Source organism: Strix uralensis, chromosome 3, assembly GCF_047716275.1.
Source record: "Strix uralensis isolate ZFMK-TIS-50842 chromosome 3, bStrUra1, whole genome shotgun sequence".
NCBI classification, from domain to species: Eukaryota; Metazoa; Chordata; class Aves; order Strigiformes; family Strigidae; genus Strix; species Strix uralensis.
This window is the reverse complement of record NC_133974.1, coordinates 62,871,479-63,012,341: the sequence shown is the minus strand read 5'-3', so window position 1 is coordinate 63,012,341 and position 140,863 is coordinate 62,871,479. Positions and strand designations below refer to the sequence as shown.

The 140,863-nt window shown below is 38.9% G+C and overlaps 2 protein-coding genes across 8 annotated transcripts; one reads left to right on the top strand and one right to left on the bottom strand.

Moving 5' to 3' along the window:
• Positions 1–19,833: 19,833 nt before the first annotated feature.
• On the bottom strand, positions 19,834–62,814 carry ENPP3 (ectonucleotide pyrophosphatase/phosphodiesterase 3). The gene is made up of 25 exons (XM_074862528.1): positions 62,486–62,814; positions 58,964–59,042; positions 55,653–55,775; positions 54,513–54,638; positions 53,019–53,079; positions 50,581–50,678; positions 47,925–48,004; positions 47,234–47,353; positions 45,683–45,792; positions 44,201–44,266; positions 43,244–43,316; positions 42,336–42,444; positions 42,047–42,175; positions 40,674–40,705; positions 37,893–38,020; positions 35,999–36,065; positions 33,999–34,086; positions 33,069–33,238; positions 32,907–32,958; positions 32,029–32,183; positions 27,351–27,486; positions 26,767–26,844; positions 25,164–25,296; positions 23,342–23,498; positions 19,834–21,784 (listed from the first exon to the last, which is right to left on the bottom strand). Exons 1-25 carry the CDS (start codon positions 62,600–62,602, stop codon positions 21,611–21,613), a joined length of 2,661 nt encoding a protein of 886 aa, XP_074718629.1. The 5' UTR covers positions 62,603–62,814; the 3' UTR covers positions 19,834–21,610.
• A 6,304-nt stretch (positions 62,815–69,118) lies between these two features.
• MED23 (mediator complex subunit 23) lies at positions 69,119–111,941 on the top strand. Of its 7 annotated transcripts, none has more exons than XM_074862521.1 (30): positions 69,119–69,255; positions 72,957–72,988; positions 73,098–73,185; positions 73,938–74,062; positions 74,208–74,319; positions 75,022–75,120; positions 76,033–76,134; positions 77,087–77,156; positions 78,761–78,873; positions 80,048–80,143; positions 80,731–80,748; positions 87,342–87,542; positions 89,010–89,153; positions 92,583–92,728; positions 93,292–93,537; positions 93,720–93,862; positions 94,412–94,586; positions 96,270–96,433; positions 97,549–97,673; positions 98,119–98,324; positions 99,341–99,521; positions 100,472–100,642; positions 101,775–101,991; positions 102,818–103,054; positions 104,450–104,615; positions 105,588–105,660; positions 106,775–106,989; positions 107,854–107,974; positions 109,984–110,115; positions 110,826–111,941. In XM_074862521.1, exons 1-30 carry the CDS (start codon positions 69,196–69,198, stop codon positions 110,997–110,999), a joined length of 4,152 nt encoding a protein of 1,383 aa, XP_074718622.1. In that variant the 5' UTR covers positions 69,119–69,195; the 3' UTR covers positions 111,000–111,941. The 7 variants fall into 7 exon arrangements, with proteins under 7 accessions (XP_074718622.1, XP_074718623.1, XP_074718625.1 ...); XM_074862523.1 differs by lacking the exon at positions 69,119–69,255 and adding an exon at positions 70,255–71,686; XM_074862522.1 differs by lacking the exon at positions 80,731–80,748.
• The last annotated feature ends 28,922 nt before the right edge of the window (positions 111,942–140,863 follow it).

Here is a 140,863-nt window from a genome sequence, read left to right as displayed (position 1 = left end):
ACATAAATGATGTAGTAGGAAAGGTAAACATAGGGAGTTTTCCACACTGCTGCATCTCAGAGCTTGTGACACTTGTCACTTGCATTTTTTTACCTGGATAAAATCTCCACCAAATGTCTGGCTTTTAGGAAGACTGGAGCAAACACCAAGTACCCACATAACCCTCATCTGACTCCAGTTTGTGAGGTGGCTATGGCACAAATTGGAACTATGGGCTTGCAACAGAGGGTGTAAATTGCACCTCGTTGCATGAGGGGGCTATCTGCTCACTCCAGCCAGAGTGTGAAGAGCCTTGCTGCTCTCGCAGCAGGAGGACAGACCAAACTTGCAGGCAGAGGAAGGAGTACTGACCTACAAGGTTGCCTCTGATAATCAGCTCCAGGCTGGCAGGGTCTTGACCCTTAAATTGCAGCATAAACCTTCTCCCGGTGGTTGGTGGTTGTGGGAACTATTTCATGTTGCATTGTCTCTAATCCTCAGCAAAATTTCTGTAGCTGTAAAAAAGATCAGGAGCTCCAGACTAAAAGCCCGAAGCTGCTTGTTAAAGAACACTGGCTGCTCAGCATAACACTGGACTCTCCACCTTATGGGAGCTAAAGAAGTTCTGTTTCTCAGCTCCTGCTCTGAGGTCTTCGCTGGTGCTGTTGCACAAGAGCTGCATTGTAAACTATTCTAAAACTGAGTGAAAAATTAGCAATTGCCTTAGTTTCTGAAATATCCTTATGGGGAATTTTATTTAACACTCAAAGTATGTTTAAAACTTTACAAAAACAGAAGAAATCCTTAATAAAAGGGACAAATGAGAGTGGAGGTATATCTGAAACTGTTTTATTGTGTCCGGCAGTAATGTCCTAGATGAAGTCAGAAATCCCATGGAATTTATGGGCACATCAGACCATGTAGACTGAACTGTGTTTTTCAGGTTTGTATCTGTATTTTGTATTTGCGTGTTACCAGTGTCCAGGGATGGTACATAGCCGAGCAATGAGCCAAGGCACAAGGTCAAGGTAAAGTTTCAGAACACACGTTGCAAGACACAGGTTCTGAACTTTCCATCATGATGTCTCTTTGTCAGGAAAAAAAGACTTAGTCCCTCATAACTACTTGTTTCAGAATCTGTTAATTTTACTCTCCAACATGCCCCCTTTTTGATAAGTACACAAAATTAGTTTTGCAAAGAATTACCAATTTTTTTGCTGTTTTACTGGTCTTCAAGAAAAATATGATCTAAGGATAATAAACTGATCATGTACTATTTCCTGTATCATTGAAAAATGGCATAATCCTGCCTGCTTTTAGTCTTAGTTTGGCATATATTATTGTAACTTTAATAACTGTTACTCTAACAGTGGTTAGATTGCTGGCAACAATACAAGCAAACTATGAAAAACTTTTATTTTAGCAATAGAAAATACTTGCTTGACAGTGATTGCCTGTCACAAGCACATTGTAAGATGTTTGAATACTTTAATGCCACACAAGCAGACATTCATTATGCTGCTATCAGTGTAATCTCTCTAGCAAACAGTTTTAATACCTAATCTGGCAATCATATCTAAGTGGTCTGCACAAGCAAGCCTATTACCAGGAAGAGCACTTTTGTACCTATGGTGGAAAACTTGTAGGATGTTCACCAACAAGAGGAAAGAAAAAGGGAAAATACTGTATTAGAGTAACCAGTCCTGTGGTTTCTTGCAGACCTGAAGGATTAATACAGTGCTGCTTCTAGCGAGGTTAAAAGCAGTGCATATCAGCCTGAGACGAGTCCAGAACAAAGCAATAGTGTAGGTACTGTAACATCCACTGCAGCTAGCTAGTGATTTAAAGAAGATAAAACATTCTTTCATAAGTTAAATGTGTTACAGTTGAAACTAAATAAATAAACAGAAGGCATACTTGTGTTCTCATCCATATTGATCTCTGCATGATATAGACGTGCTACAACCAACTCCTCTTTCAGTTCCTGCCTTAAAACCCATTTCTTCTAAGACATCTATAACAACTTGGTAATCCAAAAGGTAACATATAGAAAGGCTGCTGTGAAATTACATCGACTAACTGTCCTCTGAATCTTCAAGATGTATTCCTAAGAACCAGCCTCACCACTTTAAATCACACTGGGAAAACTCCTTACGTCTCATTCATTTTTGACAACTCAAAGTGAACAAAGGGATGGGAAAAAAAAGCCTTTCAAACTAGATGGTCGACTGGGGGAAGAGATTTGAAAAAATGCCCAAGGAATTTAGGAATGCACATTCTCCATCTCCAGACAGATTTTTATTCCTAAATCATATAAACAGTTTTGAAATCCACCTTTATTTCATGCCTAAGAGTAAAACAACTGCTGTATTAAATCAGGTTAAACAGTGATCAAAGATCTGCAGCTGAGAAGATTTTTGAGCCAGAGGGAAGATCTCCTGCTAAATACTGTTTGAGATAATTTTTCATCATGTCTAACCACTTTTTGAACACATGAACGCTTTTACCATCTACCCCATTCTGCGGTAGAAAGTTCTGGAGTTTAATTCCTGGTGTCTGAAGAAATGCCTCTTTATATCTTAGTGTTTATTGTCATCATGTAAAATATGTAGGTCAATGTATTCTGAGAAAGTCCTGTGCCCTGTATAGTAGCATTGCCATTCACATGCTTCATGTCTCCTTTTCAAAAGCTGCAGGCACTGGCATTCACTACTTTTTTACTGGAAGCAAGTACATGGAATGCCAAGTTTGCATTTCACTGCTGGAACAACATCTTTTTCATATGAACATACTAAAATGTCATCAAAACAAAATTCTGGAAAATACCTTTATTTTTGAAAAGTACCCAGAATTATGCTTTAAGACTGGCTGCACTGAATTATCATTAAAAAAAAAAAAGTTCATAATTTTCACAATGCAAGTTTTTCCAGTGTTTTAACAGACCACAAATGATCCAGGAACTTGTTGCACATTTAAGGAAACATCTGGTATTGTAAAATAGGATATTACTCAATAAAATCCACACAAAATTAAAATACTATGTGCAGGGATAATGAGAGAAGCAGCATTTGTTATTCCTTTCAGAAAAAAACTAATGAAGGCATAAGACAGGAGTTTAAACATTATTAACATTAATATAAACATTATTAATATTAATATTATACTTGACAAGTATAGTGTTAAAATTAACGAGAAAACTCAAGAGAAAAAACTCAAAGATCTCCAGAAGGGAGGGAAAGGGGAGGAGCACCTGGGAGGAAAGAGAGGGGAAGCTATATCTTTTGTTTTTTAATGCTGCAGATGCTGTTTCTCATTCATCTGAATTTCAGTGCGGTATATGCAAGCATTGCAAGTTTAGGAGATGATCAGATTCAACAGAACAAAACACCTAATGAAAACATTTTGTTGTTTGGATCAAATTTCCTCTCCATAAAAGGACATCCATAAAGCCTCTAAGTAGTTTGAATAGCTGTGGCATTTCTGTACTTCAGATTAACAACAACAACAAATACTCCACGTTTCTGGAGTCCTGACCATTACAGCCTTCACTGGACATCTGGTTTTGCAATCCTGACAGGTCTGTGCCCAAACACTTTTGAAAGCTTAAACGCTGTTTAAGAACAACATCTGTATATAAATTTGAATCAGCCATGAATTGTAGAGCTCTCTAATAATCTCTAAGTAAACTGACTAGATTAATTTTTTCTCAGGAATACTATAACTCTTTTCCAATGGAAACAACTACCTAATGTTAGGGTCTAACATGTTGCTACAGTCAGGAATAAATACCTGTCCTTGCACTGCCATGTCAGCCTGTGCCCGAGTTCCTCGCTGGCGCACATCTCCTGCTCAACTGTTCTGCTTCTGTGCTTCCTCTGGCTTGATGTGATCATGCACACACAGAAAAATTCACCAAGCAGGGAAACCCTGTCTCCTGGTAGGAAATATTCACACTCTTGTCTCCAAACAGGTTGAGTGGATGTGACCAGCACCTGAGCTCACCCCAATCCTCCTTCAACTCTAGAGTCTTCAACTCTGCCCTGCACCCAGGTAACCCATCCCACTTCTTCTTAGACTCCCACAACAAAAAACTACCCAGGGAAATTCCTGGAGAACATTTTAGTATTAGTCTTCTGGGCTTTATAGTTCGCTTCCTCTGCATTTATGAAAACAGATCTTTAGAAATATAAAAGTACAAGAGGATGCACAACATTTCTTCTGGTAAAACTGCTTCAGACTGATAAAATGCAACCATTTTCTGGAACATGGCCCAGGCGAGAAGCCGTCTAGGAAAGGGAAACAATGCATGTTTAAATAATTGTTAAAAAAAAATCCTTCAGGATGATATCTCAAGTATACAGTAGGTGTTCTGGTGCAGGGCACTGCACCTACCCCTTTTTTTGAGAACCAGCATGAAGTCTCTAGCAGGGTGCCTACTGCTGAACCCCTGCTACTTTATGGCCTGGGCATATTATGCCTGACCTGGGCATCGTCAAAAGACTGTCCAGAGATTCACCAGAGCTAGGTGTCAGGAACAATAGCTAATTCAGGCTTCAGGGAATGCCAGGAAGCACATACTTCCAAGTCTGATTCAAGGTCTATACCAGGTGCTCTAGGCATGATCTTCAGGAGCCCAGAAGATCACAAGGGATATCTTGTCATCCAAACTCAACCCACTGCCCTACTTTCAGAGCAGAATTTGAGTATGTTGATATGAGTCATAATTTTGTCAGTGGACAAAGAGAACTGGTGTCTGCAGGTGAGGCTGACAGACTAGGGAACACGTGCTACACCAGCCCTAAAGGGACACGGGGCAAGTTGACTCAGTACTGGCTTCACAATCAGGATAAAGGAGTAGTAAAAACATAAGTCTTCCAGGTTTTACCATTCTCCTTTCATATTCTTGTAGCCCATAAAAGAAGTGGAAGTCAATACTCCTGAATCTATTCATGAAGTAGAATAACAAAAAGCAGGTGTTTTACAAACAGAGCAGCCACTCCTGGGCTGACTCCAAGCCTGCACTGGGTATTTCAGGCAGCAGACTCTCAGCCTGTTCACTACTCAATCCACTCTTTCTTCCAGCTTAATTTGCAAAAGAATCTGAGGAGTAGAGTTAAATATCCTTTATAAATTTCCCAAGTCATCTATGTCATTTGTTAACAAACTTTTTTTTTTTTTCAGATGTTTACATTAAACTAATTCAGCAATTCCCTTATATGGACATGCCACAGCCAGATTATCTTCAGATGTCAGAAACAGATTTGCTCATTCCATATTTGTTTCCCTTGCCTAAACTTGTTTGTCCCCAGTTTCTCGGTAGTCCATCACTTATGAGAAAGTCTGTATTACTCAGCAAATCTTGGCTAAGCATCACTTGTTGTAGGATATGTAATACAGAGACTGTACAAGTCTTGTCTTCTCATATGAGCTCTTCCTACTAGGATGAAGACGCTGGAAAAAAAGGAAAATATCTCAAAAGACAGGTATATGAAATTTACATGGCAACTCCTCCAGAGAAAAGCTTAACAGCTCTTTTTTTCTATTAATTTTTCTATTCATTCTCTTTTTGTAAAACGATATGAAGAAAATAAACGTCACTTTTATTGCCAGCTCTTGTAGGGATGTTTCTTTAGTCTGTTACCATTAAAAAACTAATATGTTCAACCAAACCCAACTATGTATTTCAAGGGGGGTTGAACTGACTCAACCAGGATGTTAGTGGTGTCTAAAAGTCATTTTACCCTCACCCCAGAAAGAAACATGGTGTATTTTTAGTGAATGTTTATTTTTGTCTGGGGTTCCTTTTTCATGGAAAGTTCCAAGAGCTCTGCGTACCAGATACCTTGGCCACATAGTGGCCACATAGTTTACAAGTTATTGGTAAACCATTTTGTCTCAGACTAGTCATTTAAGTTTCTGAAGAATAGCTTGTCTTTGGAAGGTATCTTCCTATAACTCTTCCAGGGTGTTAACTCACCACAGGATCATTGCACTTAGTCACCCTAGTACTTATTCTTATCTCCCGAATTGCGACATAATTCGCAGAGAAAGCATATGAACAGTAGTGATAGCTGACATTTTGGAGATGGCAAATCATTTGTGCTAAGGTACTTCTTTGGTAGTTACCCCTTTAGATGTGTTAAGTGTCAATAATCATGATAGTGTTCATTGACAGCAAGTTGACTCATCGTGATGTCCTGTGACACATGGTTAGAACCATTGATAAAACAATTAGACAAGATCTTATATTTTTAATTTCAAATCATGTTTTTAATCTAGCCTATTTGGAAAAAGGTCCAGAGTTTACTTAATTACTCTCATGAGGAGAGGGCTAGGGCAAGCAATTCATTAAGGTGAAGTAATAATGTGCTTTGACAGTCAGAAGTCACTGCCTGTATTCTTCTGGTTTAGCAATCCACATGCCCCATGGGCTTTCAAAGCATGTACAAAAAATTATGAAATAAGGAAAACTTTGGACATAGCTCTGTGTTCTTGGCATTCTTAGACAGCAATGGGAGTGTCTAAGAGGATTCTGTAAATGCAGATTAGCTTTTCTACAGAAACAACACAGACAATTTCCACATGTAGATAAGCCATAGTTTTTGTGCCTGATGCCTCACAGAGACATGTCCTCTGGTTTTTGTCACAGCCCTCTTTACTAGAACAGTTTATAGTACAGGAGCCCCAAGCCTATCTCTTTCCATGACTCACATCTCTCTAACATGAGGAAATCCAACTCAAAAACTCTGAGACTGATCAGGAAGCAAACCTGATAAGGAAGCCTACTTACACAGGATGAACACCTGGGGCTCCCACCATGACCTGGTCTCTCACCACCACCATCATTCCCAAAATCAAACTAGTCAGTTGGCACCAGGTAATAAGGTGGGATGAATCCCCAACACCGATGGCCAGTCCCAGCAGTGCCACTGCCTTTGAACTCCCTTCAGTCTGCACTTTGTTTACAAACAAAAGCCAAATGCTAGCAAATATTATTATTGTTTAACTTCTCCACTAATTATTGGAAGATAGATATTAATGGAATGGGTTTTGAGGGTGAAAGGAAAATATTACTGTACTCCTTTCTGCGTGTGAGTTTAAAGTCTCAAAGTACATGCCAGACATCTATCTTTTTAGAAGTTCTATGTGAAGAGCAGAGATAAGTAAGCATTAATTGTACCCTATAAGCTACGTAAATACTGAATCCTTGCAAGTCTTACATGAAAAGTATTTGGAATAACTTTTTTTACAAAAGCTACAAGGCAGTAAATCTGCTCATTCTTCCCCTTTATGGTATAAAAATCCAAAGCTTCAGCATATCAGTTTTAGCTCACGCATCAGCTCAAACATATAAACCAACGTCTCTCTGATCTTCTTTCTGAGGTTATTTCTCAGTCATTAGTGTTTGTCTTATACATTGTGTGTCCCCTAAATAATTGAAAAGTGTCCAGAAAGGTAGATTTTTTTTCAGCTACTCTGAAAGTCTGCAAACAATAAAACAGGCAGGTCTTTCCACTGTCCAGCATCCTAGGATAACAGCTGAGTAGTCTTCCCTCACTAACCAAATAATGTTACTGATGAATAGTGCTCAAGAGCTGCATCGTGTACCCAAAACAATAAAGAGGCAGGGACTCAGCTATTAGGATAGTCATGTAATAGTCACTCAGTCAATCAGCTCTCACATCTAGATAATTTAATATATTTAATTGCCTTTGGCCTCCTTCATTTCTTCTCCATCTTCTGATTGACTGCTCTCAGTGGATATAAACAGGAATGACCTGCAAGGCAGCTTCTCTGCAATGAAATCTTCTGAGCAGATGCAGTAACTACCTCATCCTCCATCACATGTCTGGGCTCTTTTCAGCCAGGCTGCTTTTCCCCGGTATCTGTATATGTTCTAACTAAAATTCACATATCTTTTTCTTATGAAGAGTTGGAATAGGATTTTGGCAAAGAAAGCAAGGACAACATGAGTTTTGGATGTGATGAAGATGAGAGTCATGGTAGAAATGTTGTGCTGGAAAAAATTTCCTGTCCTCAGGGAATTTTTAGGACTTCAGAAACTCTCACAGTCTGCACCAGGTCAGAGCCATCTCTCAGATGGGGACAGCAGTCAGACAGAAAGGCAACAAAACAAGTAGCACATTGGTTGTTGAGATACTAACTCAAGCTGTACAAAATCCAGCTTAAAGCTTGTGCCTGCAAGCTGCTCCAACTATGGATTTTGTCAGCTCAGCTGGCCATGGAGAGATATGGCTCTCAGCCAGGACTCAATGAGTTCAGGTTGTTTGTCAGCTCAGAAGAAGCCTGAAAAAAAAAGTCATGGAGATGATATGTTGGCCTCTAATCTTGTTCTGAAAATTGTTTGGCTGACAAAGTTTGCTGGGACACCACTGAAAGCAAATTCAGACTCTGCAAAATTATTTCATTTCAGTGAGCTGACTAATTCATACCAAAAAAGAAAAAAAAACCACCCAAACAAACCTCAGCTAAGTTTTATTAATCTTTTTCTAACCAACTCTATCCTTGTCCTTTTTTCCCTAACTAGTCAAAGGTACTTTGTACAGACATTTTCTGGCTCAGCATGACAACTCCTGTCGTTACATTTCAGAGACGCTCTCTCTCACACATTCTTGCAGATGCTGTGCAAAACAGTCAATAAAGTCAATACAGGAAGGACCTATTGATGATTTGCATTACAACTCCACCCTTGAAATAAAGGACCCCTCACCCTGCCACCGCCTTTTCCTTTGGTCATACACACACATACTTCCCAACCTCATAAACAGATCTGGAAGTAAGGCAATTAGGGAACAGTTTTCCTTTCCAAGTGTTCGGGAAGATGATTCACAAGCAGTGAAAGCAGAGCGGGAGCTAGGACTGCTGAAATGGCAGCACGAGCAGTACTCATACAAATCCTGGCAGCACAGATCCTTTTTATTTAAATTGCTATAAAGCCAGGTAAGTTTCTCAAGTTCCTGGCCATTAGGACTTTTGGTGTTAATCTCCGTTAAATATCCTTGAGCACCGTCTCAATCGAACAGATTTTGCATTACCTTTCTACAGTAAAAATGCCTTTTTTTGTCTTTCATTTAATTGTTATTCATTGAGGCAAAGAACACAGATCCAATTGAGTCATTGAGGCAGTTCCCTGTTATCATGGGTTACTGTGTAATTCAGGCTGATTCATAGGCTGACCGAGCTCTTTCTTAAAAGTATTTTTGTTTATCCCTTGCAATTTCCATTGAGTAGCTGTTCCAGAAGCTTACTGGTGAGAATCTGTCTTCTGATTTCCAGCCGCAATCTACTGCTAGCAGATTTATATATCATTCTAAATATTTGGTGCCAACATTGTTCTGTACCATAGATAGCTTGTTTTGTTTTTTCTCTGCTGTTCATTACTACTATCACTCTAGCAATACAGCTAGAAAGAGTGGTTTATCTCCTCTCAGGTTCTGGGTTTGCTCTGCTAAACAAGACAAGCTTTTAAAATCTCTTCTTGTTTGGGAAGAGATTAAAGTAGGTAAGAATATACGGGCTTAATTTTCCATATCATAGCAGGAGCCTTCCTTCGCTCCTGCTCCAAATCAAAATCACCTCTTCAGTAACTGGAATTACAATGTTCCCTTACAGTTTGAAGCCCCCTTCACATACTAAACAGCAACAAAAAAGTGTCATCAACGTGCATTAGGCAACCTTACATCAGCTGTACTCTGTAGCTACAGCAATCACCTCTGGAGACCATGTGGACAACTATTTGACAAGCTGCTTAGCTACTGACAACTAGCAATCCAAGACAAGGAGGTGTCACCAGTCACAGTCACACCCATGTTCACTTCGAGCAAGCTTTTGGTTAGGTAACAGACTGCTGCAGCTCTGTGTGAACTCTGTACAGGCTTCAGGATGACTAAGTCCACTTTCTTGGAAGTTTCACTTCCACTGATGGTCATTCCAGGTCTACAACACAATCCTCATGCCATCTAGTCTGATCTTGACAAATCTGTAAGTAGCTATATGTGAAACCACTCAGAATTAATATTTAAAGAAGAAATTATGCAATTCTTCGTTTTCTCTCCTCTACTTGGCCATTAGGGCATTACTGCAGTCGTCACTTAGTCCAGCCAAGTCCATATGGCTATATAAACACCAATACACATGGAATACCTCATTTGTATTCAAAGTGATACCTAGAAGTTGACAGCAGTTCACAAATGACATCAAGTAGTTAAAAAGCAGATGGATTATCAGAGACCAGGAGGAAATAATTGTTTTCTTCAGTTTAACCTCAAACCTCAGTAAACAATCCAAGATGTCACACAAAAAAATCCCTGAGCACAAACACCACAATGGTGTGTCATGTCCCATATATCATTATCGCATGCTATAGCTGTCCAGAATACTGTGCAGCTTTTTTGGACAAGAAGTAGACTGTGGATTCAGTGATTCATAAAGAAGAAGCTTTAGCCAGAGCATACAAAGTTTGTCAGTGCTATTTTTCTCTTCAGTTATTCTGCATTAATCACAGTGTAGAAACATATTCTAGAAAATAAAAAATCAACTCCCATGAAGAAATACAGTCTTCCTTACAGTGGATTTCATAAAGTTCCTGAGATATTCCAGAAATCAATTAGACAACTTCCCTTTTGACTTTGTCATTCATCAGTTGTGTTTCACCAGGACCTGTTTTTTACAGCAGTCAATCAACAAATTTGTCAAGCAACATTACAGCAGTTTGTTCATGGTTGTATTAGCTTGTTCACAACTGGAAAAGAAGGAGCTTTCTATAACTGCACTAACAGCAAGTATCAATTTCTGCCTGCTGCTTCAAAATATACACTGTGTGCCTTTGTGTGAGATAAAATATCTTTGACTCTATTTTTATTTCTATTTCTAGAAAGCTTTCACATTGTTTTTATGCACATCTTTTAACTTTTGGTAGCTTTTAATAACTAGAGCATTTGGTAGGACCACTGACAACATTTCCGCTGTATTATTTCTCTTAAACATTTAGCATGTGAGGAAGATATTGAAAGAAAGATTATATATACTTCTGTAACCCATACAGTTTTACAACATTTCTCTTACACTGATGTTTACTTAGAAGTTCTCACCCACAAGTCATTCAGAACAATGGAAATTTTCTATCTAGGGGTCTTTACACCAGTACATTAAATGAAATCAGTACCTCAGGGAACAGTTATAATGAAATACACGTTATCATAAAATGTTAAAGCCTTTTGTTATTGGAAATGCTTATTTCTGGACTTCTCATAGCTCATCCTATTTCTTTGGCAGAAGACATGTGATTTTAATGACTAAATTAATCATTTTTACACTAAGCTTTCTGATAGTCCGGAGTTGCAGAAGCAGCATGATTTCTGGCCTGAGAAAGCATGGGTGGCAGTGATGACAATCCCAAAGACTGAGCAGGGAGCTAGTTTTGGTTTTATTCCAAATCAATTGTTTAGGGAGTATGGTTGGCACATGAACAGTCGGGCCAAATGCTAAGGGCCAAGGTGGAGAAAGGAATGGGGACTCCTTTCATTGCAAGTGGCAACAGCTAGAGAAGCCAAAGATCACACTGAGCCACAGATGTTGGGGAGAAAAAAGACACACATTGGAGTAAGAGAAATTATAAGCAGGAACCATGGGAAAAGGAAGATGCTGGGCAGCAGATACAGCCAGAGACACCCTGCACAAAAAGTAGAATCTGATGTGATTGCTTCTTATACCCGATGTTGTGGGTCAACTACAAAGAGGGGTCACTGGCCAGACCTTGTGCCCTCCACAGCGCACAGTCTCCTAGGGAAATGTTACAAGTCCTTTTTGAAACATGCTTCACTGCCATCTCTTTCTCTTTTCTCATTCCTCTGCTTTCCCATCAGACAGTGTCTTGTTTGTTGTCACTCCATCTGACTGTGCCTTTAGGAGCCAGGATTATAAGGAATTATTTGCTGTCAGACCACCAGAAACACGTTTGGTATGCCAAACAGCCTGAAAGTTGTTGGCAATGTTCATAAATAAAAATTTACTAAAACAATAGATCATATCATGTGTGTTTCGTAAGCCTATGCAGATAAACTGATTCAAAAATTATGTACTACTCATAAGATTAAGTCTCATACCACATAAAATGTGATCTAACTCATAACTGAGGAAAGGAAATGAGGCAAGATTTGTGGAAAGAATTAGAGTAAACAACAGTTTGAACTCACCTTTCCCATGGGTCTGCAGTTAGGCTTTCAAAAATGCCAAGGAACAAAAACTTGAATATTCTATTTTTTTTCTTCATTCAGACAGTGCTTTTCTTCTGCCCTTCTTCCTCCTTGAAACTGAAGACAGATCTAAAATGCTTAACAGTGCTAGGGAGATATCCAGCATCTGTAATCTGAACAAAAATTTAGAAGAATATAAACCGGTGAGATGAAAAGATGTGGACAATGCCCCTTAGGGAAGACTGGAAAGGAGGGCTGCAAATTAATCTCTTTGGAATCTGCTGCTGCATGAAAATGTGCTCTCAGATACATTAAAGGCATGCTTTTGCCTAAAATGGAGGAGACATTCACAAGGAGAAATTAAAACCAACTATCATTTCTGAAGCATATTTTGCATTCTTGGCTGATCAGAATATCCTTCAAATGTTCTAGAGATGATACAAATGGTATTCACAGTTGTAGTTTTGGTAGTTAGACACAAATCTATCAGCTTTTCTCCTGAAAACAAATAGTAATGGTAAAAAAAAATCCAAACCTGAATAGATGGAAATTACATTGACTGGCTCGCCTGCAAAACAAAAGGAGCATTCCTTTCCAAAATGCTTTTTCTCAGCCATTCCCCATAGTCCTTTTTTTCTCTGGAGAGCTGGCTACCCCTGAGATTCAAGAGAGAATTCTGTGGCATGTCCTGCATAAGATAATAAGAGAAGGACAGAAAGTTTGTTAGTTCCCATAATAAATATGTAAATTTTTTTTGGTTGATCAAATTGAGTGTTTTGTAATTTCAGCTGACTGATACAGCTTCCATCTGTGCTGATGAGTGTTAAGCTGCTCATACAAAAAAGTCTGGCATATCTGAAATGCAGGACTTGGAGAAAACTCTTTTATCCTGCCTACAGAATAACAGGCTTGTATTCTGCCACTAAGAAAATTTCATAACAATAAATAAACCCACAGGCTTCAAAAAGCATTCCAGAAAAAGCACAGTGATTAGCCTTGCAATCTTTGAGGCATTCCCATTGCTGAGTAGTTAACAGAGGTCTATAGTGGGACCAATAGTGTTCAACATATTTATTAATCATCTGGATGATTGAGCCAGAGTGTAGCCTCAACAAGGGTGCTGATGACATAAAACTGGGAAGAGTGGCTGATACACCAGAAGGTTGTGCTGCCGTTCAGAGGGACCTCAATGGGCTGAAAAAATGGGCTGGCAGGAACTTCATGAAGTTCAGTAAGGGGAAGTGCAAAGTCCTGCACCTGGGTAGGACCAACCCCAGGCACCACCATATGCTGGGGGCCACCCAGCTGGAAAGCAGCTTGGCAGAAAAGGATCTGGGGGTCCTGGTGGACACCAAGTTGAACCAGCAATGTGCCCTTGTGAAAAAGAAGGCAAATGGTATCCTGGGCTGCACTAGAAGTGTTGCCAGCAGGTCAAGGAAGATGATCCTTCCCCTTTACTGGTGAGTCCACACCTGGAGTTCTGGGTCCAGTTCTTGGCTCCTCAGTACAGGAAAGAAACACAGAATCATCTAGGTTGGAAAAGACCTTGAAGATCATCCAGTCCAACCATTAACCTAACATTGACAGCTCCCAACTACATCATATCCCTCAGCGCTAAGTCGACCCTACTCTTAAACACCTCCAGGGATAGGGACTCCACCACCTCCCTGGGCAGCCCATTCCAATGCCTAACAACCCGTTCTGTAAAGAAATGCTTCCTAATATCTAGTCTAAACCTTCCCTGGCGCAATTTGATGCCATTCCCTCCTGTCCTATCGCTTGTTACTTGGTTAAAGAGACTCATCCCCATCTCCCTGCAACCTCTTTCAGGTAGCTGTAGAGGCCGATGAGGTCTCCCCTCAGCCTCCTCTTCTCCAGACTAAGCAATCCCAGTTCCCTCAGCCACTCCTCATAAGACCTGTGCTCCAGACCCTTCACCAGATGCATTGCCCTTCTCTGGACATGCTCGAGTAATTCAATGTCCTTTTTGTAGTGAGGGGCCCAAAACTGAACACAGGAATCGAGGTGCAGCCTCACCAGTGCCAAGTACAGGGCAAGATCACCTCCCTGTCCCTGCTGGCCACACTATTTCTGATGCAAGCCAGGATACCACTGGCCTTCTTGGCCACCTGGGCACACTGCTGGCTCATGTTCAGTCAGCTGTCAATCAACACCCCCAAGTCCCTCTCTGACTGGCAGCTCTCCAGCCACTCCTCCCCAAGCCTGTAGTGCTGCTGGGGTTTGTTGTTGCCCAAGTGCAGCACCCGGCATTTGGCCTTATTGAAACTCATCCAGTTGGCCTTAGCCCATCGCTCCAGCCTGTCCAGATCTCTCTGCAGAGCCTCCCTACCCTCGAGCAGATCAACACTCCCACCCAACTTGGTGTCATCTGCAAACTTAGTGAGGGTGCACTCAGTCCCCTCATCTAGATCATCGATAAAGATGTTCAACAGGAGCAGCCCCAAAACCGAGCCCTGGGGGACACCACTCGTGACCGGCCGCCAACCAGATTTAACTCCATTCACCACAACTCTTTGGGCCCGGCCATCCAGCCAGTTTTTTACCCGGTAAAGCATTTGCCCATCCAAGCCGCGAGCAGCCAGATTTGCCAGGAGAATGCTGTGGGAAACAGTGTCAAAAGCCTTACTGAAGTCAAGGTAAACAACATCCACAGCCTTTCCCTCATCCAATAAGCAGGTCGCCCTGTCGTAGAAGGAGATCAGGTTTGTCAAGCAGGACCTGCCTTTCATAAACCCATGCTGACTGGGCCTGATCCCCTGGTTGTCCTGCATGTGTTGTGTGATGGTACTCTGGATGATCTGCTCCATCAGCTTCCCAGGCACCGAAGTCAAGGTGACAGGCCTGTAATTTTCCGGATCATCCTTCTGACCCTTCTTATATATGGGTGTCACACTGGCCAATTTCCAATCTGTTGGGACCTCCCCAGTCAGCCAGGACTGCTGGTAAATCATGGAAAGTGGTTTGGCGAGCACCCCAGCCAGCTCCTTCAGCACCCTTGGATGTAACCCATCTGGTCCCACAGGCTTGTGTGCATCCAAGGGGCGTAGCAGGTCTCTGACCACCTCCTCTTCAGCTGTGCTGACCTCAGTCTGCTTCCCCTCCACATCTCCCAGCTCATGAGGCTGGGTGTCCAGGGAACAGCCAGTTCCACTGCTAAAGACTGAGGCAAAGTAGGCATTGAGCACCTCAGCCTTTTCCTCATCCTTAGTTACCATGTTTCCCTCTGCATCCAATAAAGGAGGGAGATTTTCCCTAATCCTCCTTTTGCTGTTAACGAATTTATGCAAACATTTTTTATTATCCTTAACAGCTGTAGCCAAGTTGAGCTCTAGCTGTGCTTTGGCTCTCCTAATGTTCTCCCTGCATAACTTCACTACATCTTTATAGTCTTCATGAGAGACCTGGCCCCTCTTCCAAAGGCAATAGATTCTCCTTTTGTCCTTGAGATCCAGCCAAAGATCCCTGTTTAGCCAGGCCGGTCTCCTTCCCTGACTGCTTGTTTTTCGGCACACGGGAACAGCCTGCTCCTGTGCCTTTAAGACTTTGCTCTTGAAGTATGTCCAGCCTTCCTGGACTCCCATATCCTTCAAGGCACCTCCCAATGGATTTTGTTAATCAGTCTTTTGAACAAGTTAAAGTTAGCCCTCCGGAAGTCTAAGGTGGCAGATTTACTAACCCCTCTCTTTGTTTCTCCAAGGATCGAAAACTCATGATCACTGCACCCTAGACAGCCTCCAACCTTTACTTCCCCCACAAGCTCTTCCCTGTTCACAAGAAGCAGGTCCAGGAGACATGGACATACTGGAGAAATTCCAGCGAAGGGCTACTATAGTGATTAAGAGACTGGAGCATCTCTTCTACAAGGAAAATCTGAGAGAGCTGGGACTGTTCAGCCTGATGAAGAGCAGGCTTAGGGTGATCTTATCAATATGTACAAATATCTGAAGGGAGGGTGCAAAAAGGGTGGAGCCAGGCTTTTTTCAGTGGTGCTCAGTGACAGGACGAGAGGCAATGGACACAAACTAAAACACAGGAAATTCAACTTAAACAGAAAAATCTTCTTTGGTGCATTAAGATCCATTGTGTTTGCAATGTTCGAGAAAATGCATCTAGACTAACCTTCAAGTTACAGGTCTTTTCAGGTTTTTCCTGCATCTTACCCTGAGTGGTCCTTGCAGGCACTCAGAGATCCTCCTGAATTACTGTGGATATTCTGCCTGAGGCCTACTTAGAAGAACACAGGTTGCTGAGCAGAATTACAGAAAAAAAGCTGGAAGTTTTGTTTTTATGGAAATGAAAGAGTTTAACTGGCTTACTATGCCCTCATCAAAGTGTGGAGCCTAACCAATAGCTCATTTCTCTTTCAGCTACACGGCATTACAGACAGTTATAAAAAGCCCTCAGTTGCCTTTTTTGTATGCCTTGCAAGCACAGCTGGAGTTGATATGGTTGGCATATCTGTGAACTGTTGATCTTGTTGAAGTCACAATGTGGTCAAAATTCCTTCTGAAGACACTCCTGTTCTTTTGTTCTTGCTACAGGGACTGGGAAGGATTCAAATTTCCTGTTACTTCCAGACTATGGGAAGGAAAGTCATTCCAGTAGTCTTCACTTCCCTCTCCCCAGGGAAAATGTGATGGGGCAGGGAAGTGCTGTTTGATGAAGAGGACACTTTTGAACCTCCACTTTTGCCAAGACATCATGTCCAGAGGCATGACAGCTTTGCCTGCCTCCTTATTGACAGCTCTTCACCCAGGGGCAGGAACTCCTTGCACTGCACAGGAACAGTGCAGTTAGGTTAGAAGAAGCCTGTACTTATAAACACAGTTGCACATTTTACATATGAAAAATCCCATCATCCTATGTACAAACATTGCAGGAGCAGTGTGGGAGGCAATGTGAAAAAACAGCCCTTTCTATATCCATTAGTAATATTTTCCTTAAGGAAGAATGTCCAAGGTAGGAGTCAAGGGTATTCTGTGCCATTTAAATGTCTGCACTCAACTTTGAAGGTAGCCTTCAGTGAGGTACTGACAAAAAGCCAGCAGTCTCTATAATAAATATTAAGCAAAAAAAAAAGTTTGTTTTATATGGTGACAGTCTCACAGAGCCAGGGTGTGCTGTTAGGGAAACAGTAGCACTTGCTGAAAAAAAAAGGATCAGTTAAGCCTTTCCTTGCTCTGGCTGTAAGATTTTCTGGAGCAGGGCAGGCTGTGTTTCTCTTGCCTGCTCTCTTTTGTTATTACTCTGCCTTGCTACAGAGACAAGACTAGCTATAGGTAGTGAAAAATGTCTATATTTGCTTACAGGTTTGATTCTAATACTCTAAAACTCAAAAAAAAAAAACCCAAGCAGAGGAGAGGGAAACAGCCAGATCCTCCTGAGTTCAGATTTTCAATGGCTAAGGAAGTGCTCGGTTTCTCGGCTTGAATAGTTGGTCTATGGAAAACCATGTTTGACAGAATTTGCATTTTTAATTCTCACACATAAGGTGGCTATGAGAGCTGGGACTCGGCAACATCTGCTTTTACAGTCAGCAGATTGATTTACACCTATCCCAATCCAGCTTCATACTTAGGGGTCCCAAAACTGGCTAAAACCCACAGAAACAAAGGGCTTGCCATTTTTGGGAAGTTATACCCAGATCCTCTAGGAAATAAAAGTTTGAAACTTTCAGAAACAGCATCATTTCCTAGTTCTCTGGACAAAGCAGGGTGGTTATCAAAGAAAGAGTACGCTTTTAAATTAAATATTTGCCATATTTTGGGTTTACTATGTGTTATTGTCTATTTGTTGTTACTTTTACTGTTCCTTTATTTTAACTTCTGAATTTCTCAGCATTTCTGAGTAAAAAAAAATAATCAATTTTATACATTCAGTTGACTGTTCTTTTGTCCTGCTTTTCTATAGCAAGGAACGTGTCACAGGTAGGCTTCTTACAATGTCACATACTATTTCACTGCCTTTGAACTGCAGGATAGAACTTATTCCCTTCCTACTCTCCTCTACATACCAGAACTTTCATATAGTTGATAACTTTAATGCAGAAAAGTATTCTTTGCTTTTGAAATGCAAACCAGGATCAGTTGAGGGTCCTGAAATATAAGTGACTGAAATGTTCCAGGTCAGTGTTAAAATAAAATAAAAATTATTAAAAAAATATATAAAATATTTTTTTTAGATTCTCAGAATGACTGTGCTGTAGTTTGTAGCTTTGGTGGCGCACAAATTCTGTTTGAGACAGCTGTTCATTTCTATCTCCACACAAATTGGAGAAGTTACTCTATTTCAAAAAGGAAAAGATCCATACAAATGTCTTAGGGAACTGCATAAGTTTCAGGCTATATCTCTACTGGCAGTGCAACCATATGTACACAGTATTGAGTGTTTTCTTACGAATTGGCAAGATTTTTTTATTTTTTATTTCTATAAATGGATAAGGCATTGCATTTATTTTCAAATTTAAACAAAAATGCCTATGCAAACCTATGAACCTGTTAAAAATTTTAGATAAGGTCACCAAAGTCCAAACAGTGATGCATATCCCTTGCATAAATCCCCAGGGTTCAAGAGCTGTACTTCTTCCCATGGGCAGCTTTAATTATGTGACACAAAGGTGGTACACAGAGCCAAATCTGTCCCTTAATCATCATTCTATCAACTTCACTGCTAGTTCTCCCAATCTCCAATACAGCCACTGGCTCATGTAACTAGGGAAAGGAAAGCAAGACAATAGTCAGAAATCCTGATGTGTTCTAAAGCAGTCAATGACTAGGCTCCCTGGCTGAACGTAGTAGTGATGGGGGAAAGAAAACTTCCCATGATAGTTCCTGTAAGTAACAAAAAATCCAGCAGGTTTAAGGAGGCCTCTGAACCCACAAGATCAACTAACAGGTAGTCATTACAGCCTCTGGGGAGAAGGAGAGGGAACACAGTGCTCCCAGAAGCAGTTTATAGCAGAGTTTGTCACGGGCTGTGACAGAAGCTCTATGACACTGCACAGAGAATTGGCACCGAGAAAGCTGGAGATTCTGCAACAGAAAGAGAGTACCCAGGCATCGGTGCCAAGGGAAGAATAAAGGGCTAAGAACCAAGTCTTCTACTCACAGAAAATTTTCAGTTAGATATCCCTATGCAATCTCCATACTTTTATTTGTAAATGACCCACTACACTTTTGAATGCTAGATATTATGACAGCTGAATGGATAGTAGGGGAAATAAATATGACTATAGCAAAACCACTTTCATATTTGCTTTCTTAGAGTAACTGCAACTTCAGACTTCATAACCACAAAAGTTTGTGTGAAATCCAAATATGTGACCAAGATCCTCTTGTGTTAGATGCTATACAGATACAGAATGAGAAATAGTTTTTGTCAGCTTCATAGGCAGGGATCTTTATGCAGAAGGGGCCAATTTTTATCAGCAGGGTGGGGTGCTTTTCTGGGAGGAGGCTAGACATTTTATCAGAAGAATATTAAAGAATCTTGTAAAGGAGGACAGCAAATTAATTTTGCTGCTATTTAAGTCCAGTACCTGTCATGTGTGAGAGCATGGATGAAATTAATTTTCAGAAGTCTGGGCAAACCTCAGAGACATTATTTCATCATGCAGGTACCCACAGATATACATAATTCAAACATGAGTGTAACTGTTCTCAAAGGCATATCTACACCAGAAATTTGCTTTCATAGTTGAACTAGAGTATTGGTCTGAAGCTTGTATTGCTGCCATGGTTGATGATACAGGGGTTAACTCAAATTTAAATATATCAAGTCACAACAATGTCACATCAGTCAAGCTAGTTCTACTTTAAATTGCTAATGTAGACATACTCTTAAGAAACTGTTTGTTTCTTCTTATCTCTGAAATTAATTTTATGATTCTAGACTAGTTAATTTACATGTCTAAATTAGTACATGTTATGTAGATTCATTGACTAGAGTTAGGGTATGATTTTTTATGCTGTGAAAAATCAGTTGTATTCTTAATTGAGGCAGTATAGCAGAAGTCTCTGATTTAGAAGGACAGACTTTGATGTCACAGTGTTGCAGGGTGAAATACAACTACATATTCAAGGCAATCATGTAATGTTTTAACCAAAGATACATATCTCGACATTCAGCTTGGTACCACATCTTGATGTAAGATAAATATTGTTAAGCTACGTTTGGAGTGTATGTGCACACACTGATCCTCTGAGACATCGAAAACAAAATGTCCTGTAGTTGTTTTGGGTTTTTTTGCATAGGCTTTTAAAGATTCATTTTTTAAACAGGCATATGTCCTTCAGTCCACAATTAGTTACAGACTGAAACACTCTTTGACATTTTTTTTAAAACTCCCCACTGTGCCTATAAATCAGACAAACGGTCAATTGTCTGTTGTTATTCACACCTGTGCTTAGCAGCATTTTCAGTGGAGAAAATCAGCTCAACCGTCAATTAACACGTGACATTTCTGTAATAGCAGAATCTGGGAATTTCCACTGCCTTGTCCCACTTACCTGCCCTCAGTAGTAATTTGTGAACAGCACAGTGTGAGTTAGAGTCTCTGTGTATAAAGTCATTACAAAAAGGAACACTGACTATTTTTCGGATATCACCACTAATTTTGTGCTCTAATCTCAGGTTTAACTATTTAAAACCAGACACAAACATTTAGGTATTGAGAGGCATTTGGAAATCGTTGCAAATCCAGGTAAATATCCTGACAAAATTCTTCTGGCTAGAGCATTTCTTCTACCTCTTCATGTTCAGAAAGCTTTGAGATTTCTGAAGGGTACACAATAAAGCTCATTAACTTCACTTCACTTGTTACTAGTGTAATGATGAATTAGCCCAAGTGGAAAACACAGGGGATGATCATAGAAGACACTTCCACTATATACAAACTTTTTGTGAGTCTGAATATGTTTTTTAAATACATAGCAGTTTTCCATGTGAATTAGTAGGTGAGAAAGAGAAATTCAGAACATACTAGTATTACATAACCATAATCTCTCTGATAAACAAAGGGAAAAAGCACACACACTCCTCTCAAACTTTCCAACTCCATCATAGAAATATTTTCTATATAGTTTACAATTCTGGGATCTCTCTACTATGAAACATGTTCCTTTTGAAGATCTTTATCAAACTACTACCAACAAAATATTCCCTGTTTTGAAAGCCTGGCTCAGCAATGACGATTTAATTTACTTTAAGTAATTTTTATTCAGTTGGCACAAAACACTTGACTGAAGAACACGAATTTGAATAAAGAAATTAGCTCCTCTAAGTGTGTTTTCCTGTAGAAGAGCTGTAGTCATGCTTCCTACATACTTTAGCAAGAAAAAAAGTTAAATCATTTAAATTTGCTTTCTTCCAAGCACTGACACTTTTTTAACAGATACTCAGTTAATTTCAGTCTCAAATACTGGCAAAAATGTTTTTAGCTGTAAGATCTCGGAGATGGGTTCCTTTCTTTCTTGGTAAAAGTCAAGCCCAGTTAGCAGCTCCACATCCCGAACACGTGCAGAATGAGCCTGAACTCTTTCTTCAACCCATTCGGAAAGTGTCTTATTTTCCTGCCAAAATAAACAAGAACAATGCTCAAACACATAAAAGGCACTTTGTTGTTTGGTGGTGGTGTTAGACAATAACCAGTGTTTGAACTGGTTTTGACAGACTAAAGGCTTCCAGTTGGTAAAATTTCTTTCAGGTTTTCCTAGACATCTTTACAGCCCTGCATTTAGGGATCTCATTTAGACAGAATCAAATGGATGTCCCCTCTCCCCACCTCCAAAGCAACAGAGAAGTAAAATTATGCTGAAATGGCAAGTATGACTTTTAACTACAAAGTACAGTTGAGTCATGTTTTAAACACTACAAGTAAGGATATTTTTAGTTACAGTATAAATTAACTACGGTGCTCAGGCTAGCCAAACAACAGGCGCCTGACAACCTGAACAAAGTCCTTACATCAGCTCAGTCTTGATTGCTGGACAGCCATAATAATTGCTACATAGACACAGAAAACAATGGAAATGTAAGCACTAATCAATTAAAAATTGTTTGATTCTCTTACTACAAAGTTTTTTTTGTAAACAGATGGTAATTTGCTTTTTTGTTAACAGTACCTGCTTCTGACACAAATGGTTCACTAAATTTACATCACTGCGAGACACAATGAATATAAAGTGAAACGATATTTGGGGTTTGTTGCTAAACTTTAGAAATAACAGATGTTAATTTATGAAGTATAAAGACTAATTCATTCAAATTATTTATTTTGTATATTTAGTCAGCTTTCAGCTACCAAAAAGATCAGTGGGCAGTTATGGGTTAGCCACACCACAAATGAGGACACACCCAAGTTGTTTCTAAGCAGCACAAGCTTGCACCTGTCTGGAGTTATGAGTTCAAAGTTATAAATAAGCTAAATAAACACAACTGTGTTGCTTTGAGGAGCAGTTTAATCTGTGCAGCCATATTTGTGTGTTGGGAGACTCTGTAATACATACACTGAACTAAGGAACCTTCTGCATCCCAGAGTTTATGGAATAGACACTCATCTGGCCCAACAATACGTATTACACTCAGCTAATTTATTTTGTTTGCTACAAGACATGAGATTTACACTGTTAGAGGTAAGCATAGATTTTATCTAATTCAAGTATGAATTTCAACTGCAGAACCATCCATCTAAATGCCTGCTGTCTAATTTCTGATAAAGGTGGAACAAAGGATTGAAGGAATTCTTCTATCTACACTGAATGGAGTAACACTCAAAGTCTTCTGATACCTCCGGCATAAGTTTATCCTGCAGCCTTCCATAAAGCTGTCTCATCACCCTGTTGGCTATGCTGCAGTTCTCAGTCCTTCTCAGGTGACAGCATTGCCATGTCCTGTTATCAGACCCTCCTTTCTTCTTCCTTGCTTTCTATCAGCTCATTAGTTTCCAGCTGCCTCTCCTGGAGCTTCTTGCTTTCCTAGTCATTGCTTCAGCTCTCAACTCACTTTCAACTCATGGGGAATGAATTAATTAAACACTTAGACTTGTAAAGATTCTCCAAATGATGGGATGCCACTGGGAATCAGTTCACAAAGCTCATTGGCACACAGGAGCATAGAACTTTACTTACAGCACAGCTTTCCGTGTTGTCAGGTCGATGAGGAATGATAAAAGACAAAGCATCCAAGGAGCCTGAACAGTTCGATGGAGTATAGGAGCTGTTCTTGCAGCTAGTCAGAACCACAAAGTAATGGGTAGGGACAGGGATTTCTGTATTGTTTACATGCCTACAAAACAAACATTAGTTAAGGGATTTATCTAGATATCAAGTATTAAAACTACTGATGCCACTAGTAATTTATAGAACTTATCTCAGCATAGATCTTTCACTACCATATGACTTTAATTTATTTTAGAATTGAAATAATTACCTGATAGGATAGACAGCCTCATTGTCTGTTTCATGAACAGCCAAACACGCATGGATTAATTCTTTTGCTACAAGAAGTCCCACTGAAACCAAGAGGATTGCTTACATGGTCAACACTCTGTTTTGCCAGATCTCTCTACATCTGGAATAGGCAGGATAGAGCATCGTATTTGCCTGTCATTGCATTAATAATTTCAACCACATGAAACTGAATTGGAGAAGAGTGATGAGAAAATTAGCTTCTGGTTCCTTGCCAGCAAGAAATGCTGGAATGATGACTTATGGCTATGTGCTATAGAAATCAGTTGAGGATACCTGATTGAAAATGTCTTTGCCTCCCTTTTGAGTATTCTGTGAATATGGTCACCTTTGTGCATAAAATTATGAGGAGCCGAATGCTTCCCAAATTTCCTGTACATCTTCAGTATTCCACAAAACACCATCACTGAAATCATTATACTGCTTCATATGACTGACTAACGATGCTGAATAAAAAAGGCTTATTCCAAACTGTAGACATTATGTGGTCAACTGGGTATTACAGCATTCTGCTTGGAAGGAAGTTCTAGTCTCTCCTCCCTTCCACCCTCCTAGTTCGTGGCAGAGATGATTTTACCATTCTCAAACCATTTTTGACAGATGTGGTATTAAGTCTAGCCTTGACTAAAACATCTCCAGTGACAGATTCAGCTGCGCAGATTTCCCAGCACTTTTCTACTACATAAGTGTTCTTACTGTCAGAAGGCATTTTTCCTATATTTGGAACAATCTAAGTTGTTTGTTCTTATTCTGTTTTTTCCTCCTGTCCTCATTCACTAACATAAATAATTGGTCTTTTATATTTCTCTTTCATAGATTTTTTTTAAATATGTCTTCCCTTATTCCTGTTTCTACACACAGATTAACTTTTAAATGTTTCTGTTATGCTACCAGAGCTCAGTAAATTGTACCTAGAAATTGTCTGACCTTCAAGTGACCTGTGTAAGCCATAGCTATGCAAAGGTACCACTCAGGAACATTACATTTTACATTCCCAGTTACATGATGCAGTGAAGGCAAACACAGAAATCTGATCGTTGATAAAACTCATCAGTTTGAGACAACAGGGAGAAACAACAAACACGTGAGTGAGCACAACATGAAAGTGAGAAAATTATGCTTAAGCACATCTTCTGCATATTTAGATGTCACATATTCTCCTAGTATTTTTGTTGCAGAGGCCCAAAAATCTAGGCATAAGCCTGGGAAACAAATTACTAGTCTGTATCTGTGCATGTGTACATAGATACACATGTACCTGCAAAGCTTTTTTCTCTTTACTGGAACTTCAACTTCTACAGTACTGTATCTGTTTGCAAGAGTATTTGCCGTTGGATGAGTAGCAGTGGATATAGTGTTATAAAGGGAATACTCTATTCTCCTTGATACTTGTTTCTCGTTCTTGTTGAATAGAAGTTTGATTATGTGGAAATACAGTCAAAAATAATCTGGAGTTTGACTTCTGGATTTTCCATGTACTTACTGCTTAATTTCATCAAGAGTATCAAAATGGCCATCATAATTGTAATCAAACACTGGTCCACTAATGACATTTACTCCATTCCTCTCTCTAGCATACTCCTGAAGAAGCACATTATGGAAATAGTCCCACATGTCTGTCATTAAAAGAAAATATAAGCATATTTAATATAAATTTGAAGTTATTTCACCACTAAAGAAAAAGAACATGCTTCCTTTTTCAATATAGATGAATAATAGAAAGTTCCAAACTAAACTGCCTCTAAAATCAACTCTTTCTTACACAAAATTTTGATTTCATCATAAGGAACATATTCTCACTCACTATTGAAAGAGGCACGGTAAATGCTATTATAGCTCTGCAAGGCCTATTGCACTACTGGGGATAATTCATTCGATCTGAACCTGTAGCTACAATTCTAGATCCGAGAGGTCATTCATTTCTGGCCTATCTATCTGCTAGCACCTGCAACTGTGCCGATTAGTAGGAACTGAGATAATGGTTTTGTGAGAGGAATGTTTACCACCTGAGAGTTAGTCTAACTCTACAGAACTCATGTCAAATATCACTAGACAATTTGGCTTAGTTCAAAGATGTTATTTGAGAAAATACAACTTGTAGGATATAAGCTAGTGAGACTATTCAGATATTTACAGCTATCATGGTAAAAAAACAACAGATGGGTTTGGGGGGTTGAGGGCATCGCCTATTGATTTACCTCTTGTTTATGGTCTAGAGTAACTTCTTGTAAGTTTAAATCTCTTGTAGAGTTTTCCTTGGGAAATTGGATTTTTCATGATGTCTTTGATTTACTTGGAAGATTACAGCCACTTATGCTTTCTGGATCTCTGTTTTTTATGACATGAGTGAATGAATAAATGAGGTCTGAATGCATTAGAAAGATAGTCACATCACTGTTTTTTCTCCAGCTTTTTCCTTACACAATTCCTCTTCTATCCTTTGTCTAAGAAAATGACCCTAGGCCTAAGAGTAAAACAAGATGATATGCAGTTGTAGAAAATTTCTTATTGATGATTATGAACAAATGTGAATCAGGCTGGATGGAAAGAAGTAATGTAGCTTACTGCATTTGTATAATAGAAACATTTTCCTGAAATAAATATTCCAAGATGAATATTGTCTAATTTGGGTTTCTGCTTGATGAAACAGGCACTGTATCAGGGCATTGTTTACAAACTTTGTCTTGTCTTCTCTTCAGACCTTGCAAAAGGGAAGAAAAAGTGCCATTTTCATTCACCTTGAGCATTTCCCTAAGGGGATATTTTCATGAGAGTTTAATAGCTAGCATTTCATGTTAGGACAGCACACAGGAGATGAAGAGAAAATTCAAAAATTCAAAACAGGCACAGCTAAGGAGAGGTCAGACAGGACTATACACAGAAAAAAAAAAAAAAAAAAACAAACAAATAAGTGCATTTTAAAATTTCAAACATCTACTTTAAAACAGTTTTAAATATATTTGCACAAAACCTGCATATACTGCAGGCCATGCATTAATGTTTCTAAGTCCTTGTCATAGCTTTATCAAACCCAGAGCCATAATTACAGAAAATTAATCAAAATTAATCAAAACTTTGCAACCTACCTCTGAAAGCTCTATACATGGGAACAATATTGCTGATGAGTAAGGCATCATACTGTTCAACAGCAGATGAATTGAAGTCTATATAAAGGAACAAAGTATAAATTAATGAAATACTATACAAAGACAAATTTGATTCATATGTCACTATAAATTGCAGGTACAGGTATTCAATTACATTTTACATTTGAGCACGAGTGTATGATCCTACTGCAAACATATGTCCAAATTTGTTTGTACAATCTGTTCAATAAAGTAATTATCAAATTTGACAATAGGAAATTATATATTTATACAGAGGACGAGTGACAGCCCTTCAGTCCTTTATATCTTTCAAACCAGTTTTCATCATATTCAAGTTGTTCCATTTTTAAAAGAAAAACTTAAGTGTTCTAAACTGAAAATATTTAGATACAAGTAGCAGTTGTCCTGCTTTTGGTCAGTCTACAAACACTGGAAACCTTTTTCTGCCCAACATGCTGATCCGAAGAAGTTTGTTTTGGTGTTTGGGTATATGTTTAAACATAAACCCACATCCAGCTGATTAAGACTTTCTAAGCTCTAGCTATAAAAAGAACCATGCTCACTGGGAGGATAGAGGAAACTGCGGGTGAAGGTCAGCCCTTCTGGGTAGTTGGAACAATTTTGGCTCCGAGCAGCAGGGATTCTAACATCAGCCCGCAGACAGTCTGAAACAGTGGGAGGAAGAGGAGATGTGTTTTCCTGTGAAAAGGGAAAAAAAAAAAAAAGTATTACACCCACAGCTGTGGCTAACCCAGTGCTTTGTATTGTTTTAACTTTCTAGAATGGACTTCATTGAATCTTCTCCTATTTTCATAGTGAAACAGGTCAATGCAAGTAATGGACACTGATGTTTTCTGCCTAGTGTTTTTCCTCCACTTCTGTTTTTAGGTAATTCAGGGAAATCCTTATGCAGCATGTAAAACTGTAGTAGCAAAATAAGGTTATACCTTAGGCAAAACCAGGTGACAAGTTTGGCTCATTTGTCACTTTTACATATTTCTGGAAACACAAACTTGACATCACATCCTTCTGGAAAGCAGCTAGTATATAAAGATGACACTATCACCTCATCTTAGCATCAGAGAATGCTATCTCCATAATAAGAGTCCGTGTTTCTGAACAGTTAAAGCTAAATAAATTCATAGTAAATTCAGTATGTTTTACTGGCTAGCTTCACTAACTTCACTGAGACACGTTAACATCCGTGATAGCTAAGATCTGGCCAAAAGTGATCCTGATGAGTATAATTGTTTATACAACCTTTATCTTTTTTCTATAACCTTTATCATAATTTTACCATAGCATTAACTAAAACATCAGAATATGTTTTTCTGTGTTTAACTGCATACTCATTTACACATAATTTATTTTCATTTGGTAAGAATGGAACATATTTATTTGCTTTATAGCTCTGTAAATGGTAGCTAAACATCTAAATTGATTTTCAGTACATTGTTCATTTTGATTGGTTAAAACCCAGCAGAAATAAAGAACTGGAATGCTCTTGTGCCTCTTTTGTACTCCTTGATTTAATTTATTTACTTAATTTTATGAGAATTCCTGGGGATGCCCATATTATGCTCAGACTGTATATTAATGGAAAATACATATACCACATGAAATGAAATATAAAAGACAAAAGACTGCCTTTACCACCTGAGCAGATAAGCTGTCATTGTCAAGCAAATGTAAATCCCAATAGAAATCTGACATCCAATTCATTTGAGAAATTTGTCCTTTCTAGTGTCCAAATCAGTAAGGCAAGGTTAATGAATCAGGATCACTGAAGAAACCAGTATTTTAAACTTAATAATTGAGCTGTGAAATTCTACAATGGCCTCAACTTATTTATGATCACTGAAGGGAAACCTGAATCAAAGTAACAAAGGTCTGAATAAACATGCCAAGGACTGTCCCAAAGAGAACTTCATTCTTCTCACTAAATACAGAGATCACGCCTAATGTTATCCAAATACAGCAGGGAGGCCACTTTTGACCTTTTACTTTTAGGGATATGGTGTAGTTGAGAACAGTCAGTGTTAGGTTAATGGTTGGACTAGATGATCTTCAAGGTCTTTTCCAACCTAGATGATTCTGTGATTCTGTGACCTATATCATGAATCTGGGTTATTAATAGCATTCACATTTTCTCCAGCTTGAAGCAATGAGGACACCACTCAACTCTCTTCTCACTGTTTCACATTTCTTGAAGCTAACTATATGAGCTCTAATCCAAGTGCCAAGGCAGAAGGACAGTGTTTTAGAGCTGTCTGTCCATCACATATGTAATACATCATATAACCTGTATTTTTATGAACACTCCCATACATTTAGGAGATGAAGGCTTCTCATGGCTATTTCCATTGAACAACACAGGAGAAAATTCTCCAACTGAAGAAATGAGAATTCTTAATGAACCTGTGAACTCTCAAAATGCTGAAAAAGCAACCACTCCAGAATATTTCAGCTTGTATTTTCCAATGATCTACAAGTCAACAAGTAAACAATATCAAAAGCTGTTGAGAAATGAGAATGGCTCTGTCTGCGTCACCTTTTAGTACAATGAGACCAACAGTTAACGCAAATCCAGATTGCAAGCCGTATTGCTAATGCTCTGGGAACTAATACACTCACTCTGCTACAACCACTCTTCATTTTTTTTACCTCAGAACATAGGAATATGCTATTTTTAAACAGATCATCAATAAGAATAGAACGAAGAAGCTGTTGAAAGTGCACATTTATAAGAAGTGAGATCTTGGCAGTGATAGCCACCACCCCAAAACTTCAGAATTAAAAAAACCCACCCATCACCAATTCAACAGCTTTAGCCCTTTGGCTCCTTGCTTTTCAGGTCAAAGAACCATAATGTTTTCTGAAGCAAACAGTTACAACTAAAAAATTACTTTGTCTAGCACATCATGCATTACCTTTTCTGATGAAGGTTACTGTCTTCTGATGACCTAGTAATTAATGTCGAGAGGCATGAGTTATTTGCATTACATGACAGACACCATCTGCTGTGGTCTGTCATGTCAACTTCAGCCACCTCCAGGAATCTTTTTTCAGTAGTCAAGAAGAAAAAATACTAAACCACAAAAAACAAAACTCCCATAATCCTCAGTGCACTGAGCTTTAGTTCCAAAAATCCCTGTGATTTATACAAGTCTCATTGCTGGTTTCATCCCATTGCAGGACAGATTAGATTGTTATACATTTTAATACATTTTTATAGTAAACTTCAGTGATTCTACATAACAAAGCTATTTAAATTCTACAGGTGGCTGCAGGCAGGTGGAGGGACTATCTTTTTGCAAGAAAATCTGCCTTCTTCCCTAGCAGATGAGTATAAAACCTCAAGAAAATAAATGTCCTTCAATATTAAATTTTCCTTTGACTGAGAATACTAAGTAATCAAGACTCTCTCTGACATCATTTATTTAAGATCTGTAACTATTCATAATATCCCTGATTCTGATATCACATGCAGGGGCAAAAGCCTGTGCGAGCTTGATCAACCAGCCCAGTTTCAAAGCTTCCAAATCACACAAAACAAGCAAAACTCTGGTTACTGTTTAAGACCTTCTTTATAGCTACCTAATGTCAAGAAATGCCCCACCTTACAAATTGTGTAAATCTGCATAGGCTTTATCCATGACATACATAACCTAGGATGCAATAAAATTTCAGTAGAAATTGCAATTTTCTGTCATTCCCAAGTATTGTAGCCAAAGCTTAAAGTCAAAGGCATTAGCTCTATCTCTCTGTCCTTCCACTCCTGTTGTAATTCAGAAAGCTTTTTTCTCTTGATTAGTACATGTCGTAATCAAAAATCATGATGTCAGCTTACTGTATCAGTAACTCAGTGAGTGAGCTCTTACAGTCTTTCACCACTGTGTCTCTGAGAGTATTACAGAGGAAACTTATTCTTTCCTGTTCCTTCTATAGAAAACACATCATTGTACCAGAGTCTGCTGTGAACTATATCCTTCAGTCTCAATCATTCACTGCTTCCCACAATGTTGCATAAACCACTATAGGAAGCTTACACAAATATATATTTCTGTTGATTTAGATGTCATATTGGGCAAGAATATACACTTCTTTTCCAACTGAGAATTTGGTTTTCAACAAAGGAAAATGTCCAAAAAGTTATTTGCTTTTGTTTTGAGCTTTTTGCTGCTGGTGCTGAAATATTAAAAAGACTCCAGCTATGGTAGGACTTTTAAATCTTTTTAAAGCAAAATCAGAAAAAAATCTGCCCACAATTAAGTGGTTGTCACTAGGGTAATGCACTTTCATAGTAAGGTATAAGAGCAGATCTTCAAATATGATGAAGTAAAAACAATCTTTGTTGAAATGAACATTTATTTCACTAGACTTTAAGCCTTCTTAGGGTTGGATTTGTCATCCTTCAGCCAGATTGCGAAAAATCAGTAGAAAGTACGGAGTAAAACTTTCTGAAATACTGACATCCTAGCAGCATATATTTGATAAAAATAACTAGCAGCATATATTTGATTAAAATAACTTCCCATATTTGTACTGATAAATTAAGAAATCATGTAGACATCAATAACAGCTCTCTTCAGACTGATAAGTCAGTGTAAAAGTTATTTCCTCAGGGCAACTTAGAAAAAGGGTCAAATTACAGGGGGAATTAAGCCTATGAATGTCCACTACTTTACTGACCCTGAAAACTCAAACAATTTATTCCAGAGCCACATACCCTTGAACTCTCAGAGGTTTATTCAACTATATTTTTCAGAAATGATATAATGTAATAGAGAGCAAATTAACAGAATATACAGAATTATGCATTAGTACAAACTGTCGTGCAGAGTTGTACAAGGGTTTGTTAGTAGGAAAAAGATCATGATATTCATAGGAAAGCTTAAAAGGTTCTGATTTTTGAAATCACAGTCTGCTTTTCCTCAGGAACTGACAGTAAATTGGAGCACTATCTTGACAGTTCATCCCTTTTACAGAACAGGTTTAATGGAACAAGCTTACCAGCAGCTCTATTCTCCTATATCTTTTATGTACCTAACAGATGGCCATTCCCACTTTTTTAAACAATATTTTAAGATGAAATTTAAAAGATATTAAAGACACTTTTTCAGACATAAGGGCCTTAGTCACATGATATCCATCAGTCAACCAGGATTCCTGACAAATGAACCACATTGTCAATCTGTTATATTACATATTTAAGAATAGTACGGATATTTGATAACCTACAGGCTTATTCACAGTGTATGCAGTCCACAGTGGCATCCAGATATCATAGCTGTATCCACTCACATACTGATGATGGGAAAGGAGGCAGTAGACATTTTTCTTCTGAAGAACTTTGGGTCTCCCATATGGTAAATGATATGAATTTGCCTTCTTTACTAGAATTTAAACAATAATTATTGATTCATTCTTCTAGAACATTTCAGATGGCACAAAAGTTTAAGAGAGCAGAGAAAAAATGTAAATTAAAATATTAATAAACATAGATAAAACCAACAGTAAACATGGGCTCGGGTTTCTTTAAGCTCTTAGCTTATGAGTGGAATAAAACACGTAGAAATAGTTTTCATGTCATGTTTAAGGTACAGAAGTCAATGTAATATATCAGACTTGCAAATTCTTGTTTCCTTGCAATATCATACCAATATAAATACTTTGAACTTATCTTGCCAGTGGAGAGAAATTTTTGGCTAGAAAGCATTACAATGCTTCCTAAAATTTCCAAAACCCCCTTAAAAAAAGCACACAGAAATATCTATGGAAGTTTTTGATGAGAGAAAGGCAAAGTTATGGTTACAAGGTGGGGAACAAGAGTTATAGCATATACCCTGGAAGTGCTCAGGCTTTCTCCAAAGACCACTGAAACCAGTATGGTTTTTTTCCAAGGTTTTAAGGAAATTCAGATCTGATTCCTATGCATAAATGTTGCTATAACAGTATCAATTAGCATTTTTTAAAGAAATGCAAAGAAAAAAAAAAATTAGGCTTCTGACTTGGCTTTCCAACTTAACTTTAAATGGTAAGTAACATTGCAAAAATTCCTACCAAAACCAGTAATATAAAATCTAAACCAGTCATAGATTTATAAATATGCTACTTACTTTCTTCTGTGGTGAGATTTAACCTCTCATTTAGTACTGAAACATCTGATATCTGTAAAATATAAAACAATCATTCAGAATGAATCCATAGTTTAGAAAAACCAAAGAAAAGAGAACACACTTGACAAAGATGATTAAAAGAGGCCAGAAGCCCCTACTTACATGCATGCATGTGCATCCCAGTTCATCTACGGGAGTCAGATGGGAAACTGGACATGAAGAAGGAGATGAGTCTTCTTTTGCATGTGAAGGACTGTAAAAAGGTTTTTTTAAGAGGTGATTTAAGCTGCCATGTGTTCCATTGTTTGGTGCTGGTGTAATATGCAGTAAATCTGTTGAAACATTTGAAATTTGTAAACATATTTTAAGACTAAAATGGCATTTTAAAAAGTCATTATCTTTCCAATTCTACGCATTTCCTATGCATTCTAAATATAGAAGAAATATCTTATTCCGTTATCTAAACTATTATGGCAACTACTTGCAATTTTCCACATAGGAAGGTTCATTGCTATCTTCCACTGCATCAAGATCTGGAAATTATGTATCTGAGTACTGTCGATACGGTTTTATACATTGTCATAACATTCATAAGATTAGATTATTTAATGCAGAGTACAAATGTGATTGCAAATGCATCACATTATGAAGCATACTAGCCTACTGCATTTTTGTGTAATGCCTTAATACATATTTTCAGAGGCACATACTTCCTAATTGCTCACTGTCGGGACAGCAATGGTCCATCTTAAGTTATGAGCAAGAGCGGTAATTCTCTACAAGATTCTTATCCCACAATTATTCCGCAGGCATCATTTCAACAGCAAGCCCATGTGACAGGGGCTTCTCTCTGATTCTTTAGTGGAATCCTTCTGTAATCAGAAACAGCCTTCAAAGCAGAACAATTTTTGGTAGTTAATCTTTTAGCACTGTATGGAAGGCAAAAGAGCATGGCTTCAGTGTTTTGTGTGACAAACCTAACTTCTGAATGAATTCACTCAATTTTTAGCTGCTCTTTTTTTTAGCTCTTACAACACTGGTATGTGAAAACACTTGGTTTATCATCTAAAGTACTGGACTGTTGCTACTCACCACACATAAGGTTGTAAACCTCAATGTTTTCAAAAGCATCCACTTCCGTTTTCTCTTTAAAGCTTGGGCCATATGCTAAGAATATAGCCTAGATTGTAATAATAATAAAAAAGTTGTTATCTAAAGGAATCCAAATTCAAAAACAATTCAGTTGTATTTTACAGAAACAGGGACACTGGAACAAAACATAGTCTTTTCACAGTCATAAAAGTAAAAATACAGGATTATTCTGGTAAAGAAGGCAAATTTTGACCATTGCATATAATTTGAAGAAAAATACAAAGCATAAATGAATTTCTCAGGATACTTTAGACTATATAATGTATTGGGGGGGGCTGTTCTTTAATATTTTGATGCATACTTATGAAAATCATTGTTTGCTATGTTTCAAATTCACACCTTTTTATGTTTTCATTGCAACAGCCAATAACAATGCCATTTCAACAAATGCAGAGTTATGGCACTCACAGATCCTATCTAAAGGCTAATACTGAGCCAGAAATAGAAGCATGGGGGGGGGGGGTTAAGGTGAAGGCTTGTTTGTTTGTTTGTTTGTTTTCTTTAATACATGCTGCATTCTCAAAAGACTTTGGGTCACTTAAGAGCCTATAGCCATGGCTAAAGCAAGTAGCAGGGAACTGCGGAGACCCATCCCAAGTTCAGCAGAGACCTGCATCAGTACCACCAATTGTACAATGTTGTGCTGGGTGGCCCTTGCTGGGGTCTGCAAGCATTGTAACAGATACTACTGTAAGTAGTGAACTACTTAACAGTCTCACATTAGTTTCTACTACTTTATAAGCCTCTTGAGCTGCCTGCCATAAGATACAGGAAACATGACTAAACAGGACAATGATCTGTTCTAAAAGAATACTCTTATGTTCCCATAACAGAAAAGTAATTTTTAATTTATTTTAAAAAGACGCTATTAAGACATTTTGCTCCTTTATAAAGAAAAAAAAATTCCTCAGTCATTGTGCCACCAGAATAAGATTATCTATGATTAAGGTTTCCATGGTAATAAGAGTTTACGTTTTCTTTCTATACAAACATTCAGCACCATTCTGTTCAGTATATTGGCATATGGTTTTAATATAGTTTTGAAGATCTGGAAGAATATGATGCTTAGGCACAGAATATGGGACTAATAGTGGCATTCTTGACCTTACTTACAGGTTCACATCACAGAAAGTACATGAAAAAGCAAAAACTCAAGACCTCAAAATATTTTCACTGTAACCAGAAGTGAAAATGAGATGAAACTGCAATACAAGCTATATTAACATACAGATTATACCAGTGACTGTTTTGTTCTGATGATAGTCTTGTAAGATAAGGGAGATAAGATTTATTTTATTTGAGCACACAGGTTTTCAGATGCTCAACTGAACTCCCAGTGCCTATGGAGATTTTTCAGTCATTGCTTCAGCAGAAGAATGAAAGAATGAAAGAATGAAAGAATTCAGCGTCCCACATGTAAACGTGGTATGCTTGGTTTGCTGTAGTCTGTCCGGCTCCATAAGGTGAGCCCAGAGAAGTTTTACTACACGATCCCAAGGAAGCAGGCCTCATACACATCGATGAAAGGCAATATGAATATGTGGACCCAGTATCTGTTCACAGTTTTCCATGTCCAGGTAACATGGAAGAAGCAGCACACTGCAAAAACTATCATATATACTATATTCTGGTGGTTCACCTAGCACATCGTGATTTTCACAGAATCACAGAATCACCAAGGTTGGGAAAGTCCTCAAAGATCATCCAGTCCAACCCAACCTCACACTGACCATTCTCAACTACACCATATCCCTCAGCGCTATGTCAACCCGCCTCTTAAACACCTCCAGGGATGGGGACTCCACCACCTCCCTGGGCAGCCCATTCCAACGCCTAACAACCCGTTCTGTAAAAAATACTTCCTAATATCCAGTCTAAGTCTTCTGTATCAGAAAACTTCTATATAAGAAGGTGCAAAACTTGAATAGAAATCATCTTACCTCCATACTTTTAAATTCGTTGTTATAGCCATGGTTACCTCTGTCACAAAATGTGTAAGTTCTGTCCCTAAGGAAAAAACATCATATAGTGTAAATAAAAATGGCACAAACAGAACCAGTTAAAAACAGTCATCCTGACTCACTGGACTCTGGGATCATGTCTTAAGAACTGACTCTGGCATAGTGTTGTAGTACTTTTTGCTCATCCAGTGTTCACCTTCATGAAGATCTCTTTCTCCTGTAACAGAGATTGCTATGGACAGAAATAAATTAGCCTAGGTAACTACTGAGTGTACAGTGAATCAGTGTTTTCAAAATAAATTGAAAAAATGGCTATTGTTGAACTGAGGCCTTCACCTAGCTACAAGTTTCAGATCAAGTGTAATCTGTTTAGGAAGAATTCCTCAGTTACATTCTATGCTATCTGCATTTTAATAGAAAACTTATAATGGGAGAACTCTGCTGTTAGCCTTTATGGAACAATATAAAAAAGACTGCAAGGGATTTTGCCTTACAAGACAGTGCATTTTCATCATGGATTCTAAAGGCTGAAGGAGAGATGAGGATGTGTGTGGGGGGGTTATAGAATTAATAACATGTCAGAATAGTCTGACTTATAATGACTAACACTTGTTTTAATTTACCCGTTGCTCAGATACATGGAAAGATAAAGAGATAGTCATCCCATACTGATTCAATGCACAGTTGTCAAGCACATGTATCCTCTTTTCAGAGGCACAAGAACATTTAGGAACAGTTTTAAAAAGGGTGAATATGAGATTTTTCCGTGGGCATTTCTTTTTATATGTCCAGGACAATTATTTGGTTACATCAAAACAAAGAATCAAGTCACAGACTGATCGAGCATTTTCTACTATTTGAAGAGTCTTGAAGTTCCAAGCAGGCTCATGCTTCTCCTACTGCAACACTGTAGCTCAGTAAATACAGTATTGCTACTAACACCACAGGCTTTGTATTGAGTTTTCAAAGCCTCAGGACTAAGGATTGTTTGAACGGCTCTTGACTTGCTCAGAGCTATTTTTTTTTTTTTTTATTTAGCTCTTACAACAATTTTTTGTAATGATAAGGAGATCATGTCTAATTTGTTATGAGCTTATCTTTGCATGGCAAAGACATCATTTTTATACAGATAGCAGCAACAGTTATTCTGTGTAGAATGGAGACTCCAAGGCTAGAAACAACTCACTGATGGTCAATTAAGGAAATGCAGATCTGGAACTGAGCAAAAACAGACTTAGAGGTTAAGAAAGAGAATAAAGAACAAATATCTAACACACGTAGAATGCACCATACCTAGTAAAGTGAGACGTAATGTTAACTTGCAGGCCACTGAAGAATGAGCAAGCTGTAGCATTAGCATACATACAGAAAGGACCCCATTCAGATCACAGAGTGAGGAAGAAGAAACATTGACATCGTATACCTCCTGATGAAGGACTCTAATACTGATTATTGGCTGTATCCACAGATGTGCCAGGCTGAAGCCATCAACCTCTGGACCCAGAAGGCAGTGGAGCAGTGACTGTAACGCCAGGAAAAGGGCTAGATACTAGAAAGGCTTTGTATAACAATTTTAACTGTATTATTTTTGAGACTTTTTTCTGTGTAGTAGTATTCATTATTTTCTTTTTTTTTTTTTTTGGTAAAAATTTGATCTGGAGTAAATATGATTCTTTTATTAGACTGTTAAGATTTTAATCATACTAATAATACATTCTTGGCTTTATGTATAAGGTGAGATTCCTTTTTACACAATGTAACAAACATAGAGATGTAACAAGTTGAAAGGAAAACAGGAAGTAAGACATCTGTGAAGGCTGAGGATGAGAATGGGATGAAAAAAATAAGGTAACGGTCACACAAATTATGTTACCTCACAGCCAGCCACTGTCGATCAACCAAAAGATGAACTTTATCAATACGAATGTTGTTAGCATAGTGGAATCGTTTTGGCAAGTCAGGCGTCAGATAAGGCTTGAAGTGCTGAGGGGATCTTTTGCACTGTCAAGAGGAAACAGCCCAGACCTGAGTTTTGCTCAGTATCAAAAATAAACCCATCATTCCAAATTATCACAAACATCTTAGTGACAGGAATGTAAGCACAAAGCACATTATTCACAGATAGCTTCTCGGATAACTATATACTATATACTTGGAAAACCAAGTATACATCATGTAGCTTAGTCTAGGATTTTAGCTGCAAGACTGAACATGTCTCTCATGCCATGTAAATGACCAGTGCTCAGCTGTTAGCTAAAGGCCTTGGCTTTTACATACACATTTACTGTGTTAATATAACTGTTGCAGTCGCAGGCATGCCATGAATGAGTTTGGCATTGAGAGCCTAATGACAACCATATGACATACTGCAAAGATTTAACTACATATGGCCATCAGGAGCCATTCCAGCTGGCTGCAAGCATCATGGCAATGTTTCAGAAGTGTTGCTCCTGATCAGAAATCCAGCACTGGGACAACACAGAACATATAAAATGCTGAGGAAGCTGGGTAAGCCAGAGAAGTGGATCTGTTTTACCACACAGGCAGTACAAACTATAGTGTGCTTGGAGTCAGATCTGACATCTTCACCTCTAAGAACTAGAATTGTATACTCTGCACAAAATTACATTAACATGTGAAATAAGAGTAAGTGTGCCTGGATAGTCATCAAAGCAGCATAGTGGAATCCAGGAATATGAAAAATAAGGTTTCATTGGGTTCGTTAGCCCAGGAGAGGAGGTCATTCTACAAAGACAGTTTAATTAAAGGGAAAAATAGAGGAAATCAACATATGACTTTATGTCTATTGATTAGCAATTAATATACAACACGCAAGTCCCTTCTCTGCCCAAACCCCTCATTCTAAGAACCTGAAAGGGTCAAAATACACTACTGGGACAAAATACACTATTTATGAACAGAAAAGGAAAGAGGAAGTGTCCGGATACCAGGCTATTCCTGTAAGGCAGAGATGTCACATGTCTGTAACTATTAGCATCTGCAGTTTCAGCTGGGGTTGAGAACATGCAAATTGTGCTATTCTCCTCACACTAAAGCTCTTTGATATGACAGGCTTCACATCATACAATGGGGTAGGTGATATAGCACTGAAAAAGCTCCTTCTGCTACTCCCAACCATTGATATCCTACTTCCGCATCTGCTTTGGACACTGGGGAATGAAGATGTGTTCTTAGGTATTCAGAATAAAAAAAAAAAAAATAAACGGGGAACATTCACTGACCTTTGGACTTCAGCGGCAGGCAAAAGCTGCATTCAATATTGCACAACTGAGTTGTTCAACAGGTTAAAGGAAGACCTCTAGTGGTGATTTATCAGAAATATACCCAGCTGATATGCCAGAATTTTTCCAAGCTGAGAGCATTTATTGTAAAAGTATCAGAATATCTGTCTACTGCTTGGACTAAGAACAGTCACAGAATAGAAAACAAACTGGCAGTGAAGGAAAGAAGGGAAAATTATGACAATATATACATAGAGAGCAAGAAGTTTAAATGTTTATCTCACTGTAAATTATAAATGCCAAGAAATACAAAAAGTAAACTTTCCTACAAGCATTTTACTTTGTATTAATGTACATCTTGAACACTAAAAAAAAAAAAAAAAAAAAAGGTATAATTATCCATCTAAAAACATATAAGGAAAAACATGCACTGTCACGTCTTATCACCTTTCAGTGAAAGAAATAGGCTTGGTCTTCCTTTGGTTTGCGCTGTTCTGAACTCCTTTGTTTGCACCCTTCAGAGCTCAGCTGTCACAGACTGTACCCACAAGGAGCAATAGTCTACATGGGAGACACAGTCAAGCTTGGACCTGCCCTGAAGTGCTACGTCCACACAGTATGGCAGAGACCCAAGCCGAACTATCAGTATGGGGCCCAGTGGTAGTGCAGCATACCTAAAAGAACTGCAAGTACTTAAATTATATATTATGAAAGATCCTAAAAGAGCCATACTGCCTCATGCTAAAGGTCCATCTTTCCTAGTACTCTGTTTCCAATGAGATCTCCAGAATTTCCAGAATCTGATGCTTAGAGAAAGTGTGTAACAAGTCAAGTGTTGAATGAACCTTCTTTCTTGTACCTTCTCAGTTTCCTCTAGGCTTCAGGGCTTTCTTAAGTCAAAGGTTGCTTGTGGATCATGTTTAATAGCCCTTACAGGCCTTTCCTCCATTAATTTGTCTAAAATCCCCCCTTCCTATTTTTATTTCCAGCCTTTACAACACCCTGTGGCAATGTGTTCTGCGATGTCATTTTCTGTTGTGTGGAAAAGTTGCTTTAACCTAGCCTGGGATCAGCACTTTTGGTCCAGAGCTAACAGATGCCTATTATCTAAAGCACCTCTGTGTTGCATTCTGTTCTGTAATAAGGATATACACTACTTTCTCCATGTGAAGTCAGCCACTTCTTCACTTTCAAAGTGAAGTACAGAAAACTCTTGTTCTGAACAGAGATCGCCCATAGCAAACCTTTGTGCACCATCTTTGAACAACTTCCAGGACTGTCTCCTATGTTACACTGGAGTCAGTACGCTATTTAAACTGGCACTATAGTCTCAGTTTTTCAGAAGCTGTGCCTATTGATCAGATAGTTATTAAGGGGAACTATGAGGAAAAATTATGAAAATATTTACTCACTGTGAGGTTTTTAACAATTCCTTCTGAGTCAACTGTTAAAAAGAAAAGATGAATTAACATACATTCAAACAACTGAAGGTCCAAAGCCTCGAGAAAAATTTCAACATGTTTTTTGCCTGTAAAATTGAATTTCTTTATTAGTCCATGAAGGTTATGGTAACCATAACCTTCCACGGGTAGGAATGTTATGTTTCCAAGGGTGACTGTCTGTAAATGTGTTAGCTTGTGGAAGTACCTAGCACTTTGGGTACATCAAGACAGACTGCAGAAAAATGCCATGGTGATGACTGCCTATACCTAAAGCTGACACATCATCAGAACCATATTTTCTTCTCCCACCTAACCTCTGTTTGAAGTATAACCTTTTTTTATATTGAACTGGACCTGGAGCACTTGTATTCCACTTCCAGCAGCAGTCACAGAAAAAAATCCAGTCTGGCTAAATACATTTAGATCTTCCACATTTTCAAAGAGTGACTTTAACCTTTCGACACTAGCTTTTTAAAAATCAAATCTGAGCACCTTACAGAAGGAAAATTCCTTCAGAAAAAGAAAGACCATTAGAGGAAATGAGTCAACAATTATACTGAGATTAAGACATATACAAAACATTATTATTCTCTCCTCTGCTTATTTCTTTTCTCCTGAGTTAGACTGTCTTCTACTTAAACCAATCAAAATCTGCTTTATGTTGTATAAATATTGTGCCTACAAATATAAATACAATTAAAAAAGATAAATAAGAAGTACAACGGGATCCCAGTTTTTATTTGAGATTTGCAAGAATTATGCCTTTTAGAATGTTTTATGAATTCTATAAACTCACTAAATAGAGCACTTCCATGGTTTTACCTCTCTCCATTCTTTTCCCTGATACAGAAAGTTTTGGGTTTTTTTTTTTTCAGTCTGGTAGCATGGTATCCTGAGTTGGAGCCAGCTCACATGGTTTCAACTTTGTGTTCTTCTGTGATACTAGCTAAAGGGTTCAACCAGGGCTTAGTTCCCATTGTGTGGAATTCAGATTCTGTAACTTTGTACACAGTTAGTCACTGCTTCAAAAAGGCTGACTCTGTCAATGTTGCACAAGAAATCTGTGAAGAGCAATGCACTTCACAAAAGACCTGAAGTTCCAGCTCAAAACAATAAAACCGTCTTTACTTCATCTTTCCACATGCCAAGAAAATGCAAATCAGAGTCTGCAACAAGCTCTTCTAACCTTCAATTTCATGTAAGGGGGTTCTTGTAAAAAAAACCCAGACAACTTCCATGGATGTTTAAGACAGGTTAAGTGAAACAGAAAGCTGTTCACTCTGCTGATTACTACTGATTATTCATTTTCCTTATTTATTTATTTATTTATGGTCCACACTTACAAGCAAAATAGTCCTTGGGAACATTTCTCGCTCGAATGCGAGCTGCAGGCCCAGCATATATGTAGAAATCAATCTGTTTGAAGTAATTAGTCATATATTCTAACTGTCTGCAGTAGGTCATCTCCATTCCTAAAGGACAATATAGAAAGAAGGGTTTTTTTATAAATAATGGCAAGGAAGATAAAGTGAATTACAAAACAGTTTAAAACTAGTAAGCACACATATTACAAACAGGAAGAAAACAATGACTGAGTAAAATTTAGATTGAAAAAATAACTATATATATTACCATGATCAGCTAAAACAATGAGGTTTACACATTTGTGCAGGTTTCTTTGTTTAAGTCCATCCATTAGCATCCCCAGTGCTTGATCTGCTACCTGTAAGGCTTTGATTACCTGTGGGATAAATCAGTTTCATTAGAATTTTTCTTTCTGATTTCAAGTTCTCACTTAAATGTAATCATCAAAGTCTGAAAAAAAAGTGAGCTTTTCTCTCAGATTCTTAATATTGCTTCTTTTCTTTTTCCATCACCACTAGACTACGTACGTGCAGAATTCCACTACTTTACTGCAGAATATGCAACTTAAAAAAGACCCACAATTAACTTTTTTCTACTACCTTAGAAAAATTGAGCTTTTAAATGTTTATTGAAAGAAAAAAATTAACACATTCAAATCAAATTTGTTCCTTCCTCCAAAATTGATATAAAATGCCAGATTTATAACATAAAATACATTTTTTGTTGTAGTATGAAAATGTCATTGTATTAACAACAAGCAATGTTTCAAAAATATTTACACACATGTATTACCTGTAAGACCAGTGTAGCATCCAAGAAGGCACCGTGCCCTTCTCTCATATACACAGTCCCTTTAAACTTCCTGCAGGAAACCACTGACCACCGCGGAAGTAATATGGAAGAAATGCAGCACAACCCACCCCGCAGCCCTTCGCAAAGGATGGCTCTTCCCTAGGTGGAGCAGGTGACTTACAGTCTTCCTCGAAGTCTGACAGTAAGGACGATACCTGACTGAGTCTGAGGACTCCACACCTGAGCGCTTGCACTCTTTTGTTCCCCTAACTGCTGCACTCTCTTGAATGTCTTGCGTGCATGGACGTTAAAGTTGGTTAAGTTCATAGTGCAGCACCATTTTTAGTGCAATTTAGTCTGAGAAAAACATGAAAACTACTTACACCACCACTAACTGGTCCAAATGAATGTCCAGAAGAATCTGGTTCTTCAATATATAAAGTGTAGAAATCAGGCCTTGAATTAGAAATAAATAAGAATGGAATATTATGAGAATTTGGAGACAGCATTTCAAAAGAACATTTTCATTACAAAAAAAATGAATGAAACTTAAAACAGAATTATAAATAACTTCTTTAACCCTTAACAAAAATCCATACAGCAAATGTAACAATTCAACTTCCTCTGAGTTTTGTAATTAATCAACATGGACTATTTGAAGTTACAATTTCAGAAACAGTATCCAGTGTCTTTAATCGATATCCAGAAATCACTCTGAAAAACTTCAAGATCTCAGACAGCAGAGCAAGCTGTTCATTTTTGAGATGTAAGTGGAACTACCACCTAAAAGACCTCTTCCTGATTAAGCAGTGAGGCTCTAGAGAGCATCTCCTAAATGCAAATATATTAGGAATTTGTTAACAAATTATTGTATAAAAGATTTCACTTGTTTACATGTCACAAAGTTGAGCACCACAATCAGTACTGACCTCTACTTTTCATTCTGAGTTACTGCTTGCAATTACTTTCAGGTATTTAACCTTTCTTGTGCAACATCTTTCATATAAAATCTTTCATCCATACACTTAGACTAGAAACTAAATGTTCCATGTTTCTTCTAGGCTATGCACCAAGAAAAAATACACAACAATAAAAGAAAACTTATACAACAGTACATCCCATTCAGCTATATGTTCAGTTTTTCATCTTTTGTGTCTACAGTCTTATCCTGAAAATGATTAGCTATACTTACAGAACAGAATTAAGTTCAGCAAATTATCATTTGATATGGTGAGAAAGATTCCATGTTTCACAAACACCAATAGAAATTTCAATTGCTAAGCCTTAAAATCTTTCTAAGCTATACTCTCACAAACCAGCTAGATATTACTAAGTGTTACCTCTCAGATTTGGTATAATCAAGCCACTTCAATATTCCTGAAATTCTCTGTTCATATGGAACTGAACTGAAAAAAAGAAACACAAATACACAAAAGATATGTAAACAAGGCAAGGCTTTTCTGATAAGTCATTCTAATTCCAAGATACAGAGAAAATGTCCACCCTCTAGTCATATAGTAAAGCCACAGATTTGGATTTTGAGAACGGTGCATCTTAACAAGGTACCAGTAATCAGTTTTATTATTCTCATTTTTGATTGATTGTAACTCACTTCTAATGGTAAATTAGACAGATTCTGATTTTGCAAACACTAACATGTGATGCTGGTGGGAGTACTCATATATTTATAAATAAATACATGCATGTGATGTTGGTGGGAGTATTCATATATTATAACTACATGCAAAAAATAGATTTCAAGTTTAGGACATAAACCTGAAGTACAAGTCAGAATAATTTTTATTCTTTCTAGCATGTATAAACCTTGGACTTCCATATTTTAAAACCAAGTAATGTCCCTAGCAAAATCTTTGTGAGGTCACGCTTTGTCTCCTAGGAGGAAATTCAGCTATTAATAGCTTTGCTTTTCCCTAAAGTCATGCACAAGCTTTATTTTAGTTACCTACGGTACTTGGGTGTTTTCTGAGTACCAATCCTACACATCACTGCAAAAACTTTTATATCTATAGAGACTGACAGTTACATATTTACTTTAGATTACCTTTGTAAATGTGAATAATCATGGGAGATTTACTGAAATCATCATGAAAATTTAGAAATAATTACTAGCATCAATGCCTTCCATAAGGAAAAAAAAATACTATGAAGTTAATTGCTATATTTTCACATGTGTAACCTGTAAATTAACTAAACAAAACATACAGAACTATGATTCAGCAGCAGTGTGCACATTATCACAAACACAAGCAAGAGGGAATTGATCTAGAGCCCCTCTTCCTTCAGTAGCTTCCCTCTCCAGTATCCTCTCTTCAATTAGTTTCTGCCTCCTAGAGTCTCTTGCCATGGCTTCCAAGTTTGTGTTCATTATGTTAGGGTATAGGTTATGTGAAGGCTTATTTGCAAGTACAAGTATTTTTAAAAATGCTATATAGTATGTGTAGATTTTATGTGTGGAAATACAGTAATCATTGGTATAGCTTAGCAGTGGCTACTAATCAGTTATAGGATGCTTTCTTAGTGGGAGATCAGTGGTTTGCAGTTGGCTGAAGCTTTCAAAACTGTCTAGGAGAGCAGAATATACAGTACCCTTTGACTTTCTCATTGTGAATCCCCTAAATGGTTTTGAAAATTTCAACTATTATTGGTAGTTCCATGTCAAAACCAGAACAATGTGACATGGCACTTATCTCTCAGACTGTTGTTTAAAGATCTTATATTTAATTTCCTTCAACTGTCATATGGCAATTTGAATTTTTTGCAGTAATTTACAGGAATTTACTACAAGCCCTATAAAAACTTACCCGTTGAATACATGGTACAACGTGGGGTATGTTCCATTAATTGGAACATCAGAGCCTGGCCAAAAGAAGGTGCCTGCTTTCAGATTTTGATACATTGCTGTCAGCCAGACCTATGGGTAAACATACAAACAAATGATTATATGGCATTCATACAGCTGGATGACCTCAGATCACCAAAGTAAAAATACATAATTGGATCAGAAATATGGACTGCAAGAATGCATTTCTCTTCCTTCTTTCACAGATCATACAGTTGCCTAATGACCATAGCTGATTTGAAGTTTGTTTTCTACATACATATTCTGAAGAAAAATTAGCATGGAAGCCAGGGTATTGCCATTTTTATTGGGTATTCTCAGCATAGAAAGAAATAATATAGGTATTTCCATAATTGGCAAGAGGTACAAGATCTTTTTTTCCTGTGGCAAATGCCAGTCGAATGGACCATGAAGATGCAAGAATGGTTTAAAGCTGTGTCAGGGGAGGTTCCAACTGGATATTAGGAAACATTTCTTTACAGAGAGGGTGCTCAGACACTAGAACAGACTTCCTACAATGCCCCAAGCCTGTCAGTGTTTAAGAGGCATTTGAATAATGCCCTTAATAACATTTGGTTAGTCCTGAATTGGTCAGGCAGATGGACTAGATGATCCTTGGACGTCCCTTCCAACTGAAATAGTCTATTCTATTCTAAGATATGTATTCTAGTTATATGACTTTATTATAAGGGGACATATTTCTATTCATCTTAAAAAGCACAGCAGTGGTTCTGTTACAAACCTGATGAAATCCTTCATGACACAATAGCACCAAACCCTAAGTACTTGAGTATACTGTAAACATGACTACACAGACATATACATATACACACACACATGTAAATAAATATATAAATGTATATTAAGTAGATATACTATATGCTACATGTGTATTTTTTACTGTTATTATAGCTTGATATTTCTAGTAAATGAATACTATTAATCATAACCATAGGTACAATCAGGGTGAGAGTTTTTTATGAAATGTGCCATATGTTATATATAAGTGTCAGTTTTGCTGGAAATCAAGCTCTTTGCTATTCTCTTCCTTGCTTTTATATGCCTGGACACTGTAAGTGTATTTGTAAATGGATATAATTTGGAAGTAGATTTTCAGATTTTATTTTGAGCTAGTTGTCAAAAGCCAAACAGAAAAATACCTCACAATAAAACCATATCAATCATATCAAAACCATATCAAAAATTTAGTGTGGCTTCCTGTGGCAAGAGATCCATTCCAATACTAGCCAAAATATTTAAGTCTTTTTAAATAACTGCCACATTTAACTGAAATTTTTAAGTCTCAGACTTAACATTTTAAGAGTTCTTCTACTTCCATAAAAAAGCAAACTGTTTTGTAGGCAGCCTATAATATGAAGTCTACGGGATATTTGGCATGTACTGCAAATATATCACACAGCTTTGCATTTTATTCTCTTTTTGTTTTGTTTTATAATTTGGCACACGAGACACTCTAGATGTAAAGCAATACCATGATGAGAAATAAACCTACTGGCTGCCCCTTCCACCATGAAGGTTTGAATTTTTCCGTCCCCGAAAGTGAGAAATGAGCATTCAAGTCTACATCATACATGCTGTTATCAATAATACCATGAGATTCTGGATACAATCCCTGCAAAATGAAAAGAAACAAAAAACCTCATTGAATCTTTAAATCAAATGGATCCTAAACTATGTTGCAATCCATGCTGTTACAGTGTTGCAATTATTTTTAGGGCTGTTTTATCACAGAAGCAGAACCTGCTTTCTTAACTCACACAGATCAGATTCCTGCCAATGAATTCAGTGTGCCTGTCAAGTTCCCTTGAGTTTCCCTATTTTCCCCCCCAGACCAGTTAAAACCTGATGTGCTATAGATGAAGTACCATATATGTCTGTGTGGCTGTATATCAGCTGCCAAATCCAGTCCTAACACACACTCTTATCAAAGGCTGTGTCCTCACCCATACCCATCCATACCCAATTAGGCTGACAAAGATCAGGAATAACCAGTTCACAGGTCAGAATCAGATAGCATACATATATAGCCACATAGATCATGCCTTCATGTACTGTCTCAGCATCTCTCTCTCTCTTTTACTCCTATAGTTTGAGTTCCCACATCCCACAAAAAGATTGGCACCACAAAATAATTTCTATGTCATCCAGATAATGAAAAGGAAAAATAGCAAATTCTCACTTACTGTGACAATAGTATAGTGGTTTGGAAAGGTTTTTGTGGGGTAAACAGCTCTCATGTATTTTGAATGTGTGCCACATGTTTCTGCAACAGATCATGGAATTAATATACATTTGCTTATAATTTTTTTTTAATTGAGAAATAACATTCTTAAAAACAAATAGAAAAAAATCACCACAGTCAGTTGCTGTGGTATTAGAAGGGAAACGTGACTCCAAATTAAGACACATACATTCTGTGTCTCCTTGTGAGCTAGGCCTAGTGTCCCACTGCAGTCAATGGACCCTGGACACCCATTTCAGCTGCCTACGGCCATCTGAGACATCTTTAATGCCTGGCTTTAAGATGCTGCTCCTACATCCTGTCTGCCAACCCAAATGAGTGTCTCAGATACTTCTGAGATCCAAAATGGCACTAGATGTATACGTTACACAATGAGACTGAAGTTTCAAGTCAGCCCAGGCAAGATATTCTGCAGAGCTGTCTGATGACCAGATGCATGGGAAGGACTCAGTTGCTTAAGCACTGGAGTTGGGTGTCATTTGAGATACCCTCAGATATCCATGACACCTGCATGAAAGTTGGCAGTTTTGACACAAGATGTGTGTGTCCTCCTGACACAGCTGCTGAAGGCTACCTAGGATATGCCACAGCACTCTAAAGTATACTAGAAACATAGGTTAAGGCAACAATTTGTCTAGTGGCACCCTCTGTCTGTTGGTTGACTTGCTCTCTAGGCTCTTGCATTGCACTGTATAGACTGTACTAACCATAAACACACTGACTATGAATAAGCATGTAGATATCTCACATGCAGACACCTCCAAGAACATATCTAAATGTAGGTGTCCTGCTCTGGAGTGAATCCCACCCCTACCTTTCTCTCCAAACATTGCAGCACTTTTCAGCAATCTAAGGCACTTAACACTCCTGAACATCTATAATAGCTAAATACACTCTAGTATCCAGCTTAGTGGGAAGACTGAAGATGCCTTAATGTCATTTTGTAATCTAAGTCATGTGGAGAAACAGTTCTGTATTAAGCTGTATCCAGACTATTTGATTCACACTTTATTCTTTGATGTACAGTGTTTCAGTCAAAGAACAGAAACTGATTTTAACTAAGCAACGTCAACTAAAAAATGAAAGTCTGAAATTATTCTACAAAACTGTTCCAGTGTGGTACAGAAAAAAAGACTTAAAGAGTGTTTAAAGAAGGGCTGAATAATTGACAAATACATAAGAAAATCAGCATAATGCTTTATGGATTTCTCCTGAACAGTAAAGAAGCTACATTCATAGTGTACATATTCTATAACAACTAGCTTGATTAGCTCTACTGAAAATCCTAGGTTAATGGAATTAATAGAGAGGAAATATTTTATACTACAAATCAGCATTACATTTTTTCTTTTGCAAAGAAAGGAATTTCCCTTTCCATTATAGATTTCTGAGAAGTATAAGCATGAATGTGCATAAGCCATTGTTAAAATTGACCACAAATATGAGTAATGCTGAATTAGGTCTGTTCTTGTTTAAAAGTTCGTGGAAACACATACGTAGCATGGTTTTCATGCCTTTTGAGAATTTGGCATTTCAGTTTCACCTATTTCAAAAGACTGGAACTGAACACTGACTTCTGCATGCGTGATTACTGACTCAAGTTCCTTTCAAAATCAGAATGATGTCAGAGAATAAAATATTTGCCCAGGAAGTCAGGTTTGCATACTGCTTCAAGTTCAGGCTTCAGGATACCCTCATTATCCACAAACAAGATTGTTAACTATTCAGTAAAATGTAGTATTTTGCAACATTCATATGAAGTTTTCACATAAGCACAATAGAAACAGAATATGATATATTCAGAACAGATACAAACACTGTTAATTTAGACTATTACTGTTGAGAAGAAGTTAATAAATATGCAGACATTTTGTCCAGGTACAACATATCTTGAGATCCGAGCTCTAAAATATCCAGGAAATTTTAATGAAGTGCATGCTAATGGGTCCCACTTTTTACAGCCCTTTACAGCACAAGCTAAAAATCTTCAACTTACTCTTTCTCCCAATATTCAGAAATATTGGGAAACTGTTACTTGAACCTTACTGCAATCATATCAATATATTAAATTACACCAATATGTAAATTACATTGCATTTAAGTCTAATATAATAATAGTCACTGACATACTTTAAAATATGCAACTTTTAATATCTTAAAATATCTGACTTGGAAAAGTGCATCTTTGAGGAAAATTTCCCAATAACCCAATGCATTTTCTCTTTGTATTATACTTTAATGATGATCTCCTTATCAGCTAGAATTTTCCAATGGAGTACAGAGAATACAGGAAATCCTTCTCTGAAACTTTTTTTCAGTCTTAAACTGTATTTGAATGTATATTTCAAACAATTTGTTTAATAAAAACTGTTGACCATTATTAGAGGCCTTGTTAAAAGAAGTCATGTTTGCTGTGCACTCAAATACAAGAATTAATGTAGAACATATAATAATGAAAATACACAACTGATGAGGGAGACCTGATTTGTGATTTTCTTATTGCTGAGCAACACATATGCATGACAGCAGCAAAAGGGACTGGAGAGGTTGCATGTAGACTTTTAAAGAACATACTCAAAGCACTCTTAGTAACTTACTGAGTTTTTCAATATTTGGCAGCAAAGAACTCCAAGTTTGCAAGTATTCTGCTCTAAACCCATCCATTGAGAAAAGGATAAGTGGTGGCAGATCAAACCTACAAGAAAATGAGAGTCTGTCATCATAAAGGAGTTTGAAGAGTTGGTGACTTGTTAAGATCTTTAACAATATAAATTCTACTTTTAAAAGCAGGATCCAGAATTTCCATTTACTTCCCAGAATTAATATCACAGTATGAGGTAATAGTTTAATTCTGAGAGGAAATACACAATCCTGAAAAAAAACACTGGAGGAATAAAACACAAGCTATTCAGCATATACAGAATCTAGAAAAAGAAATTGGGTTTTGTTAATGTTTTATTACAAATACAAATAAATACAAACGCTGCAGGCTAGCACCCACATACAAACCCAGAGTATAGAACAGCCAAAGTACCTCTGTACATAGTAATGGGTTAAATTCTGTCTCTCGTCTCATAATGCATCTTAAAAAATCTTTCAGGGCAGCTGCACAAGGACTGTAAAAGTACAGCAGTCACCCAGCAAGCAGTTAGGGTCAATTGGCCTCAGTGCTGAGAAACGTAACATCTTTGCAATGCCAGGTTTGTGCTAACCCCCTTACCTTACCACATTTCCTCTGTGAAGACATCACTAAGCAGTCCATGTTCTTTGTGGTTTACATCTTTCAAGTTTCCCAGCTCTCATGGAGCTGGAGAACACTTCTTCACCTCAAGGCCCCTGACAACTGAACTCAATGCTACAAAAGGAATGCAGCATCTGCTAATGTGCTTAGGGTAAGACTTCATGTAAAGAAACAAGGATAAAAGCCTCAGATCTGAGTTCAGACAGTAGGTATGATAAAACAGGCACAAACTGCAGCTGATCTCTAGAACAGTGTTTAAATTCTTGCTATGAAAATTCTAACTAGGAGGTGCTAGCTGTGAAAATAAACTTCTAAGTTACTAAACATGCTTTCTCTTAACCAATCTAAAAGGACTCATGAGGAAAAAATTCATTAGCAGTTATAAAGTGCTGGTGCTATAGCACCTTTTTTCATAGCTCCAAGTGACAAATCAGTAGGATCAAGTCATCTAGTTCTGCAAACGCAGTCTTCTTATTAACCATCATTATACATTCCACAGTCTCCTTAGAAACATATAAAGAAACATAAAAATTGTAAACACACAATTAAATTTAAAATGTAGTTTGAAGTAGGCTTCACTACACGTCGTATCTAAAAAAACCCAACTATTTATAATTTATAGGAATGGTTCACTACATAAGCCTGGAAAATATTGTGGGAAAAAATTATTGATAAAATGCAGTTACTGATAACTGACTCCAAACCATTTTTTTTGAGTAATGTTTTGAGTAATAACTACTAAAAAAAAAAGTCATATATTCACATCAGGTGGTAATCACTATCCCAGTTTGTTTCTCATTCACAGTAGTCTTTCCAAAACACAGAAGTACACTGGCATCAACAGTTTGTATAAAAACAGTTTGTATAAAACAGCTTCCTGATTTGAATCCAAAATTACATGGACCTTTATATAGCAACACTGTTTACAGCACTTAAAGAAGCCTTCCTCCACTAGTTTCCAAGCTTTAGCTTACGAAACAGTGTTAACTCAGCAAGTTGTTAACCTAAAAAGTATGCTTTTATACCTATGTTGGGAGATGCATCCAGGGACCCATGAAAAAGCCACAATACTAAAGGTATTATTGTTATAATTAAACTAAATTGGCAGTAAAATAGAATAATAACGTCACAAATACCATAAATGAACCAGAAAAGAATCCATTTTTCTTTGTGAACAACTTCTAAACTGTGTTTCTGCCTAGCCTCTACCTATGATTCTGCAATACTGCACAAGTAGCAACTTATCTACAGGTGGACATCAGTATCACTGTGTTTCAGTGTTTGTAGATATATATAAGCTACTTTCATAGCTTCCTTTTTAACACACCTTTCTTCCCACAGATAATTCAAGTAAAAAACCCCTGTTACTTAGATAAAGAATTGCAGTCACAGATTCTAATAGTTACTACAGCTTGCATAAGGTGATTTATCTGAATTATCACAGATGCAACATGGTAACATAAAATGGACTATGAACAATTCATGATGCATGAACCTTGAGATAACTCTTAACAATTTTTCCAGGTCTTTGCAAACAGACTTTCAATATGGATTTGAACTCCTGTTCTCTGCTCTATACTGTAAATGATGAATGAATGTGCATCAAAATGACAAAGCTTTGAGAAAGCAAAAACATTGCTAGCCACAAACTGCTTCTATAGAATATTCCTCAGGGCAGGAACCTTATTCTCAGTAAATATGAAAAGCTCATGAAGACCTGCTTCAGGCCACTGGAGTATTTCTGACCATCACAATGATTTTGTTTGCTAAGAAGACAAAATTATTTTATCCTACCCAGCTGGACACTGAGGAGTTTCAAGTGATATACATGGTTCTTCTACCCAAGGTATTTCACCTATAAGGACAGAAGAAAATACTGAGTCAACGTTAAAAAACCCCACACAAACAACAAAGAATTTTCCCGGTTGATCTTTTTAGAGCTCTTCTTGGTACTTTTCCTGCTTTAATACAGAATTATAGAAATGTAGGGCTAAAGATATCTGTAGAAATCATTTATTGCAACCTATTAGGCCCTCAAACACTGAAAGGGCTAATGTTTACAATTGTAAGTTAAAAACAAAACACATATACTACACAGACAAGCAAACAAACAAAACAGAGAAGAAATCACTATGAAAGATTAGCCTAAGTTTTATCTGGTTTTAAATAGAAAACATTTAAGTTGTGTCCTGTCCACACTGGATTACTGCCTTCTTTGTTTGCAGATACCACTTACACATTCAGAGATGATTGCCAGGGCTCCCTTTAGCCTTTTTTTTTTTTTTTTTTTTTTTGTAAAGAGGCCAAACTCCTTTAATCTTTCCTTGTTGACCATGCTTTCCAACTTTCAAGTAATCCTTTCTGTTCTCCTTTGAATATTCTCCACCTGCTTCACAGCTATACTTATTTATGATAATGTTTGCCCATCTCTTTGGAAGAAATAAGGGAGATCAATAAGAGAAGAAAGAAGGAAAACACCCAAAAAGGAAAAAATATGAAGAAAAGAGAAGAAGCAGTGGCTGCTGAAGTTTTCAGTTCACCACAGAAAGCTTCCCTCCCAGCAAGCAGCCAAAGGCAGGGATATACAGTGACCTTTACTACGTCAGCTCAATCAATTTAGCAGCCAGTCAAACTCCTGCTTTTAGCTTTAATTTGCATTTAAGTGACAAATATAATTTTGCGAGAGTTGCCTTAAATCTCTGCCACCTCACAATATAAAGGAATCCTGATGACTGATACCATTTTTTATGCCACGGTATACTCCTTAGGTATCATTCTTGTATTCTAATTTTACCAGTGCTATTCTTCATGTGTATGAAACAATCAGCTGTGAACAAAGATATTCCTAAATATGTAAAACATAAGGAACCCAAGCTGAAAATTAATTTCTAATAAAAAGGATGGGAAAGTTTAAATTAGGGTTGATTACTACAATATGTACTTTGGATTGCATGAAGTTTAAAGCAGAAAACATGTCTCCATCTATTTTTGAAAAAAAAAAAAAGAAAATAAACAAGCCCAAACCCCCACATTTGGTATACTGCTGCAATAATCAAAACATTCTGTCTTTCTTAAGAATGACACACATTCACATTGTTCTCCAGAAATCATCTTTTTCCCAGTAAAAATACCAAAAGCTTCACCTCAAAACACCTTCATTTTCCAAAATGTCACTGCAAGACTCTAATCTTGAGAAACAAATGCATCTACCTTTATATTTGACATGTTTGCCCATCTATTTATTTCACAGGACAATTTATATATAAATCTTTTTGACTTTTGATTTACCTTTGCAAACACTGTTGTAGTTTACACAGCAGTCTTTTTTCTGCAAGCAGTCATCAGAACAAGAACAGTAACTTCCAGGTATCCGTGTCTCACCACAACGGAAATTAGTGCACCTCCAAGATCGGGCTGAAAATTGGAAGAAAAAAGATTGTGATTCAGTTCACAGAACCTTATGTAAACTCCTTTGTGTGGAAATACCCCAAATGGGTAAAGAAAAAAAAAAGTTTTTGTTAAACTATAATTTACACATTCTGCCTGAGTTGCTTTAGAACTTTTGTCTGAAGGGAAAACTCAAGATTTCATTTAAAACATAAGCCTATTTCTACGGCTATTGAATGTTAACAGAGCATAGAATAGCTTATTTTACAAGGGTGTCCCCAGAGTCACCCTGTTCAATGCCTTCCACTCTTCCAGGAAGATCTAAAAAAAAATAATCAAACCCATATTTCTCCTACAGAAGAGAAAGAGAAGGAAACTGATCTGTTTCCTGCTCTTGTACGTGATTCCCTGCAGACAGCAAAAAAAGAGATGTAAGGGCTGAAGCGGGCAGAAAAAGCGATAAGGATGAAAAAACATCCAAGCAGCTGCTGGGAGAGCAGAGAGAGTAACTGAAGAGGAGTCTGGCCTCGATGCAGAGCCAGGCCGGTCCCCTGGAGAGGAGTGCACTCCTCCAACCCCAGGCCCCACTGAGCGCTGCATGAGGCTGGAGAGTGCACCTGACCGGGAAACACCCGTTCATTTTTAAAAGTGTAAGAGATGCCAGCACAGTGGCATTGTTTCGGGGCCCCTGTCAAAGGTAACCTACAATTTCCACTCACACTAATCCACAGCTTTATCTGGACCATGAAATCTGCACTGCAAATGCTTTGGTAATCTACGAGGAACAAAAATACAGGGATCTGATTTGAGAAAGACACAGGAAGATTTCGTGTCCTGCCAGGTCACCAAGTTATGGCCCTCTAGCCATCTGAGTGTAGACAACTTGAGACCGCCACGTCCTTCCCTCCATGAGAAAGCGGGACGTAACTTCCGTATATCTGTGTAAATACAGTAATTTAGCATTTTCCTATTACTATCACTTGAAAAAACAAACCCACAATAAAATGGAAACCAGTGAGCACTGCCTGTAAGGGAACATACTTGGCTCCACGCAGGTGTCCTCATAGTCCCAGCAGCAGTCCCGGCGCTCCTTGCAGCTGCTGTCGCACCGGCAGCCAGGCACCTCATTCCTGTACAGCTCATTGCACTTGTGTCTGCAGCTGACTGTAGGGAGAAGGCAGCAAGAGAGCTTGGATAACCCTGTCCCAGACAGGTCAGTTAAATGAATCACGGACACAGCCTGCAGGGAGAAATATGCTGAATAATTTCCCAAATCCATTTCCCTAGTCATTTTCCCATGCGGTCACTAGCATATTGGGTGAGGAAGGTGAAACAAAAGCTGTAGGAAGTCCTCTGGACATTGAAGGTCCTGGTGGCTGTTTGGGCCATGCTTGCCCAGAGCCTGTGGCAGGGCTGTTTCTGCAGCAGGTCTCCCCAGGACCAGTGGCATGGGAGGCAATGCCTGGGTGTCCCATCCTCCCAGAATGAGGAGGGGGAAACTGGCATCTCCCCTGCTCATTTCTGGGTCCAGGATGCAAGATGAAGAGTGACTCCCACTTTGGACATTCCCAAATGTACCTGCCAGGGAGCTGCATGAGACAGGGGCTCCCTCAGGGCTGGACACCCAGAGCCAAGGGGCCTCTCCAGGGGTGGCTGGGCAGGGCCTGGCAGCCAGGGCCCATCCCACTGCCCCAGCCAGGAGCAGGGCAGCCAGGGGGACATGGGGGCAGCCCCACTCCAGGAACCGGGCACCTCGTGGGGACAGGGGCAGGCCAAGGCCAGGCTGCTGGTCTGTGGGTGGTCCTGGCTCAGCAGGACCTATGGCCAGGCAGGGCAGGGCTGTGGGGACCTGGAGACCAGCCCTGCTGCGGTATTGCTGGGACAGGGGCTGATGGCCCCGTGGGGATGAAATGAGGTCCTGGGCCATGGGCAGGGTGGGGGCAGCCCTGTGGGGCTGAGCAGGGCCCATAAAGCTTATTAGTGCACTCAGAACTCAGACCATACCTCTCCTACTTAATCATTACAACGTCCCTTAAAAATGTGCAGGTTTGGTTGTTTTGGTCGAAAGAAAGAACAGGGTCCAAATGAGGGGGTCGCGTGTTGGAAATGGAGATATGTATTTCCTCACCACAGCTCTAACACCTTCGCGCAAGGCAAAGGGAGAACTCTGGCTGTCCTGAGGACACTCGAGGACAACCCCAGATCTCCAGACATCACCCACTGCTTCACACTAGCCTCCACAAGGACAAGCCTTGTGTCTGCATTCTCTGTACTGCAGAAATACTGTGTGAACCACTCTGAGCACCTACATTTCCAGCTTTCTTGTCTACTCACACTGTTAGACAAATAGGTATAACTACTCAGATTTGTTGGTGCAATTCTATTATAGTTGCCAAAAGGTTCATGTTTTTGCAGGGTGCACTGCCTACAAAATTTGGGCTTTAATATCCACTGTGTAGAAACAATCTAGAGCTAAAATGTAGAAAGTTTTCATGCTGTACCTTGCGCTTTACGTGCTTCCATCAACAACTATTGTTCAATGCAAGAAAGCTTTGCAAATAATTAGAATAACAAACTATATATGTAATGAACATAAATGGATCTGTCAAAAGTAGAGATTGAAAGAAATAATTGAGTGTTAAGTGTTTTATGACTGGAGTCTGTTCTGTCAAGAAAGAGCTACAATTTTTCATGTACATAAACAAGTGTACATAAGTGCAAACAGTTTTTCTGTGCTTTTTTGGCTGAAGTTTAGAGTATTTAATTTAATTTTTCCTCTATCCATTGGCTTTTGAAGAACTCAGAGTTGTTCAAATGGTCTGCCTGATCTAAAATGATATAGAATGGCGAGTCTAAGTCAGAAAAAATATAAATATAAAAATATAAACCTTTTCCTCTGTCTGTACTGAAACTGTTCATACCCCTCATAAATTGTAACCCGTGCTTCTAATTTCTTTACAATATTTACATAACTGTGAGAGGTCAGGAATTTAGTATTTCATTAACTTTTATTTGAAGTAGTCAGTACAATTACAGGAGCTATGAGGAAATTTACCTTGAGTATATAAACAGAACCAATTGTGCTATCACCAAATGCAAACTCTGCTAATTTTTAAACATACAGAATGCCAGGTCCTCCTGACTCCTTTCCAGGACTGTTCTCCTGAGACTGCAAGCCCCCAACACCCATGTCGACCGTAACTCGTTTTGCTCCTGAACAGCAACAGTCTTTCCCACTGCCCTCATAACAAATGGAACTGTGTGCACCACCACTCAGGGCTGAGGCTTCACCTCCCACTCTGCAGTGTAATACCATGTGTTGCTAATTCATCTTTCCCAAGTAGGTCTGGCTATGAAAGTAGCAAATAAAGTTAGTCAGTCCCTATTTAATGTTGTTCTGTAACACCTGCAGACAGAAGCACCGAAATGCTAACATGCTGATTTGATGCCATCTTCCACTTACTACAACTATGACCAAGTTCCTTGGGTAAATGTCAGTGAAGACTCAAGCTGTGGGCATCTACATATTTTAGTCAGAGAGTTGTAATACAACATACACGTCATCAAAAAGCATTCCATTTCATCCTATTTGCTAGGCCCACAGTATTGAAAGATCTCAGGAGCTAAGACTTGATGAATAAGTAGGTAAACAAGTTCAATATGTGTTGATTATGAATGAGAAAAAGCCTGTGCTTCCTTGAACTCCTCCAGTATGAGATTACTATTGTTTTGATTCTAAAGGAAGTGTTTTATTTAATTCACCGAGTGGTGTGTTTGTTCTCATCTGGATTGATCCCCTGGCATCAAAATGCTACTTTGTTTTTCTAACTAAAAAATAATATTCCACCAAATCAAAGCATTATCTCCTTTTTACCATAGCTTTACAGAAACTGAAGTCTTCAGGGAAAATTCATAACCAGTTTTAACATTAGCCACCTGAACTATGCCAAATGTACCCAAAGCATGAGTCTCAAAGATGGTCCACTGATATCTCTTCTATAAAATATATTGCTTAAATAATTGCAAAGTATTATATGTAATAAGATAACTACTATCTCAAATTTCTAAAAGTGTTATTATGATAAAATTTCCATAAAATGTCCCGTTGTGAACTAGGTTTAACGCTTCTGGAAAGAGAAGCAAGGTACTCAGTGGTTTAGGATAGGTTTTTCAAGTATAGATTGTGAGTGTACAGTTTTTATACAATCCAGTTTGAAAAATGCAAGAACTTTATTTTCACAGGTGGTAAGTTTTCACAGAGGATTTACACTATGGTATAAATGAGCCTCTGCTGAAGGCCTTTACCAGCTCTACCTTCAGTGGTAATTATGCTGAAAGTATCATAAACATACCTTGCTCCTGGTCTCCACGGTTCAGTCCTAGTCCTAAACCTAGTCCCAGGGATACAACGACCAAAGCACACAGCAGAACCTGTCACACAGACACAGGAAAATTAAAGCTCACAATTGTGATAAACTGTTATGTTTATTAGAAATTAACTGTGCGATTTTTATTTCTATGAGTGTATGATTTCTTATGAACTAACCATTTCTTGAACTTGTTCATCAAAATATTGGAGACATTCTGAGCTTCTGACATTGTGAACTGCTCACAAGCCAACACCTTAATACCGCACTTTTAACCTATGGCCAGTCACATGTTGTAATCGGGGAAGTCATTGCTGGGAAGAAGACAGCAGGAAGTAATCAAAGTATTTACCTGTTCTGCAAATTCTTAATCTGTGTAAAGAGAAGGAAATGGCTTTTATTTAGCTTCTGTATTTTCCTGAAATGCTCACAGTTATTTCTTAAAGAGACTCAGCTTATTGATTGAGGGTCTAAGTGTCAAATTTTCATCACATGCCAGTTTCTCATAATAAATCACCCCATTAGTGAGGTTAGAGGAAACTGGAAAGAGACAAACAGCCTAACGAAACCCCATCACAGAAAGCAGCATGTTTGGGAGACTGGGAAAGAGCTGAGGAGGCCTCTATCAGTTTAACAGATACTCAAGATGAATGGTGATATATGCTGGCTGAAAGGCAGAGTGAAAAGTGACAACCCTCTCAGAGTATTTCATAGGGTCTTTACTTTCCTCTTCACTAAGGCAACGATGGAAAAGAAAATGCATATAAACAGAAAAGCACCATAAACCAGCACGGTTTACTTTCCATTTCTGCCTCAGAACCTTCTTTTTTCTCCTGCCATTTCCAGGAACCACCAGGCACTAGCAAATACTAAGATTCAAAACAAAGTAGAAATAAGAGCAGCTTACCCTCATACTCGATATTACTGTAATGGAGCCTCTTAACTGAGACTGCAGCAATTATAAGGAGCTGAGAAAAACTGTATGTGTGGGTAGGATATAACCAAGTGCACATACGCCGCCCTGTTACTTTTTGCCCATCCCTGCTCACAAAAACACTCTACACTCTTTGTTACTGCCCTTCCTGCCTTGCAGGTGCTGGGCAGAAGCGTGGCAGCAGGGAGAGCTGTGCAATTCTCAGGTGTGGGTGTACAATTTGGCTATGGACCAGCTTCACACCGGGACAATCTAAGAGCACATTATTTCTTCCCATAGACCAGGAAAATCTAGGCATGTAAGCCAGAAAGTCAGGAGTGTAGCACACTCCCAACTAGCCCTCTCCCAGGGACAACCAGGAGACGTAATTGTGGGTCTGGTGTGGCACATACCTATTCCTCTGGACAGATAAAATCAGAGGGGCTCCTTCCATACCTCACATTTTCCCCTCCTGTTGCTATGCTCCCTGTGACCGTGCTCAAGAATTTCCCTTACTGCCCACACTCTCTAGCCTCATGTCACTGATTTTTTTCCCAAGCAGCAACAAACACCAGCAACACCAAAGTTACTTCCTCCACACTTTCTCTCTCCCACCTTTATTTTCTTCCTGCTGCTCACTCCCTGTTTTTGTACAGGAGAAATGCCCCACAAGTAGGAATGGAAATGGAATTGGTGAGAGAACTGGGTAAGACAGACAGATGGGATAAGCATGTTTGGAAAGAGTGCCCAAAGTTGCAGAGATGCTGAAGTCCCTCGAAGAGAGACCCCAGGTGCGAAGGCAGCAGTTTAATCCCACATCCAGTCAGCAAGGACTGAGAATCGGGGGGAGCATTTGGGCTAGAGCAGCGGTCGCTCTTTCTGAGCAGGGAAGACAACACTGCCAGAGTAACCTAACAGGTCTTGTTTCACTGAGAACAGATAAGCCCAATCACCAGGGCATGCACTCTTCCTTAAAGTTCACTATGGTTTTACCCTCCATTTTCATTAAAACTTATATTGTTAATTGAAATAAACAGATTATACTAAATTGAAAGTACAGCTGTTACAGCTGCAAACATTCCCACTGCTGCAAGCAATGAGATAGCTGAAGTAAAACCCCAAAACTCATGGCAGGTATACATATGAGATGCTGCATTTATGATAGCATTTGCACAAAGACCCTTGATTTTGGGACATTCATCCTTAAGGTGAAATAACATTGGTAACACCTATTCAAATCCTTAGACTTTCCATGGCTAACTTCTATGTCTAAATTCAGGACTACAGCTACTTACTCATAAAGAAGTTGTTCCTAATGCATATGCTCTGTTATCTGGAGGACTTATTAGACAGTGTGACTACTATTTGCAAGTACACAATTCTCTGCCTAAGCTTTTGGGAAAAAGTTGCCAAGTACTTCATGCACATAGTTGATCCAAAACATATATAAATGGTGTAGAACATTAACAGTATACATCTCCAATATTTAGATTTTGTTTTTTCATATAGCCAGGCATTTAAAAACTAGTGCATTTGAAAGAATGAATATGTTTTAGGATACTTAAATTTATCGCTTCACTCTTCCAAGAACCTCTTGAAAGTATAATTTACTTTCCTTCATAGTTAGGCATTTCCCCCACATTGTTTCTCACGATTCATTAATCTGTACTGAACACTTAAGGAAAAATGTGTTATCTTTTTCTTTTCTCAATTTCCAATATTTCCCTCATATTTTATGCAATCCTTGCACAACACAGCATTAGATAGGAAGTTGTACTATGTGAAATTGTTCTGATGACATAGAGCTGAGAGTATCATAACTTGACTCTCTTTTTCCTAGGGCTGTTTTCAGAACTAAGTTACGAGTCTTTCTAAAATCAGTACCTGTCATTTTCTCCAAATTCCAATTTACAGATGCAAGAGCTTGTGCAAACATATACATATAGGTATATCTATGAATGTTTTTAATGTTTGTTTCTTCTGTGCTCACAAACAGAAGCTTAAAACTGTGTATCGGCTACAGCAAAAGATTTAAAAAACAAAAAAAACCTCACACATTATTATTTACAAGGCAGCTGCATGACTCTTAAAGCCCTGGGGAAGAGGAAAAGAGTTGACACGATATTTGAGATGTGGGACTGACACTGTACGAAACGGTTCATTAGTCTTTTCCCATGCCTTGCTTCCTGAGTGTTTTTCACCAACACCTTGCCTACATGTTCTGCTTTGTTAATGACAAATCCAAAGATAAAAAAGTAAGCAAAAAGGAACGCAACTGCTTTGGCCACAAACACATCTGCTTTAAACAAATGTATAAAATAAATTATTGAAGCAATGTCTTTGCTGTGCAAAAGAACTATCTGGTTATTGTAGTAAAACAAAAAGTTAACTGCCAGAAAAAAACAAATTTGCTTCATAAGTACTGGAAGAACTTTAGAAGTCTGTCAGTGAAGTTAGTGCATTCATGCAGTAAAACTTTAAGCCCTGATTGCCAAGCTACCCTGAATGATTATATTAATACAATTAAACCCCTAAAAATTCTGCAGATTTGAGAATGGTTAAACTAGCAGCTCTGAAGAACAGCACCTACTTACAGCACAGATGGCTTTGTATTTCAGGAGGCTTTTTTTCTTCACATACTCTCTTGGATTTAAAGACACCTCATCCAAATGTTCTCTTTGATACTTGGTGATATCATCCTGAAGCTCCATTTTGCCGAGATCTGCCTCTCAGCTGCGCGTCTGCTGTGTTCCTCACCCTCCCAGCTGGGTTAGCTGTGACTAAGATACTACTTCTGCTTCAAGTGTGGACGTACTTTGTTCATAGTTTTTTTTATGAGATCCTAGCCTTTGCATCAGTGGTAACTGCAGGAAGCCAAAGTAAGCAGGAAAACGACTCAGAAAGGTCAAAGGCTGAAAAACATTATCAGTGTACGGAGGACCTGTCTGTCACATTTCAAGATAAGGATGGCATTAGGTAAACTCTTAAATGGAGATTAGGAGTAATACGTTGCTAAGCAATAAAATGAAAAAATGACACAAATTCAAGTACCCAACTATTTGGTTAAAAGGTTGTCATCCAGAGTATTTGTTATCTTCAAAGAAAGTGTTAAATACATTAAACAAAACCAGTATGAAAGTAGATGGTTTCTTAACTCCTGCTCTGTATTTTCAGGTCCCTTCCCTTATTTAGTACCAGAAAATTCCTCCTGTGTAGTTTTAATACATCATTGTTACATACTTTTTTCAGCTTGTTACATGTTTTTTCAGTAGTGATAGATGTACTCAATAAAAATAAATTGTATACAGCCAAATCAAATTTAACAAAAAATAAAAAGGTTTTCTTTAAGTACAATTTGAAATCTTTTTTTTTTTTTTAATTTAGTGATTAATGGAAGGGTTGTTTGTTATGAAAATGTACCTTCATAGCCTACTAGGGCTACGCAAGTGTAACTATTCAATTGTTGATCTGATTCTAAAGCTGAGCACCACATAAGCTGTAATTTATAATAAATAAAATTATAATATTTATAATTACAAAACCAAATCCAAAACATATGAGCTGGTATGAAGAAAATCAACTCCATCCTAGTCCAAACCAGTATAACCTCTAGCCTTTATTCTATATACTGTCATACTCAGGTCCCACATTATCCAATATATCCCCATTAATCACCCCCTCCCTCCTGCCCGTCCTTTGATATGTAGACAGATATCATTCTCCTAGTTTATGGGCCACCCCTGTAAAATGTCTATTGAGTTCTCTTCTTCCATGTCCTGGGTTCCATCTGTTACGGTGGCTGCTCAGGACAGGAGAAGCAGTGTGTTGTGTGGTTATTGTCTGCCAAAACCTATTCAAGTTGGGTCACTCTTGCAGGGCTTCTTGTGAGCCTTGTCCTCTGTTCAGGTGGTTTCTGCTATGGTACTTCCTATAACATGCAACTCAAGAAATGGGTTACAACAACTTAAAGTTATAGTCATTACAATCTCCATGCCTGGTCCCTTTGAACCAGGCTACATGGCTTAATATTGCAATGAAGTCCTCCCCTTGCCCATGCTCCCATATGGACTTATACATGGGCTGCAGTCCTTTCCTTTGGCTGGAAAGCTGCCTGGTGGAAAAGGACCTGGGGGTGTTGGTCACCAGCTGGTCGAATATAAGCCAGCAGTGTGACCAGGTGGCCAAGAAGGCCAATAGCATCCTGGTTTTGTATCAAAACCAGTGTGGCCAGCAGGATGAGGGAAGTGATTGTCCCCCTGTACTCAGCACTGGTGAGGCCACACCTTGAATACCATGTTCAGTTTTGGGCTCCTCACTACAAGAAAGACATTGAGGTGCTGGAGAGTGTCCAGAGAAGAGAACAAAGCTGGTGAAGGGTCTAGAGCACAAGTCTGATGAGGAGCAGCTGAGGGAACTGGGGTCATTTAGTGTGGAGAAAAGGAGGCTGAGAGGAGACCTTATCCCTCTCCTCAACTACCTGAAAAGAGGTTGTAGTGAGGTGGGTGTCAGTCTCTTCTCCCAAGTAACAAGTGATAGGACGAGAGGAAATGGCCTCAAGTTGTGCCAGGGAAGGTTTAGACTGGATATTAGGAAACATTTCTTCACCTAAAGGGTTGTCAAGCATTGGAACAGGCTGCCCAGGGAAGTGGTTGAGTCACCAACCCTGGAGGTATTTAAAAGACATATAGATGTGCTGCTTAGGGACATGGTTTAGTGGTGCATTTGGCAGTGTTAGGTTTGTGGTTGGACTCAATGATCTTAAAGGCCATTTCCAATCTAAACGATTCTATGACTCTGTGATTCAGGAGTGTACCTGTTCCACTGTAGACCTATCCACAGCCACAAATGCTTTGGGGTGTATCTACCCACAGGTCACAGTCCCTTCAACTAGAGTTCAGATTGTAGTTACAGCATGCCTACTACAGCAGTACAGGAACAGCAGGGATGCCCTGGCCATATGCCAGACCAGGCATGTGGCCAGTGCTGTTATCAAAATGTTCCCAGAAACAGCAAACTAAGATGATAAGCAGTACAGCAAATAGCAGCCACCACTCACTAGGACTCTAATATACAGCAAAGAAAGCAAGTGTCATGGCAAGTGCAGGAGCCTGTCATTTAATAGCTAAACAGCTGTACCACCTATAAATCCATTCTAGCACATTCTGATCAAATCTGTCATTATCTTGACCCCTCTGGCCCCACACTGGGTGACAAAAAGCACTCTTGTGGGTTAAGCCCAGCAGGCAGCTCAGCCCCACCCAGCCGCTCGCTCACTCTCCCACAGTGGGATGGGGGGGTAGAATTGGAATGGAAAAAGTCAGAAAACTTGGGAGTTGAGATAAAAACAGCTTCATAGGTAACGTAAAGCTGCGCACGCAAGCAAAGTAAAATTGGGAAATTGTCAGCACTTCCCTTCGGCTGGCAGGTGTTCAGCCATCTCCAGGAAAGCAGTGCTCCACCATGCATAATGGTTACTTAGGAAAACAAACTCCATAACTCTGACTGTCACACCCTTCCTCCATTTTTCCCCAAGGTTTCATTGCTGAGCACAACATCATATGGTGTGGGGTATCCCTTTGGTCAGTTGGGGTCAGCTGTCCCAGCTGTGTCCCTCCCAACCTCTTGTGCACCCTCAGTCTCCTTGTAGAGAAGGCCTCAAGGCTGTGTAAGCACTGCTCAGAAATAGTTAAAATGGGGGGGGGGTTATTGACACTGTTTTCATCACAGATCCAAAACATAGCACCATAAAAGTTTATATGAGGAAAATTAATGCCATCCCAGCCGAAACCAATACATAAATTTACAGAAGTAGCAAAATTGACCTTTGAGAGTGTGAATCATGAGTGTAGGCACCCAGGGTAAATTTCTGCTCCTACTGATATAAAAGAAAATAATTTAGCAAATGGAACAGGATGTGAGCTCATTGTATTGGGTTTGTGTGGCAAGGTTTTGGTAGAGGGGGGGCTGCAGTGGTGGCTTCTGTGAGAAGCTGATAGAAGCTTCCCCCATGTCTGACAAAGCCAATGCCAGCCGGCTCCAAGACAGACCTTCCGCTGGCCAAGGCCGAGCCCATCAGCAATGGTGGTAGCACCTCTGTTATAACATATTTAAGAGGGGGAAAAGAAAACTGTGTAACTGCAGCCAGAGAAAGGAGTGAGCATATGTGAGAAACAACTCTGCAGACCAGTGAAGAAGGAGGGGGAGGAGGTGCTCCATGTGCCATAGCAGAGATTCCCCTGCAGCCCATGGTGAAGGCCATGGTGAAGCAGGCTGTGCCCCTGCAGCCCATGGAGGTTAGCAGTAGAGCAGATCTCCACCTGCAGCCCATGGAGGACTCCACACTGGAGCAGGTGGATGTGCCTGAAGGAGGCTGTGACCCCGTGGGAAGCCCACGCTGGAGCAGGCTCCTGTCAGGATCTGTGGCCCCATGGAGAGAGAAGCCCATGCTGGAGCAGGTTTGCTGGCAGGCCTGGGTTCCCTGGAGCAGTCTGCTCCTGAGGGCCTGCACCCCGTGGGAGAGACCCACGCTGGAGCAGTTCATGAAGAACTGCAGCCTGTGGGAAGGACTCATGTTGGAGAAGTTCATGGAGGACTGTCTGCCGTGGGAGGGACCCCACGCTGGAGCAGGGGGAGAGTGTGAGGAGTGCTCCCCCTGAGGAGGAAGGAGCGGCAGAGACAATGTGTGATGAACTGACCACAACCCACAGGCCCTCTCCCTCTGCACTGCTGGAGTTGGGGAGGTAGAGAAATCAGGAGTAAAGTTAAGCATGGGAAGAAGGGAGGGGTGAGAGGAAGGTGTTTTAAGATTTGTCTTATTTCTCATTACCCTACTTTTACTATTTGATTGGCAATAAATTGTTACTTTTCCCAAGTTGAGTCTGTTTTGCTCATGACGGTAACTGGTGAGTGATCTCTCCCTGTCTGTATCTCCACGCATAAGCCTTTCATTATATTCTCCCTCCCTGTCCATTTGAGGAGGGGGAGTGATAGAGTGGCTTTGGTGGGCACATGGTGTCCAGCCAAGGTCAACCCACCACACTCCTATATTTAATTTTCTTCCTCATGCCAATGCTGCTTTTCTTCCTTGTTTGGTGAGGCTTGCAGCTGTATTACCTAATACACAGCGTCTGACAGGGCTTCATGCCTTGGCAGAGACACCTGAGTGCAATCCCTCTGCATAAAACCTGTTCTGTTCCCCTTCTTGGGCATTTGGTTCCCTTCAGCAAAGCAGTATGACCATTGCTTAGGCCTGACCTGCTGTGGCACCCCTGGCCCTCAGCTCTACCCCAATGACCAGATTCTCTGCCAAAGGTAGGATCATAGGTAGTTCAGTTTTGTTAAAATGAGATCTGGTTAGACAAGGGGTTAATTTAGAAGATAAATCACCATTGGGACCTCTTAGGGTGCTGAAGAATATCATGCGGTCCGGTTTCAAAACTCAAAATTGTGTATAGTATTTGGGCCAAGTTGTGGACCAGGACTCTAGTTAAGGTTAGACTAAGCTTGTCTAATAAAGATAACCAGTTAGATTTGGGCTGGCATGGTAAGTACAGTTTAGAATGAATGGTGGTTAATGACCTAAAATCAAGATAAAGGTATATTAGGCACAAAGTTGTGAACAGATTGTCTCTTGGTACATATTAAGTTTGGATCAAGATCTGGAGCCCAAGGCACGGTTGGGAATGGTTTTTAGCCTGTGAGTGTGACTGAGCAGTAAGGAAGACAAAAGTAAGAATAGTAGACTGATCCTCAAAATAAGGATAAGACAGAATGATGAGTAAAATAACCTCTTTCAGGCTCCATTTCCAGTCCCATTATGGGTCACTATGGGAATGGATTAGGAGCTTGGCATAGAATTAGAGCAAACACCTATCCTGGTGTGGCCATTCTGATAAAACACAAGCCAGTCTGCCCAGCATAGGCAAGTACTGACACTAGATGCTGATGGGACATCTAAGAGCATGTCAGATCGTACTGCAATACAGTTTAAATAAGCATGCAGTGAGGAGTATAATGAACATTTCTTACAGAATAAATAGCTTTGTGTTAAGACTGAGAGCAGCCCAATTATAAGACCAACACATACAAGTACAAACAGAACTTCCAAATATATTCTCTGTGTTTCCAATGATCATTCATTACATGTATATATAGGTAAACGATACACAGGTAAGCATTATTTGTTTCCTGACCAGGTATTTCCCATTACTGACAAGAATGACTGACTTCGATGACATCCACTACTGCCTGTTGGTGCAGCACGTATCTCTGCCAGCTCTGCCAGTGCTGGTGCCCCGCCTATCACAATTTCCTGGCATAGTTTTTAACTTTATTTATAACATTTGTCATTGCTTATGTTATGTATTCTTCTAGGCCTGTTTACATTTACAACAAACAGTCTTCTATCCAGTTTGACCTGCACTTTTCCCCTATGGGTACATCCTGTTATTTTCCACTCAACTCAAAGCCTGGAAATGTTAATTTCTCACTGTTCTGAGGCCTCCATCTATCAGCTAGAATTTGGGATGATCAGCTTTATTTTTCTGCAGTAGACATAGGTTTCTATGGAGTTACCAGCACTAGCTGAACCTAGGTTCATGGCCAAACAGCCACAGACAGCTCAGAAAACAGTGTCAAAGAGCCACGAAATTTTAAGACTGCCTTGATTTGACATTTAATCTAAAAACCACTGCACATATGTATCATCAGATGTTTTCAGATAAATGCATTTTCAGTTTATTCTATCTTTATGACTTTTTATGGGAATGAGTAACTCTAATTACAGCAAACTATAGTCCCGTAATAACGTCAGGAATCCTTACTCTAAGAACCAGAACGGGTATTTTGTCGAATTATTCTAAGAACAGACTATTCCAAAAACAAAGAAGGCTAAGCAAATATTTTCGTTAAAAAACCCCAACAAAATAGCTCCCAAATTTTAAACGGCTGTTGCTTTCCCCACTTTGCCCTCGGTCCCCGCTTCCCGCCCCCCCCCCCCCCCGTAGGAATCGCTCCCAGGCCGTCAGTAGCCGGGTCTGGGGCCGGGTGCCGTGCAAGGGCCGGGGCCGGGGCCGGGGCAGGGGCCGGGCCCTCAGCCGCCAAGCCCCGCAGCCGGCGGGGAAGGACGGGCGGCATCGCACGGACCGCGGCGACCGCCGGAACGTCCGGGCCGAGCAGCCGCTTCCCGGGGCGGCGCGATCAGGCAAGGAGCTTCCGGCGGGGGAGGGGCCGCCGCGCCGCCGCCTGCGCCTGACCCCGGGCCCGTCGGGGGCCGCCGCTGGGCTGCGAGGCCCGGCCCGGCCCGATGGCGATCCCCATGGTGCCTATGGAGACGCAGTTACAGAGCATCTTCGAGGAGGTGGTGGTGAGTCCGGCCCCGGAGCGCCGCCGCGGGGGAGCGTCCTGGGCGGGCCGGCCCGGGCCCGGGGCTTGCCCGGGGCCCAGCGGCCCGCCGCGCTCTCCCTGGGGGGGTGTGGGGGCATCCTGGAGAACATAAAGAACAGGGGAGAAGGAGGATTTTTGCTTGTCCTGGCGCAGTTCGTGCGCTGGAACCCCGGGGGTGTGGGACACGGCCGCCCTTCTCGGCGGTAGTTCGTGCAGTTTCCGCCGGCGGGCCCACCGCGCGGTGCGCCTGGGAGATCCGCGGAGGGGAGGGGGTTTCTCCGAGCTGAAATCCTCCCTGTGCTGAGTTTTTTATACGGAAGCTGACGCAGAGTAGGACTGGAGACATTCTTCTTCGGCCAACATACTGGCGTGAGTGAATTATGCATACACCTGCATATAGTGGTATCTGTAAAATGAAGCACAGTTCAGTAGATCATTAGAATAGAATAGACTGTTTCAGTTGGAAGGGAACTACAACAATCACCTAGTCCAGCTACCTGGCCACACCAGGGCTGACCAAAAGTTAAATCGTGTTATTAAGGGCATTGTCCAAATGCCTCTTAACCACTGACAGGCTCAGGGCATCGACCACCTCTCTGTTCCAGGGTTAGACCACCTTCTCATTAAGGAAATTCCTCCCAGCGTCCACTCTAAACCTCATGTGCAGTTTTGAACCATTCCCACACATCCTATCACTGGAACCCAGGGAGAAGAGATCAGCATCTCCCTCTCCACATCCCCTCCTCAGGAAGCTGTAGCGAGCAATGAGGTCACCCCTCAGCTTCCTTCTCTCCAAACTAGACAAGCCCAGAGTCCTCAGCCTCTCCTCCCAGGACATTCCTTCCAGACCTTTCACCAGCTTTATTGCCCTCCTCTGGATGTATTCAAGGACCTCCACATCCTTCTTAAATTGTGAGGCCCAGAACTACACACAGTACTCAAGGTGAGGCCGCACCAACACTGAATACAGTGGGATAATCACCTCTGTTGACCAGCTGGTTATGCTGTGTTGGATGCACCCCAGGATGCAGAGGTTTGCCCTCTTGGCTGCCAGGGCTCACTGCTGACTCACATTGAGCCTGCTGTCAACCAGCACCCCCAGATCCCTTTGTGCAGGGCTGCTCTCCAGCCGCTCCTCTCCCAATTTATACTTGGGCGCAGCGTTACTCCGTGCCAGGTGCTGAATCCGGCACTTGTTAAATTTCATGCCATTGATGATTGCCTGATGTTCCACTCTATCTAGGTCTCTCTGCAAGGCCTCTTGTCCCTCAAGAGAGTCAACAGCACCACCCAGTTTGGTATCAGCAAACTTGCTAATGGTGCATTCAACCTCTGCATCCAGATCATTGATAAATACATTGAACAGAACTGTCCCTAGAATTGAGCCCTGAGGGACACCCCTGGTGACCAGTCACCAGCCAGATGCAGCCCCATTCACTGCAACCCTTTGAGCTCTGCCCTTCAGCCAGTTCTTCACCCAGTGCACCATCAACCCACTCATCCTACAGTTGCACAGCTTGTCCAGAAGGATGCTGTGAGGGTCACTATCAGAAGCCTTACTAAAATCAAGAAAAACTACATCCACCGCCTTCCCTTTGTCCTCTAGGCATGTGACCTTATCGCAGAAGGATATCAGATTTATTAAACAGGACTTTCCTTTTGTGAACCCAAGTCATTTGGGTCATTAAGTCATTGTTTTGTAGAGCACAAATGAACAGGCTTCTTGGTAGATATCAGCACTTCATGGTTGGAGACAGTGGGGTGACAGTAGCTGATAAGGTCCTGAACAGGGACCTGATGTTTTGGACAGAAGAGACTCATTGAACTGTCTGAGCTGGAAAGAATATGTAGGTCTTACAGAGACGTTTAATTGAAAGTAATGTCCGTATGATGAATTTCAGTAGAGGGAAGGTTGGGTTTTCTTTCTGTTTGAAGTTTGCACTATAAAATGCATGAGGTACCTTTCTTTGAATGGTGTTTGGTTGCTTGTAGCGTATTAATTACCCATACCTGATTGATTTCTCATTTTGGCACTGTCACTCAGATTACGTTTTTATATGTTTAACATTGTGATTTGACTGTGTGGTCACATTGCCTGTTCTTAAGCCATGTTATTTGCCTAAAATTCTTATGGAACAAAAAAAAGGCCCTAACAAAATTTCATTGCATTTTTGAAGCTGTAACTGAGAAAATAGCGAGTTATTACTTTCACTGCTGCTCTTACAGACTTGGTAAGTTTCACTGCTGCCCACCTAAGTTTCCGTGCACAACAGATGAGTATTGCTTTCTCTTCTGCTTCTTGAGAAAGCTGTGATGTCATGGTTTAAACCCCTCTGGCAGCCAAGCACCATGCAGCTGCTCACTCCCACTCCCCTGCCTGGGGGATGGGGGAGAGAATTGGAGGGGCAAAGGTAAGGAGACTCATAGGCTGAAATAAAAACAGTTAAATAATTAAAATTAAATAGACTAATAACAATAATAGAAAATACAGATGGGTAATGCGCAATGTGATTGCTCACCGCCCACTGACTGATGCCCAGCCTGGTCCCAGCTAGTGATCCCAGAGAAGAGAAGATCCTGAAAACCACAATCCCGGAAGCGAGAGCCCCTACTTCCCGGCCAACCCTCATCTGTATACTGAGCATGTCGTTATATGATATGGAATATTTCATTGGCCAGTTTGCTTCTGCTGCTCTGACTAAGCTCCTTCCCAGCTGCACCGGTACACCTGCACACTAGCAGGACGTCGGAAGTTGAAAAGTACTTGATTTTTTAGCAACAACTGAAAACACCAGTGTATTATCAACATCCTTCTCATACCAAATCCCACACTGAATCCAAAACACAACACAATTCTAGCTGCTAAGAAGAAAAATTAACTCTATCCCAGCTGAAACCAGGACATGTAAGTAGCAGTGACAGGCAGTTCTAGGCTGTATGATTGAAAAGGATCACCAGAAAGATTATTTTGTTACATACTCTTATTTCTACAATATAAAAATGAAAATACATAGTGGTCAGTTACAGATCACATCTAAGTATAGTATGAAATTCTTACAGGATGTAGAAAAAGTTGTAGGGTAGTATTTTCCAGAACCTCTTTGCTGGTGTATTAGAATAATGATGTAGAAGCCTTTGAGCAAAACGGAGTTAAAAAAAAATGTTTTAGAGGAGATAAGTTGGCTAATCATATATAGTCTTTCACCTAGTACAAGGCCATATAATCATTCAATGGAATTTAAAAAGCAATGCATCTAAACTCAGATGAGAAGGTAACTGTATATAATTGATTTGTGTAACTGAATGTCATGGAACATAAGTGGGACAGAAACTTAATGGATTCAAAAATACTGATTTTTTCAAATTGTGAGAAACGAGCTGCAATAACAGAATTGAACAATTTCTCCAGCTTTGGGAAGTAAATTAATCTCTAGATGTTTAGAAGGAAAAAAAATCTTAAACAAAGAGCCTTAATCTGGATCCACAAAGTATGGTGTTTATCTATTTATATGAAAACAAAGCAATCTGAACTTTGGAATAGTCTAGCATAGCAGAAGAATTACATCTCTCTCTGATTTAGTCCCATAACAGAATGACTTACTCTTTTGTGCTTCATCCTGGTGGTGTGATACTCATAGAAAACCTCTTGACAATAGCTCACTCAGGGTTTTTCTCTTACAGAAAACAGAAGTAATTGAAGAAGCTTTTCCTGGGTAAGTGTAATATTAGTTCATTTGTGCAAGACTTTCCGTATAAATGTGTTTTTCTACTTGTGCTCTTTCATTGGGCACTGCTAATAACTGATGTTCTTACTTGCATTAGTATGTTTATGGACACTCCTGAAGATGAGAGAACCAAACTGATCAGCTGCCTGGGCGCTTTTAGACAGTTCTGGAGCAGTCTTTCCCAGGTTAACATTTAATTTGTTGCTTTCGTGTTCTTTATATACTTTTTTTAATATAGTGATATCTTGTCTAGTAGACAAAGACTTAAGCTATAAGGTCTGTCTCCAGTTATTCAGAATCTAGTTTCAGATATGGCACTGTAAAGAATATAGGAAGACTTTGCAAGAAAAAAGATTCATTTTGATATTAATAAGATTATATAGTTGTTCAGCTGAGGTTGGTGTGCAGTGCAATCAAGATAAGCAAATAAAAGTGTAAAGTGTAAAGAAATAAACAGAAAAAGGTAGTTTCTTACAGGATTTCTGGTAGAAGTGAATAAGGAGGGAAAAGTAGGAAATACATGTTTGTGTTCAAAAATTACCTTCCAGAAGTTAGATAACTCTAGGCACTCTACTGTAACTGGAGACCTGGTCATCTTTGTTTTCAGTGAATTTGATTATAACTGTGAAAAGGAAAGAATAATATAGAACAGTTCTATTTTATTCTATTCTGTGCTAACTTACATGTGAAAAACAAAGTTGAGTATAGAAATCAATGTGTCAGCTAGGAGGTGTTTCCAGAACTGGGCAACTTCTGTTGAATGACTGGACTTCAAAATAAGATCAAAAGACATAGGAAAAACTGCATGTGGGACAACTGCACAACTACCATTTATAATCTTGTTCTTGTGTTAGTTTCATTTCTTCATGGTAGGATGCTATATGAATTTTACAGTTTGTACAGTTTTCACTCTTTCTCCCCTCTACTGCTTTTTCAGGAATCTCATGAACAGTGCGTCCAGTGGATTGTAAGATTCATTCATAGCCAGCATAGTCCTAAAAGAATTTCTTTTCTTTATGACTGTTTAGCAATGGCAGTAGAAACTGGACTTTTACCACCCAGGTAAGCTATGTTGGAATGAATTGATGAGCAGGATACATGGAAGTTTTAATATTGGAGGGTATTTTATGATGATGATGTAAATTTATTGCTGGAGAACACGTGCTTGTTATCTGTCATTCATTCTTGCATTGTCTCCTTCGGCTAGGATGGTTTGTGAATCTCTGATAAACTCTGATACGCTTGAATGGGAAAGGACACAGTTGTGGGCATTAACATTTAAGTTGGTCCGGAAGATTATTGGAGGTGTAGACTACAAGGTATCTTCCACTCATTCCTTTCTTTGTGCTTTCTGGCTTTGTTTTTATGATTTTATGTCAAAGTCTGCTTTTTCGTACTTGAGCTTTAATAGATAATTCTGTATGGACAATGTAACTCTTCCTACTCTTTTCTCTATTAAACAGTTATCTTTCATGCTTCTTTCAGTGACAAGCTAAATAATCGTAATGTAGTTGCAGAAGTGGTACACATGGGAAAGTAATACTATCAAGCATTAAGGCTGAAGTTCTGTCATGTGCCCTGACCCCTGTTGCTATGTAGGAAAAAGGTCCTGAAAGCTGAGTCTTTGGCAGGGTACAGCTCTAATAGAAGGAGTAGGAAACCATGCAGCTCTTGGAGAGAATCACCTCACCAAGCGTTGGTGAGCGTGTTAGAGCAAAAACCATAAAATGCAGCGTTGTACTTTGGTCAGCCTGCACAAGCCATTGTAGGTTGGATGTCTCTGGATGCACATCAAAATTTCAACGGTTACTTTCTTGTCTGGATTATCCTAAGATTGAGAAGTTCCGTAAGGAGTTTTATGTCATTAACGTTCACATTCTCAGTAGCAGTCTGTCTTCTGACACTTAGCAACAAACAACTAATTTATCTGTCAAAATATTGTCTGACCATATTGATTGTGTAATCTTTCTGCCAGAAAGAAAGGATATCCGGGAACATTAATTTTGCATGCTTTCTTTTAGGGTGTGCGTGATCTGTTGAAAGTGATTCTAGAGAAAATCTTAACAATTCCAAACACTGTGAGCTCAGCTGTTGTACAGCAGCTTTTAGCAGCAAGAGAGGTAACTATCTGAATTTTGTATGTTATCACTATAGAGGAAGATATGCCTTATTCTTTTGTTATTAGTGAGTTTCAAGGGCTGGAATGGCTCTCTTTGAGAGTTGGTACAGTTCAACAGCAAAGACTTGCTCTTTGTGCTCTAATTCTTTTCTGTAATTGCATTTTATACAGTAAACAAAGAGCTTTTGGGGGATATTGTAGATAAGCACTAAAATCCATACAGGAGAGTCAGGCCCAGTGTTTAACTTACCTAAGGTAAGATGTATGAGATATAATACTGAGATTAATTTCTTTATTTTTTTCTTAGTGAATAAAAATAGTAATTTTTGATGGTTTAGCCCCTGCCGGGGTCTGAGACCATGCGGCCGCTGCCCCTCCCCCACAAAGGGAGTGAAATACAAAGCCCTGAGACTGAGATAAGGAAAGGTTTAATACAACAGAGCAACAGCAGCACAACAAACAGTAACAATAAGAATAACAGTGATAACAATGAACAGAGCAAAGTATATACTGATACAGCAAAGAGAGAACCGGCTGCGCCAACCCACGGGATCACCGATTCTTCCCTCGCTCGTGCCAGGATGTGATGTCAGCATGATATATGAATAACCCGGCTAGAGCTTCCCCCCCACTGCTGGGGAAACTTAACCCTATCCTGGCTAAACCAGGACATAATTGTTTTCAATACTTTGTAGGCAGACACAGAGGCATAGTTTTACTTAGGCTTAAACAGTCTAACTTACACAATTAAAACCAGGTTTTAAACTAATGTGGTACTATTAGAATACAACTTAAGAAAAAGTACTTTAATTCTTATATCTATTTTCATGGGCTGCCTCAGACTGGTAGACAGACTATATCTTTGTTTACTTTATCCAAAGTCTTTTACACTGATGTATTTTTTTGTCTATAGGTGGTAGCCTACATTTTGGAAAGAAATGCATGTTTGTTACCTGCCTACTTTGCAGTTACAGAAATCAGAAAACTATATCCTGAAGGAAAACTTCCCCACTGGGTAATGATATGATATCAAATCATGTAATCTGGAGTTTTGTTCCACACAAAACAAAATTGCCTTTATTTTTTTAAAACAAAAGTTTTTAAATGAAGATTTGAAATCTTCTATTCAACAGTAAGATCTGTGTTTAGGTATATAAATTTAAATACAGGCTTGATGTGATTGCAGCAGCAGCTCCCTGTGTTCTTACGTGAAATTGATAACATAGTTTTGACCTACAGCCCAATGTTCAAAACTCTTGAAGCACTGAGTGGCTTTTGTTGAATACATTTGGAAATGCGGGTCATACTTACCTACCAGTTTGTGCTTTCTCTATGGCTTCAAGATAAGAAAAATGACTTTTTAAATAGCTAAACAGTGTTTTCCTTGTGTTTAAATTCAGTTATGCAAAAATATTTGGGGCTCTGGTGCAATGAAAATGATCATTGTTTCCAGAAAGAATGTAGTGTTGATCCAGTTTTAATTTTGTATTCTGTTAAAATAACTGTTGGGAAAAGGATAAAATCCCAACTCACTTCAATTAATGGAAAACTCGGTGGCTTCTTTTCAGCTAAGATTTAATCCAGAGTATACTAATCTAGGTCCTTTGTGGAATTGTTATTCAGAGGCAAACATAGATCTGTTATAAACAGAAATTCTAAAGTTTGTCTTAAATCAGCTGTTACTAAATGGTGTGCACTGAAATAATATGGTATGTATAGGAGAAACAGTTATTCAAGTGCAAACTGAAAAGAGTGATTCCTGTCCCTTCTTTGTAAGATCACATTTTTCCTTTTATGGTTTTAGGTCCCGGGTGATTTTTCTGACTTGTTGAAATATGTAGGAAGATAGTTATTTTAGTAGATTACTGTATGTTTTATTAAAGCGTATAAACTGTTTCTAAGTCTTAAATATTCCTTATCAGTATCTGGAACTTAAACTCTTTATTTTTTCTTCTCTTCTCACCCAGTTACTAGGTAATTTAGTATCGGATTTTGTGGATACCTTCAGACCTACAGCAAGAATAAATTCCATTTGTGGTAAGAGAATGACTTCATGAATGACTTCAAAATAATTTATTTTGAATTATTTTGTTTCTTATAACCTTTTGGGACATATATTCATCTAAGCAAAATGATTCGGAGCTAATGTTTCATGTAGTATCTTTACTCTTGTCAGTTTGTTTTCAGACTTGCTTCTCTTCAGGTTTGCTTTGAAGGGGAATACTTGTATTGATGAGATCAAAATATTTTTTTGCTACAGTCTGGTAGTGAAAGTGTACTACTTGTTACATGGGCATATGGTTTCTAACTACAGTAGATGTTAAGAAAAGCATAGGTTTTCTGTGCTCAGGGATTTTGAATTAATACAGATCCACTGGCATGTTAGTTACGGAGTGTTTTATTGGAGCTTTCGTAGCTGCTCAGCCTTATCCCTGTTGTTGCAGGCTCTCTGTGAACATTTCCTAGCTCAAATGAGTACTGGCTCTCCATTTCTGTGAAAGAAAAACTCACCTTCGTTTATTGCCAGAAATATGAAGATTTAAATTTGGCTGTTTTAATTGTGATGTCTGTTGCATTTTTCTTCAGAGATACAAATGTCTTCTGTTCGCTTTAAGAATTAAATAGCTGAACAGCTGCATTATTTCTTCGGTCTGGGCAAGGTTTATTGCAACTGAGCTTCTTCACTGAAGAGATTAAATTCATCTGTAATTCATTGTAATGCTCCAAAGCATTTTGTGTTTCAGAAGCACATAGTTAGTCTTCTATTGAAAGTGTGGCATAGCTTTAATGCATATGACCCACAGGAATCACGGAAAAATTTTTACAAGACTTGTATGTGTAAATGACCTGTATAGATATGGTTGAAGGGAAGAAAGAAATATTTATTTATTTATTACTTGTTTTATCTGATAGTAACATGGCCAGTCTGGGCAATAGAAGTCATGAAATTTGAACTGACAGTGAGATTTAGGTCAAAGTTGAGGCACCTAAATTTAGATGCTGATATACAGGTGCACTAGAGGCTCAATTCAGATGCCTGTATTTAAGCAACTGAAATAAATCCCAGGTGTCTAATCTACACTGACTTAACAAGTCTGAAATTTACCCTACAAAAAACTCATATGATAGCTGGATCACATTGGCCTACACTGACTGAATTGACTAGATCTCCACTGACTGTAATTGGAGTACAGATGCTTGTATTTGACTAGTTTACTGAACAGATCCTGCCCACAGTTTGTCTTACAGGCTGAATGAAGGAAAATTGAAAGACGAGCTTATATACTTAGATTAGTAATACCATTTTCCTTGTGGAAAGGGTCAGTGTACCAATATTAAATCTCTAGATCAAGCCATGGCAATGCTTCTGGTCTTCTGGTAACCTGAAAGGCAACTTTTAGATTAGTGTTTGCAAATACTTTTATTTTTGGGGTACCCAATCTGAATAAATGGGGATTTTACTTCTTAATTTTATTAGTTGAAAATTAGTTAGAAAAAATAAAATCAGCCTGAAGCAATCCTATGATAAAAAGCTTTAAACAGTGGAAATCTAAGGAGAGCATACAAGTGGCTGAGGCCACAGAATGAGTAAACAATAGGCCAGTTTCACTGTTTTAGAATTTATGTTTTATTGCATGTAGGTCGCTGTAGTCTTCTTCCTGTGGTAAATAACTCGGGTGCCATGTGTAATTCGTGGAAGCTGGATCCTACAACCCTTCGTTTTCCTTTGAAAGGTCTCTTACCATATGATAAGGTATGTCTTATTAAGCTTCTTAAACAAGTTATATTCAATAAATACGAGTCTTTTCTATCATTAGGGGAAAAAAATAATTTCAACTGTGAATATCTGATTGTTCCCGCTAGGCTAACATTAAAGATGTAGATGTTTTCACTGTGTTACATATTTCAATGATTTCAAGCTATATGCGGAGGACCTTTAAAGTAGCGTTTGGTATAACTGGCCCAGGGTGCTGAAGAACATGAGATGTTTAATGTGCTTTGTGGGTGTGTGCGTGTGAGAGAGCAAGTGAGAGCAGACAATTAATTGGAAAATTAGTTTAGTAGTGGGGAGATGAAAAAGAATAGGAAGGTGGTTTCTTCTTTTCTGTACTCTTTGTTATTCCATAGAAAAGATAAATATGTTATATATTCTGGTGTATAGAAAGAATTTAAAAACTGTAACAGATTAGGACAGAAATGCACCTTGTCCAGCATCCTATTCTCCATATCCTAGGTGTCTAAGGAAGGGTATAAAGATAGTGTATCATTAAGAGATATGTAGTGTTCACACTCTACAGCTATTATCATTTTGGATGTTTCCTGAGTCAGACTGGCTTTCTGTGTATTTAGTAAACCTTCCTCCTGCAAATATTTGTTCAGTCTCCTCCTGAGCCCTTGTAAGCTTTCAAGCATCCTCAGCATCCCTTTGACAAGGAGTTCCACGCTTCAACTTCATGTTGCATGAGGGATCAGCTCCTTCTGTTTGTTTGGAACCTAGCTTCAGATAACGTTTTTCTTGAAAGTGATTCAGCTATCCGAAGATGCAGTGAGCAGTTGTTCCATCTCTGCTTTCTTCACGCTACTCATGATTTTTATACATCTTTGTCATGTGCTTCCTCGGTTGTCTTACCTGGCTTCCTTTGAGTTCTTGACAGTCTTCCAGTATTTCGAGGCTGTTTCAAAAGGTGTGCCATCCTTTTATTGAACGAAGAACATTCTTCTACTTGGTCCCCATAAAATCTTTGCTTCTTAAGAGCTGTTATTATTTTCTCCTTTTTTTTGAGTATCAGCAAAAAGATTTTTCAGATAATACATATCTGCATAAATGAAATTTTTACATTGTTTAACTCAGTTAAGCGAGAACTCAGTATTAAACATAATCTTGAGGCAATATATGTTTGTATGTGATTGCTTTTTTTTTCCCCAAGGATCTGTTTGAGCCACAGACTGCTTTGTTGAGATATGTGCTGGAACAACCGTATTCAAGGGATATGGTCTGCAATATGCTAGGTCTGAATAAGCAGGTACTGTACAATGCTGTAACATGTGATTTAATTCTGCATAGAATCTGCACTATTCTTTTTCTCTTTTCTTTGCTATAGCTAACTAAGCAAAACAGTTTAGGTCCAGAGAGTGAATTTTTTATTTTTGTTTTTTTTTTTAATTTTTATTTTTTTATGAGATCATATTAGGTTAATTGGACACTGTTGTTCCTATCATTTGTATATTGCTTTACGAATGTTAAATTGAAAAGTAGAGATTTAAAATATGATTTTTTTTTTGCATTGCTTTTTTTTCCTATAAGGCCAGCCTCAAGTACACCTTTGACAGACAGTAGGAGACTGCTAGCTCAAACAATAAAAATGGTGGTTATTCATTAGTTTTAAAGCATTGTTGTACTCTGTTATATTGGCATGTTATAGTACTAGAATAGTGAAAAGCTGGGTTTTGTTTTGTTACATTTTTTCTTTTTGTACCTTAGAATGGGAGGGCTTAGTCTGACTTGGGGATCCTTGAGGCTGGCCTCATAGTCACTGTTTTGTCTTTTCTTTTTTTCTTCCTTTATTTTTGTTCTGTCCTGTCTTGTCCTGCCCATCCTCCAATGCTCTAGACCTTGAACATTGCTCAGGTATGTTCACAACCTTACTGTTGTATTGTGACTAACGATACGCTGGCCGCTTTGTAGCCACTGATTCCAGTTAGAGAATACATGTACAGCCAGGGCTTGAAATTGGCAGGACCATTAGTCAAGGGCAAATTCTCACTACAGATCTCTAGAGATATGAGAGATGTAGCATAAAGCTGACAGTCAGTGGTCCTTTGGTCCTAAAATTTTTGTTGGAATGGACTGTTCCCATTTCCCTTACCAGTCATAAGAACTTTTACTTTGTCTGCTGGAATTTTCAGATGAGGAAAGATTCTTAGTTCAAAATTTCTTTCCTTATGCAGGTGGAAAAACATCCACTGAACTTGACTGTAAAATTGTAAAGCTGTAAATACATCGTTGTTTTTTTTTTAAAAAAAAAAGCTTTACTAGTGGAATTTTCTTATCATTAGGAAGACTCTGTAACGAACTTCCCAACAGGCAATTGTAATATTCTCCAAGCTAGGTGAAAGAAAGGTAGTGCAGAATACCATGTGAAAAGTAGTTCCTTAAAATTTGACTACTTGTTTAAATAAATAAATAAACAAACATCTGAGCAAATCAACCAAGTGGACTTCTGCTTGAAATTATGGGTATTATATTTACAGTTGATCCCTTGTTAAAATAATGAATTCCACACCTACTTTAAAAGACATTGTTTAAGACTTATAAAATAGCGTTGCTGTTTGCAATACTATAGTGAAGGTTGTGTCAGTGTTTCCATTTTTAAGAAACTTTTTTCAGATTTGTAACTTGACTATAAAATTTACATGATCCTGAAACCTTGTGTATATTTCCCATTGTAAGTGAAATACACCAGTGCTCTTTCTGAATTGGGACAATGTTTTTGAATGCGCAGATGCTTACATCTTGGCAAACAGTACTCTGTGTTGTATATGACAATCTTTTGTATTTGAGACTTAAAGCAGCTGAAATGTTAAACCTTGGAAATGAGCTGCTAGGTTTAGTGTTGAAATGAGTAGTATTTGTATTCTGTGTCTATTTCTGTGTCTACATTCAGTTAATAAACTATTCCTCTATGCATCTTGTAGCTGGTAAATAATACAAGATCTAGAGAAAAAATGTATTGAACCCATTTTATTCATCTAATTATGATGGTCTGTGCCTTCTGTTCAAAACATTAATGTTAAAAATTCTGTTTTTTAACTCCTACTTTACTGTCCTCTAAAAGTAATTGAAGAAAATTTAAATGAAGTAATGAAATATATAGAACTATACTTCTTAAAATCTGTTTACTAGTATAGGAATTCTTACACAAAGTTTCAACCTGGCGTGAATTTTTATGGCCAAGGAACAAACTTGAAGAAAGTAGCTTATAAAGGAAATGCTGACAGAACATGAACTATAGCTGTGCTACTACAATTACACCAGCATAAAGATGGTTGGAGTGTTGAAAATTTGTGAGTTAAAAATATAAATATAGAGTAGGGTGATGTAATGGTATAGAACAGGAAATAATGTTCCATTTAAACATTCATATACTCTGTTTAAAACTGTGGAAAACAGTAAAATTTTACTTGCTTTTAGGTACAAGTTAACTTCATGTTATAGTTGAATTTGTTAATGTAGCCAGCCACCTGACAAAAAATAGTAGCATACTTTTCAGAAGTTGTGTAATTGTATTGATGCTTTCAGTAAAATGGCTGATAATTTTGTATTTTATTATTAGAACTGAACTAACCTGCACAAATGAATTAACAGTATAATAGAAGACAATAAGAAATGCAAATAGTGCCAAGTTTGTTTCAAAATAAATATAGAAACACTATCAAAGCAATGATCATTATTTATTTATGATCATTAATTACTTATGTGGAGCTGCTTGTATGCCCTGTCAACTATTTACACAGATCCAGTTGCAGGATTGGAGCCTTCATTTGAATCTTTTGGCATCACAAACTAGGTATGGTTCAGCCAAATTTGTCCTAGTTCGCAAATATTCTTGAAGATGAACAATGAAATGTTCTGGTTCAATCTTAATTAAGCAGATCTATGTTAGGAAACTGTTCACTCAAGCCATCTCTGAATTGTGTAAAAAAAAAGTACAAATCCAGCTCTCCTGTTAATCTTGCAGAGAGAAAAATGAAGGTAAAATTTGATACATTTATAGGTTCATATGTTCCCTTTAGGATTCTAAGTTCTGCTGTGGGATTTGTTGTGGGATGAGGTTTTCTAATACCTTTATGAAGTATATGGGTTTGAGTCCAGATTTAGTAATACAAACTTCAGAATGTTTCTTCTGTTGGAGTCTGGGGATTTTTATTTTTTGCTGCTGTGTACTTCTGTGTGGGACAGTACCTTCTCTTGTATACCTGTTTGAAATGGTCTATAGGAAGTAGCGATTTAAATTGTATTTTATCATGTATGTTATGATGGTTTACGGTTGGACTCAATGATCTTAAGGGTCTTTTCCAACCTAAATGATTCTGTGATTTGATGTCAATTTATATTCAGCTGTTAGCTGGGGTGATACTTCCCAATACTTAATTATCTTTTAAATAATTTACTGAGGTATGTAATAATCTGTTTTTTGGAAAATGATTAACCATTCAAAGTGTCTTAATACACTGATGCCAAATTAAGATTCAGTTAGGAATCCTACAGTTGGTTCTTAAAATGGAGCTTTAGTAATGTCTTAAGGACGTAAGTCTTTTTGGACATTTTGGTTTATATCTTTACCTTCTCTGTATGTACAGACTTGCATGAAGAATAAAATGCCATTTTTGCTTGTGTAATTGCAGTCAGGATTGTATTGCAGTCCTCTAAACAATGAAAAACTTTGTTAAACTTCGACTTCTCTGGGTTGGGGAATATTTGAAAGAGGAGGTAATTTTCAGGTGTCTTGTTTCTGTACTGTTATACAAACTTCTAATTAGCAGCTATTGTATTAATGATTTTGCTCTTTAAATAGTATATTTGGCTGGTCACCTTTTAAACCAGAGTGGTGATCTGCAGCTTTGAGTAGGAAATTATCTATGCCATACGCTGTTCAGGTGATTGTGTAGTTTTATTCTCTCCTAGCTACAAACCAGGATAGTTTGCTTGGGGATGATGTTGTTTATTTCATGTCTGTCCATGCATTGTGTAAGCAGAATCATTAAGTGAAAGGAACGATGACATAATGCAATATTCAAAAATCGACTTTCCTTTCCGTTTTATTTTTGAAATATTGTAAGTTGACGCTGGGAGGTTACTATCCAATATTACTAGTGTTAACATGGTGAGGTACTTTAGGGGTGTGATTATTTTTTAGATATTTCTCATTGCAAGAGTGTGTGTTGACAACACTTGAGTGCAACTTCCTTGTTGAAACTTACTCCACTTTTTTAATGAGGAAAACTTGAGAATGTCCACCTAACTTGGTAGAAATAGAATCGGGCATAATACAAACAACAAGCTTTGAGTTTTTGTGTCTTGATAGCATATAGTTTTGGAAAATGGAAGTGGGGTGGGGGACTATAGTTCTGTCTTGTATTAATGACTTCAGATGTTTAACTTACACATTTTGAATTGGACTTTTGGAGACACCATTTACTCTTGCAGGGATATTGGGCTCTGCAGTTTGGTCTTCTGAATCCATTTCTTAAGTATAGATTTTTTTTTAAAATATTTTTGAGCTAAATGTTGTTCGCTTAAAATACTCAAAAACTATAGTAGCTTGCAGGTAGCCTTACCGACTTCTTAAAATACTTTTAGGGAACACTTCGAATGCTACCTGCCCACCTTCACCTCCCCTGCCCAAAAAAACCCTCAACCAACTGGAAAGCAAAAAACACAAGCCCAATTGAAGCTCTGATCCACTTAAAGTACTACTAGTCCATCAGAGGGCTGGTCTCAAGAAATTTTAATATCAAGTTGTCATGGTAGTGCTTTTTTTCCCCCTGTATTTCTTTATGGTTTAATAATGTTTTCAATTAGATTACGTATTTGTCAGATCTTTAAATATTATTTTCAGGGCAGAATGAAGAATATGTATTTATGTAGCCAAATTACAAAAATTTGAATAATGTTCTCTTTAGGAAAAAAGGATAGTGGTTTTGAGTGCTGTGTTTTTCCATATAAAATCCAAAACAGTGTTTGGGGTTTTTTTGTTGTTTGTTTTTGTTTTGTTTAAGCCATACCAAAACATGAATTCCTACTTATTTGTGAGGGGAATCAGCTCTCACCTATATTTTTATTCATCTCAGTGTATACTGAGATATTCTTTCAGTTACGAATAAACCAAGGCCCCAATCCTGCAAATTCTTATGCAGCACAGTATTTTATTCCTGACTGCTCCAAAACTATAGATACAAAATTTGTGCAAAAATGTATATTCACTGAAAACACAGAAAAAAAATGCCAGAAAATTAAATTAGTGAAGATAGAATGTGAAGTACTGCTATATATCTTATTGAAAATTGTTCTTAAAGCAACAAAAGCATGATTTTTAGAATAAAAGTATGAATCTATTTTTTTAATTTCCTGGCTCTTAAACTTTTCCCAATCTTAGAATTATTCAGAATAATGAAAATTCCTACTGGAAATTCTGGCTTTCTTTTTAACAGTAATATTTTCCTGTTATATTCTTTGAATAACTTTATTCTAAATTAATATAGCCTAACATGATTAGGCTTTTGGACATTAACCCAGTGCTTAGCAAACTATTAAATTTCAAGCCCTGTACGTAGTAGTTTTGCATGCTGGATTATAAACTAGTCTGTAGTGTTGCCTGTTGCACCCTGCTCTGCTTCATAATTAGTTGCTTTGGGAGGGGGAAAAAAACGAACCACAAAAAGCCCAGAGTATTCTCAGCTGGTGGTGTTAATACTGCTCTCTGTAAACCTGTAACGTGGTTGATCCGTAATAATGACATTATGTACTGGAAGAGAAGGTGAAACTGTAATCAGTGCTTTCTGTTTTAGTTAGAGGTTTGTGTTAAGCATGCTTCAAGAAAGCACAGCTGGAATTGTAGCTTTCTGCAGTTTTGAGCTGGCGAAGAGCATGCAACAGGGGATGCTGTTCACTATATTTTGTCAACTTTTCCCATTCTTGCATTTTATTTTTAATTGAAGAGAATCTCTTTTTTTTTTTTCATGGCAAAAGACTACCATCGATGAAGGTAGAACAAGCATCTCCTTTCAGCATCTCTCTTTCCTTTTATTATTTCTTTCTTGATTAATTAAAAGGGTTTTTTTAGGCTGCCTGGCTAGTAAGTCAAAGAACTCATCTAAGGTATCCCTAAAATGTTTTATGAGTATTTGGGCAATCTTTTAAAACTTTTTTACATACACCTTTTTGCCTCTAGAAAGGGATACTGCATTTTCATGATTAGTGTTTGAGCAGCTCAGTTCCTTTTCTTTTGTATCATTAAAGTAATAATGTTTTCTTTAAGGCTGCATTATGTTACAGGCATCAGGTATGGGGGGAAAAAAAAAATTAACCCTGAATAGAGATTGTAGTGAAACAGAGGTTATGTTATTTCCAAAGTGCTAGCACTGTCAGGAATAAGTTAAATTCCACACAACTTTTTGTCCTTAGAAATAGTACTTAGTATGAGTGTAGCTATATGAATGCAGGGTAATAAAAGGTTGTAGCACTAAAGAACTTGTGATATGTGACATTATACTTGATGGGCTTAAATTGAAGATTTATAATCTGAGTTCCAAATCACTGGTAGTGGGCCTGCTTTACATACATATGTGCTAACGTATCTAATGCATATATAATGTATTCCTTACTTGATCATTATTAAAAAACTTAAGGGAAGGTGTGTATTTTAAGTGATTTTGTGTTTCCATAGTTCACTGTAGAGATTGTGGCAGTCTCAATCTAACAGCTGAAGAGCTCATCACTCTGATATGTAATTTCTGTTCTATTCACAGTATGTAGAACATACCACTTTTATCAGATGAAAATGAAGTCTTTTTCATCTAGTCTTGTACCAGGTGGTGCTGCAGTAGGACAGCATCTGATCGTAGGGATATTAACCATGTGTTAATTCTGCTGCTAGTTGTAGGTTGTAGGTGAGCCCAAAATGAGAGTGAAAAAGAGAATAGTCATTAAACACCTATATTGTGTATTGAGATGTTTCCTCTGGGTTTGGTGGTATAGTTGATATATCTTTTTCTTTATGATGATTCGCACTTTTGAAATGTACTTAAAGGAGAAAAGAAGGGAAAAAAAACACCACCAACAAAACCCCTCAAAACAAACAAAAGAACCCCCACCAGTGTATTAAAAGAATGGACTTTGTTTTCCATGAATGCAAGATCAGAGAAATAACATTCTGCATGAATTTATTAAAAAACACAAACAAAACCCCCCGGTGTTATTTGTGCATTGATTGTGTTTTGGAACCGAGTAGGGAATTAGGTAACGTGTGATAAAAAGTAAAAGTCATTGGGACCTGTAACATAGTGCAGCTTTAATACACTGGCTTATCCTTAACTTAAGTTCAGACTTCATTTCATGCTTCCCAGCCTTCTGTCAAAATACTGTACTGTAACTGCAACTGTACAAGTTCTGAAGTTAATGGCAAGGCTTTTGGAATACTGTATCTGATCTCTGCCTTACAGCACAAGCAGCGCTGCCCTGTGCTGGAGGACCAGCTGGTGGATCTTGTGGTGTATGCCATGGAACGGTCTGAGACTGAAGAGAAGTTTGATGATGGTGGAACCAGTCAGCTTCTGTGGCAGCATCTCTCCAGCCAGCTCATTTTCTTTGTGCTCTTTCAGTTTGCAAGTTTTCCTCATATGGTCCTGTCACTCCATCAAAAGGTAAATTGTTTGTATCGCTCCCACGCGGTAAGAGAAATTTTAAAAACAAAACAAGTTTAAGAAATAAAAGGTCACTCACCCCTTCAGGAAGTACCTTATGTGTAAATTTTTGATTATTGTGCTCTGTGGAAGTAAGTCAAGTTCTCAAGTTACGTTGCTGTGAGCTAGGTCTGTTTCTAGAGTATTCAGTTACAGGATGTTACATTATATTTGGATTCAAAATGTGCTAATAACTAGAATAAGGAGATAAACTGGCATAATTCAGAACATCTGAGTACTGTGTTGTTGCATCCAATTTACAACCAAGCCTCAGAGTGAATGCCCGGTTCAGTTTGTGAGCTAAAGAAACATGCCATGTAAATGGATGCACGAACTTACAGTTTGTTTGTCTAATCAAAGCAATCTAATCAAAGATCTTTTGTCCAATTACAGTGACATTGGCAATCACAGTCCAAAGTTATTATTACTTCCTAATAATAATTCTGTTAAAACTGATATGCTTTCTAGTATTTACCCTTTTCTCTGGTGCTCAACACCTCTCTGAATTCTAAGGGTGGTGGTGCTAATCCTTCATAAGAAAGGAAAGGAAGGGTTACAGTAAGTCAGCAACATCCTGAGCTCTTTGCTGAGAGAAAGTATGGAGTTGATGGTAAGAAAGGAGTGTTCTTCTTCCTCACTGTAGGGTTATCTTGTGGCTGTTTAGATACAGTTTCTCACATGCACTACACATTGCTCCATCTTCATTTGTCCACAGTTTCATGTTACATCAAAATTTACTACGTATGTTATGTTTTACTTGTGATGGATTCTAGATCTCTGCTCTCTTTGGTATCATCAAATTAGTTTTACCAGGGCTGCATTCCTTTAATTACTGTTAATGAACCTTTGAGACAATAGGCACTATACAACGCAATTGCATAAATCTAATCGAAAACTAAAGCAAGCCAGATAAGAGTAGAGGTTAAGACTAGAGTACTGGTTATTAGAGAATTGCTGTTATGGATAAAGAATTTAAATAACAAAAAAATAAATCGTCATGAGTCCAGATGAAGCAAGCCCAAGTTGTTCTGGTTCAGAGGCTTTCTTTATAGGTAGAGTAAATATAAAACCTATGGCCTGCTTCTAGCAGTGGCAATACTTGTACTTGGCTACGGGTCTACAAGGTGACAGTTTAAGTCCAATATTTAAGAGTTGCTAATTTTTCAAAACAGTGATCCTCAAGAGCTAAATGTGTTTTAAATCTTACATTGTTGTGGTCCTCTGAGAGTCTGCTTCTGTGTAACAACTACTGTACCTGTTTGCCATCTTTCTGAAAACATGACGTGCATTTCTGCCTAAGTCCTCCTATGAAATTCCCAGTAATCTCTGCTGGAACTGTTTTAGTCTGCCCTTCTACTTTTATAGGAATCTTTGCAGTGATTTTTCTTCTGCATATAGTATTTGTCTGTTACTGAGTGTTTTTGACAGTTGGCAGGCCGTGGTCTCATTAAAGGAAGAGACCATCTCATGTGGGTGCTACTCCAGTTCATCTCTGGCAGCATCCAGAAGAATGCACTGGCTGACTTCCTCCCAGTTATGAAGCTTTTTGACCTGCTGTATCCTGAGAAAGAAGTAAGTCTTTTCTCTGAAATTAAGTTTTATTTTTAATTCAACTTAAGACCTTTATATGTCAATATTACAATCATTCTTGAGTCACTGTTACAGCAGTGTGCTGCATAGTTGGAGAGAGATGTTTCATAATGAAATGAAAATTTTCAGGATTTCCTAACTATGTTTCTTCAGTAACCATGTTTGTGCAGTGTTTTTAGGGGGGAAAAAAACCTTCTGTTAACTCCTCTCTTCTTTGACTTAGATTTGACTAAGGTTTTGAGGAGTTTGTTAAAGCACTGAGGATACTATTAAGGAATAATATGGAATTTTATTGTTACATCTGGGCTGTAACAGAATGATACTTTGAGAGACACTTTGAGGTGCAAAGAACTGAACAAGACACTTTAAATTTGTTTTATATTAATGGTTACTTAACGTTCATTCTGCCATAGCAAATCAAATCCTCTAGAATAAACGTTCCTGAGGAAGGGGAAGTTAGGGGAAGTTCTTAAACCTCCGTCATGACAGCACTGTCAGCATGAAGTCCTGATTGCTTTCTCTTATCATAGGGCACTCTACTTTGGGTCAGTAGATACATTAACACAAATGTGTGGTTTGCCAAACTGATACGTAGCAATTTTTCCCCCTCTTAATTTAGTTTGGACCCATAGAAATTCTGCAGTACAATTCATTTCATGAACTTGCAATTGCTTTTGTCAGCACAAAATATGGGAAAGCTGACGGGATTATTTTAACTGTAGTGATGGGCTCTGAGTTACACTTGTTTAAAGTGTTTGTGGGACTACATCATTTCTGAGGCTTCAATTTCATAGAATCATAGAATGGTTTGGGTTGGAAGAGACCTTAAAGGTCATCTAGTTTCATGGGCAGGGACACCCTTCACTAGACCAGGTTGCTCAAAGCACCATCCAACCTGTCCTTGAACACTTCCAGGGAGGGGGCAGCCACAACTTCTCTGGGCAACCTGTTTCAGTGTCTCACCACACTCACAGTAAAGAATTTCTTCCTTACATCTAATCTAAATCTACCCTCTTTCAGTTTAAAACCGTTACTCTTCATCCTATCCCTACACTCCCTGTTAAAGAGTCCCTCCCCATCTTTTCTGTAGCCCCCTTAAGTACTGGAAGGCTGCTATAAGGTCTCCCTGGAGCCTTCTCTTCTCCAGGTGAACAACCCAACTCTCTCAGCCTGTCCTCATAAGGGAGGTGCTCCAGCCCTCTGATCATCTTCATGGCCTCCTCTGGACCCCCTTGAGCAGCTCCATGTCCTTCTTATGTTGGGGGCCCCAGAGCTGGACACAGTACTCCAGGTGGGGTCTCACGAGAGTGGAGTAGAGGGGGAGAATCACCTCCCTTGACCTGCTGGTCACACCTCTCTTGATGCAGCCCAGGATACAGTTGGCTTTCTGTGCTGCAAGCACACATTGCTGGCTCATACTGAATTTTCCATCCACTAATACCCCCAAGTCCTTCTCCTCAGGGCTGCTCTCAATCCACTCTTCACTCAGCGTGTATTTATGCGTGATAGTGCCCCGACCCATGTGCAGGACCTTGCATGGGCCCACCTCTCAAACCTGTCCAGGTCCCTCTGGATGGCACATGCCTTCCCTCCAGTGTGTCAACCGCACCACACAGCTTCGTGTCATTGGCAAACTTGCTGAGGGTGCACTCAATCCCACTGTCCATGTTGCCAACAGAGCTGTTAAATAGCACTGGTTCCAATACCTACCCCTGAGGAATGGCACTTGTCACTGCTCTTCACTTGGACTTTGAGCAAGTCTTGAGTGTGACCATCCAGCCATCATCAAATCCATATCTCTCCAGTTTAGGGACAAGGATGTCATGTGGGACATTGTCAAAAGCTTTGCACAAGTCCAGGTAGATGACATCAGTTCTCTTCCCTTACCCACCAGCGCTGTAACCTCATCATTGAACAAGTTTGTCAGGCATGATTTGCCCTTAGTGAAGCCATGTTGGCTGTCACCAATCACCTCCTTATTTTCCATGTCCCCTAGCATATTCTCCAGGAGGATCCGCTCCATGATCTTGCTGGGCACAGAGATGAGACTGACTGGCCTGTAGTTCCATGGGTCTTCTTTATTTCCCTTTTTAAAAATGGGGGTTATTGTTTCCCCTTTTCCAGTCAGGGGGAACTTCACTGGACTGCCACGACTTCCAAATATGATGGATGGTGGCTTAGCCACTTCATCCACCAGTTCCCTCAGGACCCTCGAATGCATATCATCAGGTCTCATGGACTTGTACACCTCCAGGTTCCTTAGATGTTTTCAAACCTGATCTTCTTCTACAGTGGATGGTTCTTCATTCTCCCCAGTCCCCACCTTTGCCTTCTGCAGCTTGGGCAGTGTGGCTGGAGCGCTTGCCGGTGAAGTCTTAGGCAAAGAAGTCATTGAGTACCTCAGCCTTCTCCATATCCTGGGTGACCAAGTCTCCCTTTTCCTTATGAAGAGGGTCTCATATTTTCCCTAGTCTTCCTTTTATCACTGACATACCTGTAAAAGGTTTTCCTGTTGCCCTTGACATCCCTGACCAGATTTAGTTCTGTCAGGGCTTTGGCCTTCCTAACCTGATCCCTGGCTACTCGGACAGTTTCTTTGTATTCCTCCCAGGCTACCTGTCCCTGCTTCCACCCTCTGCAGGCTTCCTTTTTATGTTTGAGCTTGTTCAGGAGCACCTTGTTCATCCATGCAGGCCTCCTGGCAGTCTTACCTTTCACAAGCAGTTTAAATGTTATGTATGGCTGTTGCTCTTAAGAGGATCTGTCCTGCTATTCCCTTGATTATGCAGTGCTGCTGTCTCATTTGTACTATCAGTGGTGCTTATGCAGTAGTAACTGTACCAAAGGGAAAGAAATGCAGATGTTGGCAAAAGGAGAGAGCCAGAGTGCCTTTTCCAATGGCAGTAATATACCTGAGTCTGTAGCCAAAACCTTTTGAATTTTGGGGTGTATCTCTTCCTTTTCATAGGAAGTGTATTAATCTTTAAGCGTAATGGTGATGCTAGACAAGTTAGATATTTCAGAAAATATTGGTGAATCGCTGAGTACCTACTATGGAAGCATGTACCATAATTGATTTCTGAATAATGTGTAACTGTGAGGCTGAGAGTCAAAGTCTATGCTTTGTAACTATATATGTCTTGAATTTGTATACTCTTGAGTATGAACGTCCATTTGCTGAGGTCTTAAAACTGGTTTGGCTTTTTTTCAGAATAGTTACTGAGGTCCAGGTCTCTTCCGGAGCTCTTGATTTAAAATTGCATACACACATGAGGGTAGAATCTGTTCTTTAAAAATGTCGCTTATCGTATTGCAAGTCAGAAAAAGAAAAATAACCTTGTGAATGCTGGCTAAGTTGTTTTCTGTACATTAATGCATGCAATATGTCACATTCATATGTTCTTTCTTTAGTGTATTCCTGTACCTGATATTAACAAACCCCAGTCAACTCATGCTTTTGCAATGACCTGTATTTGGATTCATCTGAATCGGAAGGCCCATAGTGACAACTCCAAGTTACAGATTCCCATTCCTCATTCTCTTAAACATCACCATGAGTGAGTTTTGGGGGTTTTATGTTTTGATTTGTCTCTGGACATAATGGAATAGAAAGCTCCAAGTCTGTATTCAAAATGTATTGTGTGATGGGATGCTGTATAAGGTTTATCAAAGGAATGAGCTCAAAGTCATTCTAAAAGAAAGAGCTCAAAGTCAAAATATTTCATAAAAAGTGAAATGTTGTTATCATACAGCTAATGGAAATAATATATTGCTTCTTAGATGAATATATCTTTTTTACTGATGGAGAATCTGAAAGCAAATTGACTTTTTTTTTTTTAATTATGCTGTGGTTTGGAAAGTGTGGATAAGCAGTACATTGGGTTAAGTTTTGTCCGGAAAGGTAGTTTTGAAGTGTATTTTTCTCCTGAGGTGTTTCTCTGATGCAGGAACATCATAACACAGCAAAACTGTGGCATAAGATGTAGTCATTTTGTTGTGACACAATAAATACTTTATTTTTTTCTACTATTTTACAATAGATTTTTGACTGGGATTATTGTGACTGTAATCCCATCCCAGAACACATGTGTATTTAATGTTTAATCTCTTCGGCACACAGGTTTTTGCAACAGAGTTTAAGAAATAAAAACTTACAGATGAATGACTACAAGATTGCCTTGTTGTGCAATGCTTATTCAACGAATTCAGAGTGTTTCACTTTGCCAATGGGTGTACTAGTAGAAACTATTTATGGAAATGGCAGCATGAGGATACCTCTTCCAGGGACTAACTGCATGGCATCAGGGTCTATTACCCCGTTGCCAATGAATCTCTTGGACTCACTTACAGTTCATGCCAAAATGAGGTACAGTATGCAGCTAGCTTTTTTTAAATTTTAAACTTGTAAATCTGTGTGTAACTAATTATCATCAGGAAAGCTTTCCTGTGTCTGGACATGTCAGGTATAGACCTGTTGATTTACTTAATAAATTTCTTAACTTTCAAGTCCTTCTTTTTGACTGAAAAATGCTTTCTTTCTTTCCTCAGTCTGATTCATAGCATAGCTACAAGGGTAATTAAGTTGGCTCACGCAAAATCTAGTGTGGCCTTGGCTCCTGCTCTTGTGGAAACCTATAGTCGCCTGTTGGTTTATATGGAAATAGAGTCCTTGGGCATCAAAGGCTTTATCAGTAAGAAAAAAACCCTTTTTTTTTCCTTTTCCTTTTGTTCAGTAGCATTTTCTTTTAATGCAACTAGAGACTGTAGTAAAAATGAAAATCTGATGATGCAGCATGTTGAATACATGTATAAATTATTTTAATATAAAAGAAATTATAATAGTTATCCTACTGCTGCAGTAAATTTCAGATGGGTGTGCTGCTGTCCCTTTATGCCATCACTTGTATGGTCAGGACCTTCCTAGTTACGCTGCATTGTGCAAAAATATGCTTAATGGAAAATCGTAAGCAAAGTTACTTAGACGCACATGATATTTAATTGCAGTCGTTAAAATAATTTGCATGTCTGTTGTATACATTCATTCAAAAGATTATTGAGCTCTACACATTTACAGCCTCTTTAGACAGCGCTTGCACACGCAGTCTTTGGAGGTAATACAGTTTTCAAATCAAGTATCTGACTTGAAGCTAAATATAAGTGTCTATCCACAATGTATTCTGTAGTTGTATTTTAAAGTGTAATCACTTGGAAAACTTACTTTACAAACTCTTTTTCACAAGGTCAGCTCCTGCCAACAGTGTTCAAATCTCACGCATGGGGAATTCTGCACACTCTGCTAGAAATGTTTAGCTATCGGATGCATCACATCCAGCCTCATTACAGAGTCCAGCTGCTCAGCCATCTTCATTCCTTGGCTGCTGTGCCGCAGACTAATCAGAACCAGCTTCATCTGTGGTAAGTGATGGTTACCGTGTTTAACCACAGTCGCAGATTCCTTCTTCATCATGTGTAGAAAGCTGTGTGAGAACTATGTTTTAAATGGGACATAAGTGCTTCCCAGTCTTAGTTCTGTGGCTAAATTGTTTTGTGGTATCTCAGCAGGTCACGTTTCAGAAATACAGTTAAACGTCAGTTGTAGTATTCTGCAGAGTTGCGTGCGGCAGCCTGTTGCGCAGACATGGCAGCAGGGTCACAGGTCGAAACACAGGAATGCGCAACAGAACTGTTGTGTCAGGGAGTGTTGGACAACTGCTGAGCTCCTTGCACTGGAGATAAAGGGCAATGCCTGCTACTTGTAGTTACAGTGACTGGCTCGTCTGCCGGTGGGACTGCACTTGCTTACTCCTGTAGAGGATGTTTCATTCCATTACAAGAGTTAAGTTGGTTCCACTTAGTTCTTTAGTGAAGTTAATTTTCAGTCAGATCAGGGAAATAATCTGATTCACTCTGCAGCTGTAAAGGAGTTGGCACAAAGCTATGGTGGCTCTATGTGAACCTGAGAGTGGAGAAGAAAGTGTCACTTCTATTGTATGGCACGTGTATTATATCAGCGTAAGCCACACATAAAACAACAGCAAATTTGGATACAAGAAAGATGGAAAAGGTGGTTAAAGAAGCTCTAGAGTTGATATGCAGATAATTCTAGGGAAAAGCTTTGAGTTTAACTTGCTGTTTAAAAAAGTTGAAGGGTATGAGAATCAGTATGTAGAATCTGGGGTTTGCTGTAGAATAGTTGGGGAAAAGAATGTCCATTCACTCTTAAGAGTAGAATACTTCTTGTGGGGGTATGTGAGTGAGACAGAGCAACCTTGTTATTATCAGTTCTTATTAAGGAAGTCTAATTACAAAGTAATTTCTTAGTCCAAATTCAAATTGCTCAGTTGCTTATCCTTTATCAAGAGTAAAGAGAACATGTGAAGTCAAGTTTCTTCTTAATTCAAGGTCTTGCTCTTTTTATTCACCGAAACCTTGTTTTGTCATCTTAGTCTGTGAAATACAGATGTTAAAAGTCACTCGATAAGCATTGCATGCAACTAGACTGGAGTAAACTAACCTATGGCTTTGGCATTTCAAAGACATAGTGTTATAAAAGTCTTTTCAATTACTTCAACCTATCTGGTGTGAAAAGCACTTTGAACGAGAGCACGGGAAAATAAAGTGCGTATAAAGTGCAAATCAAAAGCAGTACTTCCTCATTTCTTTAATAAGGACAATTTAGTTCTGTCTGCTTAAAGGTGATGATTGGCTTTGAAACTTCCCATGCATTATTCATAGGTGTTTTATTCTTTTTTTGAATATATTTATTTATCCATGTATCCTTGTTTAGACAAAGATGTTTAAAAGATAACAAAAGGGGGGGCTCTAAATTGGAGAGACTAGAGGTGCTTTTTCAGGGGCTCTGCACCTGGAATTTTCACTAAATCAACTTTTGAGAGCTTTACTTGAAAATACAGTACTTAAATAGTTGATAACAAGTTTATTAAACAGTGGAAAAAGCAAACTTTTCCAAAATATTAAGAACGTCACTTTCAAAACAAATGTTTTTGTATTATTTGAAGTAGAAAAATAGGTATTTTTTGAATCTTAGAAGCAGTAGTATAAGCACTATTTGCTAACTGGACTGTTTCCCTCTTTTAGTGTTGAGAGTACTGCTCTAAGGCTAATCACAGCTTTGGGCAGCTCAGAAGTCCAACCACAGTTTACACGATTCCTCAGTGATCCCAAAACAGTTCTTTCGGCAGAGTCAGAAGAGCTCAACAGGGCTTTGATCTTAACTCTAGCAAGGGCAACACATGTGACAGGTAATAGCTGTACTGTGAGATAACGTGTAAGTGAAAGCTGCAATCAAGTCATTTCTGTAAAATACTGTTTAATAGAATATCCTGGAAATGACCCAGTCCTAAGACACTTCTGGTTTTGAAAAAAGTGTAATTTTAATTTCCAACTACTTGTTCTTAGGCAAAAGACTATTATTAAAGCAGTACATTGTTTAAAAGTTTGGTTTTATACAGAGATACAGTGTGACTAGGTTTTTTTACTGTTTTATTTTCAGTTTCATTATTTTAAATTTGAATGTTTGGACTGATTACTGATACATGCCATTTAAAAAAAACATGGGATGTTCACAGCAAGTATGTTCCTCATGTGAAAGCCACTCCCTTTACAGCTTACCTTTAAGACCAAGTGGTGTGTGGTTTGGGTTTGCTTTCTTGGGGAAGGGAGAGGGAGAAGCTTTTATTGTGTATTTTAATGTTTTAACAATGCGCAATGACATGTGTCAGGTCTTTGTTAGCTTTGAGGGGGATGTTTTCTCTATCCGTTTTTATGGTTCTAGTCTGGAGACTTGCTGGAGAGTTACAACAACTGATTTCACAAAAACTGGTGGAGGTAGTTTGAAAGGGAAAGCACTTCTTTGTGTTAGGTTTTTTATTTTTTAACCTTTGCTCAACCTTTAATGTTAAATCAACACTGGGGTTGGGGGGATGAGGCTTGTGGGTTTTTTCTACAGCTTAGTTGGGAAAGGTACTGCTGAGCAGCCTTTTTAAAGCAATATAAAATGGAATCTGGCAATTTCATCATCATTATCTTCATGATTTTTTTTAAGTCTAATCAGTTAATCAGCAAAAGCTTGTCTTACTGTCATTACAAGAAATTAAATATAAAATATTAAAATCATGATTGCTTTATTTCTAGCTCAAAATCTAAAAATAATTTTGTTATTGTTAATAGCGTAAAGAATATAACATCCAGCTTGTTCTATAGAGTAAATAAGATTCAAATAAAGGGGATGGGAGAAGTTGGCCAAAAAGGAAACCCAGTTGAACTAGCAAAGCGTTGATGCATGTGACTACAAAATGAACACCAGTAAGAAATGGTTTTTTGTCTGAAATTCTAATATCATCAATCCATTTTCTAGACTTTTTCACAGGCTCTGATTCAATTCAGGGAACTTGGTGCAAGGATATATTGCAGACTATCATGAGTTTTACTCCACATAACTGGGCATCACATACACTAAGCTGTTTTCCAGCTCCTCTGCAGGTAATAGTTTCAACCTGATGATTTTATAATTGAAAATACAAAGAATTTACTCTCTTAACAAGATCCTGTGCCTTTTGCTAGTTGGTGAGATTCTTCTCCTGTCCAGACTACATTCATCTTAAGTCCCTAAAGAATGCAGCATGATTTTAACATTGCCATTTCTTCAGAAAATTAGCTTATCCTGAAGTATTCTAAGACCAAGTTTGGCCAACTTGTACTTCCAGTGGAAGGTAAATCAGATCTTTTAGAAATTAAAAAATAAAAAAAATAATTGGGAGAAGCCTTTTTTCTTGTGGTGATTTGTCCTGTAGCTTTGTTAGTGATAAAACAGTCACTGTGGTGTCATGGTGAAGCGAACTCATAAGGTGGTAAGTCAGGCAAAGGTTTGCCTGTTCAGGTGTTTTATTCTAGGCTCTGAGTCACAACAAAGCCTACTTTATTTCAGGTATTCTTCAAGCAGAATAACGTACCTCAAGAAAGTCGTTTTAACTTGAAGAAGAATGTGGAAGAAGAATACCGCAAGTGGAAGTCTATGACAAATGAGAATGAGATTATCACACACTTTTCTACGCAACGTTCACCCCCACTTTTCCTTTGTCTCCTATGGAAGATGTTGTTAGATACTGATCACATTAATCAAATTGGTTACAGGTGAAGTTAAAAGATGTGCTATCTCAAAGTTATTACAGCAACATTCTCAGTGCTGAGGACAGGCCTTGTGCATTAACAGCTTGATTGTACTTTTTTCATTAATTGAGAACATGGAAAAAAGAACGGAGCAAGGTGTTAGCAAGCGTATCATAATACTGAGACTGATTACACCACACAGTGGTCTGCAATGCATATTCTTCCTGGAAAGAGACAAGGATATGAGGTGTTTGAATTAAGCAGTTTACTTGTAATGGCAGTGTTTCAGGCAATCTGAAATAGTAAACTGAAAACATAAAGCATTTATTTACCTAGCCTTTATACATGGATAAAGGTCAAATATTTTTTTTAAAGAAACAAATGTTGGATCAAGGTGAAAATTATTATAGAAGTAGTAATCCTACAATTTTTTTACTTGTTACTGCTAAGAACAGCATCAGCTTCAGCCCTGAAAAATAGATTCTTTCTCTTCAGTCCTTGTTTTAGGTCTGTTGAAACAATATTTATGATAGCATGTGTTATTCTTCTGTGCAGTGGGGACATACCAGTATTCTAATGCTATGGTTATATTAAAATGCATACTGCAGGAAAGCTAGCGTTGAGTTGTAGAAGATTGTCCTAAGAGATGTATAACTAAAAATGCATAACTAAAGCATGGGTTCTGGACAGAATACTATACATAAGAATTGGTGAACCTGAAATATTTCTTCTGATTAGTATCCAGGCTTTGGAATTCTGTTGCTTTAAGGGTTTTTTTGCTTTGGTTTGGGGTTCTTTTCAGTTCACTTAATAAAGGGAGGTTTTTTGTTATTTTTTTTTTTAAGACAATTGTATTAAAACCCACTAACTCTTATAAAATAGACCTGTCAAAAATGTATTAAGAACAGTAATAATTGTTGCTTTTTAAATCTGTGTGAGCATTCTTGTAACAGAAGTTTTTTTGTTTTCTTTTTTTTTTGTTGGTGTTTTTTTGTTTGTTTGTTTGCTTGTGTGTTGTTTTTTTTCTTCTTCCCTGGTAGAGTGTTAGAAAGAATTGGGGCCAGAGCTCTGGTGGCACATGTCAGGACATTTGCAGATTTCTTGGTGTATGAATTCTCTACCTCTGCAGGAGGCCAGCAGCTCAATAAATGTATTGAGATTCTCAATGACATGGTGTGGAAATACAACATTGTAACACTGGACAGGTTGATACTGTGTTTGGTAAGTACTGACTTAGAAGATAAGATGCTAGTTCTTCACGCAGAGTCTGCTTTCTGCGTCAGTTTTGTAGGAGCAATCTTTTTAAAAATGCATTGGTTTTAAATAGTGACTATTTGCTAACCCAATAATCAAGTAAAATAATAGATTACTTCTGTAAGCAACATAAAACTCAAAAGTATTACTGTTCTCTGAATCTTCAGGGGAAGCTTTTCTTGGTTATTTAATAGCAACCATTGAAGTGGTATTATTAAATGTTGTTATTAGTGCTTCGAGTCTCTGAGGTCAGACCTATGCAATTATTTCTGCAGCCTGAAAAGGTAGAAGGGGTATGGCATGCTGTGATTCAGAAACAAATGGAAAATTTTGTACCCATTAGAGTATGCTATCTTTGCTTGGAATTCAGCCTGTTTCATCAGAAAAGGAGAGAAATGGCATTCTCCGTCTTTCCAGGTTATCCTACAAAATAAAGCAGAACTTACCTAGTGAGAATTAAATTTTCCTTCAGTAATTATTCTCTACTTACATTTTAAAATGTCGTCTTAATGTAAAGTTGATTGTTTGAATTTTAGTTTGGTTTTCAAACTGAGGTCTAAACATGTCAGAGTGGCCAGAAGTTTGAAGCAATCTTAACTTCATTATCATTAATTGGTTATTTTCAAGAAGAGAACTGACAGCAGAAAGAGAGCTAGAATTCTTGGAGAATGTGCTGTCACTGGGGAGTTTGTAAGACTTTCTACCTATGGAATAAAAAATGTGATGGGTAGTTTTCACAGGACGTGATTGAACCTCCCTCTGTTCTGTGTCTTCACTTGAAAAGTACAGTGGAGAGACCATTCACCAGTGTGAATTTGTGTGCAGACATACCTAAGGTGATAGCCAATGTTTAGGGATTATAAAGCAGACAGCAGCGTCAGCTGTAATTCCATATTTTCTGATCCTTTTTGTTTAAGGCGATGCGTAGTCATGAAGGAAATGAAGCTCAAGTCTGTTACTTTATAATTCAGTTACTCTTACTGAAGCCTAACGATTTCAGAAACAGAGTGAGTGATTTTGTGAAGGAGAATTCTCCGGAGCACTGGCTGCAGAATGACTGGCATACTAAGCATATGAGTTATCACAAGGTATCAAAGCTAACAAAATTCTTTTGTTGTCATACTTTCTGTGGAGTTGAGATCAGCCAAAGAATCTTTTTTCCTGTAAATGACAGGACAGCTATGTCAATTTTTGGAGTTAATTAGTAAGTAGTAATTTATTTGGGCTAGTATTTAAAAAAAAAAAAAATCACTTTTATATTGCAGTGATATTCAAAGGTAGAAGCAGCTGAAGAGTTGGTTGGAGATTCATTCTTACTCACGTAAATACAATAATTTAAAAATCTCGGTTTTACTGAAATTCATTTAGAACAAGAGTTTTTATGCATCAGGGATAAGGTATTTCCTCTGGTGTTTTGTGACTATAACAATAGTTAAACCTACATTTTCTCCTAATTATTAAAACTTCTTCCATCTCCTGTGTGGCAAGCACATGATACCCTGATATGTTAGAGAAGGGGATTGCTGAGATTTTAATGCTGCTGTAAACATAGTGGCTTCTGCTGGCTGGAAGAGGATGTACCAATGGAGTGTTCTGTCAAAAGATAACTCAGCAGTGTCTTAACAGTGCCTAAAAATGTAAGGGTAGCAGGGAAGCAAATTATATTAGCCTGGAAAGTGCTCTGATGTGGCTGCACAGTTACTAGACCCAATCTGGCATATAGCAGTTTCAGTTACAAGTAAAACACTAAGCTCAGCTTTCAGCTGTACTCATCTGGTGTTTGAGTACACTCCAGGTCTTTCCCAGGGAGTTACTACATGCATATTCTAGTGGTCTGATTCAGTATATGATGCAGAAATTTTCAGTAGTGCTGATTTCCCCTAGGTTTTCTCTTAAAATACTTGACAAAGGGACACATAAGTGCTGGCTGCTTTCAGCTTTGCCTTGGGATGCTTAATGCTCTCTTATGCCCACTTTGAGCAAACTTTGTTTTGTTTTGTTTTTTCTGAAGAAGTTGTTATCTACCAGTCATAATAACTAAATAATTTCACTCAGAGATTAATTTTCTTTAGTAAGCTTTATGGTGAAATCATCTCACTGCATTCATGTGTGATAATGAGGGTTATGAAGCGTCTTTTTAAAGCGATATAGATGCTGAGTGTTTAATGCACTGCTTTTAAGGAAAGAACTTTTGATTTTGTTGAATTTCTTTCTCTCCAGAAATATCCGGAAAAGCTGTATTTTGAAGGCTTGGCAGAGCAAGTCAATCCCCCAGTTCAGATCCAGCCCCAGTACCTGCCAATTTATTTTGGAAATGTATGCCTGCGCTTTCTGCCAGTGTTTGACATTGTAATCCATAGATTTCTGGAACTGCTTCCAGTGTCCAAATCACTAGAAACTTTATTGGATCATCTGGGAGGTTTATACAAATTCCATGGTAGGTTATCTGTGAATACAGACTTTTATTCCTGTTACGATCATTCTATTCTCGTTCATCTCCTTCATTCATAATTTTCATCTATTAGCACAGCAGTGTTTAATCATTTCCTATTCTGTAAGCGCTGTGTACATTTTCACAGAGAAATACAATTCCTATTTAGTGAATTTCAGCCTACAAACAATATAAACTCACTTTTATTCAGGTAGCTTGCTATTCATGCTTCCTTCACATCTTTCCCTTTCACTCCCTTCTAGTAGTAAGTACTTGGACCTGTGTCCTAACAAACTTTCTGTTACCACGACTGAAACAGCTAAAAACCAGTTCTTCCATCTATCCTTGTTTAAAATTCAAATATTTTAACTTGATTTTTTTCACACTTTAATAACTGCACTTTTGTAATAAACTTTTGTATAGATGTCATTGCCATGTTATGCCCAGACATTTTACAATATTATTTCTTTACTGTGACCATACCTGGATTCTTCCTATTTAATACCTTTTATACGAAGAGATGATTTAGATGGTTTACTTAAAAGTATATTAGTATTATCATTAAGATATGAACTGTTGCTAATACATACTTTCTTTGCTCAACTTCTACCCTTCTACAAACACATAAAGTATACGTACAAGACAAAGGGAAATCCGTGTTACAGTGTAGTGAAATAGAGAACGTGAATCAATTCTATATGTGCTGTTTTTAAATACATACAACTTAGTCTTGCAGAGCTCTTGATTTTAATTTTATATTTGCCACCATAAACATAATAGTGATGCTAGAAGTTATTTCTGTGTTTTGTTGTTTTCCTTTTCTCCTTGGCAGACCGTCCAGTGACTTACCTGTACAACACTCTTCACTATTATGAGAGGCATCTCAGAGAGCGCACAAACCTCAAGAGAAAACTTGTTCATGCCATAATTGGCTCTCTCAAAGATAATCGCCCGTTGGGCTGGTGTTTAAGTGATACTTATCTCAAATGTGCTATGAATCCCCGAGAAGACAATCCATGGATTCCTGATGACACTTACTATTGCAAACTCATTGGAAGACTAGTAGACAATATCCTTAAAGCTTGCATTAAGCTGTGCCAATGTTTTATAGCTTTGTTTCATCGAAATATAAAGTTCAATTTCCATCTATTCAGACATGAAATAAAGCTTGCAGTCTTTATTTAGCAGCATATATTAGTCTAAATTCATACTAGTTTACTTCAGTGTACTTTTTTTACTATTCTACACAGGGACTGAGCTGCCCTAGTAAAAACATCTTGAAAGATACAGTGAAAACAAAGTACAGTACAAATATATAAATATTCCACTGTTTAATGCATCACTTATAAATAGAAATACTGATGTTTATGCATTCCGAATTGAATTCTAATGGCCACATAAAATCAGCTTGATACAAAGCATGAGTATTTTAAAAAAAGTAAAAAATGAGATTATTCTTAGTAATGGCATTAGAAAAAGTAAAATGTTGTAAGCAGTGCCACATTTAAGATGTTACATACCTAGCTGTGTCTAGTTGAAGATCGGTGCATGTGCTGTTAGCAGCTGCTGAGAATCTGTTTTTTAGGAGGGAAAGACTAAAAAAGTTATGTTTTTAACACAAACCTGTATTTTCTTAATTGCTGCCTTTTATTAGTTTTTACAATTATGGCTACAAATGACTTAAATTTCTGTGGAAATAGCTGGCGAACCCATGCAGCTATGTTCTAGAGAATAGCGATAGTGGAAGCTCCCTGAACATTGTCTTCTTTCTGGGTCAGCTTTACAGGAGTTGACCAAATTTCTGGATGTTATGTGTTATGTGTGTTCCTTCACTCCTCTTTCTGAACTTGCCTTTCTTTTATGTGTAGCTTGAAAGAAGTTTATTAGATCTCTGAAAAGAAAGCTAAAATTTTTATAAACCCCTGCCTTTATGCAAATGGTAACAGTGTGTTCGGAGATCTTTTCTATATGTAGCTCAAATGAGTTAGTCTTGGTTGGGAAAGTGGAATATTTTCAGAGACTAAGCAGGTGCTCATTTTGCATAAACTGTCACCCTAGAGGTCTGCAGGAAGTTCTTATACTGAAGGAAATCAATGGTTTCAGATTATGCAGAGTAGAAAATTCTTGTTATTTTCATCTTCTTATCTTGTAAGCAGATGGTGAATGAGGTGGTTGGTGTTGTTTTGTTTGACCTCTTAGGGAAATTTAAACTCTGCATGACCTTGGGTGTGTGATATATTTATGTATTCACACAGTCCTTCAGTGATTGAGTATCATTGCCTTATATTCATACTTTTGTCCATATGTCCTCTTTTTATGAAATGTGGTTGTTTTTATTTCTTCTCAGTAACTTATCTTTCATTTCAGTTCAACTTAGTATGTGCAGTATATACATATATTTTAAGCAGTGTGCTGCTCACATTAGGCCTTGTTGGGTCAGCTTGTTTTCCTTAATCATTGTCACCTATGGCAGGCAAATCACCTGGTCCATTTCCGAATTGTGACTGGAGATTCAATGAGTTTCCAAACCCAGCTGCCCATGCTCTCCATGTTACCTGTGTTGAGCTCATGGCTCTGGCTGTTTCAGGGGAGGATGTGGGCAATGCACTACTGAATGTTGTACTGAAGAGGTATGTTGGCTCTCTGAAACTGTTTTCTGCAATATGTAATATATAATTAGAGATTGCTGAGGTAGTCTGTGATACTAATTTTCTTAGGGTTTTATAAATTTTTAATTAAGTGTAAATACTTTAAGTTTTATGTATAAGGTATTTTTGGAGAACAAACAAAGGCTATAGGGATCAAGCAGAAAAATCATGTGTTGGATTTCTGTGCTGTCATGGATTGTGTGTGCCTCCGGAACAGTTGATACAGCATGATCCCCTTAAAGGACAGAGGGAAGACCTTGCACAAGCAAAGAACTTGTCCAGTGGGTTCAGTGGCATGGAGGCTGGAAAAAGTCTTCTCTCCTTTGGGCTGTGCTGGGTGGAGGACATTCCATCAGTTAATAGCCCAGCATCTTTGAACACAAAAAAAGGGGCAGGAAGCATTGGCAGGACTCTGAATCCTACTGATGCTAATGTAAAACCAAAGGTACTTTGAAACAGTGGTGTGACAAGGCTAGTCTTGTGTCATGATGCATTATGTTTGACCCACAGTTCTGTTTCTTGCTCAGCCACTGTGAAAAGAACCTAAGTGAAAGAAAGGACCTAGTATTCTTGCAGTGATTTAGATGTCATCTTTGAGCAATGACAAACTGAAGTGATTGGTTTTCAGCCTCATTCAGCTTAGTAATGTATTATTCTTGGCTCTGTTTGGGTCACATGGAGAAGTCAACAAAACCTATTCGGTAGGAAGAACAGTGTGATAACAAACAGCCTCTGAAGCTACTAATGCAAAATCATGCCTGAAAAAAGTTTTGCAAGCAACGTCACAATGGCATTTTTACTGTCTGTTGACTTTCATAAATACCTGTATGTGTATAGTTCTCTCAACTTGAGGAATATTCTTTGGATAAGTATACCTTGTCTTATTGTGCACCAGAAACACAAATTGCAGTTGTGAATTTCAGAGCTTCAGTTTTCTGTTTTCTCTGTCTCTAGTCAGCCCCTGGTGCCAAGAGAGAATATCACAGCTTGGATGAATGCTATTGGACTAATTATCACAGCCTTACCAGTGAGTCAACACGTTGCATTTTAAAATAAAAATAATCTTTTCTTCCATGTAAGGTTTATCATCTTTCTAGAGTATGTTGTAAAAACTTCTGCAGTTTGCGGTGTGATAGCCAACATCTATAGATTCCACAGAGAGCTATTCAGAAAGCTACTTCATGTTTGAGAAACATCCACTCCTCCATCATGGAAAAATTGACCAGGTTTTCTGTTTATCTATTATGTTTTGAGGCTAGGATGAAAAGTAGTAAATCACTCCTATATAAAAACATAGTTAAATGCCACATGTGTAGTATTAATTGAGAACTGGAACCATGAAATAAGGAGCTCTGTAAGGGTTCTGATGCAAAGCTAATTTTCTGTTGATGCTTGCACTTACCCATCCCAAATCTCTTAAACCATGTAAATGAGATGTGCCTACAACTGCAAAAGCAAATACATGTAGTATTAGAGTTTGTGCATCAGTAGAAACTTTGATCTTCTGAATATGACTCTTTGTACCTGACCAGGACCTTTGTACCTGCCTGAATAATTGTGATTTTACTTACCTGTTGCTTATATGTGCAACAGTTACCCTTTCCATACGACTTCTCTTCCCCAACAAAATGGTTCCTTTTCTTGGAAGAAAGCCAACATGGATTTAATCCTTATTATTTTTATAATGCTGCTTCTTCCTGTTCCCCCTCCTTGCATCTTCATCTATGGTCTTTGACTTTTGTGTGGTTTTTTTTGTTTCCTGTTTCCTTCTTGGATTTTTAATCAGTTTGTGCATGTACTCAGAAAACCCAGAAAATTCTCAGTCTTCCATTAAGTCTTCCATTAAGGCTTTTTGGCTCTGCTCTGCTTCTTTTGGAGACCTTTATATTAGCTAACTAAATAATTAAATTCATTAAATATGTCTTGATAATGCCACATCCTTGAGTGTGCCACATGCACTATCATGGATGCTTTCTGTATTGTGCATCTTAGTTTTCACGTTTGTCCGACAGGGTTATAAACTACCACGTAGTTGAAAACATCTTACAAATGCAATAACGGTAGAAAGAGTTGAGGAAGCATTGTCTTCTTAGATGGTGTTCTTTTCAGAAGCAATTCCGACTTTTTTGTTCTTTTTCCAGGAGCCGTACTGGATTGTTCTCCATGATTGCATTGTGAACGTTATCAACAGTCCCAGCTTGACGTCAGAGACAGAGTGGGTTGGTTACCCATTCCAGCTGTTTGACTTCACAGCGTGTCACCAGTCTTATTCTGAGATGAGTTGTAGCTACACTTTGGCATTGGCACATGCTGTCTGGCATCATTCTAGCATTGGACAGCTTTCTCTTATTCCTAAGTAGGTGTAATGATATTTGATTATTTCATTTATCTTTTCAATTCCATGCATATTGTAGATAACAAAGCTGTGCCTGTAGCACTTATACCAGTAAATATGTACAGGGGAGCTCCAAAACTCACCACATGCATCACAAGTTTTTTTCCAGCTCCCTCTTCCACTGACATAGCTCTTGTTATCTGTAAGCTTCAGGGCTTTCATCTGGACTGTGACTGCCTTTTTAATAAGCCTTTTTTAATCTTGATTAGCTTTTATGTTTTTATTAATTTCAATTTTTCTTAAACCATTGACTGTGGCATATTCCTAAAGCATCAACTATAATCAGTAAATGTATCCTCAATTCTAGCAAGTACCCTCTACTCCAAGTTGAGATGCTTTGCTGACTGAAGGATGTGGTAGTGGTCCACTTAATCATTAAGGCAAATAAAAAATTCCACTGCATTAAAAAGTTGATTAGACTTTCCCCAATGCTGTGTTAATGAGAGAACCAACAGACTTTACTTACTAAGTCTTAAAATACTGAACAAAAATGAAGGTGGTGTGATGTATTTCTCTCAGTTAATCCTGAATCTTGATTTAAGGCTAGTGTTAAAACATCAGGGGACAGCTTTTTGACAGTGTGTAGCGTTCTGCTGAACTTAGAATTGTTGCCTGTTCTAGTCCAGTAATAATGCCTGGAAATGTTCTAGAGCTTCACTGAAATAACTAATAACTAATACTTGCAGAGCTACACTGTATTTTCTAAAATGAAGGCCCAGATCTGTGAGAGAGAATGTGATGTTTTGGCTAGAATTTGGGATAGGGAAAAGAAAGAAAAAACAAAAAAAATCCAGTTGAAGTAGTAAATGTCTTGAAATACTACAGGTTTCTCACAGAAGTATTGATACCCATAGTGAAAACAGAGTTCCAGTTACTCTACGTTTACCACCTTGTTGGTCCTTTTCTACAACGGTTCCAGCAGGAGAGGACACGATGCATGATAGAGGTAAAGTGTAGCTCTTGGTCTACTTTATACGGTATATATTATTTTAGCTTTGCAATTATATTACAAAGCAGAATCTGATAGAGATCTTCGATAAACATTCAGAATTAAATTCTATACAAGTTAAACAGTATTTTCAAGGATCTGAATTGCTGAGTTGGTGTTCAGCTACCCAGGTAACTAATCTTGTCAGCTTGGTTCAGGATAAAACACCTAGCACTTTTATTTTTAACAAGAAAAGAAATACAACCCCAAAAATAGCAAGCAATACAGGCTTTCTTTGGCTCTCAAACTGCAGGCAAAATATGCGTCAGACTTACTGACTGTTTTAAAAGCTTCTGTTCAGGGGAAGGAAATATGCAGGAGCTGAATTGTAAGGATGGAGGAGCACAAGCTGTTTCTTACATTCATATCAATGTGGATAAGGGTAAGGGAGGAGAAAAGAGATGGAGCTGGCCAGTAGGCAGATGAGCTGAAAAATGGCAGCTAGCAGAGACCCTTCTAGAAAGAAGAGCTTAACTTGGGAATCCCAAGCTATCTGTGCTGTTTATAAATATACACAAAGCCTATATGTCAAGTATGCATCTTGTCTCCCTCTAGAGCCTGACCAACATAAATACAGGTCAACCACCACTACTGATTACTTTTTCATCCCCAGTTACCAATGTCTGTGCTGGGGACTTCACTCTTAACCGTCTTAGGTCCCTGTTAGTTCCTGTGCTCCAGCTCTCCCCATCCCACCCTGCCCCCACTCTTTCCTGAAATACTTAGTTTGCATACATTGTTTTGTGAAGAAGTCAAAAAGCGGGAGAAGAGTTTTGTAACTTTTGTTCCCATGTTTTTTGATATATCATGAACACAGGATACTGTAAGAAACTGTATCAGGTAGTTAGATAATCATATGGCAGTGTTTCTGTGTACTTGTTTACATATTTCCTTCAGTTTTACCTCTGAGTTACAGCTTTTTCTGGGTTTTTTAAAGTACATGTTGGAAGTATGAAAAAAAACCAAACATATGTAAATCTTTAGGAATGCTTTTTTCTTTTTTTCATTTTTTCCTTTTTTTTTTTTCTGTCTTAAAGCTACAGTAAAAGTAGCTCCAAAAAGTTTTTTCATAAAGCAGTGCTTAAGTAAGACTATTGGAGAGCATCAGGAAGTACTGTATAGATTCCTGTGTATAATACTATAAATTGTTGGTAAGTATTGCTTTGACTGGTTTCTTCCTTCCCTCCATCAGGAGGGAAATTTTTTCTGTGCCTGCATTCTCTGTATTGAACCAAAATATAGGAAAGGTTAAAAAGCTGTCACCTTTCCACGCTGCTTAACATTCCCATACCACTCCTTTTTCTTTGTGAGGAATTGATTTCAGTGTGAGGAAATAGTAAGGGATTGCTACCCTCAGAGTAGGCAGCAACTATCACGTGGCTTCAATAAGCAAGCACAAAGCTCAGGTTTCACATTGCCATCTTTAAGTGGTTGTAGGCACACATATGTTTGCACACAATGCTTCCTTAATAAGTATATTCAAACACTGTAGTTGTAAACTTTTTGTAGAGAACGCTTGTACCGTTAAAATGCACTGTGTTCATTTGCTGAAGACCTTACCGGAGTCTAGATATAAGCTGAGTGCAATAAACTGTAATGTCTTCTCTCTCGAAGACTCAAATCTTGTGCTTAGCTTTTCCTTGTTATTTACTGAGGTCTGCTTTTCCAAATTTTGTAGGCACTTACTGAAACCATATTGCAGTGATGATTAAGCACTAATTATGTAGCATGTACCAAAATACCATCATTGCACTCACTGGAAGTTAACTTGGGAATAGGGGATCATTTAGTTAAGCATAACGGCATGAGTTAAGACCTGCCCATTTGTCCTTGTAAGAAAGTAAATAGGAATCACATATATTTAAAAAGCAGTACATATATTTATTCCGCTGTTTAACTGCATTTCTACTCTAAAGCATTTTAAAACCTGTTTTCATTTGGGGTGCTTTTTGTGTCTGTGGAAACAGATTGGAGTGGCATTTTATGAAATGCTCCTGAATGCAGATCGGTACAGCTCACACCTGAACTACATGGATCCTATATGTGACTTCTTGTATCATATGAAGTATATGTTTACAGGTGACAGTGTGAAAGACCAAGTAAGTAAACAGTAGATACTTATACTTTAATTATCTTTCTTCCCATATAGCAATTTAATCTTTTTATGAATTATTTTCATTGGTAGAAGAATAACAAAATGCTTAACAATTGACTAGTCTCTGTGTGCAAATTAGGAAGTCGGTGCACCTCTACACATTTAAAAGCTTCAGATACATTAGACTAGGTGTCTCACATTTCAGGATTCATTTCTGTAGTCTGAAGTTTAAGATACAGCTTGAGGGTGCTTTAAGTACTATTATTAAAGCAATCACTAGAAACAAAGGTATTGGATATGTCATAACTTTTCTCCTCATTTCAATTTATATCTTTTAAGTTTCTACCTAATTTCTGATTCATTAATATAACTTCACATGTGACAAAAGCAAGAATGCATCCATGTTCAGTAAACGTTCACTCAGTTTAAGTTCAGTTTGTTACAGTATGCACTTTTAAAAGTGTCAGTTGTGTGAATTGTTTTGCAAAGCTTTGGTGTACAACTGGTACACCGGGTAGGGTTTTTTTTAAGGTTAGTTATCAGAAGAGGTCCAAAAGTTAACATGGTAAATAAAATATTAACGTAAATACCACTATTTACTATATCTTTTTCCTTTTTTCATTGTGCTAACATGATGTTTGTGTACAGTAGTGAAATATGTCAAAATACTCCAGTTTAACCAAATGTATTTCTGTCTTCTTTTTTTTTTAACAGGTTGAGAAAATCATTTGTAATTTAAGACCAGCTTTGAAACTTCGGTTACGCTTCATAACACACATCAGCAAAATGGAACCAGCTGCTGTTCCACAACAACCTCTCAATAATGGGTCACCAGCACAACAGCCTAGCCAAGTGCCTGTTAATGTTGCTTTGCCAGTAACACAGTGAAATAAAGTGTTCAGCTGGCCTTGATGTGAAGGCTTCCTTCTGTTACTAATCACGGTGAAACGTAATCTGATCTGAAATCTGGTATGCTGTATAAAAGGAAAGAGAGCCACATACAGATTTCTGCTTCGTTTTCTTTTGCATAATGAAGCAGTCTAGCTCTGCATGCCAGTCATCTTAGCTATTTATATCAGACACTAGATGAGGTACATGTTGCCTTTCTCTGAAAGCACTGAGTAGATTCTCTGCAAGCAAATACATGGATTGCTGAAGAGTTTACAATACCCTGCTCCCTGTCCTGGTTTGAGTGATCTGGATTTTTCCTTTCTTTGTCTGTGATACAAAAGGACACTTGATGTATGTAGCCTGGTAGAAAATGGCTTTTTTTAAATTTGGGTTCCGCCTTATTAAAAATGTCTATTCTTTTTGTCCAGCAGAAGAATTTAAATTCTCTTTGTCTTTGGGGCAGACAAGCTTTTACACAAAAACGCTCCTAGACAGAGAGATTGCATCAGTTATATTGAGTTAATGATAACGTTCCTTCCAAAGACTAAGAATGAGCCTTTGAAAATATTTGTAAATTTTGTATGTACAGTTTACATTCAACAAATGAGCAATGGGTTTGATCTAGCATCAGTTATTAGACTGTTAGATTACTATTCAGAGGCTGTCTCTAATGAATCTATTGGAAGTCTGCATATTCATTTCAAGCTGTGCTGGTTCATATTTTATCTTTCCTGTTTGGGAAATGGTGTAGTTTTTACTAAGTCAATCCCATGAATTTATTGATATCTTCTTATATGTTAGATTTGTATAATAGTACTTTATGTTTTATGTGTACTGCGTTCAGCAGGTTTTGATAACAAAATTGAAAGGCTCAATGTTTTGTAAATACTCATCTTGTTTGACAAACTTTTTTAATTAAAAAAACCCACTTTAAAAGACTGTATTAGTCTTGTTAAGTTTGTTTATTTTCTATACCCATTACCTTAAAAATAAGGATTGACTGTAGCAAGTATACTTCCATGTCCCAAGTTCTCTATCAGCTTTACAATAATGCCAGTTTTAACTTGTTACAAATAGAGTCCAGATTGGTAAGGTCAGGTCTAATTTATATCTTTCTGTACAAATTTAAGTAATGAAAAATTGTTGTTGATTCAATGGGCAGAAGTTTTTTTATCTGTTAGGTTTTGAAGGACAGCAAACCTGGCTTGCTGGAAACTGCTGTCATGTGTATTGTATTTGGATCCTAAATTCTGCCAAGTGTAATTTGAGTAACAGAACTGTGAGTGCTCTTCAATGAATTTGTGGTCTTACAGGAAAAGCATGTTTGCCTTTCGTATGCTGTATGTTTGGCTTAAAAGGTCTTGAATTCCATTCCAGAGTCAAGTGACTCTTAATACCGTTGAGCTCGATTCTGATAACAAGATGAACATAGTTGGTCTCCAAAAATCCAGTGGACCATTCTGTACAGGTCTTCCCACAGGTTTTCTGTGGCAGACCCAAGAAGCAAAATTCTGGTCATGGGTTTGCAAACTTCTGTTGGCAGTGAAACTGTGTTAAGACTTCTCTTCCTAAACAGTTTTTGGAGCATATGAATCAAAAAGCATGTAGAAACAGCGTGTTTCATGGCCATGCTGCATGCATGTTCTAGCTGGGCTAATGCTAACACCACAGGCATCTTTCTGAATCGTCTTACTTCATATTGAAATAGTTTTGATGCTTGATGTGGGACCCAGAGTGTTCCTTTTAATATTTAAACTAGCACCTGTTTTCAATCACTGGGGTTTCAGAGACAGTATCGAGGAAGTTACCTGAAGACAGGATAACTGTCTTCAGAAGCAAATAATGAGAGCTGTTGGAAATTATGGGTGGTTTTACTTTTGGTTTTTTCCTTTTTCTCATAGTTCTGGAAAATTAGATTCTTTACTGCTGTGGCAGGCAACAGTGGTGTACAGAAACAGCTCCCTCATTCAGCTTTGTGTCTTTACAACATGCAGTGTGTTAAGAAGCCTTGCACTCTGGAAGTGATTTGCCACAGCTGGGCTGGCACTAGCAAATCATTGAAAAACTTGTGTTTCACCAATACTGGACTACATTTGAACCTTTGACTTGGAGCTTAAGGCTGTATATCCCACTAACAGTGCTACAAATCAGGACCCTGAGCCCTTTCTTACCTAGTAGAATTAGTGATTTACATGGTTTATGTATTACCAAATGCAAAGGGAAGACTCTTCCTCCGAGCATGCACACTCGTTCTCTGCAAAACTCAGCAGGTTTCTGAAGGTGCTAAACCCCCACTAGTTGGAATAAGGTATCTCTTGCTAAAATCTACACTTGCATCTTCAGCACAACTGAATTAATTCTTAACAATGCTTTCTTTGAGTTAAATAACTTACCCTTTAAAACCCAGCTAACCAAATTCTAAAGTACTAGAACAGCAAGAGAAAATTCCAGTATAATTTCATACGTATGTTTGCAATTGATTATGACTATCATATGGCTGTTTTTTAAAATTCAGAATACTGCATTTGGCCCTCTGCTGGACCTCGCAGCAGTTGTAAGTAGTGAGGGGAAACTTAAGTCTGAAGGTTTTGGCTTTTGGGGTTTTTTTGTATTCCAAACTACAGGTAGCCAGTATGGAATGGACACAGTAGTACCAGGCTTCCCCCACCTTGTCTGACTTTTATAGAGAATATTCATTTAGTAGGACTTGAACAGTCTGTTACAGTATGGCTGGATGAGTCAACAGATGGTTAGAAAAAAATTTGAATACCCTCTTTGAAATTCCTTCTTTAACCACCAGAGGGAGAATTCTTCAAAAAGCTCAACCCAATCTCCAGCTGATGGTGTGTATAATGCAACATCCTGAACACTCAGATCTTCCTTAGATCTACCAACATTTTGATCCAAGATTTAACAGCTTAGAAGCCATATTACACTATTGTCCTTGATGTTTAAAATATGCTTTATTATTTCGCTTCCTCATAAACAAGTTTACTGGAGGACTCCCTAGAGCTATGGGATTTGCAAAATCTTCCAAACAAATACAAAGTTTTTTAATCTTTCAAAATTGTCACAGATTTTGTTTTAAAATATCTAATCACTTGATGCATGGAACAGTCACCAGAGTGGATGAGAGATTTTTCTAATTAATCACCTCAAAAAATAAGCAATAGATAACAGTGTATTTGACTTTGATTTTTTAGAACTAAGACTTTAGGACATAAATGGATACTTGCGGCTTTACAGACTGTACCTGAAATCGTGCAGTCTTTTCGGGAGGTGCACCAGATGAGGTTAATGTCATTGTAAATAGCTGCTTTGACTGTTGAGTTCACTTATTCCTGTGAAGATGGACTTACCCCCACCATGCCTACTGCTGAAAGTAATCTTAAAATAGTGAATGAATATTTGAATAAAATGATCACACAATATTTAACTTGCAATACCCTCTGCACCTCTAAAAGGTGAAGAATGTTTTTGGTTTCCACTGTGCCTTTGTTCCTTCAGCAAATACGAGCGCAGTAATGCACAAACTTCTTTTTCTGGTTTAGGATCCTGAAACCCCACATGGAGAGGTTCCCATACAAACCCCTATTTCTTCACTTATGCGTCTGCTATTAGTGGGCAGAGAGACGCCACTCTGTTTCTGTGTCCTTTCTTCTAATAATTTGAATGGAAGAAAAAGTCTTTTTTTTTCTTTTTCCTTCTCTCCCCTGTAAGTCAGGTTTGGTCCTTCACCTCATTAGTTTTCACACAGAGACCACACTCTGGCTTGGTGGTGTGCATCTGATGTCAGATTTAATAGTAGTGAGTTGTTTTAAAGGTAAGTGGGCACCTTCTAATATTTTTCTCCTGAAATGTGAGGGAATTCTGTCTGTGTACTGGTGAGAGGAACACAGTGGGTTCCTGTCAGCCATCAAAGGTAGAGGATCTATAGTTCTGCCCTAACCCTGTTTCGGCACTGAGTGGGCCCAGGCTGCTTTATAGTTTAACTTTTAATTAAAAAGCTGAAATGCCCCCACACCTAATTGTCCCCACGTCAGTCCTGCATGGGAAATGTTTAAAGCAATGTAGATGCCTTTGAAGCAAAGGGTTGAGCTGCATGAAGGAGAGACTGAGGGAGGCTATGCAGGCATGGGGAAAAAAAACATTATTAAGTAGTTCCTAGGTATATAATTTCATCCACATTGTGCAGGTCTCTTATCCTTTCATATCTTTGTTCTATAAATAAATTGGAAGTTTGACGTTCCAGATTTATGGTGGGACTCAATGATTTTTGCTCATGAGAAGAGCTACATAGACTAACGTAAAACTTTATTTGGATCAGAATTGTTTATTGTGGTGAAGACTTGACAGGATGAGATTTATGCTTAGAAAGTGAAAGCAGAAAATATTGATGCGATAATAAATTGCAATTGGATGACATTAGAATTCAAGAAAGAAATTTGGAAAGAAAAAATTATTTCACTGTAGTAAAACTGCTGCTTTTTATTAGAGTTGCATCTGTAAGCCCTACCTGGGGACTTAAACACAGCTGTGGTGCTGTAAGCCCACAAATGCAAAGTGATCCTCTTTCATTGTAGGCTGAGATGAGTCAAATCAGCCCGCACATCAACAAGAGCCATTCTCACAGTTACTGCCTCTTGGATGCAATTTCTCCATCACATGTATGAACCAAGATTCATATACTTTGTATTTTTATGGTCCCCATGTGTATGGATTTTGGACACCTATGCCTCTTCAATGCATGTCTCTGTAATGGGGGGGTGCTGGGAGAGAATACTGTTCTATCTGTGGTGCTGGGAGGGGATAGGCTAACACTCGCATTGCATTCCATGGAAAATACGTAATAAAACAAGGGTGCAGATGACCTCACTCTTGGATTAGCCATTAGAACATCCATTCATCCTCTCCAGTAACTGGACAAAAGGTGCAAGGCAGATGAATGAGAGTGAACTATTTTAGTTGGTTGGTATTGTATTAAAGAGGTAATCAGGAAGGCAAGTGATGTTGGGGTCCCTCTGGAGCCAGAGGAGAGATGGTCGCAAATCTGCAGTTCAGTTCTTGCTCTGAAGTGGCCTCTGGGAAGGACCCTGCCATTTTCCACTGACTACTTGTCGAGTCAAGGGAGGCTGGCTAGCCAAGCTAGGCACTGGGTGCTGGAATGTATGAATACCACCCAGTCTAGTGCTGATAGGATATAATACCTAGTGATCTCTAGGACATGTTAAATACAGCAAAACAAGCAAGGAGAGGACAGGACATACAAGTGTTGGTGAGTTCTGTGATTCACATCATTACAAATACATAACTGACGGCTACAGTGAAAAACGAGCAGAGAACAGTCTGACAGTCCTTCTGTGTAACACTTGCACTGAGGTACAAGACTTGCAGGGGCCTATTCCACACTGATGTGAAGAACATATCCATCGTGACATTTCCTTTCTTTTTTTTTGGATGATACACATTTTCCCAATGCTGTTTTTGAAAGCAACAGCAGGTACATTTAAAATTAATAAAGTTCTACTGCAAGTTGTATGAAATACAGTTAGCATGTTCAGTGTGAAATGACAGCATAGCATTATCTGTATGATTGCACTGGAGTTGAGAAATTCAGTGTTGATTCCTACTGCAGCTATAACTCAGGCGTGCCATTATTTATTAAATACTGTCAAAGTAAAGAGCACAAAACACTGCACTGAAGAACTTACAACCTATAAATGAAGGTGTGCAGAAGAGAAAAACTGTATAGTTGACAAAAAAATAATAATAACTTGTTGGGTTTTCTTATCTGCATTCCAGTTTTTCTGTGACTGCTGCAAAAGCAGGATGCACGTGTGATATCTTTGAATGACTTTGTGGAGGTGTTTGGCAAATGAAGAAGGTCCTTAAGAGGTGAGTGAGAGATAAACAGATGGGAACGGAAACCGTTGATGTTCTCAGAATGGTTGTGAGGTTGAATTGTCTAAGAAAATCCCCGTAGGCTCCTTCCTTCCTTGGTGCTGTTTCTGCTAAGACATAATTCAGCAGAAAGGAGTCCTGGTTGTAGCTTATCACATCAATATCTTTTCTGTTGTTTTCTTTTATTATCAAGCCCCAGCTGAACCAGCCTTTAAGGTCCCTTACAGGAGTAAATCCCCTCTTTTTTTACATGCTTTCTTTAACAGGGTAGATGAAGTGATTAAAGGAGCGTAGACTGACTCAACACACGGCAGTAGAGGCAGATTGTTGTCTGCCTTCAGCTGGCGCATAAACCTCTTTTACTCAACAGCAGTGCTCTGACTATGGATAAAAAGGGGAAAGACAGAGAATGTATCACCTCTACCACTGCAGAATTAGCATTGCTCCAGGAGCAAAAGCCATGTTAAAATACATGATAAAAAGAGTTCAGCAGCAATACTGGCTTCCACTTCTCCCTTCCCACCTATCCTACTTGCTCTTGCCCCCACTGACTCTCTTCCTCCCAAATGGCAGAACTGCCCTGTGAAAATAAAAATTACTTTTCCCCTACGTGAGTGGATCCTGACTGGGAGCTGGCATGGTAGAGGCTGGGTGGGCAGCAGGACCCGGGTGCAGTTCGGCATCGTGGTCATCTCCCAGCCTCCATGCTGCAGGTAGCTGATGCAACTTGTGGTGAACATGCTAATGGAGGGCTATCAGCACCAAATGAAGTCATAAGTCTTGAATGGGTATATTTGGGCTACTTAGTAGTTTTAGGAGTAGATCAGTGATGAGGGAAACTCTGTGAGGTTGGAAAGAAAGATTTGGGGTGCAGTTCTCATCTAACTAAGCCACAGCACAGACTGTTGTTGCTGGCTGAATTGCAAAGGACCGAGCTCATGCCAGTAATGGGTCTCTAGGCCTGGATGCACCCACACTTTGAAAGTGCAGGTCACAGCAGCTGAGTCACCTCCTCTTCTTTGGTGGGTTTGTGCCCACTTTCCTCATGAGAGCTTGACTTGAGAATCAGATGTTTTCAGAGAAATAGCTTTTCCGGAGACATTGAGTGCAAACGCTTAGAGCAGCTGAAAATGGCCCTTAGTCTCTTTCCTACCTATGATCTCAGATTAAGAGCTGTGATGCCTTGGGAGTATCCTGGCCCTCCTGAGGACAGGATGGAGAGGATTTCACCTCTCCTGCTTCCTCCTGGCTGTTGGCCCATCCCCTGCTTGTCCCTTGGAGGGCCCTCGCTGTGGGTGCAGGGAGGAGGGTGCTGAGGGCTCACACGTTGCAGGTCAAGCGGAATTTTGACAGTGTGCAAATCAACATGTGCAATAAAGGCTTTCTGAGTCTTCCACCTCTATAATTAAAGGAGCTCTGAGAGAAGTCTGAAAAACACCTAGATGTTGGCATTACCGTCTGGAGTCCTGTGGGCCTCAAATTTAACATGTCAGAAGTACTGTATGTGCCATATCTAGTTGAAGAAGTAGCCTCAAATATGTTTATTTTATTATGTTAAGCAGCTGTGTGCCAGAGTCTCCACTCTTCAAGATAGCATTAGGATGAGTAAAGCTCCCCCACTACAGATGCAAGAGAAAAACCATCATAATAATTTCATTTTAACTCCCCCCTTTTTCTTAATAAAAAGGTACTTTTTAATATTTAGGCTCAGTTTTACACATTTTAATAGCTGGTTTTGAGCTCTGCAAAGCTCAGGATTTGGAGAAATAGGTCAAAAGAGGGCAGTGAGATGAGACACTCCTGAAAGGCTCAATCACTCCAAATACTGGACAAAATTTCTGATTTTCCCCAAATAACTTCTGTATTAAGGTTCAAAACAAAGATGACAAATGTCAATCCTGAAAGCAACATTTATGAAAACTCCTTTTCCTCCCCAGTACAAAAAATGTGGCTAAGAGTTTTCCGTATTTTCCACAAAGCTCCTTTTTTTGCACAAAAGGAATGAACAGCCTTGAAGAAAGGTCACAGTCAGTGGCAACTTCATCATTTGCAGTCTTGTACACTCCGAGCAAAAGTCTGACAAAAGCCAGAGATGCTGTTTACCTGTCCCTTTGAAAGAGGAGCTGCAATTATCCCAGCTCACAGCTTCAACTTGACACTCATTATGACACCTGCAACAGAGGTGAAGTTACTGTAACGAGATTTGTTTTTCTTTCCATCCACAGAAAAAAACAATTGCACATACTGAACAGCAGCAGTTACTGCTTTCTTGTTCTTGAGCCTTGTTCAAGGCAGTAATTGTTTTACTGGTTTTTTTAGACTGTTAATTTGCAATCTTTCATATGACTAAAATGCCACTTTAGCATTTTTTAAGAAATACGTGTTTCCATGACATACAACGCTGGACAGCACATCTTGAGTAGCTTTGAGTCTTTGAGGGACAAAGCTTTCACAGAATACATTCTATCTCATGTTGCTATTAATAATTTAGGTCAATTCTTTTTTTTTTTTTTTTTCCCCCAACAGCTTCATTTTACTGTAGACAAAGGCATTGGCTTTAAAAGGATGGATAACCCTTGACCGATAATAATTCTGTCACCTCTGCGCTTCGAAAACTATTTCAAATTGCCTTTGAGATTTTCTTGGGTTCTTTTCTATCATCTTTATTTACTCAGCATTTTCTGAAGGAAAAGACAGACAAATCAAGGCCAGAGGATTTTCATGATTCCCCACAGTGCGTTGACACATTTCAGAGAAAAATTCCTGCACTTCACTGTTTGTGAGAAACTCTACTCCAGACGCAGGGCACAACTAGGCAAGCACAAGCACGTACAGAGTGGGGACACGCAGCATCTTTCCATGCCACCTTCCTGGGCTCCACCATGTTCGGCTCCTGCACTCCTGAGCTTTCTCCTCTCCCACCCACTGAAAAAATGGAGAGATTTCAAACCAGCCCATGAAGGGTGGCCCCGTCATGAATCACTGCAATGCAGTTTCTTGGTTTTCTGCAGTCTCCATGCTGGCATTATCCCATTTCTGTCACTTTTCCATGTTCCCGCTCTCACTGCTGTCATCACAGCTTTCCTCTGCAGAACGTCAGTGGCCACCAGCCATGACTTTCACTGGATTCACTCCCCCAGTTCTGACCTCCTCACCCCTGCAAGCACATGAAGCAGCCAAGAGCTGAGCATGCATATCACAAATAGAAGTAACCATTTGGTGAAGACACGGACTTTTTTTTTTCTTTAAAAGAGAACAAGAGAAATTATAATAATCAAGACAATAATAAGCACATTCACTATAATTTCTCATTATTACTTTCAGAGGAAATCTAAAAAAGCCTTTGAGAATTCTGGAAAATGCAATGAACCATATTTTCCATGCAGCTTTGATAGAAAATTATTTTATTTAGCCTTTTTTTTTTTCTCTCAGTCACCCTAACAAACATGTGAGAGTGATTAGGATATTTGCCACCTGCAAAGGAATGTCACTATGTAATTTTATTTTCCATAGCATTGTGAGAGATGGGCTATCACATCAGCTGTGGCAATAGTCCAACCACCCACTCTGCAAAGAGTTTTATTGAGCTTGCTGATGGTACATTTGCCTTTGGGCCACCACTTTCTTCTCTTCAAAATGAGTGCTCTAGCCAAAATGAAAATAACAGGGTGCTATAATTATATTCTCTTTTTCTCTTGGTGCATGAAATCAACACTCAAGAAGATGTTGGCTTGATAACATTTCCAGCCAGTGTGCAAGCAAAACCTGCAGTACTGCAAGCTGTGAAACAGATTTTTGTATACACATTCCTCGTCTGGGCCTTATTTACATTAGAAACGGTATGTAGTGTATTCAAGTTGTCATGCACAGGAGGATTTTCTAGTGTTGTACCCCAAAATACCAGTACAGCCCTTAGGATAGTCCCCACTCTAGGCACCCTCCCAGTGTTTTGGCTCATATAAGAAAGCCTTAAAACGGAGTTGCTCAGACATGTTCCTTCGGGTCCTCTGTCAAACCTCAGTGAAGCTTCGGGGAACCTTGTCATCACTTCACCGGGATTTGGATTTGGGATTTGGCCTTCTTCTGGGACTGGCACATGGACCCCATCCACCAGGTTTCCCTGGTGGGGTTGTTCAGCAGCCAGCCACAAGCAAACAATGGCCCAAAGCAAGTTACATGACATGAATGCTCCATTTAAAACTTTTCAAATGTGCATCTCATCAGTCCTAAACATTTAACATGTGTGTATGTATATACCTATTTTTTCAGATTAAGACATTGGAACATATGGTGTTCAGCTAACTTGGGGAAAATGCAGGATGGAAAGTTGTAGGAATTAAAAATAGGGATGGTCCTCTGGAGTATGTGCAATGCTTCTGAAGTGGAATCCTGTGTCAACCCTGTCAGAGAAAAGAAAGCCCTTTGAAATGGATGGGATACCATAAAAATCCAATTTCTGTGATCCATCAGCAAACTGTTTCTTCTGCTCCAGTAGATGACAAGCTGACAAAGCTTATTTTAAAGAACATTTTCAACTTGCTTAATAAATTATAAAAGGCAGCTTGCAAATGGCATATTTCATTTGCAGTGACATAAATCCCAAACAGATTTTTCAGTAGTGTTACGAATTACATAAAGTGATTTATAGGTTTCCTTGGCATCAGTTGTCTGTCTTTCTCCCTGAAATTAGACAAGCTAAAAGACAGAAAAGTAGGACAGCATTAAAAAAGCATTAGAATGAAACATTACAGAGTGGGAGTATTTGAGAAATTAAAATATAAAATGCTGACAAACCATCAAGGAATGATGGGCTGATGGCTGAGGTACAAGAAGGGACTGCAAGAACCTAGATTCATTCTTCTTTAACAGAGTCTTGGGAGTCACCTTAGACAAAGCTCTGAGATTCACCACGCCTTTATTGTCCATCAGTAAAACATGGCAAATAAGGCTTCCTTACCTCCCGGCTGGGCCATGGAGACTGTAAAGAGCTTGTATATACATAGTGACAATCAGGGCCATGTGATGACCATAGGGAAATAACAGGAAAAATCATGAACTAAACTGGTAAGAACACCTTTTCCCTTGAGCCACTTTGTCTTCTGCAGAGGTTCCCAAACTTGTTGTGCTCCTGTGTTGTCACCATTGTCACTGTTGTCAGCTGCTGGTTTCTGTGTGTTACAGAAAATTTTCTGTTGTTTGGTCAGCATTTGTAGGATCTGAAATAATAGTTTATGCACCCCATACCAAATCTACCACAATTCAGGAATTCCAGGTCAAAAAATAGAATGATCATTAAGATGGAAATGGATTTTGTTTTCCCCAGAGAAAGGAGGGTAGAAAAGAAAGTTTCAGATAGAGACATAAGCATTCGGGGCCAGGATCATATTTATCTTATAGATTACGTTTTTATGAGCTGTTCTACACACCCCTTGTTTATCTGTGTGGGTGACATTTCCTGCTGAAATCACTGTCCACAATTCTAGTTATCACCCCAGGACATGTGCCACCCTCCCTGGACTCAGGCCATGACAAGGAGCCTCCCTCAGCAAAAGGAGCAGCACAATGACTCTTACTCTGGTGTTCTTCATCCTGCAGCCAGGTGACAGAGGGGAAAAAACCACCAACACATTAACAAAGGTACGGCAAGACTTGACAACTCCCTTACAGCCAAACAATTAAATTCATCCCTGTAGTAACTTAGTCAGGCCCCTCAATTTGAAACTGTCAGAAGGTGTTAGTCCAGAAGAGAACTAAGAGCTTGTTCATAGCAGACCTTGTAGCATTCAGCCAGGTTTGTGTGTTAGAGCAGTGCAACTCCATATGTATAGAGTGGCAGATACATGATGCCCCTCATTAAGCTCTTCCACCTCGCTGCGAGGTTTCTGTGCTTGTCCTGCCACGTGTTGTGCCAAGACATTTTTTAAGCTTCTTTCACCTCCTTGTTTACAGTGGTGAAGCAACATCACAGCTGTAAATGAGGAAAAATTGGACTCTTATGATTTGCTTGGCTGTATATCAAGCTGGTTTTCCTGTAAATAGCACCCCTGTTGTACTACTAGGAGTCCGGTGAATCGGATAAACAAGCGAGCAGATATGAACTATGAGCACAGGCAGGCTGGGATTTAACACCACTCTGTAATCCCTGCCTGGCATCAGGTGTGGGGACAATGTGATGGCTCCTGCTGCTGCCAAACCAGGCACAAGTGGGCTACATAGGCAGCTAGTTTTCTTTCAATGGGAAAATACGCTTTTACGGATAATAATAGTCCTTCTTGTTTTCTCATCTTAAATACATGACGTGGAATAAGCTATTACAGGGAAGGATTTCTCCACCTGAACCTAAGTGGTAGCAGGGATCACTCTAAGTTGCACTGTCCCTGTTTCTCAAACCAGTGGGTTTTTTGGGCAAGTATTTCCCAGCTGGGCCCTGGAAAAAGAGAAGGCAGACATAGGCACTTAGTTACCCCTTCCAGTGAAAGGCGGGGTGGGGGGGTCTTCCCCTTCTATTTCTCCTTCCCCTCCCTTTTCCCCTTTCCCTTCCCTTTCCCCTTTCCCACTGCCCCTTACAGTGTGTCAGGCCCTGGGCTGAACACTGATGGCTCCATCCTGGTCCCCAAGCAGCTGAGGACGGCTGCGACAGCACTGCTGCCACTTGATGCACTGAATTTTGGGACACCCCTCCACATTGCTGTCATGGCCCTTGCCAGTCTGACAGCCTTATGCCAGGCCAGTGAGGGTGTGAGGAGGAGAGCAGGACAGGGGCGCCCGTGCCCACTACCTCCCCACCACGGCAGTGCTCTGAGCTCTTCTCCCAGCATCCTGCTGCTCTGAGGACAAAGCAGTCCAGACGAATAGGTGACAGAAGGAATACAGCCCTGACTTTTGTGGTCACAAGGAGGTTTTGGGTGAATGAAATGAAAGCTGGGCTGTTTCTCCATCCCTGCTAGGTCCCAAGAGTGCTGAAATCAGTGCCCTACTGAGATGTGGGGAACCCAGGTTTTCACTCAGAAGCATATGTAAATCTAATTACCGTAGCTTTATACATACAGATCCTAAGCTTGCAATATTGTGCCTATCTTAATGCACTGCAGCTAATCTCATTGCCTTCAGCACTTCAGATTAATATATTGAGTTTATGCAGCCATAACCGAGAACCATAAGCGAGTCATATCAGTGATGGCAAACTTCAAACCCTTCAGGCAGCTAGAGCTTGTGTTTTTCCCACGTGCAAATATGCAAGACCACAGTGACCTGAAGACTTCTCTTTTGACTGCATGAAGAGGTGGGACTTGATTTCTCCACTGTTTACAAATTGCCTTCTCATCTCACTGTTGCCAATTGTTCAGAAACAGGTGTAGATGGGAATTTGTTGTGTCAGAAACTCTGGTGCAGAGAAACTTCTATTGTGTTAGCTGTCCTCCTCCTCCTTTCCCTTTCATAACAAAGACATTTCCATTATTTTTCTGAATGTTCAGAAGAAGAACTCACTCACTGAGTGCAGCAGAGCCTTGTGAACCAGCTTCTAAACCAGCAGCTGCTTATATCAGCAGGCAGTGATGAAGGGAAAAAAGGTTTGGGTGGTGTCATGCAAACTTTGTGTGAAGGTTCAGGAGTATGTATAAGAAGATGCATAACTTACCGATGCTTTAGAAGTCCCAGTAGTCACACAGAAAAATTGCACTCAGCTTTGCTATTCCCCTCAATTTTCAAGTGAGATATTAAACTATCTTTTAACTTCAGCTGATGCTCATACTAAATGTGATCATTTTACTTTGGCCAAATTCCCTACATATTTAGCATGTTTGTCTAGTGTGTCTCATCACATATGAGTTCTGAAGTTCCCTGGGACAGAAACTCTCTTATTACATCTGTTCTCAGTAACTTATAAAACAGAGCTTTAATTCCCCTCAGCAGGGCTTTTAGACACATCTATGCTGCAGCATTAGGTGCTCTGAAGCCCCAGACCTTCAAAGATGTAGAAACTGCAGATTCTGACATTTACTTTTCCTTGAGATGTCTACACAGCGCCACTTAAGAGCTTTGCTTGTCCTGCTGGGAATGTTGTGAAATAATCCTCTGCTGTTCATATTTTTGGCTAAGACCCTTGAAACCAAATCAATAAATCACAGTTTAGAAGAATCTTTTATAACTTCCTGAGAAGAGGGGACTAAATGCAGGTATTTATACTAGTATTACAAATATTTATACTAGTATTACAACTGTCATCATAATTACAATGCTGCTACTTCAATAAAAATTCCCGACTGGATTTTGCCTCACTAAGAATATTTTAAAAGCATGAAACTGGGTACATGCTCCATTTCAGGATGCATGTTCTTTCAAAGTGTTGCATCTTTGTCATATAAACTCCCAGAAGGTTATAGATGGCAATTTAGTTAAGTTTTCGTTTTACATATTCCAAAGATCACTCATCCAGGCTCGGGTGTTCACCTTTACACTGCGTAGTGCTATAGCCATAATAAACTTTGATAGTGCTCCCAAACCATGTGGAATTAATTTTAGCAAAGCAGAAGTGTTGCAAGGTATTCAGTAATGTGCAGAACTGTAATTTTGTGTATTACAGTAAGAGAATAAAAAAACCCCACAAAAGTAACAAATGCAAGCCTGGAGTTTGCTCAAACAACCCAATTACAAAGGAGGAAAGTCAGATGCATGTACTGAACAGCAACCAAATTGTGACACAAATGCAAATCCTACGTTAAAGATAAGAAAGTGTATCACATGCAAGATTTTATACTCATCAATTTTTTTCTTAGTTTTATTTTAGTAATAAAGAGCAGTGATGTTCCTTCATTATTTGTCAGCTAGGGAAAGACTATTATAAGTTTTCCAACTCCTAAAATACTGCAATAGCACAGTGGGGGATTCACAAGTGCTTTGATTAGGACATAAAATCACAAGGAAATTGAAAAAAAAAAAAAAAGAAAAGCAAAAAGCATCTCTTTGTAAGTTTGGTTTAATATGAAACAGAAAGGAAGATAAGATGCACTCCAGCATTTTCTCACTGTGCAGAGACATTCCCTGCGGTGGCTGGGGATCAGTAGAGCAGACCTGGCAGTGCTCTGGAGGAGCCATGGGTTAGTCTGCAGCCCACCTGAACAATATCTGGTCTGAGTAGCCTAAATAGATTCTCAGGCCCAGTGGGCTGTTAGTAGGCAGAAACATACCTTCAGGTGACACAGGCAGAGGGATAGGCAGGGCCTACTAGTCTCCCCAACCCAAGACAAGCACGGTGAGATGGCACCAGGGGACCTGGGGTGAGGGGCCACCCCGGGGAGTCTTGAAAAAGAGTCGAGTTTGGTGTTGGCTGTCCCTGGTGTGGTTCCTTGTGGATCTAACCTACCTCTGAGAGGTAGGCTGAAACACTGTGTCACACATGGTAGTGCAGGACAGGCAAACTCACACCACAGCAAATGCAGAGGCAGTGGCTGTTCATGTCCCTGTGATCCACTACACTTAGGGTTGGTCAGTGACCACACGACACATTGCCCGGTCCTGCCGAGCAGCGTGGCCACAGTGCCGTGCTCAGCCTACACTGTGTGAGTTTAACCTAGGGCATCTTCCCTGCAATATTCCTATATGAACCAGGAACTTTTACCTTTTGCTCTGACAAATGGAACATGGCTTTACCAGAAGCCTTCTCTGATACAGTGCCAGTGCTACATTTCCCATTTCTGCAAATGCTTCAATTCCCTGTCAACAGAAAAGCTCTGGAAGGCAGATTACAGAAAAGCTTTTGGAGGGCAAGAGAAATTTTTGGATTTTGAAGATCTTGTGGTAATATAACAGGCCACAAAACAGTGCCAGCATAGCAAAAGCCATTTCTGGAAGGGTTGTTTTTTCCCCACAAACAGAGGGACCAAAGTCAGAGTTTTTAATGTAGGCTTCTATCGGGGGGAAAAAATAATAGTCTTAGTTGAACTGAAATCCTATTTAAATATTTTATACTTGTATTGAAATAATGTGTTAATTACATAATTAATATGTAATATTTAATAATTCAGTGTGTGTCATTTTATATATATTAATATATATACAATCCTTTAAAAATATATATTCTACTGTGTTGCTGTGCGAAATGGCGGTATGAATAGGTAAACAGATGTTTAAGTTTTATTTCTGTTTTTGAATATATTAATACTGGACTTGTGAGGGTAAAGCATTTCTCTGTGTCCTCTTATCCAGGACTGCTGCTGGTTCATCACAGAAACAGAAACTTAGAGCCAAACCCTAAGAAAGAGTAAACCAAAACGTGCTCCTTTCCTTAACATATCTTCCCAGCATTCATAATCTGCAGTTTAGGAATTTGCTGTTTAAAGTTGTGTTCATAGGGTTCTGTATAGTAATGATTAATCAGTCTTGTCCAGTTCCTCTCTAAATCTGTTTGTATGTCATATATACACATTTATATAGCCCTCAGTGCTACAACATACTAGTACCTCAGAAACAGCCCCAGATACATCTCAGAAAACTCATATACGAAAGGGTCAGTTCTGCTCGTACTCTCTCCATGCTCAACATAGATGTGTAAAATGCCTCAACAGTAAAAAAAAAAAAAAAAAAAAAGACACATGGAAATAAAGTCTTAGTTTGAAAATGTCAAAATACTTCATGTTAAGGCTGTTGGACTAGAACGGTTTGATGTTTCCTTCAAAACAACAGGTTTTGGTATAGAAAAGAAGCAAAATTAGAAAACAAAATTCAAAGGAGTTTACGCATAACATATTTTGTTTTAGTTGAATGATTCATCGAATTGTTTAGGTTGTTTTCATATGAGAGGATAATATTTGTTTTGGTTTAATTAAAGCTGTTTGTTTCCAGGAGTGGGGGAGGACAGGGTAGTTCCTACTGTTCACCTGTGGACCTAAACCACTGCATTTATACACCTGGTCCACTCTCACTCTGAGCCCTTTCTGAAACACTTCAAAAAAGCCTGAGTTTGACCTCCTGGACCTCTGGATCTCAATACCTCCCTGTGGTCCCTCCCTTTGCTTTGACTCTGCTGCACTTCCCATGAGTCTTGCGTCTCACCAGCATGTTCCCACAGCCCTTGCCTTTGGCTAATTGGCAATTGCAACCGTGGGAAGTGTCCTTGACCTAACCAATGGTCACTAGCTATGCAGCTTGAGAGCACACTGAAGAGTTTATTTTAGCAAGCTCGTTTGCACAAAACTAATTCTTTAACAATGGCTTCTGTGTATTTCCCTCACCTGAGCAAGGTCAACCCCTCTTAAACCTGCCTCAAGAGGTCATTTTACCATGCAATGTTCACTGTGATGTAACATTTTTTCAGTAGGGGCCCTTGACTTTTGGCAAGGAGGAATAGGACAACAAAAGCACTGGTACCAATTCAGCTTTAAAAAAATCTGAGTAGGAAACTGCCTTATTTTTATCCTTGAATAATTTAGATCACAAATAGAACAAATTATGTCAACAAGCAGCTACCTAGTGAGCTAATTAGCTGTGAATTTTCTAGTTTGAATTCATCAGCAGTCATACCACCATAAGCCAAAGACAGGAATGAACCTTTTATGTTATTGTCCTAATATTCACAGCTTTTGCCTTAAGTGAGTGAGAGAGAGAGAAAGAGAGAGAGGTTGATTGCCTGACACTGACTGCACCACAGTCTGGTGGTAAAGAAATGTTATGAGGCTTTTATTGCTGCTTGGGAGTTGACACCAAATGCTGATGGTCATTCCTGTTTGAGCTAGAAAACCCCACCACTTCATGCACACAGGTACAGAGGGGCAAAATTGCACCCATTTGTTCGTAGGGTCCAGGAAAGGCAGATGACGCTGGAGCTGTGAGTGTGAAAACATATAGCATGCTAGGGAAATAAAGCTTTAGTGATGCAAATGCTCCTATAAATACTGCATCTGAATAAAGAAAAAAAGAATTGATGATCCCAACCATCATAATGGTTCTTCTTTCTCAACAGACCAGGGTTTTTAACCTATTCTAAAGTGACCTGATAATGTATCAGACTTGCAGGAAGCATATATATGTATTTTTAAAGACCATTCAAAAGGCTCTGCTTGTTCAAGAGGCCACTCTGTCAATAAGCCCCTCAGTGTTGTTTTTTTTTTTATTTTGCAAGATTTAATAAGACCAAAGGCTAGTGATGAAAAAGATTTTCTATGGAAGTTCAGGCAGAATTGAGTGATAAAGAGTGATTTACACTTTCTTACAAACAATAGCTATATATAAATATTTGTTTACTCAGTACCCTTGAGATTGGTGAGATCAGCTGTGAATTGCCTTCTTTCCTGAAGAACTTTAATTCTCTAGTGCTTTCTGTTGAAAATATCACAGAAGTTGGGAAACTTTATTACATTAACCTTGCTTGCATAAAGTGCTAAGGATCTCCTTCAATATCTGGGTGGTAAGACTATTTCATGCTTTGTCAGTGGTGTGCATCTAAATGGCATCAAGTCTGATAGGAAGACAATAGATTCACTGTGAAAGTTTTTGTGCTAGAGATTGGAGGAGGCGGATCATTTTGCACTAGGGCACTAGATCAAAACTCAGAAGATATAGCTTACATTGTTTACTCTTTCTGAAGCTGTAATCTTGTTTTGTACACCTCTGTTCTACAAGGGTTTTGTCAGGAGGGATGCTTTGCATCTTTGATCAGGTACTGTATGAAGACTATAAATTAAACTGAGTAAAAATTGTAACTTCAGCTAATTGTCCTAACAAATGAAAGGGGGTCTTCCTAGAGTATTTCCTTGCACCTTCTACTCCAGACTAATCAAAAATAATGAGAACAGGGGAATTCTAGTTGATGTGCTGATATTCTTCCTAATCTGAGAGGCTAAACCACCTTTTTCATTCCTTGCAGGAGAAGCATTCAATAGTGTTGAACTTGATCTATTTTCTCTACATTTCCTTTACCTTTATGTTAGTGAGAGAGCTTTTGTCTTCATCATTGCCAAGGTAGGTGTTCAGTAAAGGTCCAGTCTGATAACTAATGGAGTTCATGGGATTCTTTCCACTGTCTCTGATAGAAGATAGTGATTGAAATGAAAAACATCCTCAAAAGTTTCTGTATCCTCCAGCCCAATGTCCTTAACTCACAGGCAATCTGTCTTGCTGCCTCAGCTTGGGGTCAAAAGAGGGAGATTTCAATGGGAGAAGACATGTATGAGAAGTCCAGCACAAAGTGTCCAAAATACAGCAGCAGAGTGTAAAAACAAAAATAAAATCTGAAATAAGCAACCAGTAATTAGCAATACTTGAGAATGGCAAATTTATGGAGGTAAAGTAAATAGAGTCTGAAATTAATTCAGACTGTTATAAGATGCAGGATTTACTTTTCAAGCTAGATTTACTTTTCTTACTTCAGGGTTTGAGTTTAAATGACTCAGAAAACACAAGAAAAGGAAAGCACCACAACAATCAACATTTATAACTGGTATGCTTTGTGAGCACACTGGAAACACACTTCTCTGAAATTCTTGTGTGTGCCTTACAAAGAGAAAAAGATGATGAATGTATTTCTCAAGTTGTTGTGTTTATTCCCTCCTTCCAGAAGAACAGTGACTTGCAGCCCTTTTTCCTAGGTGCGTCTCAGATTGCAATTGCAATGATTCCTTCCCTGAACTGCCCAAGTATCTCTTTTCCTTCTCCTCCGGCTACTCTATGCTTTCCCTTGAAGGGCATAGCACAGAGGTTGGGGAACACCAGAGCAGTGCTATGGCTACCACTTATTTTCATTCTCCCCTTGATGTTGGGTGTCTCTGTACTTTCAGTGTTCAATGTGAGTCACTTTTGGCTCTCTGTTATCAATGATTTCTTGCCAATCTACCTACAGAAATAATAATAAGCAAACCAAATGGTAAAAGTTCAGTCAGCTCTTCACTGATTCATGTTTCTGTTTCACATCCTGACAGTAAGACAAGGTGTCAGTACCTGCCAGTTGTCCCCACCACATTCTGCCAGAGGAAGAAAACTTCGAAATTGACAGGAGGGTTATCAGGGCCGCTTGCAATCTGAAACCAACATTATTCTCATCTTTACAAAAGATAAATTATTTTTAAAATGGATATTTAAACTGTAGTAAAAAACTGAGAGTATCAGGATCAGGATCCCTGGTTCCAGCTGTCAAAGTTTGACACTATTGATATGTAAATTAATAATTCCTCAAGAGTTCCTATCGTAGCCTATTTCCTTGCATGCTCTATATAATCTTTAGATAAATTATTAAACCGAGAACTTTTTCTTTCCATTTTATAAAGGGTTAGACTCCTTTCCAATTGTGTTACTGTTCCCCTCTGCAGATGAGAAGAAAATGCAGAGAAATTTATTATTTATAGAGACCAAATATTAATAGTTCATGATGAATTTTATATGATGGTTGCAACAGAAAGGTATCTGGGTAAAAACTACCTTACAACACACCTTTTGTTGTGAATAATTTCACTGCTTAGCATTCACTGTGTGAATTTTACTTGATAGAAGATGAGGAGGTTAGTTTCATTTTGACACCAGCAGCGACTGCTAACGCACTGATTAACTAAAACCAATGGCATCATTACTGAATGAGTCATTAACATCCTCAGAGAAAAGCATAAATGAAGAAGGAAAAAACTCAATTGCTTAGAAAAAAGTACAAAGAACATGATGGAGTATTTTAATTTGTTCAAAAATAATTACTACTCCCCTGCTCCTATAATTAAAGTTTTATTAATTTAGGATGGAAACAGGTGAGAACACGAATTTTTGTGTCTGCATCAGCTTGGGCATGGCTTGCAATCCTGAAGAGAGATCCCAGTGAATTGCAAACACCATGGCCACTGTCAGGGGCAGAGGTTCCTTCATGGTACAGGGTGTGGGAGAAATGAGTACCACCTGTATTGATGCCTACTTCTATATCAGCTTTTGCAGCATGCCCATATGGACAATGAGCAGACCTCAAAAGTCTGACAGTTTAATCATGTTCAGTATAATTTATTTTCTGTAAGCTCCTAACAAAAACCTACAAGTAACAGGCAAAAGAGACAAAATCCTATGCCACTGCATGTAAATGGGATTGGACATTGGAGTATAACCAGGAGTTCATCCATAATGTAATGATCTCCCAACACCATTTTGAGTGTACCTGTGTTGAAAGTCCTCAGGCAAAAAGTCGCTGAAATTAAGGATGAACACAATGTATTTCAATTAATGATGTCTCAGGCTCCAAGTCTGGGTCTGGCAAAGGGAATTTTTTTTTTTTTCCAAAAAGTCTGGATTAACATACTGAGCTTCTCTGCAGAAGCACGGTACAGAAGTTCAGAAATACAAATTTTCCTGGTTAATTCCATTGAGCATATTTAAAGGAAATAAAACATGATCTTGTCTAGATTGTCCACTTGTATGTGTGGACACTGAAAATGAATTGCAGGTTCAACGTATCCAGAGAGAGATCATAACAGTGAGTAAGCAAAGATTGAAGACCCATGTCTCCAGGTTCTGTGTGTCTTGAATCACAGATTCAGAAAAATCACAGAATAATTTAGGTGGGAAGGGATCTCCCAAGGTCCCATCTACTTTGACCTCCTGCTCAGAGCAGGTCTAGTCAGATGACCTTTCTCAGGGCTGTGTCCAATCAGATCTCCAAGGATGGAGGTTCCCCAAACTCTCTAAGCCCTGTTCTAGTATTAGACCACCCTGTGGTGGTTTTGTCCCTGCCGGGGTCTGAGACCACGCGGCCGCTGCCCCTCCCCCACAAAGGGAGTGAAATACAAAGCCCCGGGGCTGAGATAAGGAGAGGTTTAATACAACAGTGCAACAGCAACAAAACAAACAACAATAACAGTAATAACAATGAACAGAGCAAGATATCTACCGATACAGCAGTGAGAGCAGAGAGATGCGCATAACACACGCATTAACCAACTCTCCCACGCTGCCACGCTTGGGCACCAGGATGTGACGTCAGCATGGTATTGAATAACCCGGCTAGAGCTTCCCCCCACTGCTGGGGAAACTTAACCCTATCTTAGCTGAACCAGGACAACTCTCATGGCAAAAAAGATTTTACTAATATCTAACAGGACTTTCTCACGTCTTCTGTCTTCTTAGATCCTCTGATCAGGGAACTGCAGACAGCCATAATATCCCCTGTGAGCCTCCTCTTCTTCACAGGCTTTTAAAGAAAAGTACAGTGCATTCAACTCCTACAGATTCAGGCTCCGCACTGCTGCCTAATAACAGGCAGCAATCACGGTTGTGGGTAGCCAGACTGTGACGTTACTCATTTCTACCCACTTTTCTTCTCTGTTTGTACCAGGTACCCTGTCTCTTTCAGAAATACTATTTTAAGGGAATCATGACTTTTAATCTAGTTGCTGGTATACCTCCCTCTACCCACAGGAAAGCGTAGCAGCAACTGAGACAAAAACAGAAAAGTTGTGCCCGCTGTTCTCATCCTATATTCCCCTGTGTGATGGTGATCCACTCTTGTGCACATGGGGTTAACCTCTGCAGAAAGACTACTGTGAACAAAAGAGTCCAGGACTTTAGGTCCAGATTTAAGAAGCCTAAAATCCATGTAAATCCCCGGGTCAGGAGTTCCCTACTGGCTCACTCTGTACTGCCAGGGCAAATATTAGGCATGGGGATGTGGCTGAAAATAAGGTGTGATTTAGTATTTCGGTCTTTTTGTGGCTAGGGCTTGTTATGGGCTGTCCTGATCTGCTCAGTGCTGAGCCATACATTTTAGCAGCCAGAAATGGGAATGATTCGGTTAAAATCTCAAAATTCATGCATATTAACTACCATGCTATGTGAGTCTACATGTGTTGAAATCTCAGCACTAAGGATGTATTACAATATTTTTTGAGGATGCAACACCAAACAAAAATGAAAGAAAAATAGGAACAACAGAATAGCTGGAGGCTTGCATCTGTGGAACCCACTTGTTATTTTGCATTCTCTTTACCAATCAACAGCTGGAGCCAAACAGTTGGGTAGCCCAACTATTTCCACACTGATCTTTAATTTAAATCTATTTTTACTCATTATTATATTCCAGTTTAATATTTTAAATGCAATTTCAAGGCAACTCACTGATGAATCCAGGCAGAGATTTCTTTTCAGGGCCTGTGTGGGCTTGGTTATCGAAGGTAGTAGAGTAACATGGCAAGTAGGATATGTGTGCAAGGCACGCATACTACCCAGGTGGGGCCTTAAAGCAGCATTGCTGATGCCAGAAAGTCACAGAATCCAAACATCACTTCAGTGCTTCAGGTCTGGACCAATACAGCTGAAGTGGATGGCTAGTCCACATGAGTACAGCAGCAACTGGGGGACCTCCAGACTTCACTGTGTTCCTACAGGTATGTCTTAGGATCTCCTTCCTGGTGTTAGTGTTGTGATTACATGACAAGTAGGTAAGCTTTCTGCAGGAGATTGGACTAGATGACCTCCAACCTAAATTTTTCTGTGATTCTGTGAATTGCCAGATTAAATATTGAGACTTTTCCCTGCCGTAGCTGAGGTTTTCCATAACTCAGCATCTCAAGGGCTGATGATTCAAGGATGTTGAAGGAATATTTTAGGTCAGATCCCTTCTGAAGTTCTTGAGGCTTTCATGTCTGATCAAACATCCAGATCAATGTGGCTCTCCTAAGCCTTTTGGAAAGCAGGAGTATCATACTTTTAAGAACAGCTCTGTGTAAGAACCCAGGTCAGTGGAGGTGAGCATCTACAAATATTCCTGGACAACAGGACATTGCAATATCTAATTTTCAGTCATTTTTCTCTCTGGGCCATTACATTTCTTATTAAATTCACAGGGATAATTAAATATATAAGACCTAGTTCAATAAAATACAGCAAGTAAGAAGGGAGCTATGCTGAACAGCTAATGGGTCATACTTATCATTCCTTATCCCGTGCAGAATGGTACAGTTCAAACCAGAAGACATTATCCACAAGTACATTGGAGTTGTGGGTTAACATCATACAAACAGCAAAGAGAATAACCCTGGTCTTCTGTCTCAGGTGAGACTTCTAATAAATGGTTAAGGCAGTAAATAGGACAGGATCCCATCTGTGCCATCGCTTTTGTTCGCCAGATGTGACAGGTTGATGGGCACTCTGTGCCAATCCTGGGAGGGCCCAGAGCAGGAGCAAGGAGGGAAGTGACCTCCCTGAGAAGAAGGATTTGTGGGGCTTCAATGCTGCAAGCAGGAACCCAAGGAACTTGTTAGAGGGAGCACCAAAACCCAGGAATATGAGGTAGTTTAAAGGTTATGGTGATGAAGGTTTTTGAGAGCATATACATTTTGGGGACAGGTAGGTAGCTAAATCCATCTGTGAAGTCAGTCTCCTTGTTTGGAATAGGCCCTCTTTATTATATAAATCAACGGATAAGTAAACAGAATATTATTCTTAAATTACACCGCATAACACAAAGAGCTTCAGGGGAGAAAAGAATAATCTATCTCACAGTCTTTAAAACTTGCGTAATTGTAGTTAAATCATATTTAAAATCCATTAATCATTTAATTGCATGTTTGTCTTTTAAACTGATGGATATTTTCCAATATGTTGTCATGTAGTACTTTTTATATTTTTGATACAAGAAAAAAACAGTTAAGTAGTAAAAGCAATTATTTTAGAGAGTGAAAGAGAATGGAAGAGAAAGTAAAAATGTCTGATCACTTCTCGCCCTGAACAGGGAAGTAGTTCAAACTGATTATAATTTTTTCTGAAAGTGTTGCAGACTTCTGGTTACCATGAACCCTGGAAACCCTGTGCATTTGCACTTCAGTTTAGCAAACAGAAGTCTTGCTGTTCTCTTTGTTCAGAAAGGTTTAGTTCAGAATTAACAAGCTGATAAAATACTTTGCTATAAATTTTTATAAGAATCTACAATGGGTCACATCACTACGTTGTCATGGTGATGAGAAGTGCAGATGTCAAATGCAAACTAGAAAGTGGCATATATGATGGTTTGATTTTGAAAAAGATTTTATAAAAGCAGCTTTCAGGGGACTCAGATGTTCTTTCTTCCAACAGATTACTCAGACTTCAGTAGCTAGAGGCCCAATCCAGAGACCACCACACCCAGTAACCCTTAGGCAGTTTGTTTCAGTGGACTGTGGACATGGCCATTATGAAGGTATTCATGTGAGACAAATGCATTAGTTTCCTCTTTGCAGAGAGACAAATCCCTCCTACAGACTGAGGCCATACAGCTGCTTGAAGTACATGTAAATTTAATAAGGATTATTTTTAGATGGTTGTGTTTGATATATGGTAAATGGGGTGTTACTCTTGGTAAAGCTTGCTGTTATCTGAAGGGTATTTTAAGATTAAATTTGAATTAAAATTCTAATTTATTTAACCCAAGTGTAGAGTAAAAATCTAACTTCACATACAATTTGCCAACTTATAGCACAAAATATGGTGAGTGGCAATTTAAAATGCAGCATTGACTCTACTGAAGGCAAGGGAGCATGGCTGCAGGTAAGTAGATACACTGATCAGGGATGAAGTTGATAACAAGGATGACAACACCGAAGCCATTCCTCTCTTTCTGTTTTGCCTTTGTTCATATTTTTTACCATTTTGTTATTTCCTTTGTGCTCACACCAGAGGGATGCTTTCATACACACATTTGATATATGTTCTTTGCTTCCTTTGTTGTGATCTAATATTTGTTCTATTCAGTTCTCAAGATTGTATCCCTTCCATGACCTGTACTTGTCTGATTGACTTATATTTACATCCTGGAGCCCTCTGCTATGATGCTTCTCAGGCCTCTCAAGGCCTCCACCATCACCCTTTGCTTGTACCCTTTGGGGGCCAAGGTCTACAGGTGTCTTGGTGGCATTATGAGTTCACAGAGTGAGTTGTCCTTCCTGGGTCCTCTGACCTGAACACTCTAAGCACTTGCCTGGGTGCAAGCCCTCCCAGCTCTGCTGGACCTGAGGAGGAACTTGGTCCGTATCAGTGTCATGTGTGCTGACACAGCATCTTACTGCCAGGCTGTCTTGACTCACCTTCTCAAGAACCACATCAGCTGATGACTAGATGTGGAGGAGTGCCAATCATGCCTACCACTAAAGTCCAGACACGGCATAACAGCCTTCAGTTACCTTTAAGGACTGACTTTTTATCTTTTAGGACATGCTCAGCTTCAGAGCAGAAGCTGCAATATACAAACAGTAGATTTATCTGATTTATCCAAGTTTCCATCAGGAGGTCACATGACTCTTACACCTGGAATAATGGAGGAATAAAGACAAAGATTAATTATTTCTTTATCTACTCGTTTTTCTTATGAAAATATAACAAGCAGATTATTGAGAAGATATACTTCATGTTTTTCCATCAAGCATTTGACTAGCTGAACTTCTACATCTGCCTCACCCTTCTCCTGTGTGCAAACACACAAAAATTATTAGTATTGCACCCAAGAAGCCTATGGCAATTTTATCACAGAATCACAGAACCATTCAGGTTGGAAAAGACCCTTGGGATCATCGAGTCCAACCATCAGCCCTACTCTACAAAGTTCTCCCCTACACCATATCCACCAATATCTCATCTAAATGACCCTTAAACACATCCAGGGATGGTGACTCCACCACCTCCCTGGGCAGCCTATTCCACTGTCTAACCGCTCTGTGAAAAGTTTTTTCCTAATGTCCAGTCTGAACCTCCCCTGTTGGAGTTTAAAGCCGTTCCCTCTTGTTCTGTCCCTAATTACCTGTGAAAAGAGACCAGCACCAACTTCATCCTCCCACCATCTTTTCTTGTCCAGACACTGGGTCCTGGGTCTACTCATAGTTCCTGTGAAGAGAAGCAGACATGGCGACTACTGGCTCTGAGGCCTAAGGTGAAAAGGAGGGATGCCCAGCTACTGCTCACCTTGGTCCCAACAGTCAAGGGGAAAAGCTTGGGTGGGAGCAGGCAAATACTGTGGGTCAGTACTCAGCTGAGTGCTTGCTGTCACAGGAGGACTTTGGTGTCTGTGCCCACTCTCTGATGTATAAGAGCTCCTGAGAAGAGATAGGATCCACCTGACAAAGCATCTTTGCCAACAGCCTTGTTAATGTAGTGAGAAGGGCTTTAAACAAGATTCACAGAGGAATGGAGACCAAAGCCAGAAGATACAGGGAGAAATTGAGTAGGGGACCAATGTGCTTGGGACAGGACAATGGCCACTCCTCTGGAGAAAGTAGGATGCCAAGAGCCCAGCTCGGTGCTTATATCTGGACACACACCACACGGAAAATACAGAAAACAGGAAGCTGAAGTCAAAAAAGAGTCTTCTCTGACTCCATGTGAGATTTCCTCCTGAAACTTAGACAATCAGATCTTAGTAATCAGAGCCTAAGGAACAAGCTGATGGAAATGACTAATTTATGTCTAACTAGCATTTGTGAGTCTGCATCCAGAGCACTGTGTTCAGCTTTGGACTTCCCTATTACAGGAGAGGTGTAGACACACTGGCCTCCAGAGAAGGACCACCAGGAAATGTTCAGGACAGGAAAACATGAGCATGTGATGTAGGAGAAGAGCCTGAGGGAGATGAGTTTGTTCAGCCAGGAGAAGAGATGGCTTTGAGGGGAACTAACTATGACCTTCAATCACCTTATGGGTAGTGTTAGAAAAGACAAAGCCATACTCTTCTTAGAGGTGCACACTGAAAGGACAGGAGACAACAAACACAAGATGCAACAATAAAAATGATGATTGGACATAGGGAGAAAAAAATTTCACACCAAGATTGGTTAGGCCCTGGGATAGGTGCCAAAGAGGCTGTGCATTCTTGCAGGTATTGAAACTCAGACGGATGCTGAGAAGTCTGCTCTGACTTTGAAGATAGCCTTACTCTGACTGGGAATTAGGACCAAATGACCTTCAGGAGTCCCTTCCAACCTAACATTTTATGATTCTGTTGTTTTCTGATTTAAACTGGAGATATAAAGCAATGTTGTGATGAGAACCCAGGCTTCTCCTATGCAATGAAATTGATCAATGAACTTCCTGCTTTGCTTTTCTGTTTAGATTTAATGACATTTTAAAGTGTCTTTATGTTGACTGGTCAGTAACTGTAAGACCACACTTCACAGAAATGTCAGTGTATTTAGCTTTAAATATTTCAGCTGGTTCCCCTCTTTAGGTCTGTGAAATGGTTGTTGCTCAGCCAGAGACCACTTCAATCAACAAGATAGATATTTCTGCTATAAAGTCAGACACTTCTGTGTGGTACCACTAGTCTAAAGCTAAATTCATTTGCAAGGCTCAAAACCAGCAGTGGGTCAATGGTGAAAAAGTTTGGGACCAGTTTTCATAAAGACCCCCAACCTGCCGTTGGCTATTTTGTTTTCCCAATGGGATCCACTCCGACAGAAGACCAAAGCCTGGGGACAGCTCCAAGACCAGCAGCAGGCATATCTACATGGTACATGACTACGATGATACTTCAAGTGAGGGTGCCAGTCTTTATCACCCTGTAGCCTATATCCCTTGCCCAGACACACTACATTCAAATCCCTTCACATCAGCTGAAACATCTCCTACCCACAATGTTGACTGCAACCACCATGAGCCTCCTCAGGTTCTGCAGCACCTTTTCTGACTCTTGGATGTTATTCTCTAGGTACAAATAAAAAAAAATTTTGGCAGCATCTGCCTCAAGTACAGTTGGATTTTGGACTACTCTCAGTGCAGTGTGGACACCACTCACAGGCACCTTATAGGAAATAAGAGGGAGATGTGGAGTCATGTTAACATGAGCTGGGCTTTTGAGCTCCAACCTGTTGAGATTTCTTTGGGGGTTTTTTTGTCTTGCCCAAGAAATGAGTCGCCAGTTGTGATATAGCAATGCTCTATGGTTGGTTGTGTGAACAGAGTGGGGGTTTTGCCATCATCAGATCTTACATATTGATGGACATCTATGTAGTGGTAAGAGAAAGGGTGGAGTCAGGACCAGAGGGATTTAGTTTGAAGTACTAGTAGCAAATGTCTAATTAATTTTAAAAGAGCTACAGACCTCAAAGTTTTCCAGAGTTTTCAGGTCCAGTGCTCTTTGGCTGAGAATATATCTGATTAGATAGTGGTTCAAAATGGTGCATTCTGGCTGCAGATATTTCTTTCTCCCAACAATGATACTATTTTATGTGGTCCACATTATCCTGCCACAGCATGTATCATGGAGATCTGAGTTTCTTTTCCAGAGTTGTGTTGCGTTGTGTTTCTGGAGTTGTGTTGTGTTTCTAAAAAATGTAATGATCACTGAGAATGGACAAAAGAGAGTGAACATATATTTCTCAGCAGAAATCTCAGAGATAGAGTGTGGTTGAAAAGCTCTTATAACAGAATATATGAACCAGAGGCACATGTTTTTCATTAACCTGCGCTGCTGTGAAAAAACAAGTGGTCTGAGCCTTCCCAGAAGCCCATGTTGATACCTGCAGGGGCAGCCCAGATCCAGCTAGGCTGATGTTTGGACAAAAACCCAGTGACTGAAAATAATCTGATTGGGCAGGTGCACCAAAAGGAACTGAAAAGGGCTCTAGAGGTCAGAGTCAATAAGTGGAAATCTCATACATTAATTTGAGTATGTTGGCCTCTGCTACCTCACTTCCAGATAAGTAGAAATATGACTCATTTCCAAGATATAAAATTCATTTGGTAGAATGGCAAAAGGAGTTTTCAAAAAGTAACTTGACTCTGGGTGCTCTGAGGACATTATTAAAAATATAGCTAGCTGACAATCTGAATGAACTTCTCTGTATACACAATGACATATTGCTTCATCCAAATGCTAGCTTTAGTAACCTGGCTTTTTTCCCAGCCCTTTCAGATGACATTTGGTCAAATGCCTTAAATGAAACAATGATCACAGGGATTTCAGTTTAAATCATTTTACCATGTAGGGAATAGTAGTAAGGCTGTAATTATTCGTTAGCTGTTGGGTGATGCTCAGCTTCCAA

Bases quoted from the DNA above. Each gene is read 5' to 3' on its own strand.
- ENPP3 (XM_074862528.1), bottom strand. From the start codon at position 62,602: ATGGAGCTTCAGGATGATATCACCAAGTATCAAAGAGAACATTTGGAT. The intron at 50,679-53,018 runs GTAGGATAAAAT...ATTTTCTTGTAG, and splicing joins ACTCCTCAGTGTCCAGCTGG to GTTTGATCTGCCACCACTTA. The intron at 34,087-35,998 runs GTAAGATGATTT...ATTACAATCTAG, and splicing joins ACGAATTTAAAAGTATGGAG to GCTATATTCTTAGCATATGG.
- MED23 (XM_074862521.1), top strand. From the start codon at position 69,196: ATGGCGATCCCCATGGTGCCTATGGAGACGCAGTTACAGAGCATCTTC. The intron at 75,121-76,032 runs GTAACTATCTGA...TTTTGTCTATAG, and splicing joins AGCTTTTAGCAGCAAGAGAG to GTGGTAGCCTACATTTTGGA. The intron at 94,587-96,269 runs GTAAGTGATGGT...TCCCTCTTTTAG, and splicing joins CAGAACCAGCTTCATCTGTG to TGTTGAGAGTACTGCTCTAA.